A 144,179-nucleotide genomic window follows, 5' to 3' on the forward strand; every position below is an offset into this window, starting at 1 on the left:
AATTGTAGCATCTGTTACACGAAAATGCTTGTATAATTTTTTTCTCTACTTCTGATTTGCTTTGGCTTCTAAGCTATGGCATGAACATACTTTTTTATTTGTACGAAGCAAAAAAAATATGTAAGATAAATAAGGTGTAAAAGATGTAAACAACATTGCTATTTTCAAGAAATACAACAGAAATGTACTATAATACAGAAAAAAAGTCTTTCAAGCTGACAACAAAGATGGTAATGATATCTTTGTGAAGTGAAGTGTGAAATTTTGTTAGAAGTTTCTGACACCTTTGGCTAATGATGAACAAAGTTTTAGAAAATCATGCCCCGAGTCTTGCTTGCCCGTGGATATACACTTAGATCCAGAATTGCCCGTGGATATCAACGTGCAGCCTTCTCAATTGGAAAGGGTGCATGGACACCGCTGGGACACACTGGCGGTTCTTTTCATACCTTGCTGCTCGAGAACGCCAGTTGTGTGCTTCATCACTAAGTTGACCTTCATCCCGGCCGGCATAAGTTATGCAGTTCATAGCCGATATACTTTAATGCTCAAATATGTGGCGCACTTCTATTGGGACTTCTGACGGTTTCTAATGTATCTGACGAACGCAGAGGGGGATCGGTGGCCGAGTGGGCTAGCGCACACCAGCTCGGAGCACGTGGGGTGAAAGCTCACGCTGCAGAACCCAAGGAATTCTGTGTTCAATCGTCACCGTGCCCGTTTCGATCTGAATGAGCGTCGTGCCGGCGTGCGGTCGTGCGTGTATCACTACTGCGTGACGCGCATTCAAGACCCAAGGCTAGCGGTTGTAGTGCACTGGCGAAATTTCTCATCAGCTGGGAGACAAGTCGCCCGTTGAGGCAGACTATAAGTTCCAGGCTGTATAAACGTACACACACACCAATTCTTTTCTTTTTTTTTTCCGGGTGCAGCGATATTTGTAATTGAGCCACTCAACTGTGGACTGATCACTGCGTGATCATAGGTCAAGGCTCCATAAACATTGTTTCAAGAAAGTGTGCGGTAGATTTATGCAGTGAGGTTTTGGGGCTCAAATAAGCAAAGGTACCTTTACTTCCTCACTAATAGATGACACATAGGTTCAGAGTATCACCACGAGCGCAGGACAAAACTAGTCTTGGCCACAGCGGGCATCGCAGTTTTCAGAAAAAAGTATGATACACGGCTCTGATACTGCTGCGCACCACAGATCAAGGCGTTTCAGCTCATACTGGCCACGATAATAGCAATGATGACCAGAAAATGCCCCTGCTACCTAAAATGAGGTTGTATGTATCTCGCAGCGGACACAACATTTCTAACTAATATAGATAAAAGAAATATAAACAAACTAATATAAATCAAATGGATATTCTTTAGAAGAGAGTGATTCGTATGATATGTCAAACTAGCCATGACAGTCATACGAAACCATTGTTTAAAAAATTTAATATTGAGCAAATTACCAGCTACTATAGTTACAAATTAGCCCTTGCCTATAAAAAGTCGTTTTGTACCTGGGGTGACCACCCGTCCCGCGACTTGCTGGACTGTCCCGCATTGAGGGCTCGTGTCCCGCGTCCCGCAAGAAATTCCGAAATCTTCAAAATGTCCCGCATTTCACATTGTCGTAACATTCACTGCGTAAATTATGGCGCTTCCGAACAAGGAACAACGGTGAACTGCGGAGGTCGCTGATAAATGTGTGAATCTCGATAGTATGCCATTTTCTTGCCAAACACTGCGGGAAGCAGCCCTCGTTCTTGCAGGAGTCTGACGCGCATGCGCCGTTGTGCCTCTCCGCTTGATGGCAACATATTCCAAGCGAAAATTGCTCGCCAAAAGCTGAATAATAAACTATTGTAATTAGTTGCAAATCATACTGTATCTTGCGAAAGGGTTATTGTGGAAAGCTTTTTTTTTATTGTTTTGTTTTTTTAGTGAAAACGGCCACACAAGGCAAAAAACCTGCAACTCACAACGATCAAAAACGCCTTTCCGTGGACCTGGTTGGTTTCTCGCCGCCTTCCCGGACCTGTGGAGGATTTTGAGTGGCGTCGGGGCTGGGGTGTCTTTCCAACAAGACAACGACTCCACCGCTGGGGCATTGTTCCCGACCCTAAGTGCCCCAACTGGGGTCAGGTAGAAACAAACACCCATGTTTTCTTTGATTGTCCCGTTGATCGCTCATTTTGGCGCCTGGTGCACCATGGCTTCTGGGGCATCGGTCTCTGGAACTTTGTGTCAGGCGGTAGGTGCCCCCGCGGGGTTTCGCCCTGCTCCTGTTGGCGGTCGGCCAACAGGTCCTCTGGCAGAATCGTTGTGCGGCGGTTGGCCAGCAACGACGAACTCGTGCAATGTGGCCAGTCCTCTCTCGACTGCGGGGTACCCTGCTCCGTCACCTAGACTCCGAGCTCTTTTGGTTGGGCGAGGAAGAGTTCCTCAGGCGGTGGTCTTGCCGCTATGTCCGGCTGGACGGTGGTCCCAACCACTTGCTTTTCGTGCCGCTCGCACAGGTGTGAGAGGCGTGGGGTGGGGTGAAAGGGGGGGGGGGATTGAACGTTAGCCAGCCGAACGCTACACCTGGCTTACACTGACATTTCTTAGGTAAAGGAGAGAACCCTCCTCGTGTGTGCTGATGAGATGTAAACAGCGGCCATGTTTGGTTCGCTAAGTTATGTTTTTTCGTTACCTCCGTCCATGGATCTTTGTAGCATACATGTTCCTATTTTATACCGGTGTGATTTACGTCTTGCAGTTTACAGTGTCAATAAACTTTTCTTTAAACCCCGTAACCTCTACCGCTATATCTGTTCTTAAAGCCGAAATAGAATTCACGTGCAGTTCCTCGAGTGGCCGCTGCGGGAGAAATGGTGGCGTTGTGTTCATCATTAGCTCGGCGCTCGGAGACAGATTGGGGCCACTTTTTTAAAGCTCTCTCTATGGGAGTTTCCCAACTGAGCGTTTTAGTAACGTTGGTTCCCGCCTAAGCTCCGCTTTGAGCCAAGTTGCGTTGGCGCAACCGGCCCTGAGTGTTCTAGTAACGTTGGTCTGGAGTCGAGATTAAACGAAAATTAGCGCCATCTGTCTATGGCTCTGCGTCTATGTTTGTTGATATTATTCAATAGCTTCGTTCGATTTAGCTGCCCCTCCTGTACCGCGGTGCAGAAAAGTGTAGGGTGGTGTACTTCTGGTTCTATCTCCACACACCGGAAGTACATTGCCCTACACTTTTGTGCACCGGTGCCAGAGGTGCAGGTAAATTGAACGAGACTAACGTGTGTATTTCTGTATCTTCCTACAATAGACCCCTTTCAGAAAGTACGTGCAAACTAGTAGATCCTGCGCCTATTATACGAGTCAGCCATTGTTAGGACACGAACTCTGAGCATTTGTTGGACACGAGGGTTGCAGTAGCGTTCGCCGCGAAGTCGGCTCAGCTCGTATCGAAAACGAGTGCTGCGTCAGCGGGGGGGTGTTCGGGGCTAGGCGATTACCAACGTTGCTTGGTAGGGGTTTGAATATGGGTCTATACGCCGAGGCACTGAGAAAGGGGAGGAGAAGAGAGCGCACGGGGACGTTAAACGCAGACCTCAAGCTAATATAGCTCCCATCGTCTCTACTCCACTCGCCGAGCGGGCGTCCAGCATTTAGCTTTCGCATTCGAACGTGTTCGATGAATAGAATAGAGAGGAAAAGAAACAAAAACAAAATAAAAAGGCTAGCCTTGGGAATTCCTAGCTAATCTCTCGAACCAGAGCTCGGCGTTCTGACGTCCCCGCGCGCTCTCGTTTCGTCCTCTCACTCGTGGCAAATTCCACGGGTCGTTCTAGAGCGCGCCGATATCAGTAGACTAGACCCTAGAAGGAGCACGCGATCCGAACGGAGTCACTCCGCCCCTGGATCCCCTGTAGAACGTGAACACTCCTCCAAAATCGGAGGATGCCTTCCGGTCATTCACCTTCCCCGGAATCCCTTTCCACGGTCCCGGATTTTAGGGCACATGTTTTCGCAATTTCGGCACTAACAACACGTGTTCAACGCACGAGCGACGTTAATAATGATGTGAAAGATGCGTGTTGATAAGCCATCTGCATCAGCGCAGCCCATCTGCATCTTGATCAGAATACTCGTGAACGGTGTCGAAGTACTTCTCGATTTTCGGCCTCTTCTGTGGAGGTCCCCAAAAGGCAGTCGAATTCATGCGGGACATCGAAACAATCCACGTAGCGTGAGGAGCTGCTCGAGCAACTGGACGACGAACTGTCGTCAAGCAGCAGCAGCAGCAGCAGTAAAGCGAGCGGCACTTCGCGAGCGGCAATTACGAATTCTCGCGAGGCGAGATGTACAGGGCGAAATGAAGTCACACACATATCCAGTTTGCCCACTGTAGAATGAACCTATGGTAAACGCTGAACACTTGACCTAGGAGATCATGTCAATAAGAAGACAAAAAACAACCAAAACTATACTATTTTATGTAAGCAATTTAGATTATTTTGTCGACACAAAAAAAACGATACTCCTTCAAATATTTTTTTAACCCGTGCAATCACGTCTCACTAGATATGGCGGAACTAACTGCTTTTTATATTTCAATTTATTCGTTGTTTTTTCTAAAGATGGCGGCCCCCATGGTATTTTGTTTTCCTCTGGTTCTCGCGTTCGCCAGCATTGTGCTTCGCTTTCTTGTGATGTGCCCATCACTGCGCGACAACCACAGGTGATCAAAAAAAAAAAAGCTTCTTTCACGAAGACAACTCTTTATTTCAACTCTGTGTATAGAACAAACAGCGCGAAAAATGATACAAACGGCGCAGGCATCGATACAATTGTTGAGCAGTAACCCGCAAATATGCACGGCGATACAAACAGCTTGGGTGTGAGCAGAGTTTTGGAAGATCCTTCCGAGGACGCCGATAACGATACGTGATACTCCGTTGTCGCCTTTACGAATGAATCGTATCATTATCGGGGGTATCGGAATGATCTTCTAAAACTCTAGAGGAAACCGACCATCAATTAACACAATGTATTCAGGCAAAATAAAGGATACCGACGATCAATTAATACAGTGTACAAATATAAATGTAGTCTGTATTTCATACAACCATTTTTTCTCTTAAAAAGGAATACAATGCTGCATATAACTACGAAGCTTAAAAACGAGTCGGTTCTTTTAAAACAGTAAACAAGCAGATATGGTTAAAAATACAGCTACGTCCAGGGATGCAGTAGACCTGTCCCGTGAGTTTCACAAGATAACCGTCAGACATACTTAGGAAGTCAAAAATCTAGGAGGTATACCGAATTCAGCGAGTCTATTTCCTTAAAACAATATCTGGAGGTTTATTTATTTATTCAAAATACCACGCAGGCTTATTCGGATGTGTCAATCAATTTGAAATGTGTTCAGTCATTAATATTGTCACGAACGACAGATAATGAAGCAACTAAAACTGAAACAAACTAAACGTTTAATTGGGGAACTTGTGCCCAGAACAAAAGGAAAACGGAAGATAACACTATAGAGCGTCGTGGGTATCGATGGCGGCGTAGCAGCAGGGTCGAAACGCTGGGGCGATACTGACTCCGGCTCGCCACGCAAAGCCCCATGTGTACGAGCGTGGGCTTCTGGAACATTCGGCGTTGAAGGTTCGGTGCGTAGAACATTCTAACCTCGAAGGAGCAAGACTGTTCTCGAATTTACCAGAATATCACATTACAGCCTCAACAAAAATGTGTAGAACCCTGGACTTCTCCGTGGAAGGCAAGCGCGACAACCATTGGGCCACGGACGCGCTGCCTATTTGGTCAGCTGCGCTCGTGGCATTATTCTCCCCTTTAAAAGGGTGCATCATCCCGATGCAGCACAAAAGGAAAAAACAAATCCACAACAAAAGGATAGCGGAATGGCGAGCCACAGTTCACAGTTCACAGTTCACTCGTCGTCGAGAGTGGAAAGTTCTATCGTTCGTAATACGGCTTCAGCCGGACGACGTGCACCACCTCGGGTCGCGGCTGACGTCTTGTTGATGGTCGTGTTCCGCCGGGAAGAACTTCGTAGTTCAGATCTCCGATGCGTCGGATGATCTTGTAAGGCCCAAAGTAGCGCTTCAGCAGTTTGACACCGCGGCGACGAATCGGCGATCACACACCCAAACTCTGTCTCCGGGTTGGGAGTGGACGGCGCGGTGACGAAGATTGTACCAGCGAGCGTCGAAACGCTGTTAATCGTGGATTCGAAGGGGGGCTAGTTGGCGTGCCTTTTCTGCTCTCTGGCTGACCACATGGGCATCGTCGCATCCGTCATCCACTGGCTCATGGGGCAGCATTGCGTCCAGATGGTCGTCACTTTTCTGCCATGCACCAGCTTGAATGGTGTAAACCCGGTTGTTTCTTGAGCTGCGGTCTTGCTGGCGAACGTGACGTACGGTAATACCTCGTCGCACGTCTTGTGCTCTACGTCGACGTATATGGAGATGATGTCGGAGATCGTCGTGTTGAGCCGCTCCGTTAGCCCGTTGGTCTGCGGATGGTACGCGGTGGTCCGGCGATGGCTGGTGTGGCTGAGCCGAAGGATCTCTTGCGTGAGCTGAGCCAAAAACGATGACCATCGGTCGGTTATCAAGACTTCGGGGACGCCATGTCGAAGGAGAATAGATTAGACGAAAAACTTGGCGACTTCCACCACTCTTCCCGATGGAAGGGCTTTTGTCTAGGCGTATCGTGTAAGATTATCGGTCGCGACGATAATCCAACGGTTCCCTTGCGTCGATGTTGTTAACGGCCCAAGTAAATTCATTCCGGCCTGCTGGAAGGGCGAAGTCGGGACAAATATCGGCTGCAGGAGTCCTGCTAGCTTCGTCGGAGGCTTTCTACGTCGTTGGCACTCATGGCAAGACCGTGTATACAAATGGACGGTTTTCGGGAGTCACGGCGATAGTACTTGTCACAAACAGGTTGGCGGAAACAACCAGCAGCCAGGCAGGGTTGCTGGTTCCGAAGTTCTTCTTGGAGAGCACGCCTGGCCGCAGAACGAAGCTTGACAAGTCTCGGGCCAAGAATTGCGGAACTGAACTTCCTTGGCCTTCGAGGTGGTCGATCACGGCACGAAGTTCGGGGTCGTCTCGTTGAACTTCTCCCATGTCGGAATCTGTAATTGCTCCGAGAAAACGGGTATCATTGTTGTCCGCGCTGTCGGGAGGAGATTCGGCTGGGGCCCTAGACAAATAATGGCGTCATTATGCTTGCGGCCAGACTTGTGCACAATGGTCACGTCGAATTCTTGCAGTCGAAGGCTCCAGCGAGCGAGGCGTCCTGACGGGTCCTTGAGGTTGGCCAGCCAACAGAGGGCGTGGTGGTTCGTGACAACGCGGAACGGGATTCCGTACAGGTATGGGCGGAACTTGTTTAACACCCAGACGACACCGAGACATGTTTTGTCGGTCGTTGAATAATTTTTTTCTGCCTAGGACAGTGCCCGGCTTGCGTAAGCGAGCCGGGCACTGCATGTCCTGATGAATAAAGTAGAAGTTTGGACTAGTTGGTATTTCATGATTAAAGATTAAAACAGCGCAAGGACACGGACAAGAACAAGAAGGTAGACAAACAAGGCACTGACTTACAACTGAAGTTTATTCGTTCTAACAGCGAGTATAAATACTGTATTGTCACAACAAACAAACATGAATAAAAAACTTGACCTGGATGCCACGTGCTCACTAGCCATCGCTCTGCACTGTCACTGTTTGTCTAAATACGTCGCTTTGGGTTCCTCCGGTGGTGGAGCAGGTTTTCGTAACGTCAGCCGCTTTGCTCCGAGGTCGATGACGGCGCCGTACTCGCAGAGAAAGTCCATTCCGAGGATAACGTCGTTCGCACAGTCTTGCAGAACGACGAACTTGACAGGGTAGATCTCACCGTCGATCTCGACGCGAGCTGTGCAGATCCCGACAGGTGTGATGAGATATCCGCCGGCGGTTTGCATCTGCGTTCCGTCCCACGACATCATAAATTTTTGAAGGCGACGAGAGAGTCTCCCACTCAAAACAGAGTAGTCTGCTCCGGTGTCGACGAGCGCCGTCGCGTCGTGGCCGTCGATGATAACGTTGAGGTTATTCGACACTGTTGCAGAAACGTCGTTTCGGGGCGTTGCGGCGTTAGAGTCGGAGGGCTCCGACGATCTTGGAGGATCTTGGCATCGTTCGTCTTCGGCAACACCACCTCCCGGCATTGCCGCGCCTAGTTTTCCCCGACGGGAAGCGATGGGTGAGAGGCTGTTTCGGCGAGATCGGCGGAAGGGCGATGGCGAGCGTCGGGGAGACGGTGAACGGAATACTCGGCGGCGAGACGACTCAGGAGAGGAAGAGCGGCGGAGGCACTCCTCAATGTCCCGAGGTCGCTCTCCTAAACGTGGTCGAGGGTCGTTGGGCGCAAAACCTCGTAAACCCCGCTGGCGGTAGGGGCAACGAGGTTACATGTAGTTCGCTTCACCGCAGAGGTAGCACAGCGGTCGTGATCGGCCGTGCACCACACATTCGTCTTCCTAGGCGCCGGTTGTTCAGTATGGACGAGCTGGGGCTGCTCTTCCCGACGTCGGAATGTCTGTGGCTCTGGCTCACGCCGCGGTGGCGCGGAATACTGCCGGGCAGCTGGCGCCGGTCTCCGAGCTACTGCCGCGTAGGTCAGGGAGGGCTTCTCGGGTGCTGCTACGCTGGTAGGAGCCTCAGGATGGAAAGCCCGTTGAACATCCTCGCGGACAACTCAGGCTATCGACAGCGAAGCAGGCTGGTGGCAGCAGGCAGGAACTTCTTGATTTCCTTCTGGACGACATCCCGGATGCTGTCGCGGATATCCGGGATGTTGCAGCTGGGCGGCGAGATTGCAGCGAAGCAGGGAAGTCTTTGATAGTGTGAGGCCCGTGCTTGAGGGACACGTTCGATGTTGGTGGCCTCAGTGATGAAACCTTCGACGCTGGTAGGCGGGCTCCTCACGAGCAGGGTTCTAAAAGTTACTTTAAAAATGTACCTAAGATACAGTGATAGTTACTCATACGAAAAGGTACTTAGGTACGCGCCAAGGTACTTGCTTAAAGATGTACCTAGGTGCAGGTACAGTTACCTTAAAGGAGCAATGCAACAATTTTTGTACTGTGCACAAATGCCGCTTAAAACGGATCCCTAACGTTAATGACCTATGAAACACGCGTTCGTTTTTCACCCCACGCAATAGAAGTCCTAGAAAAACATTTAAGTAAAACGAGCAGCGTTCACCCCCTCAACTCGCAGCTAGAACAAGCGGCCACTTGATCTGGAGCCGATTATATGCCGCCAGTGCTGATGATAGCCACGCGCTGGGGTTGGCAAAGTGCAGGACACGCGCTGAGTTCCAGACACTATTATGGCTCGGCTGTTGTCGTCGTTGCAGCAATGGGACACGGTTCACAACCCGAATGCTTCTCGAGCTAGCATTGTCACGAGCCCAAGTCGAGTGCCCAGGCAATGCTCGGGTCCAATCTATGAACCGCATTCAAATATCGTCACTTGGGTGTACTGCGATCCCCGAGTTACGTCATCAAATTTTGCAAAGGAGAGATTGAATGAAAATGATCGCTTTTGTCCTTGAAATTACACCGCACCAAAGGAGTTTCTTGGCCGATGGCGTTGCGTGTGAGTACCCTTGAGTCCCAGGTGTGCCAGTAAGCTCGTGTAGAGAGAAAAACATTTTAATTGAATATCGTTGCACAGCTCCTTTTATTAAAGATACTGTCTTAATTTATTTTCCCCAAATTTGTCAAAATATATTGGAAGTAAAGCTTTTTATAATAAGGATACACTCAAAAACGAGTTCGATATATGTGTTTTATTGGTGCGAATGCGATGTCGACATCGGTGTTGAGTCCTCACGTGCCTTGTCCCCACGCTCCGATTGGTTGACCGAGGCCACAGCTTCCACTCTTTATCATGTCACACCAAAACCGCCGAAACTCGCTTATTGAAGTTCTTGCCCTCAGAGCCGGTGCTGACGCCGACGGGCCCTGAAGAGGTCGGGCGCATGAAGAAACGCATGAGTCAAGTGCATATGCACCTAACCTTCGCGACAACAAGCGAAAGGCTTCAAGCTTCCTCGCTTTATTTTTTCTTTCGTTAGTCAGAAGAAAAATCAGTTGTTGTTTTTTTTGTTCGGAACTTTTTCAGTTTTGATAACTGCAAAATTTTAGTCCGATTTATTGAGTGGAAACTGTATTATATACTCGATGTTACATTGCTTTACGATTGTAATTATAATTTATCTCCAGCTATATCTTATATTGTATCTATGGCAGAACAGTGCCACCACCAGGACAAGACACGGGCAACAAAAACTGCGCATATCCTTCAAGTTATCTCCTTCCTTGTATAGCTGTCAGAGGAACTTCAAACACGCAATGAAGTCGATTTCGGTTTGAGATGAAGGCAGCAGGTCGATATTTGCCCTAAACAGAGTTCCGAAGTGATTAAATAAACTGGTGTGGCCAGAACGGCATCGCTAACCCACCGTTCGCTCAAATGAACATCTACATTCACTAAAATGCGTCGTTCGATGAAACATCATAGGCGGGGTTTCGTTCGCTAAAACGTCGTTTGATCAAGTCAGTGCCTCCAATATCGTACCCAACTCAACTTTAATCACGGCACATAGTAGTGTGTTAATACTTCAATATTTATAATTTCTAACATTTTGACGGAGTGAAAAGAAAAGTACCTGTAAAAAGTATCTTCACTTAGTTACAAGTTACTGGAAAATGTACCTAAGATACAAATACAGATACTGAGAAATTAAAGTACCTAGGTTTGTACCTTATGTACAACAAAAGTACCTAGATACCGATTTCCAGTTACTTGTACCTAGGTACTTTACAACCCTGCGCACGAAGCCCCCGATGTTTTCTTTCACGCCCCGCATTAGTACCTTCAGCTTCATTTCTTCAGGGGCGTCAGGATCCGCGCGGCTGCTCAGTCGAAGAACATCTTCAACAAAGCTAACAACGCTCTCGTTAGGGCCCTGAACCCTCGCTTGAAGAAGGTCTTCAGTGCGTTCACTTCAATGTTGGTTGGTGAATGTTCTTCCTAACTCCGCCTTGAGTTGCTCCCAGGAGGTGATTGATGCTTCGTGGTTTTCGAACCAGCTCCGCGCGGTTGCTTCCAAGGCGAAGTAAACGTTCTGAAGACACTGTTCCGGTATCCACCCATTATGGCGAGCCACTCGTTCGTACTTTTGCACCCCGTCGTCGATGTCTTCGGGACTTTCTCTGTGGAAGGGAGCCGGTGTCCGAGGAGCAAGGGGCAGGTAGGCGGCAAATAGGGCGGCAGGGTTCTGCTGGGACATCTTCGTCGTCTTGGTCTTGGAGTTGTCGGGTAACAGTCACAAATCCGGGGGTAGGCCTTGATTGCGGTGACTTGACCGGGCATTGGTCTGGCCTTCTGCGAAAGGTAACCTGCTGGAGCTGAGCACGTCACTTGGCCGGCGTGTCTTCGGAGGGGTACGGTTCACGGGCATAAAATGCAAATACCCCGCACCTCCATCAAAATGTCATGAACGACAGATAATGAAAAACGAAAACTGAAACAAACTAAACGATTAATGGGGCCAATTTGTGCCCAGAACAAAAGGAAAACGGAGTATAACACTAGAGCGTCACGGGTGTCGATGGCGGCGTAGCAGCAGGATCGAACGCTGGGCCGAGACTTCACCCCGGCTCGCCACGAGACGCCCCTTATGTACGCGCGTGGGCTTCTGAAACATTCGGTGTAGATCCTTCTAACCTCGAATCAACAAGACTGTTCTCAAATTTACCAGAACATCACATTACAGCGTCAACAAAAATGTGTAGACGCGGCCAGGAATCAAACCCTGGGCCTCTGCGTGGAAAACAAGCGCGATAACCGGTGGATCAGGGGCGCGCTGTTGCTTGGTCAGCTGCGCTCGTGGCAATATCAGCTGCAACACTCGGCTTTGTCCTGTGTGGTCCCCGGAAGCTTCATAATGTCTATATATTTCTTAGACCTCAGGGACTGAGACTTAAACTTCGTTCTCCAGCATTGGTCTGACCCAGAGGTTCTTCACAAGCTGGACAGCATTTCAAAAGAGCATAGCAGGCCCTTCATGCTTATACTGTTCAGGTAGCATGTCGAAAGTACCAGCTCAGTTTGAATAAAATCACAAATTTAATATAGCCAACCGATCCATAGCAACCGATGCAAGCAATGTCTCTAAATATAAGAAATGGTCAATTTATTTTTCATCGCCGTAGCAAATCCTGCTAATCTACTCATGAACAGAAATTGGCAACACTATATACTAGTCAGGTTTTGAGGGAATTGGCCTTGTTCTTGTCAATCGGCTAACACAGCAAGGTGCCGAATGACGAGAATACTTGCACATATGAGAACTTGATCAAAGTCCTTTTACAGTTTGTGACCTGGCCAACGCGCATAAGGTTTTTCTTCAAGGTGCCTTCACATATGCCCGCAATGACTTCGTGTCAGAGATGCCCTAAAAATTTCCTCTCTGACGAATGACTGATGAAGGCTCGATAATGTTGGTCATGAGGAAGACGAGTTACTCAACCCTCATTTTTCCCAGATATACAAAACTACAGACCCGTACAGTTATGGCCCAAACATTATAGCAGAGACAATGGCCTATGCTTCCACACCACTATGACCTAATACTTCATGAAGTCTAGCTTCTTTTTGGTAGTCGTAGCCCATGCAAATCTTTCAAGTGGGCCTATGAGCGGGACCTTGGCGTGTCGAGCAGTTTACACACCTATTTTAGAAACTCTGCTTTCACCAAACAACAAACAGAACGACTGGGCACATCTGCAGCAAGCACAAGCAAGACGACGAAAATTATCGCCTGGAGGACGGGAACAAGAGGGACAAAGGACAAACACAAATCTCCAAACACAGCTAGGTGACGGTATTATAATCAAAGCACAAGTAAGCAGTTACAGACTCTGACTTCCAAACTTGTACCGCACACACCACTTTAATTTTGTTTGACATTAATGCTGTGATCAGTGTGTTTTACATCACACTGCACAGAATTGTAGCATCTGTTACACAAAAATGCTTGTATAGATTTTTTCTCAACTTCTGATTTGCTTTGGCTTCTAAGCTATGGCATGAAGATACTTTTTTATTTGTACGAAGCAAAAAAAAATATGTAAGATAAATAAGATGTCTAAAATGTAAACAACATTGCTATTTTCAAGAAATACAACAGAAATGTACTATAATACAGAAAAAAAGTCTTTCAAGCTGACAGCAAAGATGGTAATGATGTAGATGGTTGAGCGTGTTGGTTATTAATTCACGATAAGGAAAGAGGGACATTTAAGACAAACAGACAAGACAGGCTTTCGACTTTCAACAAAACGTTTACTGGCTCGACTTGGCCTCCTGAAGCTCGACGAGGGGCGTCGGGGAAGTAGAGAGGGAGGATGGAGGGTGAGAGAAGCGCGAGCCCACTCGCAGCTGAGCGCGCATAGCAGAAGGGGGGGGGGGGGGGGGGGTTCTGCTGAGTGTCACTCGACACGTCGCCGTTACACGCAGCCCCGAGTGAGGGCGGAGCCCTCTTGGGGAAAGAAGGGAGGAGGGGGGGTTAAGGGCGACGGAGAAGAGAAGGAGAAGAAGATACGCGAATTTAGACTTTTTATGTCTTTGGAGGAGCCCTCCCGCCCCGCAGGAAGCGAATCTCTCGATCAGAAAGGGAAAGAGATGGGCTGGACAGGTTTGAGACTGAAGATTTGATATGTAGGGACTCAAGGATTTCCCTGCCGAATCGAGATTTGTGCCCGCCGAGAATTGTGGTTTTCGAGAACTCGGGGGTGCACGAGGGGCAGTCTTTTTTGGCGTGAACCACGACTGGATGGAAGGAGTCCGGAGAAGGAGACAAGATCTCCTTGGCGTGCTCCCGGAGACGGTCATTCACGCACCGCCCCGTCTGGCCGACGTACTCGGCCCCGCACACAAGTGGAATACTATACACCTTTTCCCTTTTGCAGGGCCGGAAGCACTGCGCGTGTTTTTTTGTGCATGTGTGGGGGGGGGGGAGGCTCTGGGTTGGTCACTCGCCTGCACATGCCTCCCAATTTAAATTTACATGTGAAAAGAACTCTGGTGCCGAATCGACGTGCAAGCGCGCGGAGTCGGTGTGCCGTGTTGTGGGAGTACGGGATGCACGCAGGGCGGGCAGACCGGGTACCGGAGGGAGCCTCCTTTGGGCGGCTCCTCGACTGCAGGATGAGTTTCTTGCTGATGTTATCTAAAAGGTCCACCGGGTAACCCGCCCTCCTGAGCCTGGTGGCCTGCAGCGACAGGCTTCCTCTGATCTTATGATCGCAGGACTTTTTGCACGAGGAGGAAAGGAGAGACTGGACAATTCCGGACTTAACGGTTTTTGAATGATGGCTAGAGAAGGGGAGGACAGGTTTCTGGGAACGCTGTTGAAAAGACCAGCAAAGACCGTGAGACGAGTGGGTCAGTCGAAGATCGAGAAATTGAAGACCCTCCTGAGTAGGGTCTTCCCTTTTGAAGGTGAGGCCACTGGCGTGAGTTTTGAATGCCTGAAGAATGGGAACATCTGAGTTGGAGACAGGATGAAGAACCGGATAGTCGTCAACGTACCGAAAGATCCTACAATCCTTACCCGAGCGAGCAAGATGCTCCTGCACCACGCAATCCACAAAAAAGAGATAAATCTCGCTGAGGATCGGCGCGAGGCAGGAACCGATACACACACCCGATTTCTGGATGAAAACCCTTCCTTCGTGCTCAACCAGAGTGGATTCGAGGTAGAGCCGGAGGCGATCGAGTCTCCTTCTCCGGACTCCTTCCATCCAGTCGTGGTTTACGCCAAAAAAGACTTCCCCTCGGGCACCCCCGAGTTCTCGAAAACCAAAATTCTCGGCGGGCACAAATCTCGATTCGGCAAAGAAATCCTTGAGTCCCTACATATCAAATCTTCAGTCTCAAACCTGTCCAGCCCATCCCTTTCTCTTTCTGATCGAGAGATTCGCTTCCTGCGGGGCGAGAGGGCTCCTCCAAAGACATAAAAAGTCTAAATTCGCGTATCTTCTTCTCCTTCTCTTCTCCGTCACCCTTCCCCCCCCCCCCCCCCCCTCCCTCCCTTCTTTCCCCAAGAGGGCTCCGCCCGCACTCGGGGCTGCGTGTAACGGCGACGTGTCGATTGACACTCAGCAGACCCTCCCCCCCCCCCCCCCCCCCCCCCCCTTTTCTGCTATGCACGCTCAGCTGCGAGCGGGCTCGCGTTTCTCTCACCCTCCATCCTCCCTCTCTACTTCCCCGACACCCCTCGTCGAGCTTCAGGCGGCGAAGTCGAGCCAGTAAACGTTTTGTCCAAAGTCGAAAGCCTGTCTTGTCTGTTTGTCTTAAATGTCCCTCTTTCCTTATCGTGAATGGTAATGATATCGTTGTGAAGTGAAGTGTGAACTTTTGTTAGAAGTTTCTGACACCTTTGGCTAATGATGAAAAAAGTTTTAGAAAATCATTCCCCGAGTTTTGCTTGCCCGTGGATATACACTTTGATCCACAATTGCCCGTGGATATACACGTGCAGCCTTCTCAATTGGAAAGGGTGCACGGACACCGCTGGGACCAACTGGCGGTTCTTTTCATACCTTGCTGCTCGAGAACGCCATTTGTGTGCTTCATCACTAAGTTGACCTTCATCCTGGCCGGCATAAATTATGCAATTCATAGTCGATATACTTTAATGCTCAAATATGTGGCGCACTTCTATTGGGACTTCTGACGGTTTCTAATGTATCTGACGAACGCAGAGGGGGATCGGTGGCCGAGTGGGCTAGCGCACACCAGCTCGGAGCACGTGGGTTGAAAGCTCACGCTGCAGAACCCAAGGAATTCTGTGTTCAATCCTCACCGTGCCCGTTTCGATCTCGATGAGCGTCGTGCCGGCTGCGGTCGTTCGTGTATTACTACTGCGGGACGCACATTCAAGACCCAAGGCTAGCGGTTGTAGTGCACTGGCGAAATTTCTCATCAGCTGGGAGACAAGTCGCCCGTTGAGGCAGACTTTAAGTTCCAGGCTGTATAAACGTAAACACACACAAATTTTTTTCTTCTTTTTTTTTTTTACGGGTGCAGCGATATTTGTAATTGAGCCACTCAACTGTGGACTGATCACTGCGTGATCATAGGTCAGGGCTCCATAAACATTGTTTCAAGAAAGTGTGCGGTAGATTTATGCCGTGAGGTTTTGTGGCTCAAATAAGCAAAGGTACCTTTACTTCCTCACTAATAGATGACACGTAGGTTCAGAGTATCACCACGAGCGCAGGAGAAAACTAGTCTTGGCCACAGCGGGCATCGCAGTTTTCAGAAAAAAAATATGATACACGGCTCTGATACTGCTGCGCACCACAGATCAAGGCGTTTCAGCTCATACTGGCCACGATAATAGCAATGATGACCAGAAAATGCCCATGCTACCTAAAATGAGGTTGTATGTATCTCGGAGCGGACACAACATTTCTAACTAATATAGATAAAACAAATATAAATAAACTAATATAAATCAAATGGATATTCTTTAGAAGAGACTGATTCGTATGATATGTCAAACTAGTTATGACAGTCATACGAAACCATTGTTTAACAAATTTAATATTGAGCAAATTACCAGTCACTATAGTTACAAATTAGCCCTTGCCTATAAAAACTCGTTTTGTACCTAGGGTGACCACCCGTCGCGCGACTTGCGGGACTGTCCCGCATTGAGGGCTCGTGTCAAGCGTCCCGGAAGAAATTCCAAAATCTTCAAAATGTCCCGCATTTCACATTGTCGTAACATTCACTGCGTAAATTATGGCGCTTCCGAACAACGAACAACGGTGAACTGCAGAGGTCGCTGATAAATATGTGAATCTCGATGGTATGCCATTTTCTTGCCAAGCACTGCGGGAAGCAGCCCTCGTTCTTGCAGGAGTCTGACGCGCATGCGCCGTTGTGCCTCTCCGCTTGATGGCAACATATTCCAAGCGAAAATTGCTCCCCAAAAGCTGAATAATAAACTATTGTAATTAGTTGCAAATCATACTGTATCATGCGAAAGGGTTATTGTGGAAAGCTTTATTTTTATTGTTTTTTTTTTTTTAGGGAAAACGGCCACACAAGGCAAAAAACCTGCCACTCACAACGATCAAAAACACAACATAAGGTTTTATTTTTGTGCAGGAACATATTAATATAAGAGTAAGGGTTATTGTGGACCTCACCGTGCTGCATGTTTAGCCGAGATAGATGACGTCTAGGGCTCGACCCTTGTTGGACGGTGAATAAGCCCCGTGCGCGACCGAAAGCGTCGCTGTGGTCGGCCTTGCATTATTGGCCGAACGCTGACTATGACGTTGGAAAGGGGATTTATCATCCACGGAAATAAGAGAAATGAAAGAACTAATTTTGACGGTGCTGGCAGTGTTCCTTTGAGAGCGCAATGATTTCAAGCTTCCACCATGCTAATTACAAACACAATTGAACTTGTTGTTTGCAAGGTAATGACGTCACAAGGGGGAACCATAGGAGGGCGCCACCAAAACATCTCGCCGCTAATAGGAAGAGAGACGCTGCCATGCCCACAAGGAACCCTGACAAGAGAGGTCCAGCGTGAATCTCAGAAGCTGACATATATGAAATAAGCTATTTCTAGAGGTATCTCTGCATTCAATTTTATGAGAGATACATCGGGTTACAAGTCAATTAAGAGGTTTGTACCCTCTCAATTTCTTTGCATGTATGTTAATATAATAACTGGTAAATTGACTTTATCAAGCGGTACAGTTTTTTGTTTTGTTTCCGTAAGCAGGTAATTTGATGCTTTGTTTTATTATTATTATTTTGCAGATTAGCACAAAAAGTTCGTGTATAACGGGATTTTCCAAGGAGCTTTTTATTTTCTCTGTAAGGTGGTGTGAAACCTTAGTTCCACGAAAGTTACGCAGACATTGTAAAGCGTGAACAAAATTAATTGTTTACGTTCGAGTCGCCTATTCTAGTCACGTCGTACAGCGCACTTTAACACATGCTATCAAAAACGTTAACCGGCTACGCCCGATGTGCACTGCGTTCGAGAAAGCACACTCGTGTCTGGCCTTGCGCGGAGGGCGCAGCACGAACTTTTTAAAAGATGTATGCACCAACCGGTAATGAATTTGAAGCAGCATCACAGTCGGCCAAATGAGTCGACTTGTCGGCTTCTGCCCAAGCAGGCCCCTTTAGAACGAATTAGCATCGTGATTCGTAAACGCACGTCAAATTTAAACAGAAAGCGAGGCTAACTGCAAGAAAAGGCCGTCTAGAAATCGATATTCGCAGAGCGATCACAGCGGGACCGCTGAAGTTTAGAAGCATGGCTTCGGAGGGGCGCAGGGTAGTGAACCCTTGAAGGCCAACAGTGCCAACGGGCCTAGGGGTGGCTAACGGCCACTGCTACATTTGCCTTACTATATAAATTTATGGTTATGCGCGGTTCTGAACGTTTTCCAAAACTTTTAAAGTAAGTATAATCAATCAGTACTATTGAGACAGTTTAAATAAACCAATAAACAAAAGGAAAAAGCTATACTTCACCATATTGTTCTCGGGCGCTGCCAACGCCTGATTATCGGAAGTGGTCTTGAGTGGGATCCCTATATTATTTGCTCGCCAAGGGCTGGCCAGACTGGCTCCCGGTGGAATCCACCAAAATCGGTGGCGCGGCTTTTTCGGAGCCGGATCGAGATCTGGAGTGGGAGCTGATTTAAAACGACGAGTGGAGTACGTTCGTCTCGACCCCGATCACCCAGTGAGATAGGCGCGCTCCAGAAAAGTTAATCCCGGCGCGCTACATCCAATATCACTGGTCCAAAATGACCAGTGGAATAGACCCTTTCCGAAATTCAGTGCCGCCTGGTGGTTTGTAGAGCAGGTTAGGTTTTGCCATATCGATGGTGGAAATGAACTTGTATCGGCACCGTCACTTTCGCAAGTCAACGGCGGAATTGTTCAGTGTGAGTTCTTTCTCGATCACTTTCCGTTCGATGGTGACCAAGAACCTGCATTTAGAACAAAGCTCCAACCCACCCAGATGCCTCGAGAAAATTCTATACACCAAAGTGCTTTAAAGCCGATTGTGTGCCGCCCACAGATTGACTAAATCTGAGTTATTAGAAATAAACGCTTACTAGCTCTTGTGTTCCATTCCAACGTCGCGTCGTACTGACCCCCCGAATGTACAGGCCTCGCATCATCCGCTTAGTAGCATCTTCAACGTCTTCCTTTATCAGTCACTAGAAGGCCGCCATTGGTATGGCACGGGCGCCGTTCCACAGATGATGATAGTGATCAAAGTGGCCAGACTTAATTTCGGAAAGGGTCTATTCGCCATCAGTTTCTCGGCGCATTGCTACATCAATAGATTTTTCGTATCTCATGTAAATATTTGTAAATGTGCATACCCTTGTCTGTCCTTCGCGCTATTTATTGTTCATAAAGCTTATCCGACTAGCACACCTTAATATAATATACAAATTTAAAATATGCGTAATATAAAATTTCCAATACACAAATTCTTGTGACTTTACTAGTCTATTTTATAACTTTTTTGGAAGTCATTGATGTAGACTCCGTTATGTCAATTTTGTTCGGGGACAATCTCCCGTTTTTGTTTTGTTTGTTGTGCTTTTCGGATATCTTTGTAGAGCCAGGAAGGGTAGGTACAACTTCTTTTGGGGGTGCCATTGGCTAATAAAGCATACAGATCACCAGCTCATAATTAATTCAGAATTCTCACTCGTCTATAAAAACAAGACGCACTCCTCCAATGTAGCGAAATCATTCGACGTATTTTGAAATGCATTATCTTGTGTTTTGGCGTTCGTGCGTGGCTACACAAGAATGTTTCCGAAGATTACGAGATGAGCTGAAGGAATGTGTTTAAGAACGAATTTTATTTCCTCCTAGATCTACACAAAACTTTTAGTATACGTGAAAGGTTGAGTCGCTGTGAAGTGCAGCGTAGATGCAGAGTTGTAAGTAGAAAGCCAAAACAAAATGGAAAAATGAAGTTCTCTCCAACCAAGCATAGTTGCAGAATAAAAATTGCTGTTTGGCATTCAATGTAAAACTGAAGGGTAAATATATTATCCCGTCTAAGGTCAGCGATGCCTCGTCCTCCTTGCTACCCAAAATGTTCTCTTCCGGGAATCAAAATGCCATGTGACACGGCCGGGGTTTTACCCAGCTGCGTTCAGCACCGCAATAGAGGAACAGCTGCTGCGATCCCCTTCATGAAAGAAAAAAAAAAGCTAAAACGGAATACAAAGCCAGTCTGTCGACATTAAGCGATTATTAATAAAAGTGTTTTTTCTTTCTGTTAAATATTAAGTTCAAAGCATGCGTACTGCATGCGCATGCGCATGCGTATAGTTTTTGGCAGGCCGGGCTTTAGTTTTCTTAGGTAACAGAATATCTTGCTTTGTGAACTTCACAAATTATGGACGACATTAAACAGTTAAAATTAACACTGATACGAAATACAAAAAAAAATGTACTTACGTTTCATCAGCCACTAAAAACTAGCATGGTTGCAGTGGACCCTTTGATAAAAATATCTTTTCAGCGACGTAGCATGGGTAACAAAGATGCCCTCTGGAAGGAACCATGGTCCCATAAGTGCCCCGACAATCGTATAAAAAAAAAAAATACCATATCTTAATTGTATGTTAAAAATTTAAATGCGGAAAAATGTCAAGTTTGAAAACTTGAAGTAAATTAATGATTAGCCGGGCAAATCATTTACCGCAATTATAAATAAATATATATATATATATATATATATATATATATATATATATATATATATATATATATATATGAAATCTTTAAGTTGTAGGGAGCCGAGGCGTTCGCATATAAAAAAGCCACCGAGGTTCAAACAAACTTGGATAGTTTAATCGGACGTTTCGGAGGGGGACCCTCCTTCTTCACGCTTGAAGAAGGAGTGCCCCCCTCCCCCGAAACGTCGGATTAAACTATCCAAGTTTGTTTGAACCTCGGTGGCTTTTTTACTTATATATATATATATATATATATATATAAATAATATAGCAAAGGGGAAACGACAACTTTAACAAAAACATCACAGTTCATACGATATCGCTCCTATGAACCAAACATACATCGATCTAACAAAATCATTTAGGTCGCCGGAAACAATTACGTCAATTGGCCGTTGACTTTGCGGATGCAGGCGGCAGTGCATCATTGTTGAATAGAAACGTAAGCAAACATGACACACTTTTATTGCCTAAGGGACGTTAATATTCCACGGTCGGTGACGATGCAAGCTTGAGTGATTAACCTGAGGATGTCTCATGTTCTGCATGAGCCCGTGGAAAATGTTAGCGACCTTTAACATGATTGTAACATGAGAAAGCGTGCGCATTTTGAATAGTTGATAATCTTGAATACTTTTTGACTGTGTAGAAATTCCTTTGCCTGTTACAATTTACTCGTAATTTAATGAAATTGTTGCAAAACGTACCCATGAAAAATGTGTCAAGATAATAATAAAAATGTGGTAAAATATTGAAAAGTAAAAAAATGTCGATGGACAAAACGTTGTAAAATATTTCACTAGTATCAGGTCAGGTATAAAACAGAAGAATGAGCTCCCACCCACCAGTCACTTCATGTTAATTGAATCGACTGCTCGAGTCAGCATATAAGCCGACGCTTGTCACGGAACCCCTGGGTTTCATAACTGGCAGGAATGAGGTCATGTGCTCAGGCAAACCTTTTTTGATGCAGGTTAGTGATTTCCCATCTGGCCCTTTCCGTCCTCTTGGGATTTTCCTGCCAGCTCCACCCAACCTCCTATTCTTGATTGCGAGCACTAGGAATAGGCACTTTCATGCCATAGTGGGTAATAGACGCTAACTATACTACGGGAAAAAAGCGCTGTTTCTGCTCTTGTTGCTGTGGCTGAGTGGCGACGTATAAACTAATCCTGGTCCTGCAACTAAGGAACAAATGGAACTCCTACAATCTATGTTAACTAAACTGCAAAGCGGTAAAAATAAAAAAGAAATGTCCTCGCAAAGGTAAATATTATTAAAAACAAAAAAAAAACAAAGAAAATTTCACAACAAAATAGGGAATTTAATTGCAAAGAACAAGCAGTTTGAACAACAGATCTCAGATGTTGAAGAAAATGGAAGAAAGCTGGAAACAAGACTCGACGACCTTGAAAATCAGGGCCGCAAAACAAACTTGGTGTTGCTGTTTCTTTCTTTTTTTTTGTTTTTTTTTTGTTTTGTTTTTTTTGCATACCTGATGGCACAATGCTGGAGTCATGGGAGGAATTGGAAACTCTCCTTAGACGCATATGTAAAGGTAATCTATGTATTGATATCACCTCAATACAAAGAGCCCACCGTCTAGGTACTTTCAAGGGACATAGCTGTCGGCCGATTATAGCAAACTTTCAAAATTGGAAAGAACGTGACAACATCATACGCAACGCGTGTCAATTCAAAAACGCTGCTTACAGCATTTCCGACGATTTCAGTGCCCTCATCAGAGAAAAAAGGCACACGCTATGGGACTATTACAAAGAAAAAAGACAAGATAAGAATCCCAAAGTATGTCTTACCAACGACAAGCTTGTTATCTGCGGAGACATATATACCTGGGATTTTGAACGAAGCATGCCTGTATACTCGTTCGTAAAAAGGCTGCACCGATTCAGCAGGATTAACGCAGTGCGAGAAATGTATGTCAAAATGCCGCTTTATCACATGTAGACGCTTCGGTATTACACGTGAACTTCCGTAGCATAAAAACAATTAAGTGGACGGTTTCTTATCTGTAGTCGAGCCGATCAAACCCAAAGCTATTTTGGGAACAGATTTGGCTACATGACTCGGTTACCGATTCCGAAGTTTTTCCTGCTGGTTTTACCGTATACCTCAAAGACAGAAATGGACACGGAGGTGGTGTGTGCTTGCTCTGGAGTAGCAGTGAACTGGTTTTCTTACCAAAACAACACTAAGTCTGTGTGATGTCATGTACTTTTACCTAAGGGGACCACTTCAGTTTTTAATGCGAAAGCATTAACTGGTCCAATGGAGCGAGCCGACGTCATCAGTTTGAATGGAAAAAAAGGCACCTTAAATCCTTTTTTTAAAGGGATACTTCAACGAAATCTGAAATATTCCCGTCGTGTTCAAAAATAGGTTGAATATCATCCACAATATCGTAAATGACAATCGCACGTTTTTATATTGAGTCTGGTGACTGTATTTTTCGTTATAAACGGCCCACTCTGGCAAGCGCTCGGAGAAGGCCCAGCGGAGACCACGAGACATCCAACGCAATCGTGACGTAGGTCGTCTCGGGACGAGCAAAGCTACGGCGAGGCTGACGTCGACAGGATGGCCTAGTCGTTCCAGCTACCGAAGCGGCTGCTTTTATACGAATTTTGAGTGACGGGTTAATCTTCTATAATCTTGTAGGGGGACAATAGCGACTTCTGCGACACACAAAAGGCATTTTCGGGAAGAGGGGAGTTCCTCCTTTCCCTCTTCTCTCGTCGTGGCCGGAGGCAAGATAATCTCCGTCACTAGCCGTCAAGGTTTCTAGACGGGCATTACAAGCGAGATGTTAGCGACATCCACCAGGATCTCTTTGCTAATCGTTTAATTCGTTTTAAGATTCCTTTTCGAGACTTTTTTAACAAGATATTGGTATGTTCCATGTGATACTGCTCCTTTGAACCCATAAAGACCAAAAAATGAGCGCCGAAATTTCGCGGTAGTATCTCTTTAAGTGAAGTCAGCTCCCAGCTATGAAACCACGCGAAAAGCCTAGACAACGGCACCCTATCGTTTCCCCGATCCCAAAGGAGCGGAGTAAAGCTGATGGATTTCGCCTTCGGTCCCATTGGCTGCCGCGCGTCGACGAGGCTCCAAATTGGCCGCTGCGCGTCAGTTTCAACGACCCCTCACCCCATGGTGCTGCGTGTCCGTCAGCGGGCCGTTAACAAGGTCAGCGCGCTAAGGAGAGTGCGCGTGCTGACCGGCGACGAAATGTACTCAGCAGAAGAAATAAGGGAGCGGACGAGAGGCTTGCACACCTTCGCATTCACAACTCATAAGAAGTGCCTAGGTCAACCTCGAGCCTTTTGGTACATTTTATCGCCCCCCAGATAGTGATACGTACTCGATAGACAGATAAGGTGACTTGACGACAATTCCAGGTAGCGTATTCTCGGAAGGAGACCTTAATCTGCTAGGATTCAGTTGGTCTGATAAAGTTCTTGCTACATGGGCTCCTCGCTTACTCAATGTTTGCTGACATGATTGGTGTATTTGGATTCGAACCATATGTTTTAAAAAAACCTACTCGAGCGAATGCTGTTTTGGATTTGATTCTATGCAATTTTCCTGGTGTTGTATCCAAGGTTACTATACTTCACGGCATAAGTGATCATTGCGCGGTTGTTGCCAAGCTCTCGGAGCCCGGAACGCGAAAGCAAGCGGAGTGTTCGCGGAACGTATTTCTTCCCGACAAAGGCAACTTCGACGGGATCGATGCAGAACCTGAATCCTATTTTTGTACATACAGTCGTCTATGAGAAAATAATGACGTCGAAACTTAATGGCGCGCTTTTAGAAACAATGTGCTAGAGCTTGAGGAGGTGTATATTCCATCGAAACAAATAAGGAAGCGTAAAACTACATTAGACCTTAGTTTAATGTAGAAATTCGCATACAATAGGTGAAACAAGGCTTGCTTACAAAAAACTTTCCAAAAGTTGGTCAGCCCAAGCTGAGCAGAAGTACAAAGAAATCAATTAGCTTCTTCAAATGCAAAGCAAAAATAAACAGAGAAGTGTTCTCTGACAAGTTTAACGAAAATCTAAAAAGAAACTCTAAAGAATTCTGGAAGTTTCTTAATGCGAACGGAAAGGAAGACACTTCTATTCCTGCGTTGGCAGTTGATAGTGGTACAGTGGTGTCTATAGTAACGCGAAGGTTGAATGTTTTAACTCGTATTTTAAGTCAGTATTTTTGGAAAAGACTCCGCATCTAGTATCTCCAGTGGCTTACCAAACGCAGCAAAGCGCAATGCCCATCATTACAATTGAAATGAACGATAACGTGGGGTTGCTGCGCGGAATTGATGCAAGCAACTTCGTTGGACCTGACGAAATTTCCTCTGTTGTTTTCCTTAAGTGTAGTGAATCTGTAGCCTGTTATATTTTTGTTATATTCAACGAATCATTAAACCCAGGGATTGTTCCAGTGGATTGGAAGATGGCGAAATTTACGCCTGTTTTTTAATCCTGGTATAAAACCGGTGTTGAAAAATATCGCCCTATTTCATTAATATCGATCTCGTGTAAATTGTTTGAACACATTATTTATAGTAACCTTTACTCGTTCCTGGACTCGACACACTTCTTTTCCCCCTCAGAGCATGTTTTCCCGAAGCGGTTACTCTTCCAACACTCAGCTAGTAGAATTTTATCATCGAATATCCAGATCACTAGACCGCAGAAAATATGTGGGCTGCGTGTTCTTAGACTTTCGCAAGTCATTTGGCACGGTTCCACAACAGTTATTAATGTATAAGTTGACTTTTATAAACAGAGATCCAAATGTCCTGAACTGGATACGAAATTATTTAGAAGGTCGAGAGCAGCGTGTTGTCCTAAACGGTACTATATCCGTATCAACTCGGGTTTCGTCGGGAGTGCCAGAAGGGAGTGTCTTAGGGCCTCTACTTTTTTTCTTTATACACGTAATCAAATCACCGAAAATATAGTCTCATACTAAACTGTTCGCCGACGACTGCGTATTATACAGAGAAATAAACACGTCAGACGACCTAGCCATATTACAAACCGATGTAAACATTTTATCTTCTCGGTGCAATCAATGGAAAATGAGCATAAATTTAAGTAAATGCAAATATATTCGTTTCTTGAGAAGCAAGCTGCACGATTTTCAAACCTACCTGATGAACTGTAACATTCCATGTATTGTGTTCGAGTTAGAGTGCCTTCATGTGCGCTTCGCATAGAGTGATGCCAACTGCCTGTTTCCCTTTCCCACAACCCTCTTCCACCGCCATTTTGTTCCTCTCATTGTTTCCCCGCGCGCGGGAAAGTGGCCTTTGTGTCCATCGGTAATCCCATCCGAGGGGGAAAATGATAATCCTCCCTCCGTGGGTTCCACAACGCGGCTCCGAACTTCTGAGATAAGGTGCTTGTTTCCGGGAGGGTTATAAGCCCCATGGATTATCGCCGAGGAACAAAATGGCTGCTGGTTTGTCGGCGAGTGGTATTACAAAGAATGGCATCACCCTAGCAAAGCGCACATGAAGGCTCCCTAGTTCGAGTATGTTTATCTAGGAGTGCTATTTGCAGATTCCCTAAAACGGAACAGCCATTTAGAAAGTATGCAATTGGCAAGGCTAGTAAAATGTTTAATTTTATCCGCCAAAATTCTAGATCCGCGTGACAAAACGTTAAAGAAACACTTTTGTTTCCTTTGGTCAGAACAATCCTTGATTACGCGTGCGTTCTGTGGGACTCTTATCACGACATTCTTATCAATAAACTAGAAAAAGTTCAAAACCAGGCCGCTCGCTGCGTACTGAACAATTATGGCCTTTATGCTAATGTTACAGATATGAAAGCTACGCTGGGATGAAACACACTCGAATGTAGAAGAAAAAAAACAAAAACACTAAGGCCAAAATTCTTTAACCGTGTTTCCGTGTTTCTCATGATGGGAAACACTCGAATGTAGAAAAAAAAAAACTAAGGCTAAAAATCTTCCACCATGTTTCTCACAACATAACAGGAATTGATAAAGCCACTTATCTTATGGAGCCATCCTACGTATCCTCCCGCTGTGATCATTCTAAAAAAAATTGATGTACCCACTTACAGGACTGACAGTTTTGCCAATTCATTCTTTGTCAAAACCGGGAGAGTGGAACGACCTCCCGGAAAATATTGAGTCCATTGATGATAATGCAGTTTTCTTTTTCCACTTGTCCCATAGTGTTTTCTAAAAAAAAAACTACAATAAGGACCACAGGGCGATGTAGGTACAATATAAATAAATAAAATAAATAATATCTAAGAGAACATACATATGGTATTCAATTTTTCAGTCACTCAGTCAATTAGTGTTTTTATTAATGTGCCTAATTACCCATACTTTATGGTATTGTGTATTTGCATGCACTTGTTAACAGTATAGGCATCAAGGAGAATGCGGGGATTTGTGTTCCCCGCGCCCACACGCGCACGCCTTCCCCGTATAAAAGATTCGAAGTAAATAACCAAAATAAAGCGTCGACGAACGCGCGTGCAAGATACCATTTGTTTAAGGTATTTGCTTTAGAAAAGTAACTACTGCTGAGGGCAGCACGTGCGACGCGAGGGGCACCAATCCCTGCATTATCCTTGATGCAAATGTACCCGAAATGCGTTAGCTATTTCAATAGATCGATCTCATCAGCCAGTTTGACTACGCCAGCGCTGCCGCAATGCATCGAGGGAACTTTAGTCTTTCTGCACGTGCAATAAACCTTGCTGGAGCTCTGCGCTTGTGGAGCACGAGACGGCACGAGCCCTCACATGTACGGGCGTTCGCCCCCCGTGAACTAAAACTATGACGGCGTTACGCATGCGCCGAACGCTTAGTGAGATCGGTCTATTATAAGTAATTGAATTAATGTTGATTTGCACTGACCCCGCATCGCATACTTTTGAACACCATATACAAGGAGGAGAGGGAAGCTACCTTTGTAAGAATTTTGAGTGAAGGGTTAACCTTCTATAATCTTCTGGGAGGGGAACAGCGACGTCTGTGCATATCCGGGAGGCACAAAGGAGGATCCAGATAAGAGGGGAGCTCCTTCTTCCCCTTTTGTCTGGAGGGCAACGGAAATGACGTCCTGTGCAAGCCACGTATAGACATTTTCCACGGGAGCGCCGCCATCTTGAATTGTCGTCACTTCCAGTATGGGCGACGACAAAATAGTAAAACGTTTCAACCTCTAACCAGTAAAAAAATTGAGGGGAGCCAAATCGAGAATGTGTGACGGTTAGGCTTATATCCTAAATGTCTTCTATTGGCGTGGCGACGGCAAAGTTGTGTTTTCGCCCATACTGGAAGTGACGTCAATTCAAGATGGCGGCGCCCTTGTGGAAAAGGTCTATACGGCTCGCCGCCGCGTTTTCCACCCAGCATCTCGCCCCAGCGGGAAAAGCTGGGCGGATTCACTGGCGGATCCGCAAGTGTAAACGTACCATAAAGCGCGAGACACATGGACGGCAGAATCGTCCGATCCGACGTCCGATCCGACAGTCCGAACGCCGCTCCGAATCGCCGCACGCGACAGTTTGAGACACACGCTTCCGACCTTGCATGCGACACGACGATCCGTTCGGCTCCGCCCAGGAGGTCCAAACGCTCCAGGGGAAGTCCGCGTTCATAGATCACCGGTCCCAGATTGACGGTTTAGCTCACACGAGCGAAGTTAGGAGCCCGTTCTCGTTAGCGCGTGCAATCTTTGCCGGGGCCATCTTTCTCGAATGGGTCAGCGGGATCCACGCGTCCGGCTTCCCGTCGCCCGTCCCGTTTTCTTATTCGTCCCGCCAGACCCAGTACGTCATCATGACGTTCGCGCTAGCTGTGCTGTCATTGGCTGGACGCATCCGACAATCCGTCCGCCGTGCGAAACGATCTGGCGCGTTGGACGCACGTCGGATCGCCGATCCGACGTCTGAAGCGACCAAATTTTTCGGATCAGGCGTTCGGATTGTCGGATCGGACGTCGGATCGGATGGATTTTTCGCGCATGTGTCTCGCGCTTAAAGCGCGATCCAAACCAACGCGTTTTTGTGCGCGCGAAAGTCGAGCGCTTCCCGGAAATTGCGTGTTTTGTGACGTTTTAGCTGTTTCCGCTGCGCTTTCTGAGTCACAAGCGTGCGCTTTGGTTAAGGGGTATTCACACGAGGGAGAAATCCCGGGGATTTCTCCCCGGCACGCGCATCCCACGACGAAAACGTCAGGCTTTGCGATGTGCAAAAGCCTCGCGTTTTTATCTCGTGATTCGTGCGTGCCGGGGAGAAATCCCCGGGATTTCTCCCTCGTGTGAATACCCCTTTAGGAGGGTCCGCTTTCGGGCGAGTGGAGGGCATATGCGCCCGACGGCGAAGAAACGCGGAGCCGGAACTTGTGCCCTCCGCCGATTGGCCGGGAGAGGATAGGGCGCTCTAATAGAAAATTGCAGAACGGTATGATGACGAGTCTTTGTTGAATGACTAAACAATTCAGATATTTGTTCATAGACTAACATTTCCATTTATTCATTCATTTATTAATCCTTGGGGGCCCGTTAGGGCATTATAAAAACGGGGGGCGGGTCAATAACACACTAAGAATTATCGTTTAAAATTAATTAACACTCATGGAGAGGTCAGCCTCTAGTGTCACTCTATTGATATCATTTCTACCTGTCTACCTACTCCCGCATCCACCCACCTACCTACCTACCCACGTATCCACCCACCCACGTACCCTCCTAACCATGTATCCACCCACCCACCTAGAAACCCACCTACACACGTATCCACTCACGTACCCATCTACCCACGTATCCACCCACCCACCCACAAACCCATCTACCTACGTATCCACCACCTACTCACCTACCTACGTATGCACTCACCTACTCACCTACCCACGTATCCACCCACCCATAAAACCACCTGCCCACGTATCCACCCACAAACCCACCCACCCACCTTTGTTCTTAATATATACATATATATATATAACGCGAAATGACGTAACATTTGTAACTTCTACCGACATCGTTCAAGGCGTGCTGAAAAATCTAAGATGCACCATGAAAGTAATACCTGAATTCGTCTAAAGAGGATAGGATTTTTAGTCGTTCATGGAGTAAATGCGCAAATAAATAGTGTTAATAAAATAAACCGAATACAATTGAGTATATACCGGAAGCAAAAACTACAATGGTCATTGAATTTGGAACAAACGTTTTCTTCCGCAAACTTTTCAACACATGTGAAAACGCCCACGTATACATATTGAAATAAAAGACAGGACACCCTAGTTGCTTACAACACTTCCCGCTCCGCATTCCGGGAACAAGAAAGTTGAATGCCATGGAAGCTGCCTTGATCCGCATGTTGCTGGGAACAGCGTTCGTAGGCATGCAGTTGTCCCCGTACGTATTAGTAGTGGCAAATGACGAGGACCTTTATCAAACAGCTTTGGGAAGGGACCCCGGTATATGCGGTAAGTGAGACTTGGCACGAGATTTTAAACGATATTCCTAAAACTAAACGCGCGATGTTTATGCTAAACACTTGGAATCGGCATCGGTATTATCCGAAAGCCCTTGCTCGCCATACCACGGCGAGCAAGTGTTTCAAAATACGTCTTTGGCGCACCAAAACTCCAAGGAGGGCACGCCAACGAAAGGGCAACATAGAGAACGCGCAGTGAACGCGCGATCACGAGGCAGCCAAGCGCACGCAGTCATTGGCTGAAGTCGGGGGTAAACAAACGCACGCGGGCCGGGCGCGTTTGGGGGGCAAACAAGCGCACAAGGTGCGCAGGAGCAGAGAAACTTGCACGCCGTAATATTATCTCTTTAAAAGATGTTTCGCAGTTCCTCTTGTTTTGTGTATGCAGCGATATTTGTTACAAAAAAAAAAAAAAACAACATATAAGAAAAAAAAAAAAAAAAGAAATCACGCACCTACGTTCTGAAATGGCTTAATAAGGCAAAGAGCTGAACCTTTCGTTTCTGAAAAATCTTGTGAAGTGTGGGGTTCCTTTTTCTAAGGACAAATTGCGCTGCAATCCACTTGAATAGTGATCGGCTTAGGTTATAGAATAGAACAGAATAGGATATTTTTATTTCCGATGCATACATCTTCAAAAAGTAAGCCTCAACGGCTTGTGTACACCCGCAGGCGATATGAAGGTGAACGCCGGACCGTCGACCGGTCCGTGCTATCAGCGCCATGACGCGGCTGCCGTGCCGGCTCGCTTTCTTATCGCGCTCTTTGCCGAGAGTAAAGGCCGGTTCAGACACTTACGTTTGACTGCGTTGCGTCGAGGACCGAAAGCGAGTCACCGGCACATCTGTGCTTCGTATGAAGCGTGGAATCTAATTCAAGGAATCATGTTGGCACGCGATATAAGCAGTAGGAATGTCCTGGTTTTTCGCTGCCGCAACGCAGTCAAACGCGGTCAAACGCAACTGTCTGAACCAGGCTTAAAGGGGCGGTGCAATGATTTTAACACTGAACGAATGTGCAGCTTGTATTTTTTATATTGTTTACTTCGGCATAAGTAAGAGAAAAAGTGCCGCCATACCCCGAACTACCTCTATTTCGCTGCGTAATCGCAAAATAAAAAACGCTTTTTTTCCAACCTGCGGCCACATGGTGGCCGCAAATGGAACCTGCGGTGTGACGTCATTCGGAGTGGTTTTTGTAAGTGATAGTGTTAGGCAATTGTAAGCTTGATTTAAGGTTAAGTTTTAAAAAATCTTGTTGTTTAGGCATGCAGAAACGCTTCAAAAGCGTTTTTGCCACTAAAAGGGTATGAATTATTTGTGGCGCCATCTACCGCAAGTCAACAAACCCTGCCGTCATCCGTCCACGCCCGAGGCTCCTACGGCGGCTACACGAGCAACCCGGACGTTTCGTCTTTCCCTCGCTCGACGGAGTGCGTTGGTCGTGGTCCGTAGTTTCGTGGTACCGTTATTGTTCCTGGTGTCTCGACCTCGACTTCGACTTCGACTGCACGCCGCGTCGACTGCCCGCCGCACGAGTCCAACTGACTTACTATACACACTAAAAATTTCAACACCCATGTTCGTGTTAAAAGGGTGTTTTTCCGAGCTCACACCCTTCCTACACCATTTTTACATGATTTTTGAATATTCAAGGGTGTACGGAAAGGCCTACACCCTTCGTACATCCTTTTTACACCCTACGGCTACCGAAATCGTGTTAAGAGGGTGTTGCGGTGGTACACCCATGATTTCCGAATCGTCGAACTCGGAAACCGCCGAATTGCAGACATACGCGCCGACAGCAGAAGTCAAGAAGCAGCCTGCTCAATTTAGAGGATTTCGTGAAGTTCAAGTAAGCACAATGGGCAGCTGACATCCAAGCCAAGCCAACGCTCAAGTTGTTTTCAAGCCAGATGAATGCCGGCGTTGTGTACAAGCTCCTTGGTTGTTTACGTGCAAGCGACCACGAAAATAGCATCGGTTACTCACGCACTTCTGCTCAGAATGGTGAGACCACATCGGTTCTATTATGATACATTCCTTCTTATCCTGAGATGTACTAAAGCGAAGGCTAGACGTGCGAGGCGGTTCGGGCTCACAGCTTTACTGTGAGCCTGTACCCTAAAGGTCGGTTCCGACACTTGCGTTTGAGTGTGTTTGTCTGCGTTGCGTTTAGAACCGAAAACGAGTCACCGGCACATCTGTGCTTCGTATGAAGCGTGGATTCCAATTCAAAGAATCATCTTGGCACGCGATATAAGCAGCAGGGATGTCCTGGTTTCTCGCAGCCGCAACGCGGTCAAACGCAACTGTTTGAACCAGGCTTTACGTGGTTGTCCTGTGCTTGTCCTGTGCTTGTCCCTCGCGCTTTATTCTTTCGATTTTAAGTATTCATTTTCAACTCGCTCGCTTTAACAGTACTAGTAGATACTCAGGCTGCACGAGGGTTCGTGCAGTGCGACCATCTAGCGATGCTATGAGCTTGTGCTCGAACCTTGGCTTTAATGGGCAATCATCGGGGATATATGACACACGATGATGCCAAGTCTGTTCACGGCGGACTCTCGTGCTGTTCTGATTGGAGGAGAAGGGGCGTGTAAAAAATTGGCAAATGGAACATGGTTAGCGACAGCGCAAATATATGTTGGAAAAAGTTCAGAACATTGAAGTGCAGCAGCCTGAAACTTTGGAGTTAAGCAATTAGAGAATCATTTGAAGACATCTTTAGAGGTTCAGCCTTCTCTCCCCCCACACCAATATCGAAGGCTGCTAGGATATTGGTTCAGGCTAAGCCCTCTGTCTTTCAGTCAGCGAACTCGAGCCGTTCCACCTGACCTTGTTATTTCATAACAGATATGTTAGAAAATGGAATGCAGATTTTCTTTACACGGCCAAAACAAAGTGTTATCAAATAATACCTGCCATATTCATATTCTACATTTACAGACCGGGGCTGCCCCGCCTGTGGAGGGTGAAGATGCGAGCAGCCTCGAAGCCCACCAACAGTGGCTGTGTGCTGAGAGCGAAAGGTGGTGCCTGATGAAGGCCAGATTGATCTTCGAAAGGATGCGACTGCCTGCAAATGGCTACATGTGTTGACATTGATGGGCATATAGACTGCACAGAATGCTTATCCCTACCTGATGGATGCTAGGAGGGTATGCGTTCCATATTTTTTTACTGATCTCTATGACAATTGCTAAATTGCGCTTCCCCGTTCCGTGATTGCGGCTGCCGGACGACCATCTTGGGACACGGAAAATTAACCTTTTGGAGCGTTGCAGAGGCTGGCCGGCAGCGTGCTGAAGACATGTTTTTTGCTTGTTTGTCGTCATTGGGAGCGTTAAAGTGGCCCTGCAATAACTTTTTGACTGGTTTTTAATTTGGACCGAACCTGAGCGCATTGAACGTAGTAATTTAAAGAAACTTTTCTTTTCTCAAATTTCGCTTTATTTTAAAAGTTATAGGCAAATTAGACTTACAGAAACAAGCAAAAAATAACATCCTTCATGACGTCGTAGGTCCTGGTTTGAGTGGCCGTGAAGTAGTGAGCTCATCGAGCGCTCACGGCTGCCGCACTCAGTGTCAACGGCTCGAGAGGGTGCCACTAAAGCACGTGTTGACTAGGCTGTATGAAGCGGGCGGCCAGGGCAGCTCGCATTGCATTTGCCACGCGATTAAAGACTAATTCGGCATAACACTTCATTGGCCACAAACGACGGCAAACACGGGGTAAAGATCAGTTCAGAACGGGAGCCACTTCGCGCTGCCATACCGCCAAAGGGTCAAATCGCCAGCCAAGCCCGCGCCGAAAGCCTTGGGAACGCTCGGAACCGGTCGGATCCTCGAGCCGGTATACGACCGCAGCGCCACCGCGTACATCCGGGACCTTTCTAAGCCCATTGTTCGTCGGAGCCTCATCCCACTACGCCTTTCTAGTATGCGCCGTTTTTTTCACCGCTTGGTGGCGGGTTTGTCGACGGGTCATTTCTTGTTTCCGTACTTAATAAACTGCATTTGTTTCTTTTCTGATCTAAAATACTGAACAAAAACTACTTTCATACATAATTGAAACGGTTCGCGACACTTATATTTTGTATCGACTAAAAAAAATGCTTTTAGCGGCTCTGACCAGTAGTAAGCCCAGGACCAAAGACGTCACATATTCCGCGCTTTCGGCAACGCGGGTCGCCCTCGTAGGTGGAGGAGGTTTCCGCGTCGTCCGGTTAAAATATGACTCACTGATATTTAGTTATTCTCTTCGTGCCCACTGGCTTACCCGAACCCAAAGAGACGTGGAAACCGCAAAAGAGGTAGACGCTTAAGTATGATTGCAGCTCCCCTTTAAGTCCACACTCCTTTACTCCTACTCTGACGCTCCGAGTTTCATACTCCAGGCACAGCAACTAAACGGCGCATGGCGTACACACCAAATCTATTGACGAGCCGCACAAGCTCCTTCCCACCGCACGGTTATGACGAACCTGGCATCCCGTGGATACGGGTGGGAGAAGCCAAAATTATTTCGGTGGTAAATTAATTAAAGCCAGTGTAGAGCGGCAGGGTACAAAGTAAAAGAGACGGCGACGTTATGAAGTTTCTACGAACGTTTAAGTATTTCTGAGAGGTTTGGAGACTCGCTTCGAGCACGTGCGGGGAAAGGCACCTTGGCTGATCTATTTATTGACCGTGCAAGCTGTTTTCAGGCGAGATGCACAAACAAACCTTTCCCGCAATGCTAACTGATGCTTCGGCTTTCCAATCTAAGTATCTTTATTCGCTGCAGCTGGACTAAGCAGTTTAAAAAGGGCAGCCGTCCCACTGTCTTCTCGGCAACTTTTCTGTCGCCGAGCTATCAGCACGCTCGTTCGATAGATCACTTTGTTCTCAGGCAAGGCACATGAACAAACCTTTTCCGGAATGCTAATTGCTGTCTTGGCTTTCAAATCAAATTGTTTTTACCTGCTGGATTAACCACTAATGGACTGAAAAGGAGCAGCTGTCCGGCTACGCCTTTTGTTTCAACAATCTCAACAATGGCACAGCCATCTTGTTTGTGGACGTGACATCACGGAGTGCAAAGAAGTCACTTGTGCTCCAAGAAATGCTCGGAGCACGAAGAGCACGCTCGAGTGTCAGTCTCCGGCGGGGCTCCCCTCTGTTTAGTGAAAGGAGCGCCAAACGCTCGCAATGTGTAAACAATAAGAATTTCCTTTGAAAACGCATAAAATATTTTGCAACAGCGCGGCACCGCAGGAAAAAGGCACAACTTGTCGAACGTCGAGTCTCGCCGGTCTTGCGGCGTGATCAAAGCTTCCTTGGCCTGCCAAACTGCTGCGTCTCTGTGCCTTTTCACGCTTGGATACTTATCAAGAATCAATGCCATGGCAGAGCTTTGAAGGTATGTCGTACATACGCGTCTTCTCTATCACCCAGCTGTTCCAGCGAGTTGCTATCAATAGGAAACGAAATCGGTGGTTGCTATTATGGATTAACCATGGCTATGTTCCAAATCTACTCAAATGGATCACATGACAGCACAAATAGAGCAATGCTGTAGAAGAAGGTAGGTTTTCAAAGGCAAAAGTATGAAGCCCGTCCATATAGTTGTGTGCAATCTGTCGCCGTCGCCATAGCCTCCTACCCCTCCTTTTTCGCCACTGGATCATGCCCGCTTCTGGACTGCAAGTGCCGCAAGTTACAAATACAGTCGTAAGAGTAAAGTAAAATGCTGCTCCAGAGGCACATGCATCTTCATGCTCTTTGCACTCACGAAACAAATCCACACGGCGTTAATTCTTGATCGGTATTCAAGCGTGCGAAGACAAAGATGCAGCACTTTGGCATGCCAAGGAAGCTTTGATCATGCCGCCAGAACGGTAAGATTTGCGTTAGACGAGTTGCCCCTTTTTCTTGCGGTGCTGAGCTTTCGTAAAAATTTCCACGTGTTCTCAAACGCAATTCTCACCGTTCGGGGTTTTAACAAACTTCTTCGGTAAATGACAACGAACGAGCAGAAAACATGTCTTCAGCTTACTGCCGCCCAGCCTCCACGACGCTCCAAAATGTTGACTGATAATCTTTGTCCCAAGGTGGCCATCCGGTGGCCGCACCTGAGCTGCAACGACCAAGCGGAGACACGCAATCCAGCAAATTGTTGTGGAGATCAATGGTATTGCTTGCACGGCGTACTATTAGTCTTCAGAGCAAACACAAGTGTCGCTGCGGTCGCCACGTCTTGATTGGGTGAGGTGTACCGTGACGTCTGGTGACGGACTCCGCTTCGCGTTCTGGCATCTAGCTGGCATCTAGCTGGCTTCCCTGCGCCCGTTTCCTCACGATCGGAGGTTTGTGATCATGCTGACCTACTGTTCAGCGCTGCAATGCAATTTCCAAAAAGAAGCTGGTATCATATTCTACCACCCGAAAACTTCGAGATTAAAAAGAGCATGGACAGTCAGACTAAGGATGGGAAAGGCACCGTCAACATCGGCCGTTGTGAGCTGTAAGCACGTTGAGAAGCGGGGCTTCGTTTACCCAGTGTACAAGGCGCTGGGTGAGACTTATGCCGACAGAATTTTCATAGCTTTTCCAACCGTGTTTGTCACGTTTACCCTTATAATTGGGTTATAAGTATGGAAAGCTATCGGTGGAGGCAACTCCGTCGATGAACCCCCCCCGCCCCCTCCACACGATATAAGGCGGTTGTGCAAGGGGTTGTGGAAGCGGCGGTGTAAGTGTTTCAGACACTGAAATTCTGTTCTTTGCAGATTCATGAGTTAAGCACGAGACACATGCGCGAAAAATTCATCCGATCCGACAGTATGACTGCCTGATCCGAAAAATTTGGTCGCTTCAGGCGTCAGATCGGCGATCCGACATGCGTCAAACGCGCCAGATAGTTTCGCACGGCTGACGGATTGTCGGATGCGTCCAGCCAATGACAGCACAGCTAGTGCGAACGTCATGATGACATACTTGGTCTGTTGGGACGAATAAGAAAACGGGACGGGCGACGGGAAGCCGGACGCGTAGATCCCGCTGATCCATTCGAGAAAGATGGCCGCGGCAAGGAATGCACGCACTAACAAGAACGAGCTCCTAGCTTCGCTCGTGCGAGCTAAACCATCAATCTGGGACCAGAGATCTATGAACGCGGACCTCCGCTGGAGTGCTTGGAAGTTGGATCTCCTGGGCGGAGCTGAACGGATTGTTGTGTCGCTTGCAAGGTCGGAAGCGTGTGCGTGTGTCTCAATTCGGAGCGGCGTTCGGACTGTCGGATCGGACAATTCTGCCGTCCATTTGTCTCGCGCTTTTGGAGAACATCAGACCCCGCTTTGCGGGCATACAAATGGCATCTAAGTCAAAGGCCTTTGGGCTGTCTCACTTGTAATTTTCTCCCCATGGCCCAGAATATATTTAACATGTTGCTCGAGCAGAGTGCAGCTTTTTCGCTGAGACGTTTTTGTTTAGAAACAAAGTTGAAAAAAACCTCTTAATTTATTCAAATCATCAGCAGCGTTGATTGTGCGAGATGGAAATATACTGCAATGCTCCTGCAAGTGTGGTGGCATTTCTTCCTTTTCATATACCATCTGTGATTCATGCACTGTCTGCCCTGGAAACCATGCTCGGAATGTTGGTTGAAGTTTCGCCTGCAGCTACAGACCATACCTCAATAAGGCCGCATATAATAATTCGCATTTCCTACGTAAAATGCGCACACAAAAAAAAAACAAAAAAAAACGAAAGTAATATGCCGACAGCTAACGCCGTCTCGGCCTTTGTAGGGCGAGTGAGGGGGTAAATTTTGTCCTCAGCAGGACGTCACCCCGGCTCGCTGTAAAAGGTCGCCACCCAAACTTCTCGGTGCTAATACTCTCACCATACAATGCACCTGTTATTTGTTTGGCCCCTGGTCATGAAATCATTCTCAGTTTGCCATTCCATCTCACCGAGAGCCCGATTTTGGTCATTGAGGTCTCAACCGGCTTGCACTGAAGAAGTATTAGCGAGTTCGTTTCACGGCACCCGCAGCGTGGAGCGGGTTCGTTTCAGCCGGCACTCCACAAGTGGTTGCACTCTTCGAGTTCGTTTCATTGCTGACACCTCACGCGTGCATGCACTCGCTGCACCGAGAAAATCGAGATTGCGCCAAAATGCAATCCCGTCGTGCCTCGCTCCGGCTAGGCCGGCAAGGTGCTGGAGCAGATGACGAAAGTTTGTCTGCTACGATGTGTCGCAGAACTGAAAGGAAAAAAAGTAGGTTTCCTGATAGAAATTGCGTCCCGCGGGCAACGGAATCAAACGCGAGCTTGAACTGTGAGCGTCTCCTATTTCATGAAGGAAGCAGTTGACAAACCGTGCTTTATTTGGAGGTTTTAAGTCGCTCTGTTGCCGTAAAAACGCTGAAATATACCAGTGTGTAAAGAAATGCTCAGAACAAATGCATCAGCGGCCCCCGAGATATTTATCACCAACTTGTGCGGGTGAAAAATTGAACATTTGTCGACAAAACTGCCCCAGCAGAAACTTTGACTGCCCAATAAGCATCGGAGAAAGCTAAATTTAGTGATCTTACCCGAGGCTTGGGCAACATCATCATGTTTAACATTTACCTACTTCAGCTAACTTGCCCCGTCATATTTTGTTCGAGAAAGCTCTCGTTCTCGACGCCCTCACCAAAGCTAATATCTGATCCAGCTGTAATGACGATCGAAATCGAAAAGTTTTGCTGGGTATTCCAGCAGACTAGTTTTAAGGCGTACCCTTTCAGTGGTCCACGCATAATGCCATGCTGAAATGGATCAAGCTTCTGCTCGGACAGCATCATCCATTTTCTTCAGTGTAAACGGTTATGAGAATTGAAAGATCGCAACCAGCTGCTTTGTAGACAGCTGGTTGCGGAAATTTACGCGTCTGTAACTATCCTTATGACAGCCGAGTTGCTTGAAGTCATCGCAACTATAAACTACAGGCTGCAGCGACCAACGTTTGTAGATAAACGTTGGTAGCGACTGTACTCTCGCATTCCCACCCATCACTCCGAACAGCAAGGCGCCAGTTTCGGTTTGAGGTCGGTATTCTTTCTACAACATAGATGGCGGCAGCATCAGTCTTCCGCACTTGGTGCATTTGGCGAATTCGTTTGAGTCCAGTTCTCAGTGCAACACTCTGCGAGTGTGATGCATTCTGGGAGAGAACTCGAACGGTGCCAGTGCGTGTGAAGCGAACTCGCTATAAAATACCGCTACCAGACGCATCGTCTGCTAACATGAGGGAATAATAATGAGTTTGTTTGCTACTAGGTAGGTATCATTCTCTGACAGAAACAAAACGACGAACAGACTGGCAAGTCTGTTCGTCGTTTGACGAACAGACTTGTTCGTCGATTGTCCCTTTTTGGCTCTGCGAACAGAGCCAAAAAGGGACAATCATCTGCTATGAATTGTGTGCTGCGCAGAGTGAGATCAAAAACTAATAGAAATATGGAACATCGGCTATTTTACGGATGCAATTGTCCTGTGCTTCGTTTGGCTATGCTGATTTGTTTTCTGGCTGTGTGTAACTTGACACCCACTGGTGCTGAAAAAAGAGCTTGGGACAAGCACCCACCTTACCACGATATCAATCTCACTATCCGAAAGAGTATTGGATTTAATTACTGAGTGCCTTTTCCATTGACAAGAAGGCCCCAACATTTTTTAAGAACTCCAGTAGGGTTTTGTTGTTGCATCTTTATACTCGCAACTCATTCACTTTGCCAATTTCGTTTTTCTAGCCTGGCTCAGCTGGCAAGCTGAGTGGCGAGTCTGAAATTGTACCAATATTGTTTCCGGTCAGACTGTCCATTATTATTTATTGTTCTTCCCTGCTATTGTGATATGTCTGCACTGTAGTCATGACAGGGGCTTGAATGGTGGCTCCTACTTTCTACACATGGGTCCTAGGAAACATTTTGTAAGTGATGAGGTGCCCACAATCATGGGCGTCAGCAAAGTGGCGGAAAAGGGGGGGGGGGGGGGATTATTCTGAAGGGGTGTAGCTTTCAAACCTATAACTTTGAAAGAAAACAAGGTTTGCCCCCCTCCCCCTCCTTTTCCTGCAAAACGTACTGCAGATGCCCATGCCCGCAATCTAGGCCAACGGTTCTGGAAAGAGGGTTTGTGGAACCTCTCCGTAAAGGCATTTTAGGAGTCCGCAAAACTCTGCCGGCAATAATTTTTTTTAAAAATATGATTTGAGGCATTGAGTTGAGCCCAGTCCGGCCATGGCACATTCACAGCTCCGGGAGAAAAAGGAATCTACAGAAGAATACCTCTTTTCACTCTTCCCCTTTTTATTCTTGGTAAACACGTTTGCAGTCCACCCCCCCCCCTTTCCCCTTTTTTTACACTGCCTGGCGTCTCCCATCACTTCTGCCAGTCCAAAAAGGGTTTGCTTGCCACGATTGGCAGTTTCCTTCTTTTCTCTATAGCATCCTTTCTGCTAAAGTGGAAAGAGTGTAGACGGAGCTTCTTCCCCTCACCGTACCGTCTTAACCTGCAACATACTATACTCTCGGGAACAAGATAATAGCCTTGTATCTTTTCTGCCGCCACAAATGCTGTGCTTAGCATGTTTTTGGCAGAGCCTTTTGCTGCCACCACATGCCACGCTATGAAGTGGAGTGCCATGGTGTGTGCGTGCCACCTGTCGCATAAAGCAGTGCACTTTCAAACTGCATGGATGCAATGACGGCAGAAAAAACACCAGCAGAGCGGACAATACAGAGCATGTTATTAACAGCACTGGTTAATGCTCAATAAATCACAATCTGGATCATTACTGTAAAACCATTTATTTTTGCAAATCGGTCACAGAGGACATAATCGCGGCCACTAAATTTTGCGAATTCCAGACGCCTGCATTCAAACTCTTAAAGAGATTATAAAAGCAATTTCGAAATTTTATTTGATGTCTGAAATGGGCGTCGGGCTCATCTCAGACACTGTTGACCAAGTTCCAGCCCGAACAGAAGTTTGTGTGCCGCACCAATCAATTAAACAGTTGTGGTAATATTTGTGCGGGGACAATGCCTGAGACCCCCCCCAAGACGGCGGCAGAAAGGTGAACTAAAGTGCGCCGTCAAAGCGTGACGACAACGGGCTCCTCGTCAGGCGATTGCTTCAAACGGTTTAAACGAATGATGCGCTCTTGGTTTAGAATTCGGTAGTGAGATGTCATACAAAAAAGTAATTTGAATGTTGGATAATTTTTTTAAAGCTGTAGTTCGGAATTAATAGGTTTCATAGTGTGTATAGGAATAGGTTCCATAGCATGTGTAGCGTGTGGGATGGCAAGGAAGATGACTTGTGGAAATAAATGACAGCTGTATGCTGTGCCGGTTTTGAGACGGTAGTGTGTATGTTCTTTTTTGTTTTCCTTGTCTCAAGGAAACAAAATTTTGACAGCAAATTTTGAACCCTGCTAGTGTACACGTTTCTGATCCAAAACTGACTTCGAGACCCAGTAGGTTTCAAAGCCGGTTTCAAATAAGAAAACCAACGCAAAAGTCAACTTCGAAACCTGGGATGTTTTGAAGTGATTTTTGGCATTAGTTCCCGAAAAGATATGTCACCAGTTTGGTGGCCGGGAGCTAAAAGCATTTCATGCTTAAAATCATACTCATCAGTGCGGCCTTTATTATTCTCTGACTGAATCAATTCTGCTTTAATATGCAGGAGGGAACCATTTGGCTTTTCGAAGGCTTTACTGTGGTCATGGCGGCCTACTGGCTTTTCGGCTTCGCCCATGGCCAGAAGACGTACAATACGAGCTGCCTTCTTGAGAGGCTTTGTCTTATTCTAATCTACTCACAGCTACGGCCAGTTGCAATCAAGGTGATTAATACAATCAAGAAAACACCTGTAGCCTGATTGCTGATCACATAGTGCAATCGCCAAAGTCTGTGAAACTCCTGCCAGGATTGTTCCGATTTTCGAAATCATTAAAGGCTTTGTTTGTTTTTCTTGAGATGGCAGCTGCAAGTTGTGTGGCTCACATACCTAAGTATGCTTCAATTCATGACCAGCTTTATTCATTTATATTCATCACATTTCTCTAGTCCTCCGTGTTGTTTCCTAGTCATCAAACTATTAGGCACCTGTATGGAGTAGTTACATTTTGTTTTTACGTTTTTATCAAAACGGTTTGTGTCACCCTGTCTGGAATTCATCACCCTTGCTACGAAATGTCAAATTAATCTCACGTTGAGATACTTTTTAAAAGTGGAGATGACCGGCATTAAATGTTGTTTCTTTATCACTCCTGTTCATACTTTGTATATTACTTCAGTCAAAAGACACCACCAGTGTTCAATACGCCCCGTCCGAGCACAAGCTTTTCAGCCTGGACAAGGTGAGCGTGAGTGAGCACGTACTAAGCAGTACCGAAGGTAATGAGCGTGCACTGCTGCATTTTCAAAGTTTCATAAATGCTCTTTTTTAGAAAAAAATAAAAGCCAGGCATTGTTGTGGTATATTCAAAACATTGTGGCTTTCTTGAAGAATGCGGGCATTCTGAAGGTGTTGCCGAAGGCTTGCCAGGGTGACAGCGCGGTCGAAGGCGACAAGTGCGAGCTAGTACACGCTCTATCGCAAGCTCTTGTTCTGCGAAAGCGCTTCTCAAAGTCGCTCTTGCATGCCTGTAGCCTTTGCTGCCCTACAGTGGTAATGGTAGGCAACTCCGGCTGACACAAGAAATCATCCAATCGCTGCCACACTCCGTTTCCCTTTAAAGCGCTGGTGAACCGAAATTTGGATTTCAGAAAACGATGCAGAAGCCGTAGGCGGGACGCTACAATCCCTAAAACACTACTCGTAGTCACAAGGCGATATCTCGAATGGACGGCCGTATTTTTGGAGAAAGAGGTTGAGATTGAACGAGGCCGATGAGGCGCGTGACGTCAAGATATCTCGTTTTCTCCTCTCTGCTTCGCCCCCTCAAGGCGGCGAAACGGAGAAGACGCGAGGTCGTTCCCTTTCCTTCTCGAAGAAACAAGACAAACAAATCTGTCAAATGCGCCTCCTATTTTTAAAAGTAAGGTCATCCATTCGAAATACCGCTGTATGAGTGATGTTTTGGTATTTGTAGCATCTTGTTACACGCTTTTGCCGCCGTGTTTTATGGAATCCAGATTTCGGTTCAACATCCCTTTAAGTGCAAGTGAAACTGAAATGCCAAGAATGAGCACGTTGTCCTGAACGACAGTTGCACTGCACAAGCACGCATGCTTAGCAACATTCAAAGCATGGAGCTTGCTCTTAAAGCCTCTGCATCAGGCTTCCTGTTGCAGCTCGTGGTACCGAAGCAAGCTTTTGGGCAGACACTTTTTTATAAGCAGAAACTTCACCTGGCACCGCAGAGCTCCGACCGGTACTCGGAGTACTTAGTTGCTGTACTTTAGATAAAACAGAAGGGCAACAGGTGAAGTAGAAACTTCACCTGCACCGCAGTGCTCCGACCAGTACTCGGAGTACTTAGTTGCGGTATTTTAGATAAAACAGAAGGGCATTGAGCAGTGCAAACTACGATTATTGTCAGGTAAGAAGTATTCAGTTGCAGTAATTGTTTTGCTTTACATACAAAAAGGCTGGAGTATGCTTAAATGCTGGGCTAGCAACCGATTGCTACCAGGGGCCCTATGCTACACGACGGGACCAAGCGGAATCAAGGGACCGGGAGCCATCCAGCGACCTGGATGCAAAGATGGGTTCAGCTTTCACGGGATTGGTGCCACCTGGATCTTGTCCCAAAGGGCCAGCAGCAGCTGGATAGCCTCGCATTGCGATGCGGGGATGGGGATGCCGAGCGAGCTCGGGGCATGCCGCCCACTCAGTGTGAGGGCCAGGTGCTCCCACTGACTGGCTAGGTGCATGTTGATGAGTTCCTGGAAGGTGTTGTTTACACTTAGCAGCCGGAGCTTGGCGTTTGATGCGTACGGCGGCACCCCCAGTGCCAGCTAGTACCCCTTGCGAATAATCACGTCCATCTTGCCCTTACCTCTCGACAGCAGGTCAGGTTGAGATACGGATTGGCGCAGGCGATGTGGCTCTGACGAGTGGTTGGGTCAGCCGGATCAGGTCCGACTCCTAGAGCCCGTGTCTGTGACTCGTTATCCTTCTCACCATGCGCATGACTTGCGTGGTTGTCTTGACGAGTCGGTCGACCGTGTACTTGGCTCCGCCGTCCCGCTGGAGGTGAAGGCCCCAGTATCCGAACCCGCTTCACCACCGGCACGGGGGTACCATCCTTTAACGTGAGGCGGATGTCCGCCTTCTTCTTCTTCGGGAATTGGCTTGCCCGCGCGGAGGAGCAACAGCTGAGACTTATCGGGGGCGCGCTGGAGGTTGCCGGCCTCGAGGTAGTTCTGCACCGTCTCAATGACTTCTTCGAGGAAGTCTTGCCTCCCGCTGTCCGATCCCGACGTAGCCCAAATCGTCAGGTCGTCCACATAGAGTGGCATAGAGTGTATGCTTCATCCGGGGAATCCGTTCCAGTAGAGGAGGCGGCTTGCACATCGCCAGGTAACAAGGTGGGTGACAGGACCGAGCCTTGCCAATTGCCCTTGCTCGGTATCGGGATGGTGCTTGTGCGGATGGACTCGATTCCGATGGTGGCCATCCAGTTGCTCAGGAAGTCCCGCACATAATCATACATCCGGGGCCCGCACCCAGTTGAGGCCAAGTTCTCGAACACCAGCGTGTGACTGATGTTGTCAAAGGCGCCCTTTATATCCAGGGCCAGGACCGCCCGCGTTGTCGTACAGGAGATTCTGTCAAGGATATCCTCCTTGATCTGAAGCAGGACATCCTGCGTGGAGGCGTGACCAGAACCCGAAAATGGTGTTCATGGTGGCATTGAGTTCAATACAGGATGGTCCCCTCAAAAATCGCTGTAAACAGCTCATCAGGGCATGGGCATTTAAAAAACTGAAATGGAGTGTCCAGGTCTGTGACGCTCGGCAGTATACCTGATAACCTCTATTTCTTTTGGATCCTTTTCAAGGGAGTATATTTTCCACTTCGGGGCACTTTTCTTGTTTCTGGCACTTACTACTGCAGGAACTGTTTCACCCTCACTTTCTTCTTTGCTTTCACAGCACTCATTTGATGTTAATGTGGAAGGGAATTGGGCGGATTCCACTCTTCGTTCCTACGTAAAATGTGCTGGCGTCCAATACCTGCCACAAAAAGGGTACTTAAGATTCCAAAAATGACTAAGAGTGTGCAAACATATGATGCCAGCATTTCTTTTTTTTTTTTTTTTCCAATGAGCAACATTATATTATGCCAAAACTCTCCCTAAATGCACACTGCATTTCACAGCGCGCTAAACTCTGCCGGAAAAATCGGCGCCTGCACGCAAAGGGGCGTCGTTTCCATCAGCAGTGTATTTTACCTTGTGAAATTTTAAGGCGCTCCTTTCTTTTGCAGCTAGAACATCCTTAAAAATACTAAAAATGCGTTCGCCACGGACGACCGAGTCTTCCGCTGGCAAACGCTGTCGTTTGCGTACGATACGCCTTGAAATTTTCACCCCATGGTCGATCAGGCGCCGATTTTTCCGGTTGCTTTCCCATACCTTGAGCCACCCAGAAACACCGCGCGCCCCCGTAAATAAAAAAAAAAGAATGGAACGGCATTGAGTGTTTTGTTTACTTACCGACTTTGTGCGTGGACCGCGCCACGTTGCGCTGCCTGATGCACCCGCGTTTTGGAACTAATTCAGTTGACAGTTCCCTCCGAAGATGAAGCCACTGAAGCCACGGCGGTAATCGTACTGGTAGGCTGTTCCCTTTCGAACGGGCGGAAGAAGACTACGAAAAATTCGGCAGCGAACGGGCGGAAACTCGATTACGTACAGCTTCAGTAGTCGACGCTTTGTTTTCTCGATTGCGTTCGCGGCGTTCACCGTGGACTCGCGCACTCGGCCGTAGCCGAACCAGCCGAACGGCCGAACCAGCTGGACGGCTGCCGGCGCGCGTACCGACAGCGTCGCCATAGCAACCACGCCGGGAGTGTGGTTGCCAGACAGAATTCACACGATTTTTTTTTCTCGTCACTCACGTTGAGTTACTAGAAGTTAGGCGCGTATCATTATAATACATTATGCTGTAAGACGTTATTAAGGGATATGGGTACCTACCTAAGACAAATGCAGAAAAAATATTATTGAAAAATAAAATTGGCGTAATCTTTTCATATCTTGATTAAGACTAGCGTGGTCACTGGGCTAACCGATGCGCGAAATAGGAGGGCATATATACCGCTCGGGGCAGTTGTCCGATTGTATAAGTAGGTTGTATGTACTATTTGTTGTGTGTTGTGCTATTGATCAGTGCTTGTATGCGCGTGTGTATGTAGAGTGTTGTGTGAATGTCGATGTCGTGAGTGAATGTAACCGCGCGGTGGGCAGCAAAGAAACTGCTGTTTTCTTTTTTCAAATGTTTATCACTTTTTGTTTTCGTCGCTAGATGGGGGTTGTCGCCGCCCAATTTGAAAAGTGTGGCGGTTGATGATCTATAACTATTAGAGGGCTGGATGCCATTAGTCCATCCGTCGTGTTGATCGCTCCGAGTTGTTCGGTTCCGCTGGCAGCTGTGTCGCCGTGTTATGCTGCCTGATTGCAACAAAAGGAGGTTAGGCGGCTTCCCCAGCGCGTGTTCTAGGTGCTGAATGCCGCTGTTCACGCACAAACGTTCATGAGTGGATAACGCACGTAACAGAGGTGAGCACAGGCAATAGTTAATCGAGAGCCACACGGAGCGCGACTGCGATACCTCCTAGCCGCTGTCGACAGAGGGTGTCGGAGCGATTCGTTGTCAACTTGTCCACGGCAAGTGGGCGTTTTGTTCAATAAAGCCAGCCTGTCAGTGTTTTGTAAAGCTATCCCTTCTTTATAAGCGCTTCTGATGCGATGAAAATGCGACCGGCATTGAGCAGGCCGAGCGAGACTTCGGCGACAGTCTCGGCTGTTCAGTCTCCAGCGGTTTCTGCCTTACTCGTATTATTTGCGGTGTTGGCGCTTGGACATGGAGATGTTTGGAAAGTTTTTTTGCGCCTACAGATGACACCAAACGAGCGTGCGAGCCGTATGCTCTTGCTCCGGCGAGAAGCCGCGTACGGCTCGCCAGGCTCGTATCGCCTGTCGCATACTGGCCGCCATATTGTTTTTAGGGTGTTAGCAGTTAACACGATTTTCACCACCTCCGGCGGCTAACACCCTTACACGAATAAAGGCGTTAGCCAGAGGACGAGCCATTTACACGAATAAGGGTGTAAAAATTTTAAGTGTGTACGCAAGCATCTTGCGCTCGACGTCGCTCAGGCCGTCCGCCCATGCCGCCATGTTGGTCGGGAATCGGCGGGAGAGCGGGAGGGCGGCGAGCCTGGCGAGCCGGCGAGCGCTGGGGAAACGGAAGCCAGAAGAAACCAACCGGAAACCAACGCCACTCCGAATGACGTCACAGGCGAAGCTGGTGCCGCTTCAATGTTGAGTTGAGGGGTGCCAGAGATACCAATTTCTTTTATTTTTTTTAATGAAAACTAGGGCAAGCAGGAAAGAATAGTTTTCGGTCCTTCGTTTTATATGTGTCCGGGATCAATTCCCGTAATTAATTAGCCAAAGTCCCGAAATTGTTGCACCGCCCCTTTAAGCGATTGGATGGAGCGCTGTTCTCAGCTCCGCTGCTACTCCCCGCAGAAAGCGCGAGGTTTGCGGAGGGAGCCTTTCAGATGCTATCGGTAGACAAGAGGATTTAGTAATTTCTTTTTTAGATATGTGTTAAACCGGAAAGGCTGCGGAACAAATCAAAAAGTAACATACCCTTTCGTTTCTTAAAAAGAACAGTTATTAGCGTTCGCAGTTATTATACTTCGTTTCAGCTTCGGTCCGAGCGCGGCCGATGTTATGAGCCGAAGGGCCAATCAAGCAGCGAAAGAGGCACAACGTCATGGCGCGTTTTCTGCAGTTGATAGGACCAGCCGGTATTCGCCGTTTCTCTGTGCGTGCTCCTCTGCCGGCTAGTTTTATACAGCACAGAGAGCACGCCATGACGCTGCGCTTTTTGCGTTGTATGATTAGCCCTTCGGCTCATACATAACATAGGCCGCGCTCGGACCTAAGCTAAAACGAAGTATAGCGTTCACTCATGAATGAAAAAAGCGGTTGAGTCACTGATAAACCATGCCGAAGGACGTCCGCTCTAGTTCACGTGTAATATGCAAATCATTTGCCGGCTATGACGGGGGCACGGCGCGCACAAAAACGATGCCGAAATCGAAACCTACTTCCACGCTTTCTGCGGGGAGTAGCATCAGAGCTGAGAACAGCGCTCAATCTATAAGCGCTTAAAGGGACCATGAAATGATTTTAAAATCGAGTTTCATCCACCGCACGTCGTAAAAGGTGTGAAAAGAAACACAAAAACACAAAAATAGGGAGCCCAAAAAAATTTTTTGCTATAGAACTTTTAAAAGAAAACTGGACTCTTTTGCGCCTTCCTTCCTTCGCCTGTTCACTACGATGCATACGCAGAATCGGTGCACGTCAGCCGAATCCACATCGCCTATTGGGTAGGAGCCTACCTCACCAGCACCGCGATCGTAAACAATAAATAGCCGGCGAATGTTTCCTAAAAGTTTTGTTAAATAATATTCAGATCCACATTTTGTAGCATAATTAGAGATGTGTGGCGAAAATTGCCAAATTTGATAATGCTGAGAGCCAAGCGCCATCTATCGTGTGGTAAACGAAGCAACTACTGCGCGTGCGCAGTAGGGCAGGGCCGCCAGTTACTTGGGTGACGGCGACCGACGAACATTTATTTTCTTTGTTTTCCTTCCTCTCAAAACTCTGACTGACTGAACGTTTATTTTTCTACGTGTTCTTCCCGCGCGTGCCGACTTCAAGCAGCAAGAAAACAGTACTTAAAACAGACCACGACGAACAAGAACGCTGGATTCACCGACTCCGACGAAGCGTATAGGCCTAGCAGGCATTCCGACTCGGCGCTGCGTTGCTTCGTCGCAAGACCGTCTGTCTGCCTACGACCGGCTGGCGTGCTAAATGGAATATGCCCGCGCGACCCTTGTGGACCCTTCCCGTATTATAGTTTGATCACTGACCTCAATTCTTGATTAAGAGGTGAGGAGGTCAATCTCTTCCCCTTGTTTTCCGAGGCAGTGTTGACGAACACTCGTCGAAAAGGGACTCTCGTCGATTCTATCTTCTTGTTTTGTGTGATATAGAGCTGAAATAAACGCCGTATGGATTGCCTTCGTAACACGGTATGTACACTTTGTTATTGGTATGCCATTTTTATTCTGACAGACTGCACGTCACTGTCGACCCCGGTCCAACCTTTCTTTGCCGAGTGTCGCGTCAGTATCGAGTTGCAATCGTAAAAGAACGGTCCCGAAGCGCTTACCAACAGCGCGAATACAAGACTTCCATCAAGCGCGCGCGTCCGCTCCGAGTGTAAACAGGTATTTACGTGGCTCTTGCTGACACTCGTAGTTCAAACGTATCTTTTTTAACGTCGGCTCGCTCCTGCATCTCCGAGGCCGCGAAAAACGCCATCTACGTCGCTTTGCAAACGACTGACACGGGCCGGCCCTTCTGCCAACAATGACGGGGTGGTGACAAGACTCGCTGCACTTCCCAACAGGCATACCGGCGTATGGGACTAGTCCCATGCTGTCGCTGTAGCGCAACATATCTCATTGAATTTCGCTCAGCTGCGATGCGGCGATAAGAGGCGCCGATTCAGGAAATACGTCGGTGACATCAGCGCAGTAAAACCTACCGGCGCACCCCAACTCGTTGCCGCTAACACTCCCATTCTCCTACTGCCGAGAGAACTTCCGGTTCCGGAAACGGTCTACGTCACGGCTTCTTTTGCGGTCAGTTGGAGAGAATGAAAAAGTCGATATTTCAATAATTTTTTGTGTAAAAGTTAATAAACCGAGACGAAAACGGATGCCTGTTCGGCATTCAGTGAACATTGACGGTTTAATGTAAAAGTTATCTGGAAAAAGTAAAAAGGTCATTTCATGGTCCCTTTAATCTCGGCGAAGCGAGCCGCCACGGCAGCCGCGTCATGACGCTGATAGCACGCACCGGTCGACGGTCCGCCGTTCACCTTCATATTGCCTGCGGGTGCACCTGGCTCAGCAAAGTGGGTGGCAAATTCACTGTGTAACATGAGTATAAAATGGTCCCCCCACCCCCATTCCCCATCGAAATCACTTAGTCAAGGAAAAGGCTGAAATGTCTTACCTCTTTAAATAATAAAACACAAATAAAAAAATATCGGCCAACCACAACCTCCGACAGCACAAAAAAAAAAAAAAAGGCAAAGGCCACGTTGAGTTTTAAGCCTCTTAGTATCACGTACCGACCGATAGGATTGCAGCACTAGACTGTAAGAATGTGGTACAAATCACAAAGTAAGAAGCGTTTTACATAACAGGTCACGTCCTGCGGTTCTGAATCGTCATTGGCTATTGCAACAAGTGAATCTTGGATGCGAATATTTAGAAGCCCGAATTGATATTTAATACTTAACCTAATTAAAATATTTAAGTTACTAAGAGTCGGTAGCTGTTGAATATTCGAAGATAGTAACGTAATATCAAAGCGGTTGAAATAAGGTATTCAATTTGATGCAATTATTTTAGTTTATAAGGGCACTAAACTCTTCATCCTGTGTTATCCAGTGAGTTTTTCAAGCTAAGACAGTTATCTCGAGCTAATATTAGGTTGGGCCCTTCTTGACGCTTTGCTGGTAATGTTGGGCTCTTTAAAAGTAACGGTTTATTTGTGATATTAGCCAGTGGTATAATGGCGCTGGGGACGTGATGAAATTAAAATGTTCAGTCATGTAATAGAGCTGTTTTGTTTTTATGGTAATCATAACTCAAGTCGCCATTGTATTGTCTCCCCGAACAGGTGCTTGGTATAGAAATCCTAACAAAACGGAAGAAATTATGCACTGCCTACTGAAAAAGGTATCTACACCTGTAAGTACATTTAGCTATTTTGGAGCTCCTCGGTAAGCTAATAGGATACAATTAAGAATATTGCATATAATGTTCATTTTTATGTAGGAAAAAGGCCGGAAACCTCCGTTGAAAACAACGCAATACGTTTATCTTTCCTAACGGCTTTCTTGTGTGGGCTTTAGTGACCTTGCTATTGTTGACATGGCGTTTCTTCGCCTGCTTATGAATATACATACCTAAGAGACATTTACGTCGTATGTCTTGTCTAAAAAAGACGAAAGCCGTTTACAACTCCCTGTAACGCCGAATTAGAGCGCAGCTCTTGAGGAGGAGAAGGGAAGGGCACTGAGGGTCACGTGTTCTCGGGGGGGGGGGGGGGTCACGTGACCTCGGGAGGGGGGAGTCATGTGACCTCGGGGATTCACGTGACCCCCCCCCCCCCTCCCCGAGGTCACCGAAGGTACCCGAGGTCCTCCCGAAGGAACCCGAGGTTTTCCCGAGGTCCTCCCGAAGGAACCCGAGGTCCTCCCAAAGTCCTCCCGAAGGAACCTGAAGAACTTCCGAAGTCCTCCCGAAGAAACCCGAGGTCCTCCGAGGTCCTCCCGAAGGAAACCAAGGTTATTCCAAGGTCCTGCCGAAGAAGCCCGAGATCCTTCGGTAGGACCTCGGGTTCCTTCGGGAAAATTTACCCATAATGCACCGCGTGGTTACGCCTACGGCGACGGCCACGCCGCTCAAGCCGGAAACAGGCGCCTAAGAGTTGTGCTCTAGAACATATACATTGCACACATATTCAAGATGTCCTCCGTTGAATTATAGCCTTATTCTACGAACAAACCGAGTATTACAGAGAGCGCAGCCGCATAGTGTTTGTAAATTTTCCAAGAACTAGTATATTACCTGTCGGCCACCTTATGCGATATGTGTGCTTTTTCCTTGTGCAGGTGGAAGAAAAATGGACAAACTATATGGATGATAATTGTTTAACAATAACCGAACTCGTAAGCGAAATGTGCGACCTTGTAAGTTAACTTCTTTTGTAGATGTAATGCAAACGAGAATGGACTACATGACAAGTGATGTACAATCTCCTGATGTTTGAGCTAGACGTTGAAAACTACATGCCGCGACTGTGTAATTATCGTAAAAACATAATTTTCTTCTCTACGGAAAGCTTAATCTCTGGAAACCAAAAATATTATAGTCGGTTGCAAGCTAAGAAAAAATGAAAGCCGTTTACAACTCCCTGTAACGCCGAATTAGAGCGCAGCTCTTGAGGAGGAGGAGGGAAGGGTACGGGGGGGTGGGTCAAGTGACCTCGGGGGGGGGTCACGTGACCTTGTGGGAGTCACGTGACCTTGGGGCGTCACGTGACGTCGGGGGGTCACGTGACCTGGGGCCATGTGACGATGCCAATGACGTCATCAGTGACGTCACTGATGACGCCATCAGTGATGATGATGATGACAATGCGGATGCCGGTGACGTCATCAGTGACGTCACTGATGACGTCATCAGTGGCTATGGCATCAACGGGGGGTCACGTGACCTGGGTAACCATCGTGACCCTCGTGAGGGTAACCCTAGTAACCCTCGTGAAAGCAACTCTCGTGACCCTCGTGAGGGTAACTCTCGTGACCCTCGTGAGGGTAACTCTCATAACCCTCGTGACCCTCGTGAGGGTAACCCTCGTGAAGGTAACCCTTTTGAGGGTAACTAACCCTCGTAACCCTCGTGAGGGTTACGAGGGTAAGTAACCCTCGTGAGGGTAACCCTCGTGAAGGTAACCCTTTTGAGGGTAACTAACCCTCGTAACCCTCACGAGGGTTACGAGGGTTAGTAACCCTCGTGAGGGTAACCCTCGTGAAGGTAACCCTTTTGAGGGTAACGAACCCTCGTAACCCTCGTGAGGGTTACGAGGGTAAGTAACCCTCGTGGCCCTCGTGATCCTCGTGAGGGTAACCCTCATGAGATTAACCCTCGTAACCCTCGTAACCCTCACGAGGGTTACGAGGGTTGCAGTTACGCCGACGCCGACGGCGACGCCGACGCCGACGCCGACGCCGCTCAAGCCGGGAACGGGCCCCTAAGAGCTGCGCTCTAAAAACCGGAAATGCCTCCCAGAGGAAAATGTAATCCTACGCCGAGAAACGCCAGCCAATCGTTTTCATGACGTCACGATTCCGTGGACCAATCGCGTTCTTTTTGAAAAAAAAAAAGCTCAACATGGCTGCTGGCCTTAGCAACGCGACGCTAGTTTCTCGGGACAATTATTCTGCTTTCTTGCACCGTGTTTTACGTGCCCGAGGTTACGCCGCGAAATCTTAATGGTATCGGCTTGCGTTTGCAACAGTTTTTGCGCGACAACGTGAGAATCCAGCGACGCTATCGCCAACGAAAAGTTCGAAGCGGGCGCGAGGCTTAGCGCTGCTGAGAGGTATGTTAGACGGTATGTTAGACAGTATCTTGGACAGAAAATGAATTTGAAAGACGGTACATTGTACATGACTTTCTTTCTTTACTAAACAGCAGTTTCGTTGACAAAAACGTATTCTAACTTATTTAAATGTCCTGAATGAATTAAATAAATATTGTAGTAGTTTAAGACACGTTTCCTGGAGGAAGAAAAAGCAACGTTGCTAGCGAACTACTTTCTCGACGGCGGAGGCACTTCAGATGGGCGCAATGCGCTTGTGGGTGGAGCTAAAAGATTGTTCTCAGGTTGCATCCGACTATAGTTCTGTCCGCAAATATTGACTAAGTTTTGGAAAACGCGAAAACTTAAGTGTTTTACGTTGAAACGGTTCTATTAGATGTTTTTATTCAAACAAGCGTACACATTGGATGAAGACAGGCTGGTTTACAATTGTGAGGCTTTTTTTAAACACGTTTTGCGCTGATGGATAGGCCCATAAGACAACTTTTACGATCAACAGTCATTCTCGTTATCACAGCAAGTATGGAGCTTGCCGACGTATCCTGACAAAATTAGTAGCCGTTGTTTTATGCGTGGTCATCCTCTAACTTCCTCCTAATTATCATTTTTATTGTTACTGCACAGAGATCAATAATGCACAGCAGCTACTTCAACTATGGGGTAAGTTTACATCGCAACTCCCGCAGCACTGGAGATAAATTTGCAACTTGTTGTGATAATCTAAGCGAAAAATAAGCGCAGCAAACTACATTAGGCTGCCATATTCATATGACTTTACAACGTCGTTGCTCGAATTTGAGCGTTACCAAGTAGCACAAGAGGTGGGACCAACGTGGGGCCACGTGAGCAAGGGGGGCTCGGTAGCCCATAGAAAATCCACGTCGGTCCTACGTGGGCGAAGCGTTGGTATGCGCAATATGGGTGCCCAGGCAGTGCCACGGTGTATCCCCCCTCGAATATCCGAGGGTAAATTTGGGCACAGCATGGACATGCCCAACTTGGGCTGACTATGCAATACCCCCGGGGGTCCCACCTTGGCCGTGAGAGGGCCAAGTTGCGGTGAAGTAAGCTCCATGGTTGCAAAACGCGGGCATGCCCAACTTGGACTGCCATGTAAAACCCCCGTGGGTCCCACCTCAACTTCACGGGCTGCCAGAGACAATGATGTGGGCTGAGCGCGGGCGTGCCCGAGTTGGCCTGCCCATGGGAGACCCCCGTGGGTCCCACCTCGCCTCAGCGGGGACCAAGTTTACGAAGATGGGGCTCCATGGCGGCAAAGCGTGGGCACGCCCAAATTGGGCAGCCAGTATGAAACTTCCGTGGGACTCACCTCGGCTGTACGGGGGCTAAAGGTAATGATGTGTGCTAAACGGCGGCTAAGCATGGGCGGGCTCGACTTGGACTGCCCATGTAAAACCCCTGTGTGCCCCACCTCGGCTCTGCGGCGGTCAAGTTTACGGAAATGGGGACTTTATGGCGGCGAAGCATGGGCATGCCCGATTTGGGCTGCCATTATAAAACTCCCGTGGGACCCACCTTGGCTCTAAGGGGGCCAAAGGCAATGACGTGGGCTCCACGGTGGCTATGCCTGGGCGCGCCCGAGTAGGACAGACCATGTAAAATCCCCGTGGGTCACACCTCAGCTCTGCAGAAGCCAGGTTCACGATGATGGGGGCTTCATGGTGGCAAAGCGTGGGCATGCCCTACTTAGGCTGCCAGAATATAAAATTTCCGTGGGACCCACCTCGGCTGTACAGGGGCTAAAGGCAATTGTATGGGCTGAACGGCGGCTAAGCATGGGCGGGCCCGACTTGGGCTGCCCATTTAAAACCCCCGTGCGTCCTCCTAGGCTCTGCGTTGGCCATGTTAGCGATAGGGCGAGCTCCACAGTGGCAAAGCGTGTGCATGCCCGACTAAGGCTCCCTAACTAAAACCACCGTGGGTCCCTCCTCTGCGGGGGCCAAGTTAGCAAATGTGTGGGCTCCAAGGCGGCAAAGCGTGGACATGCCCAATTTGGACTACCCAAAAATTCCTTTCTGCTAATATTGAGAATATCTACTCCACGTTCTGGAAATTCAACATAGGAGATCGGCTTAATTTTGATACCGAATCACCGAGGATTGTAATGCTAAGCATGGGCAAGTTATTTTAGGCTTCTAAACGTTATTACTAACTGACAAATCAGTGGTGTGATTGTTGAGAAGGCCGTTTTACGTGGGGTGCAATTTTTTACTTTGAGTATTGAATTTGACGGTGAATTCAAAACACGCTCGTGAGAATGTCATATCTCTTCTAAAATTTGGTGTCTGTAGACGGCTCAAGCTGGCTACATATCCAGATTAAAGTCACTGGATCCTGGGAAAGTAACGCCAAGCTCCGCGTGTGGTCGCCATCTTGGTCCATAAAATGAGCAATTTCTCTTTGACCCCTCCGTTCTTGGTGAGCCTATCTAGATTCGCTGGTGACGGGTAGCTTTATTGAGTCGTTTTTTGTATACCGAGATTTTGCTAACCACACACCGGCGAAACAGGCGTACACGTTCGTACCACCACCAGATGCTGTGTCGGTGCTTGGAGGCACTGAAAAATAAGTTTACTGTCTTGAAATGCGCAAGAGGAACAATATAATTGTAAGAGATCCATGGAGATGGGCCTGATTAATAAGTTGATCGCATACGAAGTGCCAAAGACTCTTATATTGAAGAGGAACGCTTTCAGTACGATGATGCTCCATGGTGATCTTGGCGCGACAGGTTTAGAACGACCCCCTGAAAGCTTCGAAGATTTAAATGGACCAAGATGGCGATTTCCATGGCAACGTAGGCCGTTTCGTCTACGTTGTCAGCGGTGCCATGACACCCGCATCGCCGGCCCAGCCTACGAAGGCATGTACGTTCGATGTTTCCTGCCCGCCCGGCGCGTCGGTGGATTCCATCTTCGACGCGGCGGCGGCAATTGTCGGCACTGCCGAATTGTTCTCCGTGCAGCATCTGGGAGGCAGCAACTTTCAGATGTCTGTTACATCGTCATCGGCCATGAGCCGAATCGTCAACGCCGGGGCTCTGACCATCGGCGGAACAAGCGTCCCCATCGTCCCGGTAGGCCCGCAAGTAACGTCCATTACGTGCCTCTACCTACCGATTTATGTGAGAAACGAAGCCCTCGCCGCCGCCCTGTCGCTTTACGGGAAGGTTCTGGATATTCGCTTCGGCGTCTACCAGGACCACCCCAACCTCCGGACGGGTACCCGCTACATTCGAATGGAGATGAAGGAGTCTACCCCGGTGCCGAACTTCCTCCGCGTCTCCGGTCATCGGGCCACCTTCGACTACCGCGGTCTCAAGAGAGTCTGCCGACGCTGCCAGCAGGAGGGCCACCTCAAGGCGGCCTGTAACGTGCCCTATTGTGCCCGCTGCGCCGCCTTCGGCCACGACACCGTCGGCTGCGCGGCCGGCTGCGGACGCTGCGGAGCGGCCCACGCCACGGTGGACTGCACCCAGCGTCGCAGCTACTCGGCCGTGGCCGGCTACGGCCAGGACGACTTCCCGGCCTTGACTCCGGCGTCCCAGACTCCGAAGTCCCAGGGCAGGCCTCCTACCACCCCTAATCCCCCTCCTGCGGCGACGGCCGCCACCCAAGGGTCCGGCGACACGCCTGCCCCCGCCGAGCCCCCAGTGACGACCCCGTCCGAGCTCGCCCCGACATCGCAACAGTCGAAGCCGGCAAGCGCCACCGACGCGAATTCGAACGCGTCACAGGACGGCGCCGAGGCCGCGCTTTCGAATGTGGTCCACACCGCATCTGTGCACGCGCCCACTCCTACCAGTCCCGGCTCAGAGGAAGTACTGGTGAAGGAGGAACGCCCGCGAACGCCAGAACTCTGCCCCAGCCCGCTTCCCAGCTGGAGCGACATTACGGAGGACTCTGCCTCATCGTTCGACGACCGCCTCGTCATCGACGAGGTTGCCCACGACAAAGACAGTGCTCTGCCGCGCGGCCGAGATCGTCGCCGCGGCACCTCCGAGGAACTCCGAAAAACCTGCAGCCGCAGTCGCAGCCCGCATGGCGGTGCCGAAGACGGGAAGCGAGATCTTTCCAGCAGCGGCGAATCAGGGTCCCCAGGATCCACTCCAACATCGGCAGCGGCTCCCAAGCGGTTGCGGAAGGACCTCGTCGCGCTGTCTGACAGCTCGTGCATCACATCCGATACATCCACGGACTAGCAGTGAACACAACGACCCCCCCCCCCCCCCCCATCCATCCCCTTTTCGCGCACCTGCGAGTCATCACCCTGAACGTTCAGGGCTTCCGCAGCGTGACAAAACAGATCGAGGTCATCCAGTTCGCCCGAACCGCCCGTTGCGACCTCCTGTTCCTGCAAGAAACGAACTTCCACAGGCAGCGCGACGTGGACATCTTCAAGCAGCGATATGGGGTGGATTGTTTCTTTTCATACGCCACTACACGGAGCTCGGGGGTGGGGGTCATTATCTTTAACCGCTCGCTCCTCCGTCTCAGCGCGTGCTGCTTTGACCCCGACGGGCGGTACATCGCTTTTGATTTCTTCGTAGACGGCACGCGCTTTCGTGCTGTGGGCGTGTACGCTCCAGCCCAACGTTCGCAATCCCCGGCTTTTTTCAAGAGCCTGGACGTCCATCTGCTCGACGCTCGCCACTGCCTGCTCCTCGGCGACTTCAACTGCGTCGTCGATTCCCGGCGCGATGTCAGGGGCCCAGGCTACGGACGCACCACGTGGAACGCCGGCGAGCTGATACGCCTGATGCGACACTTCGACCTAGTGGACTGCTGGACTCTGCTCCATGGCACCGCTTTCGAGCATACCTGGCAACGAGGAAACTCGAGCAGTCGCCTGGACAGGTGTTACATCTCCGAGTTTCTGAGCCCCTCTGTCACCACCTGCTGCGCAGTGAACTTCCCTCCCTCCACTACGTACATCTCCGACCACCGTCCGGTACTCGTAGAGCTCCGATTCAGCAGCAAAGCCAGTTCTCAACGCACCTGGCGTCTCGACACCCGACTGCTGCGAGACAAAACAAGCCGCGACTGCCTGAGAGAAGTTTTGCGCCGGTCCCTCCGTGGAGCGGCACCAGACCCCTTGACCTTTGACCGGCTTCAAGACAGCTGGCGGGTGGCGTGCGTGGCGGAGGGTCGTGCACTGCGTCGGCGGCACGCCGAGCAGCTCCGAGACACCTCTCTGCGAATTCGGATCGTGCGACGGGGCGGCGCGGGGACCCCGCTAATGCGGGGCTACCTGCAGCAGCTCCTCGACCGTTACCAGCGACAGCTACGACTTTGTACCAACGCAGCCACAGCCTACCACGGACGGGTCGGGCCCTCGGCTCACCCAGAGGTGCTGCGCTACGCCCACCGCACCGAAGTGCGGGAGCGACGCGTCCCTTCAGTGCCGACAACCCCAGGCGCGCCAGCAACACCAGGCCAACCATCGGTCTCCGGTTTCAGCGCCCACTTCCGGGCCCTGGCAACCACCGAATCGGCGGTGGACCGTGCGACCCTCGTGGCGCACCCCTTCCTACGCGATCTCCCGCAAGTTCCCGAAGACCTAGCCGCAGACCTGCACGAGCCCCCCAACCCCGAAGAGGTGCTCCTTGCCCTGTCAAGAATGAAAACTGGGTCCGCGCCGGGCCCAGATGGGTTTCCCGCCGAATTCTACCGTACCTTCTGGGACGTGCTGGGCAACTATATCTGTGCCGTGCTCCGGGAATTTTTCACGGAGCACCGCCTTCCAGAGTCGTTCCGCCGAGGCAGAATCATTCTTCTGCCTAAGGAGGGAGGAGACCCCAACGACCCGGGCGCGTGGCGTCCCATCACGCTACTCAACGCAAGCTACAAGCTGCTAGCGTCGATCATCACGCAGCGCCTCCACGGCTTGCTCCCGTACGTGGTGACACCCCACCAGACGTGCTCGATCGTCGGCCGCAGCATTCAGACCCTAACATCCCTGACGAGGGACATGGTGCAATACACGAACGCTCGGCAAGCCAGAGGCCTGATCGCCTCCCTCGACCAAGCGAAGGCTTTCGACCGGGTGGAGCACCCGTTCCTCCTGGCCGTGCTCACCGCTTTCCCCCTGAAGGGGTTCGACTCTTCGAGATGCTCTACAGTGACATGAAGAGCGACCTCTATATAAACGGCGGTGTGACGGCCAGCTTCCCCGTCACCCGGGGGGTCCGCCAGGGTTGCCCACTCTCGCCGCTGCTCTTCGTCCTTACCCTGGAGCCCTTCCTAGCCAACGTCGAAAGGACCCCCCAGGTCCGCGGACTCTCCCTGCCCGGAAACGGCGAGGTGAAGGTGTCGGCATACGCCGACGACATTACACTGTACCTGCGGGACACCGACGACCTCGGAGCGGCTCTCCGGATCTTCGAGACCTACGGTTCTCTCTCCGGAGCGAGGTTGAATGAGCAGAAGAGCGCGGTGCTGTGGGTTAACCGACCGCCTGACCCCTCTTCACCGATCCCGGCAAAAACTTCGGTCACGATCCTTGGTGTCACTTACCGCTCGTCAGGAGTCTCGGCGGACATGTGGACGCGCCTGGCGCGCGACATCGGGGAGAAAGTGGACTCTGCTCGCACCTACGCCCTTCCCCTGGCCGAGCGCAGGTACCTAGCCTACTCTGTCTTCTGTGGACGCCTCTGGTATCTGGCGCAAACGGCGCTCCCGACCTCACGTTTCATTCGACCGGTGAAAAGCGCGCTCTACAGCTTCTTCTGGTCAGAGAAGACGGAGCTGGTCACTCGGCCGGTTGTCTGCCTCCCGCGCGAGCGTGGAGGGTGGGGCTTTCCCAGTGTTGACATCGCACCCGCAGTACTCCAACTCAAGACCATGCTGAAGATATTGCGCGATGAGCACGGCCCAGCCCGATCCCTCGCGCTCTACTTCGTGGGGCACTCCCGGCGAGAACTGGGAGTCGAGTCGCCGAGCTCACCCGGCCCCTGTGCCGAAACCCCGCCGTCTGACTACCGAAGGGCAATACAGCTCTTCAAACGTCTCAAAGAGCGGGCACCCCAGCTGGACGTAGTGGAGACACCGACGGCTCGTCTCACAGAGGTCCTCCTGGAGCCGCAGATTTCGGCAACGCAGGTGGAGCTCGGAGACTCTTTCTCCTGGTCCCGCCTCACTTCGTCGTATCTCCCGGGGCACCTACGGGACTTCGAATGGCAGCACGGTTGGGGCGTCCTCCCCAGCGGAGACCGCTTGCTCCGCTGGGGCGTGTCGCGCACGGACGAGTGCCCTAACTGTGGGAATCGCGAAACGAATGTGCACGCGGTGAAGGAGTGCGTTGTGGCGCGGACGTTCTGGCGCGTCATCCGCACCAGCTTCCGCGGTTTGGGCGTAGGACTTTACCTGCTGCGCGGGAGATGCCCTCCGGGCGTCTTCGTCCGTCTCCTCCTCGCCGCGGCCGAGTACGTGCTGTGGAGGAACCGGTGCTGCGCGGTGAGACAGGCGCGTCGATCGCGTGCTCTTTGGCCCCTCCTGTGGCGGCTCCGGCGGGAGCTCGTGGGACACCTCGAGGAGCAACTGTTTTTCCTCGGAGAACAAGAGTTCCTCAGGCGCTGGTCCTGCCGGTACCTGAGCGTTCGCGACTCGCGGATTGAACTCCGCTTCAGGTACCTGGACAACCTCTAGGTCCCTGAGTTCAGAGCGGTGCCGTTGGGGGCGCGGGCGTGGGTGTGCGGCTCTGGGATGACGCTTCGGCCGCGTGAGTGATCGCGCGGACGGGGACACCTCGGGGTGTGCGCCTTCGAACTTGTGCGTGTGGCTCCGCGGCAAAGACCCGCCAACTGTACAGACACTGGTTCGCGCATATATATGTACACAGTGTTCTTAACCTCTGCGCGTCTCTTACAAAATCCTGTCCACAGTGTTGCAAATAAATTTTCTAATTAGGCCGTTTCGTCTACGTTGTCAGCGGCGCCATGACACCCGCATCGCCGGCCCAGCCTACGAAGGCATGTACGTTCGATGTTTCCTGCCCGCCCGGCGCGTCGGTGGATTCTATCTTCGACGCGGCGGCGGCCATTGTCGGCACTGCCGAATTGTTCTCCGTGCAGCATCTGGGAGGCAGCAACTTTCAGATGTCTGTTACATCGTCATCGGCCATGAGCCGAATCGTCAACGCCGGGGCTCTGACCATCGGCGGAACAAGCGTCCCCATCGTCCCGGTAGGCCCGCAAGTAACGTCGATTACGTGCCTGTACCTACCGATTTATGTCAGAAACGAAGCCCTCGCCGCCGCCCTGTCGCTTTACGGGAAGGTTCTGGATATTCGCTTCGGCGTCTACCAGGACCACCCCAACCTCCGGACGGGTACCCGCTACATCCGAATGGAGATGAAGGAGTCTACCCCGGTGCCGAACTTCCTCCGCGTCTCCGGTCATCGGGCCACCTTCGACTACCGCGGTCTCAAGAGAGTCTGCCGACGCTGCCAGCAGGAGGGTCACCTGAAGGCGGCCTGTAACGTGCCCTACTGTGCCCGCTGCGCCGCCTTCGGCCACGACACCGTCGGCTGCGCGGCCGGCTGCGGACGCTGCGGAGCGGCCCACGCCACGGTGGACTGCACCCAGCGTCGCAGCTACTCAGCCGTGGCCGGCTGCGGCCAGGACGACTTCCCGGCCTTGACTCCGGCGTCCCAGACTCCGAAGTCCCAGGGCAGGCCTCCTACCACCCCTACTCCCCCTCCTGCGGCGACGGCCGCCACCCAAGGGTCCGGTGACACGCCTGCCCCCGCCGAGCCCCCAGTGACGACCCCGTCCGAGCTCGCCCCGACATCGCAACAGTCGAAGTCGGCAAGCGCCACCGACGCGAATTCGAACGCGCCACAGGACGCCGCCGAGGCCGCGCTTTCGAATGCGGTCCAGACAGCATCTGTGCACGCGCCCACTCCTACCAGTCCCGGCTCAGAGGAAGTACTGGTGAAGGAGGAACCCCCGCGAACGCCGGAACTCTGCCCCAGCCCGCTTCCCAGCTGGAGCGACATCACGGAGGACTCTGCCTCATCGTCGGACGACCGCCTCGTCATCGACGAGGTTGCCCACGACAAAGACAGCGCTCTGCCGCGCGGCCGAGATCGTCGCCGCGGCACCTCCGAGGAACTCCGAAAAACCTGCAGCCGCAGTCGCAGCCCGCATGGCGGTGGCGAAGACGGGAAGCGAGATCTTTCCAGCAGTGGCGAATCAGGGTCCCTAGGATCCACTCCAGCATCGGCAGCGGCTCCCAAGCGGTTGCGGAAGGACCTCGTCGCGCTGTCTGAAAACTCGTGCATCACATCCGATACATCCACGGACTAGCAGTGAACACAACGACCCCCCCCCCCCCCCCCCCCTCCATCCCCTTTTCGCGCAACTGCGAGTCATCACCCTGAACGTTCAGGGCTTCCGCAGCGTGACAAAACAGATCGAGGTCATCCAGTTCGCCCGAACCGCCCGTTGCGACCTCCTGTTCCTGCAAGAAACGAACTTCCACAGGCAGCGCGACGTGGACCTCTTCAAGCAGCGATATGGGGTGGATTGTTTCTTTTCATACTCCACTACACGGAGCTCGGGGGTGGGGGTCATTATCTTTAACCGCTCGCTCCTCCGTCTCAGCGCGTGCTGCTTTGACCCCGACGGGCGGTACATCGCTTTTGATTTCTTCGTGGACGGCACGCGCTTTCGTGCTGTGGGCGTGTACGCTCCAGCCCAGCGTTCGCAATCCCCGGCTTTCTTCAAGAGCCTGGACGTCCATCTGCTCGACGCTCGCCACTGCCTGCTCCTCGGCGACTTCAACTGCGTCGTCGATTCCCGGCGCGATGTCAGGGGCCCAGGCTACGGACGCACCACGTGGAACGCCGGCGAGCTGATACGCCTGATGCGACACTTCGACCTAGTGGACTGCTCTACTCTGCTCCATGGCACCGCTTTCGAGCATACCTGGCAACGAGGAAACTCGAGCAGTCGCCTGGACAGGTGTTACATCTCCGAGTTTCTGAGCCCCTCTGTCACCGCCTGCTGCGCAATGAACTTCCCTCCCTCCACTACGTACATCTCCGACCACCGTCCGGTACTCGTAGAGCTCCGCTTCAGCAGCAAAGCCAGTTCTCAACGCACCTGGCGTCTCGACACCCGACTGCTGCGAGACAAAACAAGCCGTGACTGCCTGAGAGAAGCCTTGCGCCGGTCCCTCCATGGAGCGGCACCAGACCCCTTGACCTTTGACCGGCTTCAAGACAGCTGGCGGGTGGCGTGCGTGGCGGAGGGTCGTGCACTGCGTCGGCGTCACGCCGAGCAGCTCCGAGACACCTCTCTGCGAATTCGGATCGTGCGACGGGGCGGCGCGGGGACTCCGCTAATGCGGGGCTACCTGCAGCAGCTCCTCGACCGTTACCAGCGACAGCTACGACTTTGTACCAACGCAGCCACAGCCTACCACGGACGGATCGGGCCCTCGGCTCACCCCGAGGTGCTGCGCTACGCCCACCGCACCGAAGTGCGGGAGCGACGCGTCCCTTCAGTGCCGACAACCCCAGGCGCGCCAGCAACACCAGGCCAACCGTCGGTCTCCGGTTTCAGCGCCCACTTCCGGGCCCTGGCAACCACCGAATCGGCGGTGGACCGTGCGACCCTCGTGGCGCACCCCTTCCTGCGCGATCTCCCGCAAGTTCCCGAAGACCTAGCCGCACACCTGCACGAGCCCCCCAACCCCGAAGAGGTGCTCCTTGCCCTGACAAGAATGAAAACTGGGTCCGCGCCGGGCCCAGATGGGTTTCCCGCCGAATTCTACCGTACCTTCTGGGACGTGCTGGGCAACTATATCTGTGCCGTGCTCTGGGAATTTTTCACGGAGCACCGCCTTCCAGAGTCGTTCCGCCGAGGCAGAATCATTCTTCTGCCTAAGGAGGGAGGAGACCCCAAAGACCCGGGCGCGTGGCGTCCCATCACGCTACTCAACGCAAGCTACAAGCTGCTAGCGTCGATCATCATGCAGCGCCTCCACGGCATGCTCCCGGACGTGGTGACACCCCACCAAACGTGCTCGATCGTCGGCCGCAGCATTCAGACCCTGACATCCCTGACGAGGGACGTGGTGCAGTACACGAACGCTCGCCAAGCCAGAGGCCTGATCGCCTCCCTCGACCAGGCGAAAGCTTTCGACCGGGTGGAGCACCCGTTCCTCCTGGCCGTGCTCACCGCTTTCGGTATTCCCCCTGAAGGGGTTCGACTCTTCGAGACGCTCTACAGTGACATGAAGAGCGACCTCTATCTAAACGGCGGTGTGACGGCCAGCTTCCCCGTCACCCGGGGGGTCCGCCAGGGTTGCCCGCTCTCGCCGCTGCTCTTCGTCCTTACCCTGGAGCCCTTCCTAGCCAACGTCGAAAGGACCCCCCAGGTCCGCGGACTCTCCCTGCCCGGAAACGGCGAGGTGAAGGTGTCGGCATACGCCGACGACATTACACTGTACCTGCGGGACACCGACGACCTCGGAGCGGCTCTCCGGATCTTCGAGACCTACGGGTCTCTCTCCGGAGCGAGGCTGAATGAGCAGAAGAGCGCGGTGCTGTGGGTTAACCGACCGCCTGACCCCTCTTCACCGATCCCGGCAAAGACTTCGGTCACGATCCTTGGTGTCACCTACCGCTCGTCAGGAGTCTCGGCGGACATGTGGACGCGCCTGGCGCGCGACATCGGGGAGAAAGTGGACTCTGCTCGCACATACGCCCTTCCACTGGCCGAGCGCAGGTACCTAGCCTACTCTGTCTTCTGTGGACGCCTCTGGTATCTGGCGCAAACGGCGCTCCCGACCTCACGTTTCATTCGACCGGTGAAAAGCGCGCTCTACAGCTTCTTCTGGTCAGAGAAGACGGAGCTGGTCACTCGGCCGGTTGTCTGCCTCCCGCGCGAGCGTGGAGGGTGGGGCTTCCCCTGTGTCGACATCGCACCCGCAGTACTCCAACTCAAGACCATGCTGAAGATATTGCGCGATGAGCACGGCGCAGCGCGATCCTTCGCGCTCTACTTCGTGGGGCACTCCCGCCGAGAACTGGGAGTCGAGTCGCCGAGCTCACCGGGCCCCTGTGCCGAAACCCCGCCGCCTGACTACCGAAGAGCAATCCAGCTCTTCAAACGTCTCAAAGAGCGGGCACCCCAGCTGGACGTAGTGGAGACACCGACGGCTCGTCTCACCGAGGTCCTCCTGGAGCCGCAGATTTCGGCAACGCAGGTGGAGCTCGGAGACTCTTTCTCCTGGTCCCGCCTCACTTCTTCGTATCTCCCGGGGCACCTACGGGACTTCGAATGGCAGCACGGCTGGGGCGTCCTTCCCAGCGGAGACCGCTTGCTCCGCTGGGGCGTGTCGCGCACGGACGAGTGCCCTAACTGTGGGAATCGCGAAACGAATGTGCACGCGGTGAAGGAGTGCGTTGTGGCGCGGACGTTCTGGCGCGTCATCCGCACCAGCTTCCACGGTTTGGGCGTAGGACTTTATCTGCTGCGCGGGAGATGCCCTCCGGGCGTCTTCGTCCGTCTCCTCCTCGCCGCGGCCGAGTACGTGCTGTGGAGGAACCGGTGCTGCGCGGTGAGACAGGCGCGTCGATCGCGTGCTCTTTGGCCCCTCCTGTGGCGGCTCCGGCGGGAGCTCGTAGGACACCTCGAGGAGCAACTGTTTTTCCTCGGAGAACAGGAGTTCCTCAGGCGCTGGTCCTGCCGGTACCTGAGCGTTCGCGACTCGCGGATTGAACTCCGCTTCAGGTACCTGGACAACCTCTAGGCCCCTGAGTTCAGAGCGGTGCCGTTGGGGGCGCGGGCGCGGGTGTGCGGCTCCGGGGTGACGCTCCGGCCGCGCGAGTGATCGCGCGGACGGGGACACCTCGGGGTGTGCGCCTTCGAACGTGTGCGTGTGGCTCCGCGGCAAAGACCCGCCAACTGTACAGACACTGGTTCGCGCATATATATGTGTACACAGTGTTCTTAACCTCTGCGCGTCTCATACAAAATCCTGTCCACAGTGTTGCAAATAAATTTTCTAATTAGGCCGATTAGCCAATCGCCTTGCGAGGTTTTGGTCGTCTGTATGTTAGTATCCGTTTGTGTCCGGCTAGCAGGTAGGGAAGGCAATGGCGCTACTTTCCCAGGATCCAGTGACTTTAATCCAGATTACCTGTCCAACAGGCGTTTACATGGAAATGTGCACAGCATTTTTTTGTTTTTTTCTAGTTCCTACACTTGAAATGTCGAATTATTTGTGGCCTTGTTCAAGTTTTAGAGGCCCGTTACTCTCAAGTTTTGAGCAGCGTTCCAGGCGAGGAGATGGAATATTTTGGCTCGCGTTTCGAACGTCCGCCATTACGCTTCCTTACTACAGTTTTTTCGAACTCCGCTTCATTATACGTGCCATCATTGCCGAGGCTACAAGGGCGAGCTCCAAGCTTTCAGTGTGTGAGTCAAGCGCGCGCGGTCTTGCAGTGCATGCGAGTATCGTTCAGGGGGACGTGCCTTTGCAAGCTTCGGCTTCGCTATCACGTAAAGTGAAGCCTCTACCTCGTGGAGTGAAACACACGTGCTCGCAGAAGCTATGAAAGAAAGCAATACAAATATCAAAGCTAAAGGAACGTTTAATGGGACGCCGTGGCCTCAAGCTGCATTTTTTTTAACGTTTTGTTATTGCACGTTTAGAGATGCCGAGATATGCTTGTATTTGAACATGGCATGTGCAAAATCGAACGTTACAGCGCCACGTAGATGGTGCAGTGAGCATAACATGGTCGCGTCTTGAGGACGCGCTCGCGCCACCTGCCCCAGAGCAACGAGTGTAATATTTCCAATAGGCTTACGCGGAATGTGAGGCATGCTCAATTTGGTATGCGCTGCAATACCCTACACCGTAACGAAAATATGAAATAACCTCGAAAGAAATGAGATTCCCGGGGCGGCCTCACGTGGACTGCCCACGTAGGCCCATTATGGCCCCCACGAGCGGTGCTGCCCACAGGTCCTCTGTGGACCCCACGAGAAGTGCCCATGTGGGCTGCCCAAGTAAGTCCCTTGTGGGTCCCCCGGTGCGGCTCAGGTGAACTGCCCAAGCCGGCCCCACTTGGGCCCGACTTGCAAAACCGACGTGGGACCCACGTGGGCTGCCCAAGTGGGACCCACGTCGGCCCCCTTTTAGAGCCAACCTTGTGCTAGGTCCCTTGACAGAAGCCTAGGTAGGCTGCCCAAGTAGACCCCCCATGGGTACCACGAGGGCAACCCATGTGGGCTGCCCCAGTTGGGCAGCCCACATGGGTCCGCCTCGTGCAATTATTATATCGAGCGTTTGGAGATCGAATCGGTATCTGTCAAGCGTTCGAACGCCCATTAAAATATCAAACGTGTCAAAGCATCCACGGCTGAGCTGGCAAGCTTGCTCTCGTAGTGGAGTAAACAAAGTAACTTGCCGTAAATAAGACTGTTATCGGGGAAGCTCAGAAGTTGAGGAATTTTGGAAAAGTTCTATATTGACGGCGGTTTTACAGGTGAAAGCAAACGCGCAGCAAAGCATTCAAGCTTGTCGTCTGCTAAACCCAACTCATCGAAACCGCCGCCAGCTCCGCGGTAGCTCTAGCTAATTCCTGTCTCATAAGGCTGCACTACCTTTTTTCGGCCAGCGGAGTCACTCTTATGTTTAGCCACAAAACGTTTATCTATAAAAACTGTGAGGGCTGTCAGTTTTAATGTTTGTGCACAAGCTATTTGACAGGCTTCTCGAAAAGAAGCCAGAAAGGTTCTGTGCCGACAACCGCTTAGAAACAGGGGAAGCGGCACTTTTCCCTCGTATTCCCCTGTCCCTTGCATTATAAAGGTTGAGAGTGACAGCCCTTAGAGTTCTTATAAATAAATGTTTTGTGGTCAAGAGTGGCACCACCGGCAGCCATCGCTTGGTGTCAACTGATTGCTGCCGGTGGTGCCACTCGGCCTGCAGAAAGACAAGCCTCGATCTCGATCCAGCCTACCACAATAGTGAACGGTAGTTACAGGCAGCGACAACTCCGGGAACTGCATGACTGCACGTATCGGTTCAGGCGGAGTCACGCGAGGGCCTGTGGTGCCATCTGAGAGTGCTATTTCGTAGTAGTTCTATAAATCAACTATCATGTTTTGATTCTTCGCTAAAGGGCGGCGCTGTTATCCTATTTCGTTTAAAGCCCCTGTATACGGAAAAGTAGCGACATCCTTTGAAGAATGCCGCCTGCTATCTTGGAGCAATCCAGGCGGCGCTACCGTCGACGCGCGAGCGCGAAAGAGCAAAAGATAGCAATAAAAGTGTGCATGAGGGACGAGAAGGGAGAAGGAATGCCTATTCTGTCGGAGTGCAGTGCATGCTATGAGCTCATGCCGCCAATCAAATAACGCCGACAGTGCAACGTCACGGCTTTCATTGCCTTTCTTTGAGCACATTCTTCGCGGCTGGCAGACCGTGACAGTGCGTTTTTGGCCTATGTCCATGTACTTCCGTGTCTTCAAGCCTTTGACTGCGCTCTGACTCAAGTATAGGAAGGCCGTCTGCTATCTTGGAGCGTTCCAGGCGGCGCTACAGTCGACGCACGGGTGCGAAAAAGCAAAACATAAAGATAAAAGGTGTGCGCGTCAGAGGAGGAGGGGGAAGATGTCGCTACCTTTCTTATTGAGGGGCCTTAATTTCGTTTGGTTTTGGGGGGACACGAGCGGTCCGGGTTTATAAGTTTCCCGACTGAGTGTTTTAGTAACGTCGGGATGCAATATATAGCAGCTACCTCTGAGCATGCGCTGTGATGTATACCTATAGTTGGCTTGCAGCGCCCCACGTTGAATGGTGCGCATTCTTTTTTCTGGGACTGAAACGGCGTATCCAGTCCGGCCGTGACTGCAGACTACGTCGAAATGCAATGCTGCAGAGAAGCACCGCAAAATACAGTGCAGTTTTTTTTTTTTTATTTCGTCTGGCAATTTTTTGTTTTAATAGCCGCCTAGATTTCATGGGATAGTTTGAGATGGGCCAGCTAACTACTGGTAACCAGTTCAAATAATAATAAAAAGTCGGTCGAAGGCTGCGTTCTTTAATATGCGTTTTGAAAAAAATAAATACGATTCAATAACACCAGCATCTGCCTTTATTGTTTGGTCTTATTTGCAGAATATTTAAAAAAATAGAGATGCTTAAATAGAGACAAAATAGTGACTTCACCCTGCGCCGTGCCCCTACCTTTTGTAGTTTGTCTACCGGGTGTCCCCAATAGCGGCCAGGCTCTTTAAATCGACCGCGAAAATCGGTTTCTTAACCTATCGCGTTCCGATATTGTACAGTGTTGGCCACAGGTGGTAAATTTTTTCTATAAAATTTGCAAAGAGTGAGGTTAACTGTGGAAAAAAAGAAAAAAAAAAAGAAGAAAAAGACTTCACTCTTATGAAAACGCAGCGAAGCCACCGGTCTTCAAACCATAAGGCACCCTATGGCTTCAAGACCAGTCAGTGGCTTCACTGCGTTTTCATAAAAGTTAAGCCTTTTCTTCTTTTACTTTTTCCTCAGGTAAGCTCACTCTTTGCGAATTTTATAGAAAAGATGCACCTTCTGGTGGCCAACGCTGTACAATATCGGAACGCGAGAGGTTAAGAAACCGATTTTTGCGGTCGATGTAAAGAGGCTGGCCGCTGTTTGAGACACAAGGTAGTTCCAGGCTTCTATTCTCAATTTAGACAAATCATCCATTCGAAAGTTTATAATTAAATCTGTCAGTCGTAACAAGCTGTTCGAAGTATATACGTACCTAATGAAAAGAAGTCATCATAAAAATCTAGAAATTGCTTGCCAATTTTCGTATTTATGAAAAAAAGTAACAATGACGGGGTAATAATTTTTAACCGCGCACTTAACGGGACAACCAAGAGGTGTACGCACAAACTGAGTTATTATTGTGTAAAACAAATTCGTGGGTTAAATAGAAAAATTTAAATAAAAAAAGGCAACTGCATGTGTAATTTTATTCGCTAATCCGCATCGGTAAAGTTACAATGTTACGCTAGTCATACTAAAAAAGAAATTGTTTTCTAGACAGAGAGTTTGACAAAAAAATACAACGACGAAGCACAAAATGCTGGTATAGCATGCACAGCAGACATAACCGGATGGACCATCCAACCCCCACCCATGACTGCACCTTCCCGAGGGCGAGGTCCACGCTGAATATTGATCGTTCAGATGAACGAAGGAAGGACACGGCTCTGCAATCCCTTCACATTTCTCCCTAAGCATGCAAAGGATATGAGTGTTTTCTTCTCGAAATCTATAAACGAATAAAAATAAAATTACAAACACGAGTTTTTTAGTTGCTCCCAATTACTTCTGAACACTTTTAAAGCATGAATAGCTTCAAATAATTAATTTATTTAGAGTACTAAGGACTAAGGGGCAATCTGAAACTTTGTTGTTGTCTTTGTTTTCTTCCACTGTCGTCAGCGATAACCTCCTATTTTCGACTTCGATGGAGTTTCTAATCCGAAATCTTCATATATGCTTTTTGATATTTATTAAAAATATTAAAAAGTGGAAGCTCGTTATACATCTATATTCCGATTTTATTTGTGTACGCGGGCATATCTGCTATGGTTCATCGTTTGTTGATAAACCGGCTGCCTTCGGGCAAACACCAGCGCATACTTGGATATCGCAGGCATGCCATGTGACCAACATGGCATGCCTGCGATACCATGTGACAACCAAAAAGACGAGTTTTTGCGATCTGGTGGAAAATATTTCTTCCGTTTCCCGAAGACCAAACAAACGTGAGTAACTGATTAAATTACTGCAGCATGCAAATTAAACTGGAAGAGCTATCCAAGTCTGGCTTCTAAATCGCCACTGACGCCTCAATAAACGATTATGGCAACTACACATACAGGGTGTCAAAAAAAAAATGTACACAGTTTTTTTTTTTTTTTTGCAAAAATAAGTTAGGCATTGCCGAACGCCAATACTTCGCCCAAAGGTTGCGCTAGAGGTCACAACCGGATGCCAAAGTTTCAGCCCGATCCGATAACTTAATCAAAAGTTATAAGTGATTTTCTGAAATTTTCAGTGGGAAAATGGCGTCCGACGGAGTGTTCGAATACATGGGGCTCCATGGGCACCAGAAACCGAAAACGGCAAAAATGGGTTCCATTTTCCCATTAAAAGTTTAAGAAAATCACTGTTAACTTTTAATTAAGGTATCTGATCGGGCTGAATCTTTGGTATCTGGTTGTGACCACTAGCGCTACTTTTGGGCGGAGAAGGGGCGTTCGGCGATGCCCAGTTTATTTCTGCGGTGAAAAATACCCTGTAATTTTTTGTGATACCCTGTAGATTGCGGAGAACTTCAAGAACGTCAGACCAGATGCACAACTGAACACCCAGTACTATGTAGCCTGGTGGGCAGCCAGTCTGATCTGTAATCATGCTTGCCAAGTCCAACTGCAATCAGAAACATGGAACACCACGAAATACATTTTGTTAACGAAAAAATAGTCAGATTGCAGGCGAGCTGGTGTAAGTTAAACATTATTGTAAACCTGAGCCTGGGGAAGAAAAGAGAACACAACAGAAGGTAGAAAAAGAGGAGGCAACGTCTCAACATTGAGACGTCGCCTCCTCTTTTCCTACCTTCTGTTGTGTCCTTTTTTCTGCCCCAGTCTCAGGTTTACAATCAGGTACATTTTGTTGTTGAACAAGCAATATTCGCGAGCGAAAATGACGCCATCTGCCGACTTCGCTCATCACCTGGCCGGTAACATCAGCCCTGTCTTCGACACTCAATGCATTGATATATTGCACCAGAGAAGAGTTCAGCTGAAGGCAGACTTGAGGCCGCTGATCGACGCTCGAAACAAAAGCACGGTGTGCAAAGCTTGCCTAAACACGTACCTACAGAAGTACTTAAAAGTACTTTTGAACTGCTTCGTCAAGCCAGCAAAGCATAAACCTGCCAAGGTCTCTGGGAAAAGAAATGCGAAAGCAAAAAAGGTCACGCACTGATTGCACGTGCCAGATTGCAGCGTGCGACTCTTATTTAACGGACAGTGTAAGTTGGACTACGTTATCCCTTTCACTTCTTTTCTTCTTAGGTCCTAGCAACACTGCGAAAGCAAATAAACAAACGTGTAACAAGCAGCTGAAAACAAAAAAGTGAACTCTTTTCTTTTTTGATTAGTTTCGTCGTGTTGCTTCCGCTTTGTTTGTTGTCATCTCAGCACCGACGGCTCTATAACTACCTGCGCAACGATAGTCTTCTTTAAAGGAGTTTCATTGTTGGGTGACTTGTATCTTTGTATCGTGAGCTAACTTTGTTTTATTCGCTGTTATTTGGGGACTGTTCCGGATTTCTTTTTATTTTCGCCTGGGATGAGGAACTTATTTTTCCAGCCAAGTTCGGAAAATGTTTTCACGATCATTTTTCTCGTTGCATTTTGCTTTTGTTATGCTGCAGTGGCTCGTGCGCTTGCACTGGTAATCTTGACATGTTGTTTGCACACGCTTTAATTATCACTTACTCATGTAAACATTGTGACCACGCAATTTGTAACGAATCAACAGTAACCTCTTACGGCGTAGTTCGAGTAGCTAAACGCCGTGTTTCTGCTTCCCAGATACGCTTGAAACCCGTGTGATCCCCTGAGTGGCGTTTGAGACCGCTAAATAAACTGCTCTATTTTTGTTTCTGCGCGTGTTGTTCTTTGAATGTCGTTGTAGTTGCGATCAGTGGATGCCGCTTTTCAAGCAGACTGGCCGCTATTAATTGTTTCATCTCTCGGGGTGATTAAACAAGGCTCGCAAAGCTCGAGGACGTCGCGGAGCCTACACTTTTTGATTCCGTCGTCTGCTTCCGTAGACTGCATGTCCGCTGAGGCGCCACTGTCGCGGTCGCCGCCGCTCCAACGGGTTTTCGGAGGAGTTTAAAATATTGGCGAAGCTATTAGATGGTATTTGCCTCGACTCTTTGCGTGGGAGCCAAACACGACAACCGTTCAGCCACGGACGCGCTGCCTACTTAGCGAGCTGCGCGCGGGGCAATATTACAAAATATACGTTGCTGAGAACACGAGAACACATCAAACATAATATATTTTATATTATTGCATTATTACCCTAGCAAAAATAACGGTTTGAAATCAGTCCGGAAAGTGAAATCCGGACTAAGATCAAACCGGAGTCACACCGGAGAGGTGGCTTCCGGTTCGCACAAACCGTGAATTTTCATATCCGGTTCAAAGTCAAATTGGTGGAATTCCGGAGAGGCGAATTCCGGTTCGCTCATACCGTGATTTTCCTAATCCGGTTCAAAGTCAAAGTGGAGGAATTCCGGACACGCAAATTCCGGTTCGCTCTAACCGTGAATTTCCTAATCCGGTTCAAAGTCAAATTGGAGGAATTCCGGACAGACAGATTCCAGTTCGCGCAAACCGTGATTTTCCCAATCCGCTTCAAAGTCAAATTGAAAGAATTCCAGACAGTCAAATTCCGGTTCACACAAACCGTGATTTTCCTAAATGGTTCGATCAAACCGTGATTTTTGGAGTCCGGTTCAAAGTACAATTGAACGAATTCCAGACACACAATATGCGGTTCGAACAAACCATTTTTTGTCAAATTCGGTTAAAAGGCAAATTGGACAAAGTCTAGACTGAAAATATCCGCTTTGCACAAACCATACTTTGCCATATCTTGTTCCAAAGAAAATCGGATCAGCCGCTTGATGCCGAAGACTTTCATGCGTATGGTTGAAACATCAAGTTGCAAACAATCCATCCCGATACCGTACGTGCGGGCTGCTGCGTCGATCAAAGCTCAGACCGCAGAAGACAGCCAGCTGATATGCGGTGCCAAAAAGGAGACATCACGGCGATTTTTGTGCCAGTCATTGCCATCTGATTCCATCTAGAATTTTTATGCACTCTGCAATACTTATTCATTATTATGCTTAAACAACGTTTTGGTATTTTTTAGTTATTTTTTAAATAATTGCTTGATAACTGTCAAATAATTTTTTTATATAATTTTCTCCACATAAAAACAAACAAAAACAAGAACTAATTCGATGCCACAGCTAGATGTACACACAATCGGGAAGTGTCATTTCAGTATCTTTGACAACTTTTCTGCGGTCTCCTTGTTTATGCCTGCATGCTGAACATTTTATTATGGTGCACATGCAGGCAATTTTAGGGGCTTTTATCAATTTAGGTACGCAAAGCAGGGATTTAAACCGTAACCGAAACCGAAAACCATTTAGGAACGAAAATTTTCAGTAACCGTAACAGAAACAAAATTGTTATTTGAAATTTAAAAAAAACACGTAACCGTAAGCGTAACCGTAAAGTATTTACCGGTAACTGGTTTTAACCAATATTAGCCGAAAAATAAAAAAATAAAAAAAAATTCTCATGTATGACTTGGAGGACGGATCTTGAAATATTGTGGCAATTTGACAGAGTTACTTTCAGCGAGTGGTGCATCTGGTAATACGATTTCCGTTCAATCTAACTTTAGGATTAAGGATACTTGGTTGGAATCATTAGTCGTGCTTATAATAAAAAAAGTCTATTTCTAAATCTATGACGCTCCTACATCGCTACATGTGTCAGTACGTGTCGCCTTCAGTGTAATAACTAATAAGTTAGAATTCTCAGATGTCCATCCAATTCGGTTCTATCAAAACCACAAATGTTCCTGACATGCAGTAGCCAATATGAAGAAACGAAGTAAATTGACTGTCATGCAGAGCTGGCGGAAAAGAAAACATAGTATTCATTTAGTCTGAAACGTCGCTAGTAACGATTTTGAGACAACACAGAAAGAAAAAAACAATGTGACCGGTTTGACATTGGCGTTAAGTGTATGTTTCATATTAACCGTGATCCAGAGTTTATCTGAACAGAAAACAATCACAAAAATTAAAAATTATTTTGTGAAGTGAAAGCTAATATATCCTTTGATGGCCAGTATTTACATGGAAGTTCAGTGACTGGCCGGCATCGGCGCTTTGGTGTTCAAGCTGGCGAGCCCCGTCATGGAAGATCCGTTTACTGACCGGCATCGTTTTTTGTTTTTTTTTCTCGTCCTTTTCACTATGAAGTCAAGTCATTGAGATTCTGACAAACTGTGGCAATTCATGGATAGCGAGTGGAAATGTTTGCGTTAATCAATCCTTCCTAAATGACTGCCGACGCTAGGGTATTTTATCCCAGCATGGCAAGGTGCTGACGTGTTTTATCGCGAAAACGCAAGAAAAAGCAATACGGTGAAGAAAATTAGCTGCAGAGGATTTGAGAATGTGACCGCCTACGCCACGAAAAATAAATTTTACAACGCTGAACATCACTTTTTTCAGGAAGCTAGTTTAATTTGATGTACTATACTTAGGGTCCGGTGGTATACGCAGGCGTTTGGCCCTGATAAAAACTAAAAACGGTAAAACGGAGCCTAAAAATGAAGAAAAAAAAAAAACGTGGCATGATTGAGCACGCGCTTTGAGTTACAAAAACAATAATAAACATTACTTTCCAGAGACTAGAAAAGTAAGAGATGTGTTTATTGCTTATGACGCTACGAAATTGAGTGCGAAAATATGCTATTTCAGACAGGAATCAACTGCTTTCTGTGGTAGTTACGATCATCTAACAGAAATATTTCGAACGTTCCCATAGCCAAACGGTATCTGTTGCTTTGATAAATTATGTTATACACTGTTAGCGAAAATGTAATATTTCGCCTGTTTACACCCCATTTTCACTCGTTAGCGTATTCTTACACGCTCTGCTAGTGATAAATCGTCAAAAAATTACTTGGGGTAGTAAAAATTAGTGTTTCAGTTTCGGTTTACACGACTAGGCGTGTAAGCAACACTGAAAACACCCCAGCCCAACACCTCAAAACGTCGAGCGCCATGTTGCTTCTGCCGTGAAGCGGTACGGCGGACGTAGCAGCCGAAGGTGAGTGTTTGATTTTTTTTTTATCAAGTTTGTATAGAATGTAGCACGTCTCAGATTTTTATTACATGCCATTCAAGAACGTTAGATTTGCTTTGAGCAAGCCGGCTCAGGCGTTAAGCCCGATTCACACAACCGGCGTTTAGCCACCCCGTCGATTGGAAACGACTCGACTGCTCGCCGGTTCTTTTGCGCGAGCTTTCGCTCGGGCGCTGTGAACCCTATGAACTGTGGTGCTCAAAGCTAGCACAATTAGGCACGGCTAGCGTCCCGGTGGAAGCTGCAGAGAGCGGAAACCGAAGACACCGTCGCATAAGAGTGGCGAAGCCGCGATCCTGCGCTGATCGTTGTCCCGCCGCTCTCTCCGGCAATATCGACACTTCGCTGCTGGCTGTCTCGTATTTCGACGTTTTAGAGAAACTTGGCAAGCGCGAGGAGTCTCTATATCGTTTTCTCCGTCGCCTGCGTGGAGGAAACACGGTGGCGATAGAAACATATGCTCATGCAGTCAGTCAACTTGGACAATCCCCCTGTTCCCTCAATCCTGTCGCATTCTTTGACTGCGTTTGTGACAACAACGTTTCCTCAGTGTGGAAGCTTTCAGTCACAACGGGCTACAAACTGGATTGTGCATTGCATGTAGCCCTGAGGGAATTCTTGGCCGGAGACACCAGCAGATTAGTTTCATTGGTAAGGTGACCGGCCACTAACGTGTTTGGCAAATGAAGCGATCACGGGTAAGTAGAAATGCAAACAATGTTGAACGAATATTAAGGTGGTTGTAGCCAGAGCCTGCCAGTTGAAATCAACCTTTAACAATATAGTCTGCGGTAACTTCTTTTTGCACTTAGGATTGCAATTTTAAACACAAAGCCCCTCCACATAGCTGTCGAAAATCGTGTTTACAACAGCAGTCATCGTCCCCGGTTCGGATGAGCGAAGCCTTAGCTTGATGAAAAGAATGGCGGTCTATACTTCTTGGTTGTTTCAATTACAACCTCGCACAGCTGAACAGACAAAAAAATGAAGGAAATATATTTCGCGCTGGCTTGCAAATCACAGCACACAAGCAGGGTACATAGCACAGCAGAAAACACTGGCAATGAGCACACGGAGGCATGCAGCTTCCTTTCTTTTTCCCTCGGCGAATGATTGGTTTGCTGCAGCATTCCGTAAGCACGTCGACATTCAAAAGTTGAGCCTGATCTGTCTTGCAGTGCCTTGCGGAACGGCAAGTATCGCCCACCATTCCACAAGGCACTGCAGGACTCGCAAATGTGTGAACAGTGCTTTGCAATAAAGGCCATGATCGGGCAGCAGGTGCCCATCTAAAGACATTTAATATTGATTGGCATTGAACTAACCTTTGGGCTTCATCACGTAGCAAGCATGGGTGAGGTATAATTCAAGAACATTTAGTGTTCGACGAGTTTAATACGTTGTGGTGCTTTCCCATCTGTTTCGATGTCTCGGAGTGGGGTTCAAATTAATAAAAATAATTCAATGATCCACTCTGAGGATAAACAAGAAATTACGGGAAAAGAACGAGAGAGCTAAGTTCGACCATTGACTAGCGCTAGGTCCACGCCTGGTGTATAATCAGTAGAGAAAGATGATGACACAGGGAGGATAAGCAAACAAAAGATTAGATTTAATAAAGTGAAAAACTAAGCTGTACACGGCAATAGAGCACTCAACACAAACCACACTCCAGCTCAAAGCTATGGAGCCCTGCGAGCCAGAAACTAATACTAAAAAGACTCGATGCTCATAAAACCGGAATAAGCCAACAAAACAGTGACGAAAACCCGACACTAACAACGAGAGCAAACCGAGATGGAGCTCGAACGTTACCGCTACACACATGGGATAATCCCCCAAAACAGTCGCGACAGAAAGTAGCACTGTGTAAAAATCTTCCCAACATTCAACAATTCGTACTTCAGAGCCAGAGAATGCAGTAGACAAGTCCTAGAAAACCAGGCTTAGCTTTCCGGTAGGTGCTGAGTCCAGAGCAGTCCGTAGTCTGGAGTTGTCGGCCGAAGAACGGCGTTTCGGAGTCCAGCGGTCCAATTAGAGGCTTGATGAGGTCGACACCGCGCACCACACAGCCACACACGCTTCAGCACAACAAACTCAAACACTTGCCCGACAGGCAGGGCAGAAGCCAAAAATTACACGTTCCAAGACTCATCTGCAGGGAGTAACCGCGTTGAGCAGCGACCCGGCCAGCTCTGGGGTTGGACTACCTTCTTTGTTCCCGAACCCCCTTTTATAGGCTCGTCTACCGACCAACCTCCCGTTTCCCCGCCTTTCGGGTCAGTCAACTTTCAAGAAAAACAAAGCTACACAGCAACGACCCAAATGGCAAAACCTATTACATTTTTCAGACAACCGAACATATGTGCCCATCCATTCCCCCGTACGAGTCCAAAAACATCAATTATCGCCGATACATAGAACACGACAGGCGGCAGACTGAGCAAAGCCGCCGCCTTCAAAAAGCGCGCTAGCCAGCGTAAACATCTTTGTATCCCGGCGGCACCCCTGCATGTCAAATCGGCACCATACGTGAGCCAGCATACGCACCCCTCCGTCCGCGAGGTCAGAGCCACAAACTGTGACCTGGGATGATCTACGTCGCCCGTTAACAAAAACCCATTCCGCAAACGAGCAAATTCGTTAGGGACTTAGGAAGGGACTACGACGGGACGAACTGAGATTAAAAGTGGCACCACACTCCCCCTTTAAGTATTTAAAAAAATGAAGAGAAGCCTGAATTTGTGACACCCGGTTTCTCCATCCTGTGTTTTTTTTGTGCTTTTTCTATTACGAAGCAAGACATTATTCCAGCCGTAGGCACCAGATGTAATTCCCGTCTGCGATCATAAGATTATAGGATCCAAACTGCCGGCAGCTAAGTGTCAATTACATCCGGCTTGTGCATACAGTGCAGCATCTTTTGCTATTCAGCCGATCATCACTTTACAGCCTGGGTATCTGTTCTTGTAAACGACAGTAGTGCTACATGTTAAACAGCTCTAAAGCGATAGAGCAAACTCACATCTCATTATCTTTTAGCTGAATAAACTGTTTGTTTGGTTATGCTTGTTATCCAATTTTTGTTTTAAATTTAATTTTCTCATATAAACACCTTACATTATAGAAAAAAAAAAATCTTTTTATAGTACGGAGGTGTCCATATTAAGAAGACATGACTGTATCATCTTTGAAACTAGTTTGCCACAGCCAGTGTTATAATATGTATTGATTTTTTATGCAGTGCCTGCCTTTCCTTGCCCCTTGTGAGGACGACTGAGAAAGCGACTTTGCGCCACAACGACGGATGGCAAGTGTCCCAAGTGTCGTCACCTATGTGGTCATGTGCTATGTGTTCGCAGCATTGTAGGCCGACCGTGGAGCACTTTCAAAAGGGAACTTTCGCCGTGTGCACAGTATGGCTGTGTACAATACGGGGCACGTACAGTCAGAAGAATTATGAGAGGGAACATGCGGGCGCGTGTCACTTGGTACAGGCAGAGCAGCCTAGCAAGTGTCATGCTTGTGCACTGAGGGGCCCTGGTTTGAAGAGCCGAGGCAGAAGTTTCAGCGGCGGTGTCACCGCCCTGGCGGCTTGTCGCCGAAGCAGAAACGGGGTTAGCTAGCTTTGCTCGTGGCTGGCTTTGTGTAGTGTGTGTAGACCGGGAACGTAGGCTTATGAAGTTCGGCAACAAGAATACTACGCGGCTTTGGTGTTTTGGCACGAGCAACAAACGTGACACTATCTGCTATGACTAGCTACGACCACCCACCGCAGCGGTGAAGGCATCGAAGAAGCAGAACCTGTGTATTACGCCGTTGCCGTAACCCAACAGTGCTCATTTGTCATGGAGGGCTTTTCGCCCAGAGACTTTGCTCGTCACTGAGTGTTATTTCCCGTGTTTCTCTTTGTGTGCTCAGTGGCTGGACGGGCCTCATACAGCAGTTCTTCAGGCTCAAAGGTGACTAAAAGTTGAGGGTGGATGGACTTGCAGCAATCCCCTCGGTTGGTGCGTGTGACAGAACCTTTGTACGGCATCATCGGGAGGATACTGTTGTAAGTTAGCAAGTTGTCCAATTGTATGTTCATTATGCTAATATTTGAAAAAGCTTGTTTAAAAGGATGCTGGACCAAAATTTGGATTTGATAAAATAAGGCCGCGGAAGCTTTGAATGGGAGCACTACAAACTCCGTAACATCACTCATACATTAATATCTCAAACGGATGGCCGTATTCTTGGAAAGGAAAGGGCACAATCAAACAAGAAATGTGACATCATACTTCTCCTGGTACACTTTAGAATGAGGGGAAGCGGCCTCGCTTCTCTCATTCCCGCTTCGGTTCACCTGCTTAAGGGGATGAAGCCTAGAGGAGAGGGAATGAGAATCGCGACATCACATATCTCGTCGGCCTTGTTGAATCCCACATGTTTCCAAAAATACAGCCATCCGTTAGAAATAATGCTCTATGTGTGATGTTTTGGGGGGTTTTGCAGCGTCCCGCCTACCGCCCCAGTGTTGTTTTGCAAGCTTCGAATTTTGGTTAAGCATACCTTTTAATATCAATAATTGTGTCATCAGAATGTTAGAACATGTCAGTTCTACACAGCTACTCTCAAACATTTTCGAGTGGTCTCGCCTGCCAGATTCAAAGGGGGGGCAACATGTACATGTTTTTATGTCTACAGGACAAATAGTTCCTATCATGCACTCTAGATAGCTGTCAATTGACAGACTGGGTAAAAGAGTGAGCACAAACAAGTCCAACTACCAACAATGCTGTCCATGGCGAATCTTGGACACCATGTCTTACGTTATGTGGCCTCAGCGGTCTTTGTATAGTTCTTTTCATTGTTGCCGGTAGAGCAGCTACCGATAGAGGGGGTTGCGAGGACGTCAACTTTGAAATGCAGTTTCTTCACATAATGTTTGCACTTTGGGAAGTTTCTACACATATACCTTGAAGTCGCTATTGTACGGATGAAACAACTTTGTAAGAGTGTCTATGAAAACATTGGCAGGGTTCTCTTTAACGTGCCTGACCTACAACAAGGCTGTCCAACTTGAGAAATTTCACTGGTGGGAAGCTTATTTTCATATAAGAATGGTGTACTTCTTCACAGCGCTGTATGTATCCAACAGAAACTCCAGATGTGTTCAATAAAAGTAGCATTTGCTAATATTGTGTTTTCTGTGTATCTGATGCACTAGGTTGTATTTGTTTTGAACGCTTGCTACGTTTAGGCTATAAAAAATAGTCTAAATTTTATGCCGACAAGCTAATTGAAAAAGAAGTGTTCGGTCTGAATAAAAGATTCCAGAAATTACACTAAAATAAATTGCTACTTGGGGTAGCAAAAATGGTGTTTTACAGTCGACTCTCATTATTTCAAACTCCAGGGCCCGTTTGCTCGAAGCGCTAACCGCGGCTGAAGTTAGCCGCAGTACCTAGGAGAGGGATTTTCAAATCACGTGACTGGCTCGGTAGGGATGCGGGGAAGCGTGGCGGTGCCCCGGTGAGTGAGCGCCGCACGCTTTGGAACTAATATGTCGTAGCTGCAATACCGGGCGCGTTAGTCAGCAACGAATGGTGCAGGAGGCTACAACGACATATTAGTTTCAAAGCGAGCGGCGCTCACTCACCGGGGCACCGCCATGTTTCCCTGCATTCCTGCCGAGCCAGTCACGTGATTTCAAAATCCCTCTCCTAGGTACTGCGGTTAACTTTAGCCGCGGTTAGCGCTTGAGCAAACGGGCCCTGGAAGCCACACACTTTAGTTTGAAATATCAGAAGATTGAATCATCAAAATTCATCTAAATATTGTCACGAATAAAAACATACTTATTTATTAAACTTAAAATCAGTGTGTAATGCGCCGAACTTGTGCTGAGAAACATAAATTAACAAAGACTTTTGATGGTGTCGAAAGGACAACTGCCTCAAGCAGCCAAGCGAAAGTACTTTTGTAAGCGCGTGGGTATCTAGAAGTTTCCGAGCTCGAACAAAAAAAATTTAGAGTCGTCTCATCGCAAACAAAAGAAAGAAGGACATGCGCTGGCGGGGTCAGCGGCATGTGAGTCGATCACGCTGCTGACTCGGCTATTTGCACGTGGCATTACTCCCCTCTTGTGAAAGACTCATCGTCTTTATGCAACACAAAATTAAATTAACAGCTTAAACAAGACTAGGTCAAAATACAGAGTCTCGTAAATAGCAGATTTTCACAGTCCTACCGAGCATACCTAGTTCAGTTGAGTCGGAAGACGTGAATCGCCGACGGGTCGCAGAGGGCAGCGTGACGATGTTGATGTGCCATTGGCCAACGACTTACAACTTAGGTCTCATGTAGCGAATAACCTTGAGGTCGAAGCACCACTTTAACAGTTCCTTGCTGCGACAATGAATTGGTGTTTAGATTCACAGTGGGTAGCCAAGCTGAAACTGGGCGTCGTGGTGACAAAGACTGTAGCAGTCATCGTCAGGAAGTTGTGGCTTGCATCAAAATGCGACCAAGCTGGCAAACTTCCTCCGTTTGTTGAGTGACATACCAGGCGTCGTCGTCCTGTTCGTCTTCGTGACAGATACCACACTTGCCGTAGGTATCGTCATCGGGTTCATCATCAAGGTCGCCGTCAAGTTTGTAGTCGTGGTTGTCGTTAAAGGGCAACTCCTGACCATACTTTCAATTTTGGGATTATGACTGTTTTTAGTGCAGTCAGCGTCCCTGAATTGCAAGGTGTAATTTTTTCCTCGTTATTGTGCGTAGTTTTAAAGATATGGACGCCTCAAAGTTTTGTTTGGGGCACGGCCAACAAAACCGAAACTAGCCGCTTGAGGCCCTGGCAGCACTAGAAATCAGCCGCTATGTGAACGTGACGTCGGGATCGTTCTCGTTCAACGAGTACGCAGGTTGATCAGCAGCTACTTCTGTTGCACTAGCCGTCTAAAGGTAGGAGGTAAGCTGATTTTATTTTAATTCTGTATATGTGGTAATTATATATCCAGCACATGTAGGAAGAGTTAGTGCGTATACCCAAAAGCTAGTGACTGAAAAACCCGTAAACTCGTACAGTGCCGTACCCGGCGGCGGCCGCCGCCGCCGCCGTGCGTGTGCCATGCCGTACTTGTCGCTAGTATACCCAAAAGGTAGCGACTGGAAAACGAGTGAACTCGTTCAGTACCGTACTCAGCGGCTGTCGCCGTGTGTGCAGTCTTCCGTACTCTGTCGCTAGGCCTAAATTGTCATTGGGGCTCCGTGGATGGAGCGGCGTTGCTCTACGACGCGCTGCCAGTGAAGTACAGTACTGGGGGCCCTCTCGCTTTCACGCTGCGGGTCAGTAACAGACACGAAGCTTTGAGGCTTTCCGGCACGGGCTGCTGCGTTAGGGCTGTACATGTCTGTTTTTGCATTCTTTTTTCCTTGGGCGCGTAAAAGCCAAAGTCCACTCGTCGAACAGCGTTTACCCACACCTTCTTCAATTTCTGGTACGTTGGAAACTTGTGAAAAAGCACCTCCGGGTTGTGCAGCAAGTTGTTTGAGCAGCCCACAGCACTACAAGTTCTACTCGGCATCCTTCGAGGAACAGCTGGGCAGTCTTGGGTGCTACGAGTTGCTCGCTAAAACCAGTCTTTGAGTCCTCACAAGCAAATAAACAAAAGGCTATACCGAAGCTACACGGGCTACAGATAAAAGCAACGGCTAAACATGACAATCACAAGTCCAAGTAGCGGTGGTAGCGGCTCAAAGAAGCGCACTCCACGTAACGCTTGGAGGAAAAAAATAACGATATACGTCACGGCCCAATGTTGCTTTAGTGATCGGCAATTCGCTAGCCGACCGCTAAAGTGCAGCGGCTCGCGGCGGGTCACATTTTTATTATCGGCATTAGTTGAGAATGCGGCATCCCACGAACGTAATATTTTGGCTGGGGTCGTATTTTGTGTCACTACAGCGATACCAGTAATTTCTTTAATTTCGAGTTTTGGCCGGAGTTGCCCTTTAAAGTCATCGTCCGGATTGTCCTTGGATAACTGTCAAAGCCGTAGTCGGGATCGTCTTCCATGAAATTGTTTGAGTCTTCGCCTGGGTCATCATCAGTGTCGTCATCAGTCTCGTCACCACGGTTGAAGACTGTTTGTCATCGAGGCCGTTGTCAGGTTGGTTGTTGACATTGTAGCCAGGTTTGGTCTTTGGAGTTGTCGTCCGTTTCATCATCAGCGTAGAAGTCGTCATGATGTTTTCGTCTAAGTGTGGTAGCCAGGGGCTTTGTCAAGTTCATTGTCCGGGTCGCTTCCGAGGCCATAGTTGAGGTCGTCGTTGATGTCACAGTTGGAGTCGTCCTCGGATGATTTCAAGGACGTCGCCTTCACGATCGTCGTCTTCAGGGTTATCGTGTTCACAGATGGTACGCTTTATGGGCATAGACTGCGTTACCCTGCACATCCACCAATATGTCATGAACAAAAACAAACTTGATTAATAAAACTTCAGATCAATGTTAAATGCAGCGAACTTGTGCCGAGAAACATAAAGTAACAAAGACCGCACATATTTTGACAGCGACAAAAGGACAACTGACTCGAGCAGCCATGCGAAGCTCTTTTTGTAAGCCCGTAGGTATCTAGAAGGTTCCAAGCTCGAACAAACAAGATTCTCGAGTCATCTCAAACATTCTAGGCGGCGTGCAAACAAACAAAAGATTCCCCATTCCACCCAACTCCATTGCAGAGAATTGGAATTTTCTAATACTAATTCCATTCCTTTGAACTCCTGGAAAGGAAAAACTGGGCCCATCCCCACTCCTGGAATGGCTGAACTGCTGCATTCCATTCCTCTCAATCCCTCCCAATTGTGAAAATGGCACTTGACAGCTAGTACTAAGTTACCGGAAAATAACAACGGCGTAAAGCTGGCGTTGTGAAATGCGTAGACAACTGCAAAATTCAAAACCCTACCCGCAATCATTGATTTTACTAAGTTGAGCGTTGGTCGCACATAGCACTAGTGGCAATTGGTATGGGGGCACTGCAGATATTGATCACACCACCAGGTGTAAAAGCCTCATAACAGAGAGGAAAACTAAGTCGCCCATCTTTTCCACAAAAGAACCGTATATGTCCTCCACTTTTACGAAATACATAATAAGTGAGGAGTCACGTGTATTAACGAAGTGCGGGCGGTGTGACATTGTCCCTGCCTGGTGGCCTGCAACTGGTGCTGCAATCACACATGGTCCCAACAGCCTTATGGTTGCATCTCGCAGCACCAGGAACGACACTTTGGATGTGTTCCAAATCTTACCCAAATAGATCCCAGTTACTCCGGTGGGTCGTGTCACGTGACAACACAGATTGAAAAGTGCTGGGCACGGGTAGGTTTTGGAACGCTGAGGTACAAAACCCTTAGCCTGGATTAAGATAGAGTAAATTGCCCTTGTCAGCCTACAACTCTACAGTTTGGGTTGCTTCACTGGGGTTGCCACTTTCATCCTCGAAGGAACATAAGCAGTCAGATAACCAAACTGTCAGTTACCTAAGTGCAATAATGCCGTTTCGAAAGCCCCTTTGACGGCATCTAAGCAGCTCGCATTAGAACAAAGCCTATTCCATTCCTACTCTATTCTGGGCAAAATGTAACTACTAATTTCATTCTCATTCCATTCCAGTGCTGCCGCCATTTTATTTGCATTCGATTCCAGGGTTGTGGAAGTGCGGAATCGTTCCAACTCTGGAGTGGCAACTCCTCAACGCTGGTGATAGTCACCTGCACCCAGTTCAGTGTGAATGCTGTCCTCACAGCCCATCCAAAGCTGTTATTACTGTAACAAACTCCAGTACGACAAAGTAGTTGAATTCGGAAGCCTGTTGTGCAGATTTGTACCTTGCATTGTTTCCGGTATTTTTTATTTCTTTTGTATTTTATAATGGACAACAACCGTTGTAATCTCGGTATTGTTGCCAAACCTGAAGGTTTTATCATCGGTGCACTTTTAAATAAATATATGCCACAGCCGCAGCTCAGCGATGAGCACTTACACTGTGACTTAGGTGTTTCGTAAGTATTCATTTTGATTGTGCGATAATGATGTTTGTCTTCTGTTAGAATTAAAAAAACCAAAACAATATTCAACATGATGGATAATTTTGGACACCTGCGCCATGTGTGATCTGAGCATTTGTTTTTTTTCATCTGAAGTGTGTCTCTTGCTTACTACCTCTAGAGTATACAATGTTGTGGACGGAAAAGATGCTGCGACCGACTCCGAGCAATAAAAATATTCTGTTTATTTTCATGTCGTTGAGCTCGTGGCGACGAGTATGAGTAGCAGTCATCTTTGGCGATGCCAAGGCTGAACCGATAGACTGCCGCAGAGCTATCGCCCTCAGCTCTGCACTGTGAGGAATGGCACGATTTTGTTGAAGTGATTGCGGCTCCAGAGAGGTGTCGTTGCTGTTGACATGTACCGCAAGCAGGATGACATACTAGAGAGCAGGAAAGAGAGCGTTTGGAAGCCGTGCATGGTAGTTGACGCCGAGGTCAGGAAATGAGGCAGCAGACGGGGGAAATCGACCCTGTCGTGCTTTCAGTCCGGCTCGATCAGTTTGGAGTGTACAGCCTCGGACTGAAAGGGGGATGCCGGCCGACTGCGGGGCCGATGCAACATCCCCTAAGATGAGGAACCGAACTGAGAGCGAATGCCTGACATGGCAACGATGAGGAGACCCTGGTCGGCTAGCAACATGCCTTGTGAACAGTGTGAAGATGTCGATGAATATTCACTTGCCAAGCCGGTGGGGCAAGCAAGGTGGTCGCAGCCCATTGCTGGGAGATGCCGGTGCTAGACGCGACAGAGCAGAGGTGGTTGCGGAGGCGCTGCAGATGTGGAGGCTGAGAAAGTTGAATATGTGCCTACTGCATTTTCGTCCGAATAGGCAGAGCCATTGCCGTGCCCTTGGCCACGAAGAACATTCCCCTGGATAGCAGGTGCTCGGAGTCAATCATCATGTCCAGGGCACCAATCTGTAGCACTTTCGATCTTGAGGACGGAAGAGACGGTGCAACAGACTCTGAGTTTAACTGTGAAAACATTCTCTTTATTCTCGTACCGTCAAGCTCGTTCCGACGAGTAGCTTGCTTTTATACACTGCAGTCATTAGCAGTTGATCTAAGTATTTTGCAACACTATTAATACGGCAGATTGGGCGAGTTGGTACGGCATAATTACGAAACAGCGCACAGGTAGACCAGTTACTCAAAATCCAAATACACAAAAATATACACTCGCACAGCGCTGATGTGAGTTTTTTGTGTTTGGATTTTGGGTAACTGTCTACCTGTGCGCTGGTTCGTAATATTGCAACACTGCCATCTTTAGGCGGTGTGGAGGCTGAACCGATGGACCGCCAGAGGCCCATATCTGTATCTGTTTGATATACTGAATGCCTTTTTGCACGGCTCTGTGTTTACTTTTGTCTTCCAGATTTTTACTGCTCACTTGTTTTTTTAATTTTATTTAGAGGATACTACTGGCCATTGAAGGCCGAAGTAGGAGTGGGGTACAACATATGCATTCACACACCTACAACAACAAACAAATAACACGACATTAAGAGGTTTACAACAACTAACCAGCAAATATACAGGATATATATATATTTAAAAAAGGGGGGGGGGGGGGGGGCGGCACAGCATGCATCAAGCAGCATGTAATTTAATCATTTGTAATAATAGATGTGAAATATAAAACTCATATTTAAGATTGAACATTATCAAACAAATGTGAATTTAATTAAGCTATAAATTTTATATGGACTGTTACTTTTTATACAATTTTGTCTAGATTTGTCAGGATACAATCTGCAAGTACGCATAAAGTAACTGGAAAGTTCAAAGAAGCAAATTAGAGATTGCAAAACCTACTTCTCAATAGATATTTTTTTCCCAAAATATTTACGTGATAGTGCAGCTGAAATAAGCTTGCTCCTTTTTCAGTTTTTTTTATTTGAAACACCTTAAAAATACATTGTTTTCTAAGATTTTTGTTTTATTATTATGCTTGGAAAATTAAGTTACCGATTGTGTTCAGTTTATTCTAAACTATTTATATGAAATTCCAGAGTGCTTTTGTGCATAACAGTGGCTAGATAAGGTTTTTATAATCTCTGATAAAACAAACTGACTAGTTTCTCTTTAGTGACCGTTTCGCCAAGGTGACAGCAGAACAAGTAACGGATCCCGACGTCAAACTGCAGGAATTTGAGATATATGTTTTCTTAGCGAATGCACGCCACTGTTGTGACATATTTGAATATCCTTATCGCTTGCTTGGGCTCAGCGGGTAATGCAGGTCGGCACTAGCGTGAGTATAAAGGCTGAACTGCATAAAGCGATTTAGCGAGCGACGGCGACAGCGACGAGTCAGCGACGTATTACGAAGATTTCTTACTATCGCTCGTCGTGTCACTCGGTTTTTGGATTTCTAGAAAACATCGTTCCGCTTTCATGCGGCTTGCGTCGTCGCGCGAGTGACCGAGCGTCAGCGAAGCGGGTCGCCGTCGCTTTTCTCGTCGCTCGCAAAATCGTTTACATTCGGTTTATACTTCACGCTATCAATAATATCGACTCGAGCGCGCATAATTTCATTTCCACGGGAGCGCGTGTAAATCAAACCCAAATCCAAGACGGGGGCTGCAGCCAGCAGCTTTGAGAGCGTCATACAATGGATTATAGTTTGACAGAAGCAAGCACACACTTCGCTAGCGCATTCCAGCCTTGAAAGCTCGAACTTCCGAAAACGAAACCAGATTTTGCTACATTTTGGCTAGCTCAAAACATTTTTTTTTTAAATATAGAGTGTCTTTTAGCTATAATCTAGACTAAGAGAAACGTGTACCTTCCCAAATTATATTTACGTCGCCGTACTATATAAGTAATAATTGTGTAATATCGTTACGTTCATATAAAATACGGGGGGTGTCACCGGACCTTCGTCTGAAACAAAAAGTCTGCTATATATACCGAGCGGGTTTCTAATACAATTGAGTAGGAGTGTCGGGTTGTTAGTGCCTCTGTTCGTTGTTTGTGTATGTAGTTGCTTGTATGTTGATCTTGTGGTATGTGCTGTGATGTATGTGTTGGTATGCTGCCTTCCGTGTCCGAGCGTGTAACTTCCACGAATGCCAAAATGTCCTTCATTTTTGTAATTTTCCGCATACTCACTAGGTGGCGCAAGCAGCCGCCCAATTTTATTTTAGTTTTGTTTGTACATAGTCCATTTATGTGTAAGGAACTACACCACATAGCTACAGTCTAGTAGAAAAGTAACCGCGTGTTTAAATGGCGCATAGCCGGCGTTCAGTTCGTCTTCGTTCGCTGGCCGTTTCGGTAGCCGATTCGTACCCGGAAAGCCGCAAAATTTGCGTACACACGAGATATGAGTGGATACGTCGAAACGTCGCGTACAACTTTCCTCGCGGTAAAGAGGTGAGCGGGACGTCGGTAACGCCGGTCGGGTAGGGTCGGGTCGGGTTGGTGTCGGAGCTATTCGTCGTCGCTCATGGCAAACGGGCTTTTTCAATAAAGTTCATGTCTGTGGTCGCGAAAAGATAACTGCTGTGGAAATTACCCGGCGTCGGTGACAATGCAACCGGCTTGAGGCCTCGGCGATCGGCTGAACCGCCACGCGAACGAGACCTGCTCGATGGGGAAGCATGCTGCTGGATGCAGTCGATGGTCGCTCCCACTGTCGCGTAATCGCCGTAATGGATACGGCGTCGGCGCTTGGGGGTGAATGCTTGCGGTAGTTCAGCACGTATGGACGATTACGAACGAACACGTGCAAACTACGCTTTCGCTGCGGCGAAAAGCCGTGTAAAGCGCTGGGCCTCGCTCGTAGAACCCGTCTTGCATCAAACGGCCGCCATTGTAAAAAAACACCCCTAGACGTGTGATCGCAGAACGAAGTACACGTTCAAAGATGTTCATTTTACACGAGACCTCGGGTGCAAACGAAATACACCGAGCCTCGCGTGTAAAACGAACACCATTTGGGGAGTCCGCCCTGGGACAACGGTTTACACGTCCAGGGGTGTACTTTTTCGCTGTGTGTGTACGACATACCGCTCCAGAGGATCGCGAATATAAAAACTTATTTCTTTAACGCAAAAAAGCGAGAAACACCACTGCATTGTGGATGTTCACACTGCCGGGTTTGTGAATGTGACCCCTTGACGCTACGAAAAATAATTGTTACAACGTTGAACGATGCCGTTTCTGAAAGATAGTTTAATTATCCGTGCTGCACTTGAACCTCAGGAATAAAAACGTGTCTAGGCCTAATAAAAAAGTAAAACTGCGGAGCGCAACCTGTATAAATAAAACCTGGCGGCACGCGGGGGATAGCACTGATCTACGAGAACAAATTAAATACTACTTTCCGGAAGTCAGAATATTAAGAGATGTGCTTAATTAATACGTAGCGCGCTATGAGCTCAGCTAAATTACTGCCTTAAAATGACGGTATTTTTGATTCGACAGCGGGTGAAGAGGGCCGCTTTCAGACAAACTTCAGCTGCATTACTGTGGCAGTTTTACCACTTACACATTTTCCCATTTTGCTCGCAATATGCTCATTATTATTACATTTCTTTCTTCTTTGAAAGGGCTTGTACTGTTTGCCTACGGTTATGAATTATCCCGGCAAAACAAGAGGGCCACGGTTTGTGCTTTGCAACAATTCAAACTTAGGCTCGCACTTTTTGTTTTCACCTTGTCCGTGATTATTACCCTAAAGAACGGTGCCGATGACTGCAAAAATATAGAAAATATTTAAAATAATAAAATCTAATACAGAAAGGTGAGAAAAAGAATATTAAAAAATATAAAAACTAATACAAGAAGGTGAGAAACAATATTTTAAATAATAAAAACTAATGCAAAAAGGCGAGAAAAAAATATTTAAAGTAATAAAAACTAATACAAAAGGTAAAAAAAGATTTAAAATAATGAAAACCAATACAAAAAAAAACATAAGAAAAAAGTGTTTTCCGGTATTCGAACCAACGTCCGCACGCTCTGCAAGATAGCGCGTTAGCAAACTAGGCTAAAGTTGCCCGGTTATCCAAGGGTGTGTTCTGGAAAGATACATGTCTACTGAAGTCGTTTCGAACCGTTGTACTTACTTTCGTATTTAATATTTTCTACATATACAGGACTTATTCATAATATTATGGCAATAATGACGTCTGCAATAATTTATTATTGCTGTGTCTTATATGAGTTTTATAATGCGGTTTGCTTATCCTTTTATTTGAAACGTTTTGAAGATACGAAAACAATCTCATCGAATCAACAGCCTATGTTTCGCACGGTTTGCCGGCCGTATCGGCCGTGTGCGTTTGAATGCCTGCGTTCGCGACCGGATAACGGTTAAATTTCCAGATTAGTCGTGATGCGTGGAGTTTGCCTTAGTTTCAAACGTGTCCGAAAAAGACGGAAGCGACTGTGAGAAGTGGAACTTCGTCAAATCGGCTCAACAGCGAAGATCATGGCACGGGAACCGAAGTAAGTTTGTTTCTTTGTTTGTTAGGGCTAGCTTATTTCCTGCGTTCAGAAAGCTTGTTATTGTCTGTAGATCGCTTGCTTTTACCAGTATTATTAATTGTGCGTGAATGGTGTTATGCGAGGCTGTTTTTCTTCTTTTTTCCCCGATGCAGAGACTACTCGCTCAAGGTTCATCAGTAGCGGCGGAACTCTTTGGGAGACGGGGGGTGCGTGGGTGGGGGTCAAAGCGGATGGGGGAGGATTGCCTCCCTAAAGGCCGGGTCCATATCACAAGAGCGAATGACATTTTAGCGAACGGCGACATTTGAGCGAATGATCGTTTTAGCGAATAACGGGGGCGCGCGTTAACCCATCCGTCGCGCTGCGCTTTACGCCGCTTCGCGGCGACAGTCTGCGGCAACTCATTACAAAAATATAAACTCACTTGGCCCACCCGAAAACGCCGCTTCGCGGCGTCCGGCTATTCGCTAAAGTGTCGTTCGATGAAACGTGGGCGTTCGCTAAAACGTCATTCGATCAAGTGAGTGCCTCCCGCCGATGACGCCATTGCATGCGGAGAGCTGGACCCGACAAAAAGCTTTCTGTGTAAGTCCTTTGTGTTTTTACTCTTTTTCTTTTGTTTGTGTGTTCGTTGTTTCACTTTTTCTTATGATTTAGTCCGGGTTTCTGTTACTTATGTGTTCATTATCTATTAATTTTTTTCTTTATTAAGTTTTAGTTAAAAATATGATGCCCCCGTCATTTTCCAGTCCGGGAAACGGTGGTGACCTCGTCGTGTTCAAGGAGCAGTAATGAACTTTTCATCTTGTATTGCTTCCGGCGAACAATGGTGTCTGTGCGTGTGTGTGTGTGCGACGTGTTGGTCACAAGGGATGATTTCGGGACTGAACGGAAAAACAAGGCCAGCGAGGAGCGACTGGGGGACTTTGAACATCGCACGGTGCAAGGAAGGACTTCAACGACGAGGCTAGCAAGCAAGCCCATGTCAAAACTGCTGTGCTCGACCGGAGAGTTGAATCAGAACTTTACCCTGTGAGTAAGGATCAACGACTTTGGAACTTTCGTATAGTTTACAGCTTAATTGTCGCCTTCCTTTTGTTTTATTTTAATAGGAGTCTGTGTGCTATTACATTTTTAGTTTATTTTAATGGTTGTTCGTGTGATATTACTATTATTTTTTCTTGAACGGCGGAAGTGCTTGTTTGGAATTTTGGCGCTTTTATGTATAAAACTTTTTTTGCAAACCATATCTGTCTGCTCCCTCGACAACCAATCCCGCCAAAGGGCTGTGACTTTCAGACGTCGAATGATATGTTACAGTGTTTGCTAACTAGCGATCGCCTGCATTTGATTTTTGTAGCATACATATTTGTCGGAATTACAAATTTCGAACCAGGCCACAAAAGATTGGTCAGTGGCCTATTCTGCCGATGCATCTACGTAAACACACGTTTGGCAGTGTGGGATAGCAGTAAAATGTATATTTTGTGGATATTCATAGAAATGCATTATATGATCCCATGTCTGGACCTGAAAGTATGGTACCTGCCCCATGGCAATAATTTTAATGTAATGCTAGAAGGAGCATCACATGAAAATTGCTTTATATGAGGTGGGTACCCTATTTGCCAGGCCCAAACACGGGATAATATAAAGCAGTCTATATATGGTATATAAGGAATTGGGCAGATGTGGTCACATCTGCCCAATTCCTTATATATCCATATCTGTATTTTCATTATAAGTCTAGATATGACATTTTTGTAAGGGATGGCTTGTAGCATCAGCTGCAGTACATCGGAAGGTGAAACAGTAGGTGTGTCACTCTATTAAACTACTTCTATTATATTCAGGTGTTGCCTGATACGGTTTAATATACGGTTAGACCCACTCCGGTGAAGCTCTACAGATTGGCCAGATACGGTTCAGCTTCCGCTTCGACCAATTACGGTTGGGTTTCCGGACTGGGTATTTCCGGTTCATTTACGGTTTCTAGAAATCCGGTTTGCTTAGGGTCCCATATGACGGATTAAAATTCCGGATTCATTCCGGTTTATTTTTAAACCGTTTTTTTTGGTAGGGTAAGGTTTATATTTTGTTTTGTTTGTATATTCAGGTCGTATAAGGGCAACATAAATCGCTTGCATTTACAGCAAAACATTTTACCGAATGAAGAAAAAAAAACAGTACGTGTCTCGAATGGCCTTATTGGACTTGCTTCTGGTCATGTGACGGTTCAAGCGTCCTGTGTTTACAAAAGTTCGGCAGCCAACGGTGACGACACTATTCCGATGCAGGTCAAGTCAATTTAGACTAAAATTATATTGATTGCGGTTCGAAAAAAGAAAGAAACTTAAATAACAAAAATAGGATAGAATTTCTTGGCTCAGGTGTTCAGATTGAGAACTAGTTGACTGTACTATAAGGTTACGATCACAAGTATCTTCTCCTCGTGCAAGGTTATGTACTTCGTTACAGCGCACCGCTTCCCACAGCCCCTATAGTAAGACAAGCATATAAATACTGGGTGAAACAAGGAGACGGCAGGCTCTTTAAATCGACCGGAAAATTCGGTTTCTTAACCTATCGCGCTACGACATTGTGCAGCGTTGCCCACAGCTGGTGCATTTTTTTTTTTTTTTGCAAAATTTGCAAAGAGCGAACTTACCTGAGGAAAAAGTAAAAAAAGAAAAAGGCTTAGCTCCTATTAGCGTGGCTAGACCGGTTTGGAAAATCACCGTCAGGGGCGCTCTACTCAGCGTTTATGCTAGGCACGCGCAGCTGGCGCACTGATTTCCGTGCGGCAAGGCGGGTAGCGACGAGTTCACGCCCGCTTTCATCTGTTCTTCAGCGCTCGTGTGAATTTATTTCAACCGTTCCTGCATGCCCGTCCGTCAGGTGACACGTGGAGACTATGGACGTTGCCCCGTCAACCTCCGGCGTAAAGGAAAAGCAGCGAGCGAAGCACTGCTTTGTTCCAGGATGCACGACAGGCTACAGGTCTGCAAAAGAAAAACACACGTTGTTCGCCGTCCCAAAGGACCCAGTTCTCTTCTCCTCACTGGGACAGAAATATTCCGAGGGGAGACACGCATCTCCAGGAAAACTCCGGGGTGTGCGCACTTCACTTCGACGAGCGGTACATCGAGCGATACTTCTCTAAAATATAGCTCGATGTTCGAGATATCTCTGTATCAGTGGTGTTTTGGGGTTAATAATAATAATAATAATAATAATAATAATAATAGTAATAATAATTTTATTTCGCATATCTTCAATACAGAATAAAGTAACGGGTCTGTCGAAGCCAGTGGAGGCTTGAGGGACAGAACCCAACAAGTCAAATGACACAAATTGCAAAGAAGTCCTAGGAACACATAGGGAGCAAAACGCTGACAGTAGTTTCAGTCAAATAATCAGTCAGAATAACAGTGGAAAAATTAAAAAAACACACACACAACGAGCAGTCATGAACAGAACTCTACAACAGAATTACACTGAGAAGTTGTTCAACAATTTTTTCACTTTTCTCTTAGTGGTAGCTTCAAAAAAGAAATCAGGGAGTCTATTAAATATATATGGCACATAGTAGGAACGGACTCGTTTACCATATCTCGTATAACACCGGGGGGTTATGAAACGCTCTGAGCTACGCAAATTCCTGCTAGACACAAGGGGATTCTTGAAATCATTGCACCAAAAATGAGAGATCACAACACATTGAAGATGGAGTGAACAAAAGTTCGGCAACTGTAAAGCCTCGAAGATGTCTGAATCTAATGGAAGATCGAAATGATACCCAACACTTTTTAACAAACTTTTAAGAATTCTGTCAATTTTTGTTTTCCAAGTTTCTGCTTGGATAATAATAACATCGATATGTCGATGGCATATCGCCATCGATATGCCATCGACGATGGCATATCGATGGCGATATGCAGATGCATATATATATATATATTGTATATAATAATAATAATAATAATAATAATAATAATAATCAGTCAATCAATGTTTTTATTGAAGTGCCCAGGAACAACCTTGCGGTCTTAGTACAGGTGCACTCAGGAAACATGAAAAACAACACTACACACAACAAACAAACAGTAAGCAATAAAACACTTAAAAAAGATCACATATGTCACATAAACTCGCTAGGCTATACCACCACGATAGCGAAAGGAAAGGAAAGCGAGAGTATAAAAATTGGTTCTGAGCAACTTAATCAGGTGCAAAAAATGGGAAGTCAAATTTAGGTGAGGAACTTTAGCGCTCTGATGAACTCCGGTGTGTTATTGTTAAGTATATCAATAGAGTCTGTAAAAGAGGAATTGTAGGTGTGCCCAATTCTCGACACGGGGTAGTGAAGATTAGTTACGGGAGCATTGTAGAAGGATGCATTTTGCCTTGTAGTTTTTACGGGAATTTTGAAACGCACATTTGATATCAACGATGTGCAGTCAGTGATGCCATGAATAAGTTTGTACAGAAATAGGATGTCGGCATGTTTTTTCCTACGCCGAAGGGTGGGCAATGCCAAGCTATGTTGGACTGGAACTGCTGGATCATCGTTTGAGGTGGACGCATTGCGCGACGAGCAACGATGTCTGTAGATACATAAGAACTTATTCTGAACACGTTCGATTCTAGCCGAGGTTGTCGCGCAGATTCCATTCCATACAACAGAGGCATACTCGACGTGTGGTCGACATAAAGCACTGTACAGTGTCACAAAAGTACTAGGGTTATTAAACTCTTTAGTAATGCGGCACGTGATACCAAGCGTACGTAAAGCTGAGCTCACAATATGGTCAACATGACTCGAAAAGCGTAATGTACTATCAAATACAACTCCAAGGTCTTTGATTTCATTCACACGTGTCAAAAGAACTGACTGAATGTCATAAGAGAATATAATATTATGTGTCTTTCTAGTGTATGACATGACTTTAGTTTTCGAACTATTTAGTTTTAGGGCATTCTGATTGCACCAGTTTTCGAATGCATATACATCATTTTGTAGCAGAACACAGTCGCGTTCGTCTCGTACCTCTATAAACATCTTAATGTCATCTGCATATTGTAGAAAGGGAGAGTGACGGATCACAGCCGAAACATCATTCACAAAAACTGAAAACAGAAGGGGGCCAAGAACGGAACCTTGAGGTACACCCGTCGTAGCCTGATAAGCAGCAGACGAATTACCATTCGAGCTGACAAAACACAGTCTATCACGCAAGTAACTTTTGAGCAATAAAAGTAACGACCCGTGGACATCAAGCCTTGACAGCTTTGCCAGCAACATGTCGTGATTTGCAAGATCAAACGCTTTGCTTAGATCAAAGTAGATTACATCAAGGTGGCCTCTATTAGAGACGACATGAGCAGCAGTTGACATGAAACAAGTGAGGTTAGTCGTGGTTGAGCGACCCGCCATAAAACCATGTTGGCTAGGGATGAGAGAATGTTTGAGCTTAAACGACAATAATAATAAAAATAATAATAATAATAATAATAAGTTCATTCAAAAAGAAAGCATACATACAATTTACTCAGTCTCACAAAAGCACTTGCGTGCTTGTGCGTGAGTACTTACTCACGCTCAAGCACGTAGCGTCCTGCTGAACACGTCTGCGGCCAGTGTTGGGAAGTACTTTAAGCGCATTGTACTTAAAGTACTACTCCGCAAAACAAATAAAAAAAATATAAATGAAGAACAAGCCCCCCCCCAAAAAAAAAACAAAAACAAAAAAAAAACAATATTTAATGAGTGCCCTAGTTTTTATAGAAACATAAATGAATAAATAAATTGAAGCTTGTGGTACCCTCAGCGGTTTTCGGAGTGACGTGCACAGTGACGCGACCGTAGAGGACGAAGAGATTCCGAGCTCGCGAATTCCCTGCAATATCCGGTGGTCCGGAGGTTTTCGCTTTAAATCAGAACACTTCTCAAAACCTGATCAATCACGTCAAACAAAAAAGAAAAAAAAAATATTTGTAGCCATTATTGGTTTTCGCAAACGGTAGCCGATCTTAGGCGAGCAAGAACACATGTGTTGATATTAGTTTCTGCCCGTTCGCCACAGAAGCTGAGGAGTGGGGAAGGTTTGGTTTACTTCGGGTATATGGCGCTTCAGACTAATTAATTTTAATAATTTTTATTCCGATAAACAAATTTGAATGCATTTGCTTATGTCCAGAGCAAGTTGTGCAATTATCTGCTCAGTTTTAGGCGCAGTTTTATAAATCTTGTTGTCCAAACTTTAGACAACAAGATTTACAGCGATCTAGTTCGGTACAGTGTACCTCATGACGACGTCACGCTGTGGTTTCCATGGTCGCCACACAGAGTTGCAAGCTAAGGAAATAAACCGTTTTGCTTTGAAATTACACAGTGGAATCGCAGTATACGGAAAGAATGGGACGTGTTTCCTTTTATTTCTGCTAAGGTGAACAAAAAGTAACACGCAACAGACTTGCTAGCGGCCGCCCCTCGGTCGATACCGTAGGAAATGACGTGTTAGCGTACGAGGTAAATTGAATTATCGTAGCTATTTCAATTTCGGTGACTCATATTACGGACGCAACAAATTTGTATCGCACAGAATTGGCTGACGTAAGATACTTGGATTGAAAATGGTGGTGTACGTACCTTTATGGGTTTTCGTCAACTGCGTCTCAAATCACTACTGTTTTGTTCGAAGGGTTCAAGAAACAAACTACTTTTTAATATGGTTAGTCAATGCCTCTCAATCAAGGCTGAAATTTAATTTAAATTTCAGCCTAGATTTTAAAAAAATAGCATGTAAAAGTTCGTAACATTAAACCAGATGAAACACATACACTAACATTGAGGCCTTCTACCTCAATATGTATGGCATTAACGAGTCTGAATAATACACATACCATAGGCTAGGGAATCTGAATTCTTCCTGTAAAATATGAACTTCCGATAAAAGCTCAACATAGAAAACACTTATGAAAAAAACATTTAAAAAGGTACCTATATTTAAATTAAAAAATACGGTCTCGATTAATTAAAAATTTGGGGAACAACTCTCCTCAGGCCAGGCGAAAACAACGTACGAAATATGTTGCACCATTTGCTTGGACAAAAGTTCTAAGCGGTTAAATTGGCGGTTTCGAAGCATCTTGACTCCGGCGTTCTGACAAGGTAACGATGGTGTAAATTTAGTCAATCTGTCGCGCAGGCGAAGGGATCGAAAGCCCGCAGCGGGGTGGCCATATACTATACGCGCGTTTTGCAACGGCAGCGTATGCCGTGTGCGACTCGGGACTCATCGACGGACACTAGGGACTCATCGACCCTCGGAGGGGGCGACAGCTCAGCGAGCAAGCGCGCTTGAACCATCCGCGCCTTAAGGCTAGCCCACCTAAATATATCCCGCCTCATCCTCGGCCAGGTCGTGACGTGATATAACGCATGAAAAGTCTTGCTGTCACTGCCACCACCGGCCAGAGTGAAGCCGAAAAGGAATCCTATAAATCACCTCCGTAACTTTCTAGGAACCCCCACCCTCTCCCTCCCGAAGGAAGGATCGTCCCTCTCCACTTCGTCAATTGTTGGGAAGACGCGAAGCAACAAGCAACGTCTTGGCCCAGCATGCAGATACGAATCGTAGCGCTCATTAACTCGCCTGGCAGCGTTCCCGGTTTCAACTGCTATCTACTCAATTTTTCCGACACCAGCTGACAATCTCGTTCGCAGGCGTTCCCAGTGTCATGAATCTGCAACCAGCCCTTACTGTTTTCCCTCCTGCCAGTCGTTACCCTGCCTTAAAGCGAACGTGCGGTGCCTCACCTTCGCCTCCGAAGACGACTTTCTTACATCTTACCCTTGCCCCTCGTAACCCCCGCGGTTGCATCACCTCCACCCAACCGCTATTCTAGGGTGCTCGAGAGAGCGCGTCCGCAATTTCGTATTTCGAGTCCTTTCGGTACTCGACCCGAGGAGACACCTGCAGAGCTCTTCTGTGAGACAAGTCGCCAAAATTACAACCAACTCTGTCTCAAAGGGCGTCGTTAGCGTTATTCGACAACCCACTCAACGAATCCGTGGGACTCCCTGGGGACGACTGGAAGCACAGGCATATCGACCGGGACCCACATTGAATGCGCCATTTTTATTGTGGGGTTCTTGCTCCATAATAATCGCCACCCGATCGGTCTGCTTCGCTGGTCTCCCAGGGAGTGACACTACGCAAGGAGAAGGCAGCGAATGGGTTTAATGTATTTCCCGGTTGCCTGTCCCCGAGAGCCGGTACTCCGTGCCCGCCGACCCTGGTTGTCGCCCGTCGTTCAGAGCTCGCAGTCGGGGTCCGTGTCCTGGTTTGTGGATCGTCCTTTTACGCCAGCGCTGCGTGGTTAGCTGTTTCGGGCTATCATAGCCCGAGTCTCGCTACGGAATCACTCTGGGATTGTCATGGCCCGGGCCGGAATGGCCAGGGCTCGCCGTTCCCAGCGGTCCGGCTCTAAATCTCGCTGGTGGGCTGCCACGCTCTGTCTATCACCAGCTCGTGCATTCTGGGCTATCCGCCTGTCAAGCGCAGTCCGCCCCGTCGTCTTTCACCCTCGTCTCCCACAAGCTGCAATTTTTATTTTGCTGCCCATGTTAAGCTTGGTTATTTAACGCCCTGGACATGGTACCCATTACACGAATGCCCACCGATTTACGTCGAAAGAGGCATGATTGCAAATGAAACACTAGATACTTGAGGCTACTGAACGAGCTTCCTCTTGATGTCACGCCCAGCTATGTCGTGTTAAATTTGCATGCAGTTGTAGACACTGACTTTTTCCGGAAGGCGCCCGTTTCCGGCTTGAGCGGCGTCGGCGTAACCGTGAGCTCACCTGACCCCCGAAGGTCACGTGACACCCGTAACGTCACAGGGGTCACTTGACCTCACGGGGGCCACGTGGCCCGCGTGAGGCCTCGTGGCCTCCATGGCGGAGTAGCAGACAGGATGACGAGGTAAGGAGGGGAGCCCAGGGGTAAACCCTACCCTCCTCTCAGTACCCTTGCATCCTCACCGGCACCCTCAAAAGCTGCGCTCTAATTCGGCGTTACATGGAGTTGTAAACGGCTTTCATTTTTTTTAGAGCGCAGCTCTTAGGCGCCCGTTTCTGATTTGAGCGGTCGACGTCGGCGTAACCGCGCGGTGCATTATGGGTAAACTTCCCCGCTAAATCTAGCGGAAAAATTTCCCCGCTGAATCTAGTGGAAAAATTTCCCCGCTAAATCGAGCGGAAAAATTTCCCCGCTAGATTTAGCGGAAAAATTTTCCCCTAAATCTAGCAGAAAGATTTCCCCGCTAAATGTAGGGGAACAATTTCCCCGCTAAGTCTAGCGGAAATATTTCCCCGCTAAATCTAGCGGAAAAATTTCCCCGCTAGATTTAGCGGAAAAGTTTCCCAGCTAAATCTAGCGAAAAATATCTCTGGGGGTCCCGTGACCCCCCTCCCGAGGTCATGTGACCCCCCAAGGTCACGTGACACCCAACCAGATCACATGACCTGTCCTCCTCAAGGTCACGTGACCCCCACATGACATTGGGGAGGGAGGTCACGTGTTCTCGGGGGGGGGGGGGAGGGTCACTTGACCCCTCCCCCAGGTCATGTGACCTCTCCCCCAGGTCACGTGACCCCCCCCCCCCCCCCCCCCGAGAACACGTGACCCTCAGTACCCTTCCCTCCCCCTCCTCAAGAGCTGCGCTCTAATTCGGCGTTACAGGGAGTTGTAAACGGCTTTCACTTGTTTTCTTTTGTTGCCCATGCTAAGCTTGTTTAATAAACACCCTGGAAATACTACCAATTACACGAACTTGTGCCCGCCGATTTACGTCGGAAGCGACATGATTGCAAATGAAACGCTAGATATTCGAGGCTACTGTGCGAGCTTCGTCATGATGTCACGCCCAGCTATGTCGCGTTGAATTTGCATGCAATTGTAGACACTAACTTTCTCCGGAACTTTTCCGCCCGGTGACGTCATGCCGAGAAACTAGTTAACTCTGATATTCTTTTCTTAGACGGGATTTAGACGCTCTAGTAAAATTCAAAATGGCGCATTATTGGTATAGAAAAAGCAACTAGGCGGCAAATGCCCGAATCTCTAAGATTACTAAAAAGTTATTGTAAAATTTTACTTCGTCAGCTTCGTGTGTACGTTTTGTCAAGGGTTCCTTTTCAACCAATCACATCGGAGAAAATGCTTTGTTCTAATTCTGGAAAAAAAGCTTTTCCTCCAAATAACATTTTCTCCAATTCTGGAGGAAAGTATTTTATGCCACGATTTATTAATTTCTTCTACATGGTATTTATTTCTTTATTCAATTTCTACAGTGTCCTTTTGGGGTATTATTGTAGGGGGTAAATCTAAAATATACGTTGATAAGAACACATCAAATATTATATATTTTATGACATTACATTTTTGATATTTATATTTTATTTTCGTTGTGTTTTTATATTCACCTCGTGGAAGGGCAACATATATCACTTGAATTTTCAGGCTCACATTTAGCCAAATTTTTAAAACAAATATTTAAAAAAATCTTATATATGAGTACGTCTCTCGAATGGCCGCATTAAACGGCCTTCTAGTCATGTCACTGTTCAGGCGTCCTGCGTTGACAAAAGTTCGGCAGCTAACGGCAGCGACGATGTTCCGATGGAGGTCAAGTCAATTTAGACACAAAATATATTGATCGCTGTTCGAAACAAAAAAAAAAAAAAAAGAAAGAAAGGTGACTAACATAGCAGAAAAAAAAATAGAACCTCTCCAGCCAGGCGTTCGGATTAAAAACTAGTTAACTGCGCCATAAGGTTACGATCACAATTATTTTCTCCTTATGTGAGAATATGTTCTTCGTGACAACGCGCGATTGCTCACAACCCGTATAGTAAGACAATCATATGAATAGTCACTAGCTGCTCAGTGAAGACAAGCAAAAACATTTAAAAGGGGACACTAAAAGAGGGTCGACATTTGAACCTTAGGCTTAATGTGAATGAACTTTACAGCATAGGTGACATCCACTTGACGTCACTCGCTAGGCGCGCCGGCATCGGCCACCATGGTCGCCATCTTCGAGGTCTCTTTCTATCCCACGTATGTGTCAGGTGTCGTCTAGCCGGACCTTTCACCGTGGGTTAGCAGCATTTTACAACTTTAAATGGTCTTTTTGGCCGAAACTATGGGTTATTAGAGCGCTCCGTGTCGAGCGCCGTGCCCACAGCGGTAGGTCTTTTGCAAGAACTGTGATTTTTCTACTTTGGTGCTTTTGTAGCACGGTTTAATTACTCTTTTTTTTTCTTTTGCTAGTTTCTTTATTGTTTTTCTCTAGCGGATGTTCTGCACTACGGCCGTGTAACCGTGTTGCTCCATCGCCTCCGTGTGGTACGTCGAACCTTCAGTGTTCGGTCCTTTTCTAGAAATCCAAAAACCGAGCTTCGCGACGAGCGACAATGAAGGGTGAACCACATGTAAGCGATTTAGCGAGCGACGGCGACAGCGACGGGAGTCGGCGATGAGCGATGGAGATTTCTCACTGTCGCTCGTCACGTCGCTCGGTTTTTGAATTTCTAGAAAACGTCGCTTATCGCCTTGGTCGCTTGCTGTCATCGCTTTCCTGCGGTTTGCCTCGTCGCGCGAGCGAGAGCGAAGCGAGTCGTCATAGCTTGTCTCGTCGCTGTCGCCGTCGCTCGTCTCGTCGCTCGCTCAACTGCTTACATGCGGTTCAGCCTTTACACATGGTACGCGGCGACTAGAAGGAAATGAAAACGGCCCGCCCCGGAGATAAACTTTTTACTCGTGTCTATTCAACGAAGCTTCTTCAACGATATGAAATTAGCACACACTATACCAACGGACGACCGCGTACCCACCTAAGCCAGTCAAACAGCGACCTCGAAAATGGCGGATCGACGGTGGCGCTCCCTCGCAAAATCGAACCTCCAGGCTCAGTGAATACCACCTATATAATGGCAGTTGCGAACTCAAGTGAGGAACAGGAAAGCCAGGAACATACTGACTTTGTTTTGGAAAACTATCATTAGAAACCTAATTTAATACCCAATGTTTTTCTTCACTATATCTGCAGCAGAATGCCTGCTGCAGAAACTAGAAAAACAAAATTTCCAAAAAGTAATTTATTTTATGCTAACAACGTAGCGAAAAATCAAATACATTTTTTGCCTTTGATGTCGTCGACAAAATCTTAACATCGTTTATAAAAGATATGCATTAAGTCAAAAACCAATTCCACAGTTGCATTTTCTATAAAATTTTGGTTAGGAAAAACAATCAGTGAGTCTTTCGTTTTGTCCCATTAACAAACGATGGTGTTCCTAGCGTGATAATTATGCTAAAAAGTGGAAAGGAGAAGAATACGTTCAAAGTGCTCCAACGTCTACCTTCTCTTTAGCATCGGTGGACCGAAAATATTTTATAAAAGAATTAACTATGCAGTGTAATCTAATGAAACTTTTTGGGAATGCTCTCTAGATGTTAGTGGATCTAAATATGACATTTTTCAATATCAACCTTTTTTGCACAAATTGCTTTTTTTTTTTTTGGTGGGGGGGGGGAGGGAAGGTAGTGTCCCCCGTTAAAACAATATGCTGGGTTTGTTTGTTTGTTTGTTTGTTTATTTATTTTTTGACACAATTGTCAGGGAGGTTGGGACAAAAGGCGAAAACGAATCACCTAGAATTTTAGGAGCGGCATCCTAAAATATTCTGTTTTCCCAATACGGGCGTTTCATCAAAACTGGACAGGATATAGCGTAAACTGCTTTTTTATCTTGAAAGATAACGCGAAGCGATTGCCGCAGATCGCGCGGGGTACTGCCGCCTCTTATTCGTCAAAGGCGTCGTGCCGTCATCGTTGGCATTTCGAAGCCGGCTATAGCCGATCCTCGCTGAATTAGGTTTCATTGGCTGCTCGTTACAAGATGGCATGGTTGAAAACAGCAAGAGTTAACACCAACGATGTCTTCACTTTTGCTAGTTTTCCACCATTCTCAGTTTCCCCTTTTCTCGCGCCCAGCAGATTTTAATTTGTAATTACTTCGCTGCATCTAAAAACATTGGAACACAACCATAGCCTTCTACAAACTATTTTTATTAAAAAAAAACTGAAGCAAAAAAAAAATTTAAGAGCGACTTCAGGATTTCAAGTAAGCCGTTTTTATTTCAGAGTACAAAAACAAAAAAAAAAAGAAGTTTACAAGCCCCTGTAATGCCAAATAAGAGTGCAGCTTTTGAGGAGGAGGGGGGAAGGGTATGCCCCTTTTTCCCCTCCTCCCATCCCCTCCTCTCCTTTCCTTGAACGGGAAAAATTTTTCCCGTTAAACGTTGCGGGAAATGTTTTCCACTGAATTTAGCGGGAAATGTATGGAAAATTTCCCGCTAAATGGGAGGGGATCCCCATGAGCGGGAAATTTTCTCTACATTTACTGCTAAATTCAACGGGGAAATTTTTACGCTAAATATAGTAAAGAAAATTCCCCGCTAAATTTAGCGGAAAAATATCCCCGCTAAACTTAGCAATGAAGGTTTTTGGCTGAATTTAGCGGAGAATTCTTTTCGCTAAATTTAGCGGGGAAAGTAGTGGGAAATTTTTTCGCTAAATCTAGCGGGGAAATGTATCCTCCTCCTCTCTTGTGAAATCACTTGGGACCCTCGTGACGTCACTCATGACCCTCGCGACGTCACTCATGACCCTCGTGACAACACTCGTGAGTCGTGACCCTCGTGACGTCACATGTGACGTCACTTGTGACGTCATTATGGGAAACGTCCCATAACTCAACGCGCGGTTACACCGACGACGACGGCGACGCCGCTCAAGTCGGAAACGAGCGTCTAATGGTACGTTTACACTTGCGGATCCGCTAGCGGATCCGCCCAGCTTTTGCCGCTGGGGCGAAACGCTGGGCGGAAAACGCGGCGGCGAGCCGTTTTGGTCCAGGTCTATTTCTGCCGCCGAACGAGGCGTTTCGCTGACCGGAAGTGACATTCTTGCGGAGCGCGACGGTGCCTACGTCACGAGTACGCGTTCTTCCGGGAGCAGCAACGCCCGGGAGAGAGAGAGAGAGCCGAGGCGGGAACTCTCGCGCCTTCTCGTCATATTTGACGAGACGTTGCGGGAACCGCTGCCGCAGAGCAACGCCCGGGAGAGAGAGAGAGAGCCGAGGCGGGAACTCTCGCGCCTTCTCGTCATATTTGACGAGACGTTGCGGGAACCGCTGCCGCAGCGCCGGCTGCGGCAGCGGTTCCCGCAACGTCTCGTCAAATATGACGAGAAGGCGCGAGAGTTCCCGCCTCGGCTCTCTCTCTCTCTCCCGGGCGTTGCTGCTCCCGGAAGAACGCGTACTCGTGACGTAGGCACCGTCGCGCTCCGCAAGAATGTCACTTCCGGTCAGCGAAACGCCTCGTTCGGCGGCAGAAATTCCAGATATTTCCTTCGAGCAGTGCACTGCTCGAAGGAAATAGATGTAAACACAACCCGCTCGTCGCCGCCGCCGCCGGGAGCGGATCCGCTCGCGCGGCAGCGGATTTCTTTTCAGATGTAAACGTACCATAAGAGCTGCGCCCTAAATAACAACCGTGCAAGAATTTTTGCAGGGCATGCGGCGAGCCTTTTTACCAATTGTTATCTGTCAAAGGCTTTGTGACGTCATCGGGCGACACCGGTGATTACGTCGCTTTTGCTAACTTTCCTGTCTGGTCTGCAAGTGTTCTTTGTGCTAGAAGAATGCTACAATCATACGCGTTTTTCACGCAGTTTTTAATTACGCAATAATATATTATACTTAAAGTCCCGCGTTTTCGATTTTTTTTATTTCTTCAAAATATTGCGTACTTTTTGCGGTGTTTATTCAACAATTTAATTTTCGTTTTTTTTTCGGTGTATATTTATTCCCCAAAACGTTTACCGTTTTTTTTTTTCGGTGAATATGAAAGAAACACCATCGGACACCAGATCGGGTGATCCTTGTGGCTGTGATATTTGTGATCCCTCAAGGAATAACGGTGCATATACATACGTGTGTTTTCGCTACAACTTCCGTCAGGACACATCTCAAAATCGTGGAATTCGCGGGTATACTCTTTAGCGCGCTTCTTTTTCCTTCCCAATCTGACGACGAGGGCGTCTGAGGTGCACGATGACCGTACAGGAACCAGCGGATTGGCCACAAGAAATCCATTGTATTTATGTTCTCAACCACAAAGTTTGAGTGAGGGCTTACCACTCTAAAAAAAGCCCGTGCGTCTACTTTCCCGCATATCACTCGGAGAGCCAATCACCGCAACTTACGGAGGCAGCTCAGCGAATGACGATGCCGAAATATATGTTTAGACCAAAAAGCAACTCAGACTGCGTTTTTTTTTTTTCTTTTGTCTAAACATATGCTTTGGCATCATCATTCGCTGAGCTCCCTCAGCGAATGCTGTGCGGGAAAGTAGAGGCACGGGCTTTTTTTAGAGTTTACTAGCCCACATACAAACTTTTTTTTAGGACGGAGAACTTTACATACTCAGCCCGATCACAGAAGGACACAGATGTCCCGCGAAGGCCAATCCAAGACCTCTTTTGTTTCATGTTGAACCTTGGAAGAGGGCAATCACGAACACGTCACACAATGTCGAACCTTGCAAAACCCTCTCTTGCTCTCTCCTCCCCGCCCCCCTCCTCCCCCCTCCCCCACCCACCTCAACGCGGCCCTAAGAAAACTGACCTTTTTCGGTTAAAACAGAATTTTAGAAAGCGGATTAGACGTACTTTTATTGGTTTTTATCGGTTTGAACCGAAAACGCCGAACCTACAAACTGACCTTTTTCGGTTAAAACCGAATTTTCCAAAAACGGATTCGGCGTACTTTTATCGGTTTTTATCTGTTTAAACCGAAAACTCCGAATTCTAATTATACAATATTATGAACAATACATAGCGCGAAGTACAGACATGGGCAACGACACATAGACACTACAGGACTGGACTTCGTTTAAGTCCAGACGCTGCCGACGCTACGATCTAATGGGACCAAGAAAGCAGCGGGATGGTTCGATTTTGATGCTGTTGTCTGGTCACATCTGCTCGTAGCGTCGGATGCGTCTGGGCCAAAGAGGCACCGATCCGTACTCACGAACCGAGCTAATTGCGATCGCAAAGGCGCCATTTTCCCCACAGTGGTACGCATGCATTGGTTCGGGAGTATCGCATTCGATAGTGTAAACCTAATGTATGATCGTTCTATTATTTAATCGGCCGGGGATTCGAACCCCCGTCTCCAAAGCGGATGCGCCGCGAATTACTACCGGAGTTAGGACGCGCCCAGGTCGGGACGCGCTACCTGAAATCACTGGTGAGACGTGGTTGTATAAAAAACTATATTAATTGAGCCGGAAAACCTTGTAAACTAATTTTTTTAGAAAACATCACGCGCCTGTTATTTTGTACTAAGCTTCAATAAAAGTTTCTACAAAAAAAAGCTTTTTTCGTTTGTTTTTACGCAAAAACATGCTTCAGGTGGCCACGGCAAAGAAAAAAGATTGAGGCGCCATCTTGGTACCTTGAGCCTGGGAGTTTTTCTGCTCCGAGAACATTCAGTGGCTCTAGCAGTAGCCATATAAGGCAACTTTCATGTTTCAACTCGTCGCTAAAGCTTGGCGCGGCTATCGTATTTAGCTCGATCTCAGTGGACGCCAGCGGCCCAGGTTTCAACGGTGAGTTTCCCAACTGAGTGTTCTAGTAACGTTGGTCTGGACTCGAGATTAAACGAAATTTAGCGCTAGCTGTCTATAGCTCTGTGTCTATGTTTGTTGATATTATTCAATAGCCTCGTTCAATTCAGCTGCCCCTCCTGTACCGCGGTGCAGAAAAGTGTAGGGTGGTCTACTTCTGGTTCTATCTCCACACACCGGACGTACATATTGCCCTACACTTTTGTGCACCGGTGCCAGAGGTGCAGGTAAATCGAACGAGACTAACGTGTGTATTCGTGTATCTTCCTACAATAGACCCCTTTCAGAAAGTACGTGCCATCTAGTAGATCCTGCGCCTATTATACGAGATCTGCCATTGTTAGGACAAACTCTGAGCATTTGTTGGACACGAGGGTTGCAGTAGCGTTCGGCGTGAAGTCGGCTCAGCTCGTATCGAAAACGAGTGCTGCGTCAGCGGGGGGGAAGGGGGGGGGGGGGGGGCGGATTCGGGGCTAGGCGATTGCCAACGTTGCTTGGTGGGGCTTTGAATATGGGTCTATACGCCGAGGCACTGAGAGAGGGGAGGAGAAGAGAGCGCACGGGGGACGTCCAACGCAAACCTCAAGTTAATATAGCTGCCATCGTCTCTACTGCACTCGCCGAGCGACGTCCAGCGTTTAGCTTTCGCATTCGAACGTGTTCGACAAATAGAATAGAGAGGAAAAGAAACAAAAACAAAATAAAAGAAAGGCTAGCCTTAGGAATCGCCAGCTAATCTCTCGAACCAGAGCTCGGCGTTCTGACGTTCCCTCGCGCTCTCGTTTCCTCCTCTCACTCGTGGCAAATTCCATTGGTCGTTCTAGAGCGCGCCGATATCAGTAGACTAGACCCTAGAAGGAGCACGCGATCCGAACGGAGTCACTCCGCCCCTAGATCCCCTGTGGAACGTGAACACTCCTCCGGGATCGGAGGATGCCTTCCGGTCATTCACCTTCCCCGGAATCCCCTTTCCACGGTCCCGGATTTTAGGGCACATGTTTTCGCAATTTCGGCACTAACAACACGTGTTCAACGCACGAGCGACGTTAATAATGATATGAAAGATGCGTGTTGATAAGCCATCTGCATCAGCGCCGCCCACTTGCATCTAGATCGGAATACTCGTGAACGGTGTCGAAGTACTTCTCGATTTTCGGCCTCTTCTGTGGAGGTTCCCAAAAGGCAGTCGAATTCGTGCGGGACATTGAAACAATCCACGTAGCGTGAACAGCTGCTCGAGCAACTGGACGACGAACTGTCGTCAAGCAGCAGCAGCAGCAGATGTAAAGCGAGCGGCACTTCACGAGCGGCAATTACGAATTCTCGCGAGGCGAGATGTACAGTGCGAAATGAAGTCACACACATATACAGTTTGCCCACTGTAGAATGAACCTATGGTAAACGCTGAACACTTGACCTAGGAGATCATGTCAATAAGAAGACAAAAAACAACCAAAACTATACTATTTTATGTAAGCAATTTAGATTATTTTGTCTACACAAAAAAGCGATACTCCTTCAATTATTTTTTTAACCCGTGAAAGCACGTCTCACTAGATATGGGGAAAATAAGTGCTTTTTATATTTCAATTTCTTCGTTGTTTTTTTTAAAGATGGCGGCCCCCATGGTATTTCGTTTTTCTCTGGTTCTCGCGTTCGCCGGCATTGTGCTTCGCTTTCTTGTGATGTGCACATCACTGGGCGACAACCACTGGTGATCAAAAGAAAAAAGCTTTTTTTAACGCAGACAACTGTTTATTTCAACTCTGTACATAGAACAAACATTGCGAAAAAACGATACAAACGGCGCAGGCATCGATACAATTGTTGAGCAGTAACCCGCAAATATGCACGGCGATACCAACAACTTGGGTGTGAGCAGAGTTTTGGTAGATCCTTCCGAGGACGCCGATAACGATACGTGATACTCCGTTGTCGCCTTTACGAATGCATCGTATCATTATCGGGGGTATCGGATTGATCTTCTAAAACTCTAGATGAAACCGACCATCAATTAACACAATGTATTCTGGCAAAATAAGCGATGCCGACGATCAATTAATGCAGTGTACAAAGATGAATGTAGTCTGTATTTCATACAACCATTTTTTCTCTTAAAAAGGAATACAATGCTGCATATAACTACGAAGCTTAAAAACGAGTCGGTTCTTTTAAAACAGTAAACAAGCAGATATGGTTAAAAATACAGCTACGTTCAGGGATGCAGTAGACCTGTCCCGTTAGTTTCACAAGATAACCGTCAGACATACTTAGGAAGTCAAAATTCTAGGAGGTATACCGAATTTAGCGAGTCTATTTCCTTAAAACAATGTCTGGAGGTTTATTTATTTATTCAAAATACCACGCAGGCTTATTCGGATGTGTTAATAAATTTCAAATGTGTTCAGTCTTTAATATTGTCACGAACGACAGATAATGAAGCAACTAAAACTGAAACAAACTAAACGTTTAATTGGGGAACTTGTGCCCAGAACAAAAGGAAAACGGAAAATAACACTATAGAGCGTCGTGGGTATCGATGGCCGCGTAGCAGCAGGGTCGAAACGCTGGGGCGATACTGACTCCGGCCTGCCACGCAAAGCCCCATGTGTACGAGCGTGGGCTTCTGGAACATTCGGCGTAGAAGGTTCGGTGCGTAGAACATTCTAACCTCGAAGGAGCAAGACTGTTCTGGAATTTACCAGAACATCACATTACAGCCTCAACAAAAATGTGTAGAACCCTGGACTTCTCCGTGGAAGGCAAGAGCGACAACCATTGGGCCACGGACGCGCTGCCTATTTGGTCAGCTGCGCTCGTGGCATTATTCCCCCCTTTAAAAGGGTGCATCATCCCGATGCAGCACAAAAGGAAAAAACAAATCCACAACAAAAGGATAGCGGAATCGCGAGCCACAGTTCACAGTTCACAGTTCACTCGTCGTCGAGAGTGGAAAGTTCTATCGTTCGTAATACGGCTTCAGCCGGACGACGTGCACCACCTTGGGTCGCGGCTGACGTCTTGTTGATGGTCGTGTTCCGTCGGGAAGAACTTCGTAGTTCAGATCTCCGATGCGTCGGATGATCTTGTAAGGCCCAAAGTAGCGCTTCAGCAGTTTGACACCGCGGCGACGAATCGGCGATCACACACCCACACTCTGTCTCCGGGCTGGAAGTGGACGGCGCGGTGACGAAGATTGTACCAGCGAGCGTCGAAACGCTGTTGATCGTGGATTCGAAGAGGGGTTAGTTGCCGTGCCTCTTCCGCTCTCTGACTGACCACATGGGCATCGTCGCATCCGTCATCCACTGGCTCATGGGGCAGCATCGCGTCCAGATGGTCGTCACTTTTCTGCCATGCAGCAGCTCGAATGGTGTAAACCCGGTTGTTTCTTGAGCTGCGGTGTTGTAGGCGAACGTGACGTACGGTAATACCTCGTCGCACGTCTTGTGCTCTACGTCAACGTATATGGAGATCATGTCGGAGATCGTCTTGTTGAGCCGCTCCGTTAGCCCGTTGGTCTGCAGATGGTACGCGGTGGTCCGGCGATGGCTGGTGTGGCTGAGCTGAGTCACTTGGGTGTACTGCGATCCCCGAGTTACGTCATCAAATTTTACAAAGGAGAGATTGAATGAAAATGATCGCCTTTGTCCTTGAAATTACACCGCACCAAAGGAGTTTCTTGGCCAATGGCGTTGCGTGTGAGTATCTTTGAGTCCCAGGTGTGCCAGTAAGCTCGTGTAGAGAGAAAAACATTTCAATTGAATATCGTTGCACAGCTCCTTTAATGATACTGTCTTTATTTATTTTCCCCAAATTTGTCAAAATATATTGGAAGTAAAGCTTTTTATAATAAGGATACACTCAAAAACGAGTTCGATATATGTGCTTTATTGATGCGAATGCGATGTCGACATCGGTGTTGAGTCCTCACGTGCCTTGTCCCCACGCTCCAATTGGTTGACCGAGGCCACAGTTTCCACTGTTTATCATGTCACACCAAAACCGCCGAAACTCGCTTATTGAAGTTCTTGCCCTCAGAGCCGGTGCTGACGCCGACGGGCCCTGAAGAGGTCGGGCGCATGAAGAAACGCATGAGTCGAGTGCATATGCACCTAACCTTCGCGACAACGAGCGAAAGGCTTCAAGCTTCCTCGCTTTATTTTTTCTTTCGTTAGTTAGAAGAAAAATTAGTTGTTTTTTTTTCGTTCGGAACTTTTTCAGTTTTGATAACTGCAAAATTTGAGTCCGATTTATTGAGTGGAAACTGTATTATATACGCGACGGTTACATTGCTTTACGATTGTAATTATAATTTATCTGCAGTTATATTTTATATTGTATCTATGGCAGAACAGTGCCACCACCAGGACAAGATACGGGCAACAAGAACTGCGCATATCGTTCAAGTTATCTCCTTCCTTATATAGCTGTCAGAGGAACTTCAAACACGCAATGAAGTCGATTTCGGTTTGAGATGAAGACAGCAGGTCGATATTTGCCCTAAACAGAGTTCCGAAGCGATTAAATAAACTGGTGTTACTAGAACGGCATCGCTAATCCACCGTTCGCTCAAATGAACACCTACATTTACTAAAGTGCGTCGTTCGATGAAACATCATAGGCGGGGTTTCGTTCGCTAAAACGTCGTTTGATCAAGTCAGTGCCTCCGACGTCGTACCCAACTCAACGTTAATGACGGCACACAGTAGTGTGTTAATACTTCAAGATTTATAGTTTCTACCATTTTGACGGAGTGAAAAGAAAAGTACCTGTAAAAAGTATCTCCACTTAGTTACAAGTTACTGGAAAATTTACCTAAGATACAAATACAGATACTGAGAAATTAAAGTACCTAGGTTTGTACCTTATGTACAACAAAAGTACCTAGATACCGATTTCCAGTTACTTGTTCCTAGGTACTTTACAACCCTGCGCACGAGGCCCCCGATGTTTTCTTTCACGCCCCGCATTAGTACCTTCAGCTTCTTTTCTTCAGGGGCGTCAGGATCCGCGCGGCTGCTCAGTCGAAGAACATCTTCAACAAAGCTAACAACGCTCTCGTTAGGGCCCTGAACCCTCGCTTGAAGAAGGTCTTCAGCGCGTTCACTTCGGTGTTGGTTGGTGAATGTTCTTCCTAACTCAGCCTTAAGTTGCTCCCAGGAGGTGATTGATGCTTCGTGGTTCTTGAACCAGCTCCGCGCGGTTGCTTCCAAGGCGAAGTAAACTTTCTGAAGACACTGTTCCGGTGTCCACCCATTATGGCGAGCCACTCGTTCGTACTTTTGCAACCCGTCGTCGATGTCTTCGTGGCTTTCTCTGTGGAAGGGAGCCGGTGTCCGAGGAGCAACGGGCAGGTAGGCGGCGGAAAGGGCGGCCGGGTTCTGCTGGGACATCTTCGTCGTCTTGGTCTTCGAGTTGTCGGGTAACAGTCACAAATCCGGGGGTAGGCCTTGGTTGCGCCGACTTGACCGGGCATTGGTCTGGCCTTCTGCGAAAGGTAACCTCCCGGAGCTGAGCACGTCACTTGGCCGGCGTGTCTTCGGAAAGGTACGGTTCACGGGCATAAAATGCAAATACCCCGCACCTCCATCAAAATGTCATGAACGACAGATAATGAAAAACGAAAACTGAAACAATCTAAACGTTTAATGGGGCGAACTTGTGCCCAGAACAGAAGGAAAACGGAGTATAACACTAGAGCGTCATGGGTGTCGATGGCGGCGTAGCAGCAGGATCGAACGCTGGGCCGAGACTTCACCCCGGCTCGCCACGAGAAGCCCCTTATGTACGCGCGTGGGCTTCTGAAACATTCGGTGTAGATCATTCTAACCTCGAATCAGCAAGACTGTTCTCGAATTTACCAGAACATCACATTACAGCCTCAACAAAATGTGTAGACGCGGCCAGGAATCAAACCCTGGGCCTCTGCGTGGAAAACAAGCGCGATAACCGGTGGATCACGGGCGCGCTGTTGCTTGGTCAGCTGCGCTCGTGGCAATATCAGCTGCAACACTCGTCTTTGTCCTCTGTGGTCCCCGGAGGTTGTATGTATCTCGGAGCGGACACAACATTTCTAAATAATATAGATAAAACTAATATAAATAAACTAATATAAATCGAATGCATATTCTTTAGAAGAGAGTGATTCCTATGATATGTCAAACTAGCTATGACAGTCATACGAAACCATTGTTTAAAAAATTTAATATTGAGCAAATTACCAGTCACTATAGTTACAAATTAGCTCTTGCCTATAAAAAGTCGTTTTGTACCTGGGGTGACCACCCGTCCCGCGACTTGCGCGACTGTCCCGCATTGAGGGCTCGTGTCAAGCGTCCCGCAAGAAATTCCAAAATCTTCAAAATGTCCCGCATTTCACATTGTCGTAACATTCACTGCGTAAATTATGGCGCTTCCGAACAACGAACAACGGTGAACTGCGGAGGTCGCTAATAAATGTGTGAATCTCGATGGTATGTCATTTTCTTGCCAAGCCCTGCGGGAAGCAGCCGTTGTTCTTGCAGGAAACTGACGCGCATGCGCCGTTGTGCCTCTCCGCTTGATGGCAACATATTCCAAGCGAAAATTGCTCGCCAAAAGCTGAAAAATAAACTTTTGTAATTAGTTGCAAATCATACTGTATCATGCAAAAGGGTTATTGTGGAAAGCTTTTTTTTTTTTTTTTTTTTTTTTTTTAGTGAAAACGGCCACACAAGGCAAAAAACCTGCAACTCACGACGGTAAAAAAAAACAACAAAAAAAAAACACACAACAACATAAGGTTTTATTTTTGTGCAGGAACATGTTAATATAAGAGTAAGGGTTATTGTGGACCTTACCGTGCGGCATGTTTAGCCGAGATAGATGACGTCTAGGGCTCTACCCATGTTGGACGGTGAATTAGCCCCGTGCGTGACCGAAAGCGTCGCTGTGGTCGGCCTTCCACGATTGGCCGAACGCTGACTATGACGTCGGAAAGGGGATTTATCATGGACGGAAATAAGAGGAATGAAAGAACCCTAATTTTGACGGTGTTGGCAGTGTTCCTTTGAGAGCGCAATGATTTCAAGCTTCCACCATGCTATTTACAAACACCATTGAACTTGTTGTTTGCAAGGTAATGACGTCACAAGGGGGAACCATAGGAGGGCGCCACCAAAACATCTCGCCGCTAATAGGGAGACGCTGCCATGCCCACAATGGAACCCTGACAAGAGATGGCCAGCGTGAATCTCAGAAGCTGACATATATGAAATAAGCTATTTCTAGAGGTACCTCTGCATTCAATTTTATAAGAGGTACATCGGGTTACAAGTCAAGTAAGAGGTTTGTACCCTCTCAATTTCTTTGCATTTATGTTAATATAATAACTGGTAAATTAACTTTATCAAGTGGTACAGTTTTTTGTTTTGTTTCCGTAAGCAGGGAATTTGATGCTTTGTTTTATTATTATTTTGCAGATTAGCATAACCTAAAGTTCGTGTATAACAGGATTTTCCAAGGAGCTTTTTATTTTCTCAGTAAGGTGGAGTGAAACCTTCGTTCCACGAAAGTTACGCAGACATTATAAAGCGTGAAGAAGTAATCGGTTACGTTCGAGTCGCGTCTCCTAGTCACGTGGTACAGCGCACTTTAACACATACTATCAAAAACGTTAACCGGCTAAGCCCGATGTACACTGCATTCGAGAAAGCACACTCGTGTCTGGCCTTGCGCGGAGGGCAGCACGAACTCTTTAAGAGATGTATGCACCAACCGGTAATGAATTTGAAGCAGCATCACAGTCGGCCAAATGAGTCGACTTGTCGGCTTCTGCCCAGGCAGGCCCCTTTCGAGCTAATTAACATCGTGATTCGTAAACGCACGCCAAATTTAAACACCAAGCGAGGCTAAATGCAAGAAACGGCCGCCTAGAAATAGATATTCGCAGAGCGATCACGGACGACGGGACCGCTGAAGTTTAGAAGCATGGCTTCGGAGGGGCGCAGGTATAGTGAACCCTTGAAGGCCAACGGCGCCAACGGGCCTAGGGGTGGCTAACGGCCACTGATACATTTGCCTTACCACATAAATTTGTGGTTATGCGCGGTTCTGAACGTTTTTCAAAACTTTTAACGTAAGTATAATCAATTAGTACTATTGATACAGTGTAAATACACCAATAAACAAAAGAAAAAAGCTATAGTTCACCATATTGTTCTCGAGCGCTGCCAACGCCTGATTATCGGAAGTGGTCTTGAGTGGGCTCACTCTATATTATTTGCTCGCCAAGGGCTGGCCAGACTGGCTCCCGGTGGAATCCACCAAAATCGGTGGCGCAACTTCTTCGGACCCGGATCGAGATCTGGAGTGGGAGCTGATTTAAAACGACTAGCGGAGTACGTTCGCCTCGACCCCGATCGCCCAGTGAGACAGGCGCGCTCCAGAAAAGTTAATCCCGGCGCGCTATATCCAATATCACTGGTCCAAAATGACTATACCCGTTTTCACCTCAAGAATTGTAGTAAAAAAAGTCCGGCCCTACGCGGAGCGTTACTGATTTCCCACTTTATATAGAGAATTGAAATATACCTAGGTGCATTTTAGATTGGATATATGTTATCTTATAAAGACGTAGAAGTTTCGAACGCCCAAAGTATCGCTTCTTCCTCCGACAACCGAATCTCGTAAGAACTTCTTCGCGCGGCGTATGAACAATGCGCAAAACTTCCTTTTTTCTTGAGGTGAAAACGAGTATAGTGGAGTAGACCCTTTCCGAAATTCAGTGCCACCTAGTGGTTTGTAAAGCAGGTTAGGTTTTTCCATATCAATGGCGGAAATGAACTTGTATCGGCACCGTCACTTTCGCAAGTCAACGGCACGCGAGGAATTGTTCAGTGTGAGTTCTTTCTCGATCACTTTCCGTTCGATGGTGACCAAGAACCTGCATTTAGAACGAAGCTCCAACCCACCCAGATGCCTCGAGAAACCTCTATACACAAAAGTGCTTTAAAGCCGATTGTGTGCCGCCCACGGATTGACTAAATCTTAGTTATTAGAAATAAACGCTTACGTAGCTCTTGTGTTCCATTCCTATGTCGCGTCGTACTGACCCCCGAATGTACAGGCCTCGCAAGATCCGCTTAGGAGCATCTACAACGTCTTCCTTTATCAGTGACTAGAAGGCCGCCATTGGTATGGCACAGATGCCGTTCCACACAGGATGATAGTGATAAAAGTGGCCAGACTCAATTTCGGAAAGGGTCTATTCGCCATCAGTTTCTCGGCGCATTGCTACATCAATAGATTTCTCGTATCTCATGTAAATATTTGTAAATGTGCATGCCCTTGTCTGTCCTTCGCGCTATTTATTGTTCATAATGCTTATCCGACTAGCACATCTTAATATAATATACAAATTTAAAATATGCATAATATAAAATTTCCAATACACAAATTCTTGTGACTTTACTAGTCTATTTTATAACTTTTTTGGAAGTCATTGATGTAGACTCCGTTATGTCAATTTTGTTCGGGGACAATCTCCCGTTTTTGTTTTGTTTGTTGTGCTTTTCGGATATCTTTGTAGAGCCAGGAGGGGTAGGTACAACTTCTTTTGAGGGTGCCATTGGCTAATAAAGCATACAGATCACCAGCTCATAATTAATTCAGAATTCTCACTTGTCTATAAAAAAACAAGACGCACTCCTCCAATGTAGCAAAATCACTCGACGCATTTTGAAATGCATTATATTGTGTTTTGGCGTTCGTGCGTGGTTACTCAAGAATGTTTCGGAAGATTACGAGATGAGCTGAAGGAATGTGTTTAAGAACGAATTTCATTTCCTCCTAGATCTACACAAAACCATCAATGGACGTGAAAGGTTGAGTCGCTGTGAAGTGCAGCGTTAAATGCAGAATTGTAAGTGGAGATTCAAAACAAAATGGAAAAACAAAGTTCTCTCCAAGCAAGCGTAGGTGCAGAATAACAATTGCTGTTAGGCATTGAATGTAAAACTGAAGGGTAAATATATTCTCCCGTCTAAGGTCAGCGATGCCTCTTCCTCCTTGCTACCCAAAATTTTCTCTTCCGGGAATCAAAATGTCATGTGACACGACCGGGGTTTTTACCCAGCTTCGTTCAGCACCGCAATAGAGAAACAGCTGCTGCAATCCCCTTCATGAAAAAAAAAAAAAAAACTAAAGAGGAATACAAAGGCAGTCTTGTCGACATTAAGCAATTATTAATAAAAGTATTTTTTTCTTTCTGTTAGATATTAAGTTCAAAGCATTTCGCGCATGCGTACTGTTTTTGGCAGGCCGGGCTTTAGCTTTCTTAGGTAGCAGAATATCTTGCTTTGTGAACTTCACCAATTATAGACGACATTTAACAGTTAAAATTAACACTGATACGAAATACAATATATATATATATATATATATATATATATATATATATATATATATATATATATATATATATGTACTTACGTTTCATCAGCCACTAAAAATTACCATCGTTAGAGTGGACCCTGTGATAAAAATATCTTTTGAGCGAAGTAGCATGGGTAAGAAGAATGCCCTCTGAATGAAACCATGGTCCCATAACTCCCCCGACAATCGTATAAAAAGAAAAAAAATACTATATTTTAATTCTATGTTAAAAATTTAAATGCGGAAAAATGTCAAGTTTGAAAACTCGAAGTAAATGAAGGATTAGCCACGAAAATCATTTACCGCAATTACAAATAAATAAATAAATACATATATATATATATATATATAGATATATATATATATATATAATATGGAAAAGGGGGAACAACAACTTTAACAAAAACATCACAGTTCATACGATATCGCTTCTATCAACCAAACATGCAGGGATCTAACAAAATCGTTTAGGTGGCCGGAAACAACTACGTCAATTGGCCGTTGGCTTTGCGGATGCGGGCGGCAGTGCGTCATTGTTAAATAGAAACGTAAGCAAACATGACGCCTTTATATTGTCTAAAGGACGTTAAAATTCCAGGGTCGATGACGATGCAAGTTTGAGTGAATAACCTGAGGATATTTCATTTTCTGTATGAGCCCGTGGAAAATGTTAGCGACCTTTAACATGATTGTAACATGAGAAAGCTTGCGCATTTTGAATAGTTGATAATCTTGAATACTTTTTGACTGTGTAGAAATTTGTTTGCCTGTTACAATTTACTCGTAATTCAATGAAACTGTCGCAAAGCGTACCCACGAAAAATGTGTCAAGGTAATAATAAAAATGTGGTAAAATATTGAAAAGTAGAAAAATATCGATGGAAAAACGTTGTAAAATATTTCACTAGTTTCAGGTCAGGTATAAAACAGAAGAATGAGCTCCCACCCACCAGTCACCTTCATGCCAACCGAATCGACTGCTCGAGTCAGCATATAAGCCGACGCTTGTCACGGAATCCCTGGGTTTCATAACTGGCAGGAACGAGGTCATGTGCTCACGCAAACCTTTTCTGATGCAGGTTAGTGATTTCCCATCTGGCCCTTTTCGTCCTCCTGGTATTTTCCTGCCAGCTCCACCCAACCTCCTATTCTTGATTGCGAGCACTAGGAATAGGCACTTTCATGCCATAGTGGGTAATAGACGCAAACTATACCACAGGAAAAAAGCGCTGTTTCTGCTCTTGTTGCTGTTGCTGAGTGGCGAAGTATAAACTAATCCTGGTCCTGCAACTAAGGAACAAATGAAACTCCTACAATCTATGCTAACTAAACTGCAAAGCGATAAAAAAAAATGTCCTCGCAAAGGTAAATATTATTGAAAAAAAAAAAAAAAATGTCACAACAAAATAGGGAATTTAATTGCAAAGAACCAGCAGTTTGAAGTACGGATCTCAGATGTTGAAGAAATGGGAAGAAAGCTGGAAACAGGACTAGTCGACCTTGAAAATCAGAGCCGCAAAACAAACTTGGTGTTTTTTTTTTGTTGTTGTTTTTTTTTGCGTACCTGATGGCACAATGCTGGAGTCATGGGAAAAATCGGAAACTCTCTTTAGACGCATCTGTAAATGTAATCTAGGTATTGATATCCCCTCAATACAGAGGACCCACCGCGTCTAGGTACTTTCAAGGGATATAGCTGTCGGCCGATTATAGCAAGCTTTCAAATTTGGAAAGAACGTGACAACATCATACGCAACGCGTTTAAATTCAAACACTTTGCTTACAGCGTTTCCGACGATATCAGTGCACTCGTCAGAGAAAAAAGGCACAAGCTATGGGATTATTCTGAAGAAAAAAGACAAGATAAGAACCACAAAGTATTTCATACCAACGACAAGCTTGTTATCTGCGGAGACACATACACCTGGGATTTTAAACAAAGCATGCTGTATACTCGTTCGTAAAAAGGCTGCACCGATTTAGCAGGATTGACGCAGTGCGAGAAATATCTGTCAAAATGCCGCTTTATCACATGTAGACGCTTCGGTATTTCACGTGAACTTCCGTAGCATAAAAACAAATTAAGCGGACGGTTTCTTATCTGTTGTTGAGACGATCGAACCCAGAGCTATTATGGGAACAGAGACTTGGCTACACGACTGGGTTACACTGGGTTACTAATGCCGAAATTTTTCCTTCTGGTTTTACCGTATACCGCAAAGACAGAAATGGACACGGAGGTGGTGTGTGCTTGCTCTGGAGTAGCAGTGAACTGCTTTTCTCCGAAAACAACATTGAGTCTGTATGATGTCGTGTATTTTTACCCAAGAGGTCCACTTCATTTTTTTTTATGCGAAAGCATTAATTGTCCAGTGGAGCGAGCCGACGTCATCAGTTTGAAGCGAAAAAAGGCACCTTAAATCCTGAAGCCAGCTCCCAGCTGTGAAACTACGCGAAAAACCTAGACAACGGCAACTAGTTTCCCCGATCCCAAAGGGGCGGAGTGAAGCTGATGCATTTCGCCATCAGTCCCATTGGCTGGCGCGTGTCGACGAGGCTCCCATTGGCCGCTCCGCGTCAGTTTCACTTTCAACGACCGCTCACCCCATGGCGTTGCGTGTCCGTCAGCGCGCTGTTAACAAGGTCAGCGCGCCAAGGAGAGCGCGCGCTGACCGGCGACGAAAAGCACGCAGCAAACGAAATAAGAAAGCGGGCGAGTGGCTTGCATTCCTTCGCATTCACAACTCATAAGAAGTGCCTAGGTCAACCTCGAGCCTTTTGGTACATTTTATCGCCCCCCAGATAGTGATACGTACTCGATAGACAAACAAGGTGACTTGAGGACCATTTCAGAAAGCGTGTTCTTGGGAGGAGACCTCAATCTGCCAATTGGGCTGATGAAGTTCTTGCTACATAGGCCCCGCGCTTATTCAATGTTTGCTGACATAATGGGTGCATTTGGATTCAAACAATATGTAAAAAAAAAAAAAAAAAAAAAAAAACGACTTGAGCGATTGTTGTCTTGGGTTTGATTTTATGCGATTTTCCTGGTGTTCTTTCCGAGGTCACTATACTTCACGGAATAAGTGATCATTGCGCGGTTCTTGCCAAGCTCTCGGAGCCCGGAACGCGAAATCAAGGGGAGTGCTCACGGAACGTATTTCTGCACGACAAAGACAACTTCGACGGGATAGATGCAGAACTTGAATCCTATTTTTGTACATTCAGTCGTCTATCACAAAATAATGACGTCGAAACTATATGGCGTGCTTTTAGAAACAAAGTACTAGAGCTTAAGGAGGTATATACTCGATCAAAACAAATAAGGAAACGTAAAAGAACACAAATAAAACCTCAGTTTAATGTTGAAATTCGCATGCTTTAATGTAATGTTAATGTAGAAATTCCCATATTATAGGTGAAGCAAGACTTGCTTTAAAAAAAACTTTCCAAAAGTTGGTCAGCCCGAACTGACCAAAGGCAAACAAAAATAAACAAAAAATTGTTTTTTGACAAGTTTAACGAAAATCTAAAAAGAAACTCTAAAAAATTCTGGAAGTTTGTTAATGCGAACAGAAAGGAAGACACTTCTATTCCTGCGTTGGCAGTTGATAGCGGTAGAGTGGTGTCTAGTAACGCGAAGGGTGAATGTTTAACTCGTATTTCAAATCAGTATTTTTGGAGGAAACTCCGCATCTAGTATCTCCAGTGGCTTACCAAACACAGCAAAGCGTAATGCCCAGCATTACAATTGACATGAACGATAACGTGCTGTTGCTGCGCGGAATTGCACTCTAAAAAAAAAAGGAGTCGACAAGTGTCGACTCGACTCTTTTTGGAGAGTATCTGGGTTGTCGCAAACCACACTCTCTATTGAGAGTAACGGTTACTCTTCAACGACGAGAGTCAGTTTGACTCTCCCATGCGAGTGTTCACTTAACTCTTCTATAAAGAGTCATGCCAATACTTTTGCCAGAGTCAGCACTACTCTTTCGATGTGCAAGTGTGAGAGTTAATTTCACTCCTTTGTGTAGAGTAACTATAACTCCATAAAAAGTGCTGTCTAAATTCTTTGACGAGAATTAATATCACTCCTTTGTGTAGAGTGACTATAACTCTATCAAAAGTATTGCCTAAACTCCTTGTTAACGAGTTAAGGAGGCTCTCCAGGCACAGTTACCTTCACTCCTTCATGTAGAGTAACTTCAACTCTGTATTCAAGAGTTACGCGTACTCACCAGGAAGGGTTACCTTCACTCCATCGTGTAGAGTAACTACAGCTCCATTAGAAGTGTGGCCTAAACTCTGTACTTAAGAGTTAAGCATACTCTCCCTGAAGAGTTGATTTCACTTTTTTGTGTAGAGTAATGAGAACTCCATTAAAAGTGTTGTCTAAACTCTGTGTAAAGAGTTAAAAAAACTCTCCAGGAGGAGTTGATTTCACTTGTTTGTGCAGAGTAGCTACAATTCCATTAGAAGTGTTGCTTAAACTCTGTATTAAAGAATTAAGCATGCTCTCTAGGAAGAGTTGTGATGACCATTTTGAGGAGAGTAAATAAAACTCCATTAGAAGTGTTGCCTACACTTCACACTAAAGAGTTAAGTATGCTCTCTAGCGAGAGTTAATGTCAAATAACAGCACACTTGAGCAGTTTGTGTGACCCCTTTTCGAAGAGTGCTTAACTCTTTAATAGAGTCAATTACTCTCCACAAAGAATTGTGTAAAGTACACCCCTGTGTGCCTAAACTCTGTATAAAAGAATTAAACACACTCTCAGGAAGGGGTCACACAAACTCCACTCAAATATACTCTTATATGTTGTTTTTGTTGTGTTGTTGAGTGCAAGTTAACCCAGCAAAAAGTAACAGAAACGCCTGAAAAGAAAATTAGAAGAACAGAAGTGTAAATTTGGCTGTTTGTTAATAAAAAGTTTGCTGAAAAAAAAGTAAAAAAAAATATAAAAAAAAACTCTACTGGCAGTCAGCATTTCTAGCCAGTTAAAGTGCGACCACAGTACTTTTCTTTTTGCAATTATTTTATGAATGTCAATACCTCTCTTGATTTCACTGTAATGTGGAATGCTTTTGGCCTTATTGCAGGAGTTGTTGCATACAACTAGGGACAACTCAAGTATTTTGCAATGAACAGTAGCCCTAAAATCTAAAATCGGCTATGTACATGTTTACAAGATGGTTGCATAGGAAATGTGGAACGGCACATAGATAATGAGCCTGTACAGAGGCTACAGGTCTTCATGAAAAGTCAGCATGGAAAGAATAAAAACAGTAGAAAAAAGCTTAATAAACCAAGACTTTAATTTCAGCACATGGCAAAAAAACCAAAACTGGCACCTAAATTCCCTCTGGCTAAAAGTTTCTAACTTTGATATCAGATCCAAGGCCAGGACGGACTTTATCTTGTACTTCAAACCAATGAAGTGCCCAATCACTGCGAGTGACCGGCTTGCTTTTTGACGGTAAGATATGTCGTGGACCCAGTGCAGTGCAAGAACGAGCACAGCACGAGCCACAATATCCGTCACCTCAAAGAAGTGGTCCTCCGACACCAGAGTTATGGCACATGAGTCCTCTTCATCACTGCGCATCACCGGGCAGGTCGATCCGTCGTGCCACTCCTCCTGTGAAGAATGAATGCATAAATGTAAAGTCAGAAATATTAAAAAAGAGTAAGCTTGCTAAGTGCCCTTAGTTAATACCAGTGCACTCATTTGCAAGACAATAGACCATTTTCGAAAATCCCAGGAGCCATTCATAGAATATACTTGAATAGTTGGCTGGGACTTGCATTTTTGCCGATTGAACAAGAGTCCGAACCAAACACTTAGGCAGCACTCACGGCTAGCCACTCAGCCGCAACCATCCAAAACCATTAGTACCCCTTCTCACATGAACACCTAAAAGAAAAATAATCCACATCTCTCTCCCTCTCTCTCTATTTTTTCCTTTGTATACAATGGCAGCCGTAAGTGGTTGCATTTATTTATGGCATCCCCAAGCTAGCACCCCCTGCCAGTGGCATCGGGACAAGGGTGCAAGGGGAGGGGGCAGTTGCCCCCCCCCCCCCTTTTTCCTGACATTTGAAACAATTATAGCAAACAATATGGGAGAGGGGGACAGGGTTTAGCTTCCCTGCACATCACCCCTCCACCTTCCAAACGGTAGCAATTCAGCTGGCCTCTGCCCACAGTGGCAAAAGACATAGCTCTATATTTATACAGACTTTCCCGAAGGGTAGGATGAATGCAATTTCTTAACATCTGGATTTGTCCAAGTAGACTCGTTCAAGTTTTTATAGATTAGTTAGTGTGAACAATCTATTGTGGTGGTTCAGTGCTGACTGCCGTATATTATAGTTTATTTTACAACTTTACAAAAAAAAAAAAAAAAGCTAGCGAATGCATGTAACATCTCAGTTTGGGGAGACCATTAATTAAAAGTAATTTCAACTCTACAAGGAGCTAATTTGCCATAAAGTATATTTTAACCTGAAAAAAAACAATTATACATACTAAAATGCACAAATTCTAAATATATATATATAAAAGTACCCCAACCCAAGAACACACAGGTTTTGATTCGCAAGAGTTAGAATAATTGATAAATGTGCCACATGTCAAAACAAAGAATGCATCGTGGCATGCCTAAGCTCCGCCACAACCGACACTACTAGATAGTCAGCAAGCTGTTCATGTGTGCCACTTCATCATGCAGCTAGCTGCACAATAGATGTGGGCTCTAAATTTCTCGTTGCATGTGAATGAACTGGTTGCACCACTCTGAATGCATTGCATTGCAAGGTCGAATTTAGAGCTCTTTTTTTCTTTTTTTCAAATAGTAGGAAGGTGAATCTATAAATTGCTTAGGCCTAACCTTGCTACATCATAGTGACCCTCAACCCTTCATCTAACCTTGAAGAAGCTTTGAAAAAAAATATATATATATATTTTAAGCAGTTTGGTTGGGACACGCGTGTCAAAAAATAAATTTTATGCGAAAAAAAATAAAAATAATTTTTAGAGCAATATTGACGGCAAAAGATTGATTTGAAATTATGCAGGCAAAGTCCATGACATCACAGAATGGTCATTTGCTCTTTCCACCTCAACGAGATGGTCATTCGTTGTTTCCACCTCAACGTAAAGGCGAAGCCGATCCACCTCTCCTCCGCATGCCCGAATGCCAAGAGAAAAGCATTTGAAAGGAGGTGACTATTGACTTAGTTGCAAGGCACCTCGCGCCATCAATATTTCTCTAAAATAAAAAAATATTTTTTAACTTCAATTTTCTTTGACACGCGTGCCCCAACCAGATTTTAAAAAAAAAACATTTTTTGTCCTTTCACCGGTTTTTAAGAACTGATAATTGCAACCTCGCCATATAAGTTCACACCTATATTTCTATGTTGATTTGAAAACAAACAAAAAAATGTTTTAAGGCTTACGGTATTTGCGGCACAGAAATATGTAGTCATAAATGTACCCATAGTGCCTCCATATCATTTACAAGTTAAAAATCAAACCGCTGGCCTTCCTCTTCAGCTCACTAGCGTCAAATGTACTACTAAATTAAGTCGAATAAATACCCTGTTATAGGAAAGAACATGACATTTGAATGAATCAAGAATTTAAAATAAATCAGTCATATAAAAAGAAATCGTCGTTTAAAGACAATTACTGGCAAATACATTCACATATCGCAGTGACGTAACTGACACTCCACTCGCACCCAACAAGCCGAATCTTGGCAAATAAGGACTAACTCAACGCTCTGTGGCATTCGGCTTTGGACCTACTGGGAGGACTTTACTACAGCACACATCTACCGCCAAGAAGACAGCCATATTTTAATAGCAAAAATGAAATAAACATGACTTCGAACACAAAAGTAACCAATCATAACGTCTTTCAGGAACTATTAGAATAAAAAGCACTTACAAATAGCGCTGTACAGGGCCTTTCGCCGTGGATTACACGCTGGACTTGTCAGAGATTCCCGGTGCAGAGTTAGACACAATCCAAGCTCATCGGATCCTGACAAAAAGTACATTCACTGTAAAAACAAATTTCGTCAAATTAATAGAAATTGCCAGCTAATTTTTGATGCCGGTACAATTACCGTTGTCTTCCATCATGGTCACAGCATTAACTATGTCTTACATGCATGAGAGTAATGAGGCCCTACGGTTTTCCCCGTAACTTGACCCGTAGAAGCATGGCAGAAAACTGTAACTCTCAGTCACTGTACCGCACGTGATGCACGGATACGGGAATTGTTCCGGCATCAAAAATTAGCTGCCATGTTTTCCGTAACTTGCGACGGCGGGAATCGTTTAAATTAGCTGGCGTGTTGTTCACACCTTGAAGCAACGGCCAGAGCCTGTTGAACTGCTAGCTGCAGTGACTTACAAAATGGACGCCACAGTGAACAATAAATATGGCATTTTACTAATATAATTATTGTTCACTGAGACGTCCGTTTTATTAGATGATTGCAGCTAGCAGTTCAACAGGCTCTAGCCGTTGCTGCAAGGTGTGGACAACATGGCAGCTAATTTTTAATGTGTGAATGATTCCCGTTGTCACGCCTGACGTGCAGCTCAGTGATTGAGAGTTGCGGTTTTCTGGTGCCGCAAGTTACGGAGAACACGCCAACTAATTTTTGATGCCGGAACAATTCAAATTAAATATCTAGCGCCCATAAAATGTGATTAGGTTGTGGGCCCAAGTTACTTTCAAGAGTTAATGCCAACTGCGCATCCCAGCGGTTAGCAGGTGCTTAAACAGTTAGAAATTTGAAGCAAGTGCACACAAGATACAGTACTAGGTAAAACATGTTCATACCTTTTTTTCTCAAGAAATAATTAGTGGGCCATTTCCAGCTTTCATGTAGAAGGCAATCTCTGATTTTCAGAGCAATAAAGTCCATATGAAGAACTACAGATCCTGGAAAAGCAAAACAGAAAATATGGAATGTGATTAGATTATTAACAGAGTGCGATGACAGAATAAATTTCCCAATTTCTGCAAACTATGAGTTACACGTAAGCGCATTGCAAGAGCCTCAGCTTAACTCCTCGCGAGAACTAGACAGCAAAACCAACTTGAGACTTATGCTACAAACTAACAAGGAAAGTCCGAAAATGCCTTCGAAGACAAAATTGCTGCAATCAATGAGTTTCTTCAAGCATGCTGTCACGAGTTACTTTCAAAAGTTACTGCCAACTTTGTCTCTCAGAGATAATTACACACTATGTTAGTAAGAAATTTCAAGCAAGTGCACATAAGATGCAATACGGAGTAAAACCTGTTCATACCTTTATTCTTGGGAAAAAATTAGTGGGCCATGCCCAGCTTTTATGTGGAAGGTAATCTCTAACTTCCAGAGCAATCAAGTCCATACGGAAAACTACAGGACCTGGAAAAAAAAAGTGGAATCTGATTAGGTTCTGAACAGAATGCAATGACAAACTAAACCTCCCGATTTCAGCAAACTATGAGTTGTACATAAGCGCAGTGCAGGTAACTCAGATTCATTCTGGCAGGCACTAAGCAGTGAAACCAACTTGTGACTTATGCTATGAAACCACTTTAACAAGGCAAGTTCGAAAAATACCTTTCAAAATGAAATTTCCACATTCAATGAGTTTCATCAAGCCTACTGTCACAAGTTAATTTCAGAGGTTACTGCCGAGTGCACCTCTCAGAGAGTTACACGTAAGTGCACTGCAGGTGCCAGTGTGATTCAAGAAAGCTGTAAACCCAAATGAAATTACTTGAAAGGTGCCAGGACACAGAAATTAGGCAAGTAAGAGTAGTCATTACATGACAGCCCCATAGGTTACTGGACATACAGAAAACATTTCAGAATATTTAAAGTTCCAATAATTACAAAAATATATCTTTTAATGTTTCTGATTTCTATCTGGTGACCAGGATACCTGGGTGACCGGGCGATGCCTGAACATCAAACTCTAAGAACACCAAAGCTCATTGCAAGGGACCTAATACTAGTATTTAGCGGTGCACTGTCGCGATTGCGGGTGCAAACCGCAGTTCTCCAACACCATTGTATTGTTTAAACACCAAGACCAAATGTGTAAGGAAATGAAGGAAACCTATTATATAATAAAAAAACAGACCTTCTTGAGTGAGCCAACCTTCACTGACTCCAACGAACAGTGAGATTCATTTTCTGGATCTTGGTTAGCATGTGGAGTGTGCAATGAAGAAGAAAGAAGTGCAAAATCCACGGTGCGCCCTATGCCCGTGCGAACATAGTGCCATCTACACATTCCAATGAAAAATCAGTTGTTATTCAGCACTTATCCTATGTAGTCCTTCCTTTTTGTCCTTTTCCCTTTTGAGCTGTTTTTCACAAAGAAAATTTTTAATCCATGATAAGTGAGAGAATCAAGATTCAGTGAGGAAAGTTTTGATATTAAATGACAGAGAGATACATGATCGAAAGCCTTAGAGTAATAAAAAAATATGGCATCATATTTGGGAGTTAGTGTTCATATTAACATGAATATCATGGGTGAACTCCGGCAACTGCCTCTAGCATGAATATCTTTTACGAAACCTGTACTGATCTTGGTAGAAAAAGTTGTTAGTAGATTCCAAAAGCGATACTACATGAGAAAATATTGGGTTCTAACAACTAGCATACAACGCTGGTTAATGATATAAGACGGTAGTTTCCCGCAGAGTGACGGTCGCCACTTTTGTAGATTGGAACGACCTTCCCAACCTTCCGCTCGTGTGGGATGCAACCAGTGGACGAATGCTGGAAAAGTAGACTGCATATTACGGCGTGCTTAGGGGTAGCCCAGTGGGCACCGCGCCCGACTGTCATGCAGAGGTCCCGGGTTTGAATTTTGGGACCGGCAGATGTTTTTATTTACTCCTAAGACGATGCTTCTGGAAAATTTGAGAAGGCCGTGGTTAATTCTATATTTTAGTACGGAATGTTCGAGTACAGAATGTTCGAGTACAGAATGTTCTAGAAAGGAAAGTGCTATAAAAGAAGCCCCGCGTGGCCTTATGCAACCAGTTATCACTTGTGCTCGACCCTGTTGCATTGAAGACACTCGACGCCTCCGACGTGCTGTTATTTCCCTTTAATTTGGGCAAAGTTCGCCCCATTAAACGTTCATTTTGTTCAGTTTTACTTTGCCTCATCACCTATTTTTGGTGACAATATTTCGCTGGTTACACCCTTGGTATTTTTTAGAATTTTTGTATTAATTGAGTCGACACCAGCCAAGCTGAAAATTTTGAGGTTATCATCAATATCGCAATTTCAGACGGTGTTATAGAAATAGTGTTCATATACCTAAAATCGACATCTGGTACAAAAGGTAAGAAGGAACTATCTCCATCAGTAAAAGTAGACTAAAAGCAATTGTTCAAAACCGTAGGACATACAGCGTCCGAAATAACACTGCCATCATTGTTCATCAAGAGTATTGAACAGGATGACTGATATGAGAAAATACGTTTCCAAAACGTTTTTTGGTTATTCTATAATATTAAAGGCAGGTCACAGTTATAAAATTTGTCTTCGAAGAAATGCATACGTTCGATACAGAGTTTGGCCCAAGAGTTATATTTGGTCCAGGCTGCCTCGACATTCGAGTTTTTGGCTATCTTTAATAGTCTTTTCTTTCTGTTGCCCTAGTTTTCAAAATCTTCCTTGTACCGGGGTTTAGTGCTGTCTAACCAAATACGAAAGCATAGAACAAAGGCAAGAATAAATTGTAGCAACTTCTGTTTGGAAAGTAACTAGTTGTCATTAACTGTACAATTAAAAAAAAAAGATTACAACATAATTGTCAGAAAATTTCGAGAGAGCTATGTTAAATTTGGCAATCACTGGGCCACAATACCACTAGCAGACATTAGTTGCTAGAATGACAGCAAGCTGAAGTTTTCAAATAACCAACCTGCAGCAAAAAGATGTTTGAGTGCTCCATCACGGCTGTGGTAGCGTGCCCCGAATGACCGGCATGGGATAACGGCTTTTGTAGAGGCATCGCAGCTGACGACCAATGTTGGCAGGCTCCTAATGCTCCTAACTTGAAATCCACCAGGACGGGTTTTGGGAGCCGCTGTTTCCCGTGGTTGGCTCGAAAATGATTGGTTCAGTGGCGTCCCATGGACCGTCCAGCACATGGGCCCCGTCATTGCTGGCGATGCTCAGAAATATAGTCTGCAACAAAAATATGTGTGAGTGCTCCATCATGGCTGTGGTAGTGTGACCCCCCCCCCCCCCCCCCCCTCTGAATTCAGCTTTTGGAGCAGGTGGTTCCGGTTCATCACCTTGTAAAAAGCGATGCAAGTACTATAGAAAACCCCGCAGTTCCTCAAAGTGCCATAAAAACTATTTTAACTGTGATTAAACACAGACAAATATTTGCAGCAAAAAGATTGTTGTTGGAAGTGTTGTAATAGAAGGGGATAGAAAGTAAAAACGCAAAACGCCTTTAAATCTCGATTTATTTACTAAATCAGTTCAGTCTTCGACAACTGCAGGGCAATAAAACTATTTCAACAGAGCGAATAAACCACACGTTGCATGCAACATGCATTTTTCCTTAAAGGGATGGTGAACCGAAATTTGGATTTCAGAAAACAATGCAGGAGCTGTAGGTGGGACGCTAGAATCCCTACGAGACTACTCGTAAGGCGATATTTTGAATTGACGGCCGTATTTTTGGAAAAAGAGGTCAAGATTGAACGAGGCCGACGAGGGACGTGGCGTCAACGTATCTGGTTTTCTCCTCTCTTCGCTTCGCCCTATCAAGGCGGCGAGGCGGGGAGGACGCGAGACCGTTCCCTTTCCTTCTCGACTCTTCTCGGAGAAACAAGACGTCAACATATCTGTCAAATGCACCTCCTTTTTTAGAAAATATGGTCGAGATATCGCTATACGGGTGATGTTTTGGTGTTTGTAGCATCCCGTTGCACGCTTTTGCCGCCGTGTTTTGTGGAATCCAGATTTCGGTTCAGCATCCCTTTAAAATGCAAATACAGCGAGGAAGAATCGTACGAGTGATCCTCAAGTAATTGGGGCCACTGAAACAATGATTGACACCTCACTTCCTCCCATGCAAGGCATCAATAATCGTTCCAGCCAAAGGGAAGCAACCATAAAGGAAAAGTTGAAAACTTTTCTCGGAAAGTGTCTACTTTTCGCTCAAGCACATATTTTAATGGTTGCTTTTACGTAGAGAAATATAAGCGAGTAACTTGGGGTTCCTTAATTTCATGAAAGGACAAAATTGTTTCCATCTATGGCAGAGTGCTTGCTCAGCTCACCGTGGGACAGAAGTGGTTTGTGTACCTCAGTCCTATTTATTATCGAGCGGTAACATATCATATCCGCTGAAAGTATTTAATAAATCATAGTGGCAAAAGCAGGTGGCACGTCTTCGTCTGCTTCCAGCCAGCATCTAATGATGTCGGTGGCGCCATCCTGCGGTAAGTTATGCAAGCACGGTCGTCGTTCGCCTCGGTAGGCCTACCGCGAAACGAACGAACCACTGGTCTCTATGACAATTGCCGGATCACGCATTCCCACTTCCTCGCTGCAGCGCGAGTGTGGCCACCGAACAACCATCTTGCACGTCGAAAAATTGTTTTTGGAACGTGGCGGAGGCTGGCGGCAGCGAGCTGAAGACGTTTTCTACTTGTTTGTCGTCATTTGCCAAAGAAGTTCTTTAAAACCCTGTGTAAGCCGTGAAACTTGCCGTTGAGAAAACGTGGACATTTTTACGGCAGCAGAGTGCCACAGGAAAAAAGCATAACTGGTCGAAAGCAAGTTTCACCGGTCTAGCGGTGTGATCAAAGCTTCCCTGGCTCAAAAAAGTGCTGTGTCTCTGTGCCTTCCCATGCTCAGATAACTATCAGGAATCAATGTGTAAATGTGCTTTGCGAGTGCAATGTACATGAAGCCATATGTGCTTCTGGAGCAGCGTTTTACTTTACTCTGACGGCTGTATTTGTAACTTCCGGCACTAGCGGTCCAGAAAGAGCTTGATCCAGTCTCCAGTGGCAACGAACGAGGAGAGGAAGGTACACATCACGACATTGTTAGCGCGAACACGACATCGGCACATTTTACTTCCAAATAGTATTAGCGAACACAAAATGTTTTTGCTTACATTATATGAGCTCTTTCCGTAAAAATAATAACTTGGATGACATCCCTTGGTTTCAAAGAGAAAAACTGAAAAAACCAGCGATCACTTGTTCGCACAAATTGTGTCGCACTCAGCACGTCTTTTTTTCGTCGTTAGACGGTTTACAGAATATTGTGCACAACAGCTCCTCAGTAGGTTTATAATGATCAGTGCTGACTCATTATAAACCTACTTTATTGCACTTGACGTTTGAGCGCGACTCGCCTAATTGGGATTGGCCAAGGGACTGCACACGACCATATGGGTCGCGCTTCAAAAATTTTAATTCTCGCTGTCTTGTAGGTTTGCCATCAAAAACCAAACTTGCTCCGCAGCGTTGCTCTATTTGTGCTGCCATGTGATTCATTAGAGCAGATATGGAACTTGGTTAATAGCCATGGTTAATAGTGCATAAGAGCAACCGTCCCCATATTGTTTTCCCCCTTTATTCATAGCAACTCGCCGGAACAGCTGGACGACCCAGAACTCCGTGCCCGATATATGATGCAATGATATATACGCGCGACACACCTTCAAAACTTTGCCGCGGCGCCGATTCTTGATCGGTATCCAAGCGCGCGAAGGCAGAGAGATGCAGCGCTTCGGCGTGCCAAGGAAGCTTTGATCACGCCGCGGTAAACTTGATCTCGACGAGTTGCGTCTTTTCCCTTCGGCACTGCGCTTCCGTAAAACTTTTCACGTGTTTTAAACGGCAAGTCTCACGGCTTACACAGGGTTTTAAATAACTTCTTCGGCGAATACCGACGAACGAGTAGAACACGTATCTTCAGCACGCTGCCGCCAGCATCCGCAACGCTCCAAATAGGCAATTTTTCGACATGTAACATGGCCGTCCGGTGGCCGCACTCGCGGAGCGGGGATGCGCGATGTGAAACGAACACACCACTGCCTAAGACAAGAACTTTTTTTTAATATATATATATATATATATATATATATATATATATATATATATATATATATATATATATAGACTAAAGAAAAGATGACATGCTCTCTTAAATTTCAGCACGCGAGAGCGCCCATTATAATTATTCAACGAGCGCGGTTCAGTGTTTTTTACTTCTTCTGTTCTTCTTACGGCACCGGAAAGCGAAAAGGTACGAACAGGAAGTGTTCGGAAGAAACCAGAACAAACCAAACTCCCATGGCAATGAGCCCTTGTCCTGCACACGTCAATCGAGTCGAGTCTGATGCGAGGAAGCGTTGACCTCGTGCGACTGAGTGGGGAAAGCGGAAGCAACAAGGTTGAGCGCGTTTCCTGACACAACACGCGCTATCGCGTTAAGTTACGCGTCTTTCATTCCTTCTGCACTTCGATTACCTCTAAAAGGCGCATGCGAAAATGATCTACTTACCTTTTAAGTGTGGTTGAATGGTGACAGGTGATAGCGGCAACAGCGAAGTCATGGAAGAGCTGTCATCCGGACCGCCTGTGGTGGTTCCCGCGCGAACGAGCGCACGCAGCGGTGTCGATGGTGCGGCCGGTAAACATCACGTGACGGACGTGTTCGTCCGCGAGCTGAGTGCACCGGCTTTCGTCTCCCTCCGCCGCTCCGATGGCGAAATGCCGCCAGAGCAAAGAGATCTCGCCTCGACGGCGTTTTGCTGCGCGCCGCTTCAACGCCTTCTTCTCTTCTTTTTTTTTTTTTTTTTACAGCGTGTGTGTTTTGCGGGTTGGGCTCCGTCACTCCTAAGCTGAATGTGTAGAGGAAGCTAAGGGGTGCCCGGTGAACTAATCGCACGTCTGTCCATAATCACGTGATCACGCTCCCTCCTGTAACCACGCGCAGAGAGCGGGGCAGGTGGTAACTGGTCCGGTGGGCGCTTAGCTCGCCCGGCACTATCAGGTTAGGAATGAAGGGAGTTCCGCCTCAAGGACGCCGAGTCCGCTTACAAAGAGATTTGGAGATATTGGTGATGGTGTAGGGCAGTGTGGGGAAAACGGGTGGGGAACTGTCCTCTCATCACCCTCTCTCGCCCTTTCCCAGGGAAAGATAGAGGTCTTGCACCAGGCCGAGCGACCTTGTAAGCATTCCGGTTTCGAGGCCGTCGGTGCGTGCGCCTTCCTTCACCCCCCCCCCCCCCCCCCCCCGCCGTGCGGGGGAAGGGCACTCGAATTCTTTCGTTTGTCTCTGCTGGTATCTGCTTACCGGATATCCAAAAAAACCAATGTGGTAGAGATTGCTTAGACATGACAGCTCTAGCAAGAAGACAAAAGGAGTCTGGCAGACACAACGCTCCGAACTCAGCCTGAAGCCTAATGTCAACATTAAAAAGAGAATGATAAATCAAATGTCTCGCAACGAATAAAAAAGAGGCAATATGATTTTCAAGAAAATCGTCAGCCACTTTCGCTTTGCCTTGGAGCACCAGCGAAGCTCAAAAATAAACAAAACAGCAAAACATGCGCACACAAAAAAAAAAAAACATGCACGCAAACATGTGGATTGCGCCAGATCGGTAGTCTAAAATACCAACCACATGTGGGCGATCGTACGGGTGTAGCATTATAGCCTCACGTGCAGAATCCCTGTGCGAGCTTCAACCAGCATTGTTCCATGTCTTAAGCTAATACGTTGAGGGTCTACAAATGACGGCATGATTACGTTACACACGCTCGCGTGCACACTTGCTGTCTCTTAATTAAAAGCAGAATGCTCCGCCGTCACGGTGAGGACCCGGCCATGTGATCTCGGGATTCGCGTCATGGGCTTCTGATCAAGCTAGCCTTTTAAAGGCGGGGCTAAAGGGTGAGGTGTCAGTCGTGGGGCATTTGGCACGGGCTTTTGACATTGGGTGCTTTCGTCCACCACCAGATCGTACACAGGGCATGAACTTTCTGTAAAGCGGTCTCCCTTGTGGAACTTGGCAGTCCACTGTGATAAGCGTTCGTATGATTTTTTGCTAGATAAAATACCTATTCCGGGCAAGTGGGTACCGAAAACAGAGGGTAAAATTTTCGAGGCATTCAAAATCAGTGTAAAGAAGAATGACGGTTGCATCAGTGCGTCGTCACTCGTTTCATCAAACAAGGAAATCAGATTCATTTGGGGTGAGGTATAATAATGTGTGTATATATGTTCGTGTTTTCCAAATAAAATTCAGTAGCCAGTAGCGCTCCGAGTGTGTACTCATACTTCTTTGTGCTCGTTCTTTTTTTTTTTTTTTGCGTTTTGCAGTTGACGTTATTTCCGGCTAAACTCTGAATCAAAAACGACGTTATCGTCTGCTATCAGTGCCTTGGTGCCATGTTGGAGGCATTCGGCTTGTTATTGTGGCAGCAGTAGTGCCGTAAAGTCATAGAGCCGTCCTTGTATAACCACGTTTCAGAATATGTTCTTGTCCTGTCAATCGCACCGGGGTTCTTCACTGGACACGAAATGGAGTCCATAAACCCGTAGTTAGAGTACGAAGCTTTTCTCTCGAGGTCATAGAGTCAACATAATAATCTGGAGCGAAAGGTCCCATGCATTTGGCCGCGACAGAACTGCGAGGCATTGACGCGGACATCGGCAGCCCCATTTGGCGGCCCCGATGAGCCCATATCGAGACATTTCTGATCGCAGTTTTCGGCCCCCAGAAACAAACATACGGTCCTCATATCAAGATCGGCAATGAAATAAAAAAAATTCTTCATGCACCCTTTGCTCATGTGTAGTCGTAAAATGATGTACTTTTATCCGGGTCTCTGGAAAAAATGTGCTGAGGTTTAGTACGGGTCATAAAAGCTTTTGTCCGGCAGAGCTCTTGTTCGGGATTCATGGATTCATCAGTGAGGATGTTTACATCGCCCGCATGGATTATAGTCACGTGACCTTGTGACTATTATATGGAGCGCTATTTCCACTGTGGTTACGTGGTGGCTCCAATCTGTGGTGGCTCCAATCCAAACGACCGACCGGCGGACCGTTACGGACGCGTAAAGTGCGCAGGGCTCGCCCATAAATGCTACCACAAAGCAAGCTATGTTATGAAACGATACAACGCTCGTTTTGATGAAACCGTCGATGGGACAGCACAGGGTGCCGACGAGACGATTTTGTCGATGAAGCATCCTCCAACAAACTGATTGCCATAGCGGATAAAACACGTCGATAAAACCCATTTTCCGGATTGCTAGTTGGAGGGGTTATTAATCATACGATTTGCGTAATTCCGAGGCAAGAGAGAGCGGGTGCACTACTGAAGGAATGCCCCCACTAAACAAGAGCTCACGCGTTGAAAGCATCCGCCACAGTAAATATATTCAAACCAACATGTCCGAAAAAAAAAAAAAGTACATTGGATAGTGTTTGGCGTTTTACAGCGATAGCTCTTCGAATCTCTAAAACTCGCGAACGGTTTCCACGTTGCCTTCACTACAAAAACAGATCTCAGCTTAATATTTGAATGATTTACTGTCGTAAAGTGCCAACCTATGAAAGACTAATCGAAAATTATTCAATCAGTTATTAGAGCGCACCCTTCCCGCGGATATTTATTTGTTCTATTTATTTATAAAATACCTACGGTGTGCAGAGGGCATTATTTTAGGGATTAATTTCGTACATAAACTATCAAATTGTCACAGGTAGAGAAACACAGCGTCCGACTACATAAAAGTCCAGTTCTCAAATTGCAAAAAGAAAAAAAGAAAAACAAAAAAAAAACAGGAATAATAAGAAGGAACACGATCCATCAAGAGCACAGAACTCAAATATCACGCCAATATGGCACTATACAGGTATCACTGGTGACCCGTATTCTCGGAGATCACTCCTATCACAAATCAATTTTTTGGGAAAAAAAGAATGAAGATTATTCACATAATTACAATCTGTTTCTAAAAGTGGTAGCTTACGTTAAAAGCACTTACGCTACTTTCGCGAGCACTCTGCTTGTGAAATAGATGCGGGTGGCTTCCAGCTTTTCTCCTGCACTTCAAAATACTACAACACCACCAACATATAGACGCTTTCAGGCAGGTGTGCATGGGCGCCGCCATAACTGACCTTCAGTTTTTGTTCCCTAGTATTCCGTTCGCTCCACTTCATCATTACAAGAGCAGGACCGGTTATTGCCATTTTAAGTGTTACTGTGTCCTTCTCCCCAGCATAGGCCCTTCTGGAGACTCGTCAAGGCCCGCTTCAGTTGCTCGGCATCTCGGTAAGACAGGAGAAGGTCGGCTATGGCGGCTCAACCTGGCGCGCGCTGAAAGCGTCTATATTTCCGCGCGAATGCTGCACGTGCCCGAAGCTTGTCCTTAAACAGCGAAGGCTACCGGCACGAAAGTGCAGCCTTCAGAGGTGTTTTCGCGGAATGACCGCTTGCGCTAGAAATTGTTGTTTCAAAGGGAGGTTTAGGCGCTAGCCCGCGCGTGTCGCTGACTGGTTGGAGCTAGGAGCACGAGGAGCGCAAGCTCATTCTGTAGAACGTGCTATGAACACCAGGAATACTTCGTCTCAACTCAGCATGGACCATTGTTGGTCACACGTGCTAAAAGCGCGAGCTAATTGTTTTGGATGACGCCACGGCGGGCACACGAGCGCTCGCGGGTGCACAAGCACTGAAACAGCATCTGCGGTTCATTCGGAGGTGAAACTAAGTATAGCGCGTGATGCACGTTAACGACCTCAGGTTAGCGGTCGTGCTGCACTATACTCTGTTTCATACTTAGCGTGCAACGCTGTCAGAGCTACTGGTGCGGGCGTGGGGCTTGATCTCGTTGTTCATTTGCACGCGTTCTCGCTCAAACAAAACCATAGATGAAGCCACGCGCTCGCGTCAGTAGCTTTCACAGCGTTGCACGCTAAGTATGAAACAGAGTATAGCTACGCGTGTCTCATGTACAGCGTGAACCAGTGTCGCAAATCTTGAAAGGCAGACCGACCTCACGCCGAATAATCTCTCACGAACAGTTTGACCTTTGAATCGAGTGTACACCAACTCATTGCGTGTAAACAAGCACGCGTTTGCACACAAGAGCTCCGCGCACGACGCGCTGCATGTACCCATTTTCCGAAGTGTGAAGCGTTCGGCCATGCTCCGTTCAACAGGCTGCACCACCGCCTAAGCGCGACGTCATAGATTTGGTGTAGGTGGGACTCTTGTTTAATTAACGATTCACTATGGCACATCGACTGTAATTTCGCCCTCATTTGCTTTGAAATAATGTTTTCATCCGAAATACTACCTATAGATTACGAATGACGAGTCACTGATCATTTATACGCCAGGCGAGCACGGGATGGCGGCCCCTCTCATTGGAAATGCACCGGTGATTTTGGCAGGGGTGTTTATTTCAAATTTATAATATAAGCACTCCTGACCTGTCCTATCAAAAAGATGTTTGCTTTTTTTGGCAGCAATGACAGCAGGGTTGCACAGAAGCATATATGCATTTAAGCACGTCCCTTATTATAGGGAAAATTTAATCGAGAAAAGTAATTAAGTTAAATTAACGTAAAGTTCTTTTGTATAAAAATAAAAAAAAAAATTCTGCCATATAAGTGCACACGTCAGTACTTAAATGATTGTGTTGTTACCCATGAAGCGCGCGAGAAAGACCTTCTTGAGAAAAAATGTGAAACAGATACTTTTATAAATATATTAATTAATTTATTTATGTATTTTCCGTGTTCACACACATAACAAATAAATTATCGTTGTCCTATATATTTATGCATAATTGCGCATGGAATACCTACTATCAATGACACATTCATAGTGTCACTAAATCTTAGTTCTGTGGAGATGCCAAAACGGTATTCGGTCATATATTCCGAAACCGCTCGTAAAATCAAAAACAGAATTAAAAAAAAAAATATGGCAGCGCTACTCTTCCTAGGCCCCATCGTTCGCAAGGCATCCGTTCTAAAGTTCCGGGAAGCTTGCTCGTGGGCAAAACGATCTTGTTGCTTTCAAGGTTGGAGGTTTCGCGCGCAGAAAGTGATGTCAGGCGATAACAGGCCGGAAATTGATTGTAGAGGTAAGCTCTTATTTCGTTCATCTCTAAGTTGACAATGCGGTGAAGCTAAGCGTTAGCCAACCATTCAGTGGCCTGACTCCTATCGCTTGATTTCGCTCGCCTCGCGTGTGTATGCGGAGAAGGGGTGATCACGTGGTGTGAGACTGACAGTCAAACGGTCTAACAAGCACGTAGTTTCCACCGCGCTGTCAGCTTACGGGGGATAAAGTCCCCGATCCATGACTAAAGGCTTTGTGTGGCAACTGAGGACAGCGTGTGCTTCCGAAGGCGGTAATCCAGGGAATCCGGACTCAACGGGCGCCTCGTTCGTTCCTTGCGCACCTTGCACCCAGCTTGCACTAATGCTCCATACAAAAAAAAAAAAAAAATAAGAGAAAAATATTAACGAACTTTAGTGTCCGCAGCATGCCCATTCCACACTATTTTTTTTTGTGTTTATTTATTTGTTTTTCGAAGTTTTTTTTTTTTTTGAAGTTTTTTCGTGAAAATATTTGCGTCGTGAAAGAGCTGGTTGGTCGGTGCTGGTTTGTTGTCGATTCGGTAACTAACAAACACAGGAGACCAAATTAAAGTTCACAATCTCTCCACATCATGACTTTCAGCTGGCTGGATTGGTACGAAGACCAAGCTTATAAGTAAATTTGGCTGTCTGTAAAAGACAGATTTATTTATCTTCTAAATTCCTCTAAATTTATTTACTCTCTAATTTCCTCTGGGTCCTCTAAATTTCCGCTTGCGACACTTCCCTCACTTCCGAAGCACTTCGATGGTGAAAAATTTTTTGTGAATCGGATTTCTTTAGCTCACGGATGCGGCAGGCTATGCTTCTCGGGACGCGCTGACCCACGTCTTCTGTACAGCCCATTTAGGGCATTCGGACGGCACTCCAATGCGTGCTTAGAGTGCCATCGGACGTGGGCACTTGAACGCTTGGCAAGAGTACCACGGCACTCTAGACACAGGCTTTTTCAAAGGCCATGCTAGATGGAGGAAGCTACCGCTAGTTACAGAACATATAGACATTTTCGCTCATTCATTTTAACTGAGCTTCTGTCGTCCGTGTTTCGTACCTCGGGGACATTGAACATAAGAAGCTTAGCATATTTTTAACATATCGTAGGGCGACATAGAGCAGTGTACGTTCTCCCCCAAATAATTGAGCTATCGCTTGCTGTGTAGAATCAACTGAACGTAAGGTGAACCCGTCAATGGCAGTTTAAATGTGGCTCTGTTGGACAGCTAAATAAGACTTCTGTATTACACACTAATGTATCTATATTTAAAGCCAGTGAGATCCGTACCACAAATATCGATATCCGGAATGCTACACGGTGCTTCCGCTGTACATTAGGAACTGTTTGATGAACAGCGGAAAAGAGCAGCGATCTTGAATGTTCTCTTATATCGAAAACCTTCCTGTCAAGGGAGCTTCGGAGAGTGAGGTTAAAACAGTTAAAGGATGTAGCAAACTGTGCAGAGTTAAAGGTTTAACCCCCCAGAGCTTTTCTTGAACAGAGCAGAAGACTAATCGACTCCCTCGCTTCGAAAAGTAAAATGTAAATATTGAAAAAAAAAAGGTAGTAGTCAAGCCAAGTTTATTTAATGACTCAAAACAAAGACCGCATAACAAGTTTGGAAATCATCGCTAACAACTTTTCCAAACGCTCTGGCTCCGTCGTTTATTTTCTCCACGGCGGTGAAAATAAGGGAGCCCCTAGTGTCACGTACCATAAACCTGGCTTGCCGCCATGTATAGGTTTTTTGAACCTATACATGGCTTCGAAACGAACGCCGTGTTTAGGGCGACGCTTTATGAAATGGTCGTCACGTGGCGTATGCAATAGACCGCGCGAAGCCGACCTCTTCTCTCACAGAGGGAGGTTTTCCTCTTTGCTTGCTTTTAATGCGAATGTGGAAAAAATACTTGATTTATACATATACCTGTTCCTACGATCAGTGAGGTCGGGCTCAGCAGTAACTTGAAACGACCCCCCCAAAAATATAACAATGCCCCAAAAACATCCCTGGGCTACATAACAACCCTAGGCACTTATGTAACGAAACATAATCGCACACGCGCGTCAGCATCCGCTCATACACCCGTTTACACACTGATCTATATGCTTATTGTTTAATATATCTGTGTAGCAAAAACATTAATTGCCTATTGCTTGGATAAAGGAGTGTCCCCCACTCAAATGATCTTCCTGCCGCAGGTAATAATTAAGTTAATAAATACTGAAATATAAACCCGTCAAGGCAGGCTGTACCAACTCATTTATTAAAACATCCTTGCCCATCTCCCCCCCCCAAAAAAAAAAGAAGAAAAAAAAAGAAAAAAAGAAAAGCGGAAAGGAAAAAAAGGTTTCCCCGAGAAAACGAAAAAAATACCTGCGCCGAACAGCGTCGAACTTGCGCCGAACCCATAGCGGCGCCATCTATCGACAGCCCGTGATATCGCGAGGAGAAACTAACTCTCGTTACAGTTACTCTCGAGGTCGAGGGAGGGTTAAGGGAGAGTATCATCGAAAGAAGCGGTCGGGAAAGAGTAACTTCCATGCAGATAGAGTTAAAGGAGAGTAAGGTAGGGCACTTACTCTCCCTTGACACCTTTTTTTTTTAGAGTGTGGTGCAAGCAAAGTCGTTGGACCTGACGGAATTTCCTCTGTTGTTTTCCTTAAGTGTAGTGAACCTGTAGCGCGTTATATTTTTGTTATATTCAGCGAATCATTAAAGACAGGGATGGTTCCAATGGATTTGAAGATGGCAAACGTCACGCCTGTTTTTTATGTTGAAAATTGTCGCCCTATTTCATTAACATCGATCTCGTGTAAGTTGTTTGAACAGATTATTTATAGTAACCTTTACTCGTTCCTGGACTCGGCACACTTCTTTCCCCCTCACAGCATGTTTTTTGAAGCGGTTACTCTTGCAACACACAGCTAGTAGAAATTTATCATCGGACCCGACTGCAAAACATATGTGGACTGCGTGTTCTGAGACTTTCGCGAGGCATTTGGCACGGTTCCACATCAGATATTAATGTATAAATTGGCTTTTATTTACGGAGATCCAAATGTCCTGAACTGGATACGAAATTATTTAGAAGGTCGAGAGCAGGGTGTTGTCCTAAACGGTACTACACCCGCATCAACTCAGGTTTCGTCGGGCGTGCCAGAAGGGGGTGTCAGGGCCTTTACTTTTTCCTCATATACGTAGATGACATCACCGAAAATAAGTCTCATACTAAAGTGTTCGCCGATGACTGCGTATCATACAGGGAAATAAACACGT

General features: G+C 46.9%; 1 protein-coding gene across 1 annotated transcript; it reads left to right on the plus strand.

Moving 5' to 3' along the window:
- The first annotated feature begins 30,285 nt into the window (after positions 1-30,285).
- On the plus strand, positions 30,286-71,125 carry LOC120841970. Its single transcript, XM_040212966.1, has 5 exons — positions 30,286-30,418; positions 51,426-51,496; positions 52,423-52,500; positions 54,540-54,575; positions 70,994-71,125. The coding sequence occupies exons 1-5, from the start codon at positions 30,286-30,288 to the stop codon at positions 71,123-71,125; spliced, it is 450 nt and encodes a 149-aa protein (XP_040068900.1).
- Positions 71,126-144,179: the final 73,054 nt, after the last annotated feature.

The sequence above is a fragment of the Ixodes scapularis genome, unplaced genomic scaffold, assembly GCF_016920785.2.
Source record: "Ixodes scapularis isolate PalLabHiFi unplaced genomic scaffold, ASM1692078v2 PGA_scaffold3__209_contigs__length_174095766, whole genome shotgun sequence".
Taxonomy (NCBI): domain Eukaryota; kingdom Metazoa; phylum Arthropoda; class Arachnida; order Ixodida; family Ixodidae; genus Ixodes; species Ixodes scapularis.

Coding starts and splice junctions, on each gene's coding strand:
- LOC120841970 (XM_040212966.1), top strand. CDS start 30,286: ATGGAAGCTGCCTTGATCCGCATGTTGCTGGGAACAGCGTTCGTAGGC. Junction 30,419..51,425: donor AAGGGACCCCGGTATATGCG/GTAAGTGAGACT, acceptor CTCCCCGAACAG/GTGCTTGGTATAGAAATCCT. Junction 51,497..52,422: donor TGAAAAAGGTATCTACACCT/GTAAGTACATTT, acceptor TTCCTTGTGCAG/GTGGAAGAAAAATGGACAAA.